At 38.5% G+C, this 134,744-nt stretch overlaps 1 protein-coding gene and 1 non-coding gene across 10 annotated transcripts; one reads left to right on the top strand and one right to left on the bottom strand.

Moving 5' to 3' along the window:
- Positions 1-13,137: 13,137 nt before the first annotated feature.
- On the top strand, positions 13,138-84,408 carry AGFG1 (ArfGAP with FG repeats 1). Of its 9 annotated transcripts, none has more exons than XM_060015986.1 (14): positions 13,138-13,572; positions 31,409-31,502; positions 55,955-56,070; positions 61,714-61,876; positions 62,917-63,070; positions 68,828-68,947; positions 70,979-71,188; positions 72,282-72,462; positions 74,913-74,992; positions 75,212-75,304; positions 79,894-79,941; positions 81,861-82,019; positions 82,890-82,975; positions 83,722-84,408. In XM_060015986.1, the coding sequence occupies exons 1-14, from the start codon at positions 13,406-13,408 to the stop codon at positions 83,779-83,781; spliced, it is 1,731 nt and encodes a 576-aa protein (XP_059871969.1). In that variant the 5' UTR covers positions 13,138-13,405; the 3' UTR covers positions 83,782-84,408. The 9 variants fall into 9 exon arrangements, with proteins under 9 accessions (XP_059871969.1, XP_059871968.1, XP_059871978.1 ...); XM_060015985.1 differs by having other exon boundaries at positions 82,884-82,975; XM_060015995.1 differs by lacking the exon at positions 79,894-79,941 and adding an exon at positions 69,607-69,678.
- A 22,259-nt stretch (positions 84,409-106,667) lies between these two features.
- LOC132428855 (U6 spliceosomal RNA) lies at positions 106,668-106,771 on the bottom strand. The gene has a single exon (XR_009520245.1). It is a non-coding gene; the product is annotated as a U6 spliceosomal RNA (small nuclear RNA).
- Positions 106,772-134,744: the final 27,973 nt, after the last annotated feature.

Here is a 134,744-nt window from a genome sequence, read left to right as displayed (position 1 = left end):
GTACAACGAGGGTGAGTGATGTCTGCTTGGGGCTAAGGAGGTAGAAATGGTGTGCCCAGACAATGTATTTAACATTCCTGACCAGCCTCTTGTCTCCATATCTATCTACATTCAAATCATCTTAGATAGATGAGGAGATGCTATTCTATTTTTGAGGCCTGCAGAGGACATCATATAAATTTCTTTTAGAAATGCAAAGATAGTTACTTAAAATTAAATTTCCTTGTGTTAGCTAAGGCCTTGCTGCTTTAGTGTAAAGTTCTTTTCTTTTGACTTGGCCTTGGTGGACACTGGAAGAATGCCATGTCTGAGGAACCCACCGTGGTGTCCTGGCCACCATCTGTGTGGAGACCTTGAACTCTCTCTCCTGCTTCTGACCATTGGCTCCTTCAATCAGGGTCTTCCTTCCCACAATACCCTCTTCCCCACCTTTGTCCTGTCTGCTGGCAAATGGGTCTTCTGACTGAAACATAGAGTCACAGGGAGATGGTAGGTCACGCAGAATCTGGGTTCTTATCCTGGTTCTACCACCACATCCCTCTGAGACCTTTTTTGCTTTATTTTTTCGGAGTCTGATTTTTCTCAACTGTAAAATGAGGGGGACTTTAACCTGGGCGCAAGGACTGGCCTGAGATTCTAGTTTATCTGTTTGGTGCACAGTTCAGGGGAGGGGGTTGGCATCTTTATCAGATTTTTTTTTTTCTTTTTAAAAGATTTATTTATTTATTTTATTTATGCTTGTGTCGGGTCTTAGTTGCAGCACGCGGGATCTTCGTTGAGGCATGCAGGCTTCTCTCCAGTTGTGGCACACAGGCTCCAGGGCACGTGGACTCTGTAGTTTGCGGCCCTCGGGCTCTAGTTGAGACGCACGAGTTCAGTAGTTGTGGCACGCAGGCTTAGTTGCCCAGCGACACCTGGGATATTTGTTCCCTGACCAGGGATCCAACCCACGTCCCCTGCACTGGAAGGCGGATTCTTTACCACTGGACCACAGGGAAATCCCTATAGGATTCTTAAGAGTTAGGAGTCTTGGAATATTCTTTTAACTTGAAACTTTGTATGTGAAGATCCCTTTTCATGTAATTGATAACTCTGTATCATGCTCACAGCTGAAGATATGGCAAAGCACTCTTCAAACGGCAACTTCCAGTTCTTACAGAGCACGGACCCATATTAATATTAATGGACCCATATTCATCAGATCTGTAGAAGGTGACTAAGGTAGACAAAAATGTAACCTGCATGAGAGGAAGTAGGTTGTTAAAAATTTCCCTGAGAGCTCATGAGTTAGGAAAAAGGAGACATTGTTCTAGAGGATTCCCTTGTCTTTTAATGATTGTCAGTCAGAGGCAATGCTCAGGGGAGACACAGGAGATGGTTCCTGTGGTCCCCTGGGAGAGGCAGCACAGCAGCAGTCCTCATCCTGGATGTGGTCCAGCCGCTCGGCTGCAATCAGTGCTGTAGAATGTTATGAACACGGTTAGCCACAGTTGCCAAATGTTGTTGTCAATTAGACAAAATATGTTGGCTATGTGTATAAGGGCATGGGAGAAGGTCTGGAAAGGTAACAAAATGACACTGTGCTGGGAGAAGGGACGTGGGTGGGGGCCACGTGCCGTGGATAGGAGAACGCTTGCTGTGCCGGCTGTATTCATGTCCTAGGGCTGCTGTAACAGATGTTCACAAGCGAGGTGGCTGAAAACACCAGGAATTGATTCTCTCACAGCTCTGGAGGCTAAAAGTCTGAAATGATGGTGTCAGCGGGGCTAAGCTGCCTCCGAAGTCTCTGAGGAAGGATCCTTCCTCGCTTCCAGGTGGTCCCGGGTATTCCCTGGCTTGTGGCAGCATGACTCCGATCTCTGCCTCTGTTGTCACATGGCTTTCTTCCCTGTGTGTCTGTGTGTGTCCCCTTGTCTTACAAGGACACCAGTCATTGGATTTAGGGCCCACTCTATTAAACTAGGATGATCTTACCTCGAGATCCTAAACTAATTACATCTTCAAAGACCTTATTTCTAAATAAGGTCACATCCTGAGGTTCTGGGTGAATGGGGGACATTATTCAACCACTGTACCAGTAATGTTTGAAGTACCTTTTTTTTAAAAAAAGAGGTTGTATCCATGTATTACTTAGGATATTAAAAAACAAAAGGAGGGTCTTCCCTGGTGGTCCAGTGGGTAAGACTCCATGCTCCCAATGCAGGGGGCACGGGTTCGATTCCTGGTCGGGGAACTGGATCCTGCATGCATGCTGCAACTGAGTTCACATTCCGCAAATAAGGAGTTGGGATGCCACAACTAAAAATCCTGCGTGCCGCGTTGAAGATGCTGTGATGAAGATCCCGCGTGCTGCAATGAAGACCCAGTGCAGCCAAAATAAATAAACAAACAAATAAATAAATAAATAAATTTAACAAACAAAAGTAAACAACAACAGCAAAGTGTATTATAAGAAGACACACACACACACACACACACACACACACACACACACATTTGCTTGCTTACTCTGGCTGGATTGTAGGGGAAGTGTTTGATGGGAAGAGAGAGGAATATTATGATAACAGCTAACACTTACAGAGTGCTTACTATCTGACAGACACAGACACTATTTTAGGTGCTTTTTATATACTAAATCACCTCATCTCATAGCAACCTTATGAAGTAGGTGATACAATCATTTCCATTTTACAGATGAGGAAACTGAGGCACAGAAGACTTAAGTTACTTGCCTAAACTCCCAGGGGAGATCCAGGATTGGAATCCAAACAGTCTGACTCAGAAGCTGTGCTTATAACAGCCCTTGCTGTACTGTCTCTTCACATGCAGACAGACATGGGAGATAGGGGTCTGATTCAAGAAACCAGTCACCTAAACACACACAGACCCACATCCTCCCCATCTCCCTCCAAATCCAATAATAATAAAGGAACATGTTGCTTCTATGGTTAGATGTGTTTGGAGCATTGCATCTGCAGAATCCATTGAACTAGACATTGTCAGATATTCACTGAGAACAAACAAAGACTAGTATGAACTGAATGAAATATAGATGTCCATGAGCATCACCGACTGCCTTGCAGACCACTCAGACCACAAGTGATTTCAACCAGTCAGAGTGCAATGTCGCTCTGGTCAAAGTAGCCAAGTACCCAAGGGGGGTTCACTTACAGTTTTACAGTAGCTTCTAGTGAACTGCAGCTAAACTGCATTACTTGTACAGCACAAGCAATACTCACTGAGTGAAGAAAAGGGAATTAATAGGCATCTTTAAAATAATAAGAATGACTGTAGTACTTACATTAAAATGTCAGGTGCTGGGCTAACTATTTTTTCTCATTCAATCCTTACGAAAACCTTTTGAATCATCGCTGGCCCCAGGTCTGGGAGGGTGACTAGTAATAAAGCAGTAGGTTTTCTTTATGGTAAAAATGACTATAGGCTTGTTCCTGTAAACCTGCTCCAGGGGCTCTCCCACCTCTGAAGTGAACTTTGCTCTGTGGCTGTCTGCACATTCTGTGAGGACAAATCTGTACTGCAACAACTACCTAAATGAATATTTGGGACATTTTCACTGGGGGAAGCTTAGTGTGTATAACTTTCCGGTAATTTCCCTCATCTGAATAACTTCTTGAATGAAAATACGTCCTTCAAGTGCACAGCCTGAAGCTCTGGAGGTGGGGTGGCATCCTCTCAAAGCAGAAACCTTGGGCTAGACCAGCCCGGTTGTATTCCAGGGAGTTTGTACCCCCAGAGGCCAGATCAAGACCAGGAAGGCACACACTCCTGTCTTTTCCTGCTCTCACGTAGGGCCAGGTTTGATTGACAAGAGCATCTAACAGACAGCGAAGTGCTGACTGTAGACATTAAATCCTGGGCTCTGAAGTCACCCCACTGACCTTCAAATCCCAGCTCCATCACTTCCCAGTCGTAGGACCTTGGCAAGGTCCTCCACTCGGCAGCCTTAGTTTCTTCATCTGTAAAATGGGCATAACTAATACAGCCTACCGCTGAAGGCTGGTGTGAGGATAAGTGGAGTCACTCTGCAGAGCGTGCTTTGCATAGTGTCTGGTGCTTTGTCCCAGGAAATGTTCTTCATCGTTACTGGGCATCAACAGGGAATTCTGTGCGATCGCTTCCCTTCTCAGGGGCTGGGGTGTGATGGCAACGCCAGTCAGCTGGGCTCAAGAGATATGCTCTGTGCTCAGATCACTCCGTGTCATAGGAGCCATCACCTGTCTGCTGGCATTTGGTGAGAAAAGGAAAAGGAAGAAGATGAGTGTTTTTAGAGACCCACTTTTACAACATCTCCGTCTAACCCCTTCAAAACGGACGGCTGCAGCTAGGGTTCATTCTCCTCTCGGGCAGCCCTGCAAGCCCTGCTGGTGTTTCTTTTCTGAAGCCAGAGCAGGTTTCTCTCCCCACAGGAGCCCCATTCTTTACCCTGGACCAGAAGGGAAGGTCCCTTTTCTCTTTTCAGTAATGGGCAAGAACAACGTTCCATTGACGCCATGAATGGAGCGTTTCTTACCCCAGACTCTCTTGCTGCTGCAGACGCAGGGACCTTTTTTCTCTCCCTTGGTTTCCGAAGACTCATGTTCTCTATAGGTGACCCCGGGGAGGCCAGGATTCCTGATTCTGGCACAAACTGACAAAGGGAAGGGGGCTGCTCGGTTGCAGGGTCTCCACACCAGGCCCTATGACTTGTGGTTTCCTTTTTTTTTTTTAATTAATTTTTATTGGAGTACAGTTGATTTACAATGTTGTGTTAGTTTCTGGTGTACAGCAAAGTGAATCAGGTATACATATACATATAGCCATTCTTTTATAGATTCTTTTCCCATATAGATCATTACAGAATATTGAGTAGAGTTCCCTGTAGGTTTTTATTAGTTATTTATTTTATATATAGTAGTGTGTATATGTTAATCTCAATCTCCCAGTTTATCCCTCCCCCCTCAATCCCCCTTGGTAATCATAAGTTTGTTTTCTACATCTGTGACTCTATTTCTGTTTTGTAAATAAGCTCATTTGTACCATTTTTTTAGATTCCACATATAAGCGATATCATATGATATTCGTCCTGTGATTTCTGACAGGTGCACATCCTAGAATTTTCCCTGATTCACCAACCTTTGGGCCTGCCCCACCACCCGGCAGCATCCTCTCCTTTCACACCCTATTCCTTTCCCTTGCTTCACTTTGGGTTAGAGCACTTAGCATCACCTGGCCCATTTCTATTAACATAGATACTGTCTGGTCTCCATCTCACGGGCAACACAAGCTTCAGAAGAGTAGCGACTCTGTCTTATTCATTGCTGAGTCCCCAGTGCCCGGCACAGAGTAGGTGCTCAAGAAATATTAATTGAATGCATGAATGAATAGGTGAATGATGTCTGAAAACTGCCTCTGGTTTCTCTCTAACATCCAGAAAGTGCCTTTCTGGTAAATGGATAACTGAAGTCTAGTTGCAATTGTTCTGGGTTTCCAGAGCGGCCTGAGATTAGAGCGGTCAACCAACTGGCACAGCCCTTCTGTGGCCCCGCAAACTAGGAACACAGAGCTTAGGACCTGCTGTATGGGCAGAAGCCATTCAGCTGGTGAGACAAAGCTCACAAAGGACAGAGTAAAATGAACCCAGACAGAGGAGCAGGGCTTCGATGGTGGTGGGGACAGCTGGGGGGCGGATCTGCCGGGAGAAGGAGGCCAGGCGACCGATTGCCTGTCAGCTCCACAGCATTGCCCTTCAGGTGCGTGGTTTCCCAGGGCTCTGTGCAGAGTGTACCCAGAAACCACGCCGATGTTTCCAGGAAGTAGGCACCAACTGCCTGTTCTCTGTAGGTTCTTTCCCTCTTCCCTTTCTGTGTTGCTGTTTCTTGCAAGTTAAAAAGCAAGTCAGGAAGCAATGTAAAAATAATCAAACCACAGCTAAGAGAAGGCGGTATCAAAAGAAGAAAAGGGGGAAAAAATCGAGTTGAGTATTATTCCACAGCGCTTTGTACCCAGGCCCTGTGATTATTCACTCTGTGAAACCTGCCGCGGTCTGGGGGAGTTAATGGGCCGCTGTGACTTTCCTTTGCCATTACTTAAATGGGCCATAAAAATTAGCATTGGCTCCTCGGTCACAAGCCGGAAAAAGTCACGCTCTGGAGAGGGAAGAGTGTTAATAAAAGGGGAAGACCCACAGCTCCAGTTTCCTACCTTGGAAATGATCACAGCTATCAGGGAACTCCTCTCCATAAAGAAAATCAGCTTCAGGCATCAAGGGATCCTGAGGGGAAGGAAGATCAGAAGACCCCAAGCATTGAGAAATGCGCCGCCTTGAGGGAGGATTGGGGAGCTTCTGAGGTTTGGGGCTGGGCAGAGCCGATTGAGGGTTTGGGGGCTTTGGAGAGAGGGGGCTCGCTTCAGGGAGGGTTCACGTCCGCTTCAAGTTTTTCAAAATTCCCAGTATATCAAAACATGGAAAGCTGTCAAAACAGGACCATAGGGCTTCCTTGGTGGCGCAGTGGTTGAGAGTCCGCCTGCCGATGCAGGGGACACGGGTTCGTGCCCCGGTCCGGGAAGATCCCACATGCCGCGGAACGGCTGGGCCCGTGAGTCACCGCCGCTGAGCCTGAGCGTCCAGAGCCTGTGCTCCGCAACGGGAGAGGCCACAACAGTGAGAGGCCTGCGTACCGCAAAAAAAAAAACAAACAGGACCACAAAAACTGCGGCGTATTTTTAAATAATTACACGCAACAGATTAGCACTTTTAATATACAAGCAAACAAAGCAATTGTGTTATTCACAAGGTAAATCCAGGACTTATTAAAAGTATGAATTCAGAGTGCGCTGCAGTTTGTGAAGGGGCACACAGGCCATGCGTGTGTCTCCGGCAACATTTTCTTTCTATTCTGTCAGTAGGTCTCCTCGACATTGTGTGTAACTCAGGTATATTGTCAGTAGTCTAAACTTGAGTCCTTCACATAAAAATGGGGGGACTCTTTTCTCCTCACTCAGATACCCTGAGCGACCAAGCCACCGCTGTTCTGATACTTGTTATTGCTTGTCCTGCTTTGCTCCCAAGAAGACTCAGAGGGGCCTCCTCTCTGGGCCTCGCCTACAGGCCCTGAGGGTGGGGCGGCCTAGGATGAGTTGGCAGCTCTATCGCTGGCTCCATGGGGCCTCTCTAAACATCAGGGTTTGTTCAGGACATTTTCTCTGAGTCACCCCTGGTGATAAGACAGGCGGGAGCCTCTAAGCAAGTCAGGTTTTAGATTCTTACCCTCAGAGGTTTGATTTCAGAATGTGCAAGCGCCTTAACAAAACTATTGTAGCTTTGGCAGAACTGTAGTCATTCTGGGAGCCAAAGCAGCGGAGACAGCAATAAACAGAACGTGGAACCCACTGCATAAGACTGAGGGAAGCTTTATTCTCTGACTCCCATTGCTGCAGTTATTTGTTCATTCAACCAATACTGACTTGAGCCCCTTCTAAGTGCCAGGCCCCATGCTAAGAGCTGGAGAAATAGTGCTGAGCAAACACAGACCAGATCCCCATCCTGATGAAGCCCACAGTGTATTGGGGAGAGAGGGGGGCTAGGAACCCTACCTGAAAATAATCCCAAAGCAGTCACAGCTGCAAACACTTTAAAGGAGAGGTACGTGGTACTGAAACCGCACAACTCAGATGGGACTCGAACCCAGCCGAAACCCAGACTGGGACTTGAACCCACTGTCTTTTTTTAAAAAAATAAATTTATTTATTTATTTTTACTTATTAATATTTGGCTGCACTGGGTCTTCGTTGCTGCGTGGGCTTTCTCTAGTTGCGGCGAGCGGGGGCTACTCTTTTTGCGGTGCACAGGCTTCTCATTGCGGTGGCTTCTCTTGTTGCAGAGCAAGGGCTCTAGGCACGTGGGCTTCAGTAGTTGTGGCATGCAGCCTCAGTAGTTGTGGAGCACGGGCTTAGTTGCTCTGTGGCACGTGGGATCTTCCTGGACCAGGGCTCAAACCCGTGTCCCCTGCATTGGCAGGCGGATTCTTAACCACTTTGCCACCAGGGAAGCCCAAATCCACTGTCTTTTTTTTTTTTTTTTTTTTTTTTTGCGGTACGCGGACCTCTCACCGCTGTGGCCTCTCCCGCTGCGGAGCACAGTCTCCGGATGCACAGGCTCAGCAGCCATGGCTCACGGGCCCAGCCGCTCCGGGGCATGTGGGATCCTCCCGGACCGGGGCACAAACCCGTGTCCTCTGCATCGGCCGGCGGACTCTCAACCACTGTGCCACCAGGGAAGCCGCCCACTGTCTTTTAATTAAAATCGCACACCTAGTCTCAGGACTAAATGAAGCTCAGGTTCTTTATGTCTCAGAACAGAAGGAGTTCAGCGAGAGGCATAATGATAGGTAAGAAGTGGATTTATTTAGAGAGATACACATTCTATAGAGAGAACGTAGTCTGTCTAAAAACGCAAGAGCGGTCCTGGGAGAAACACACTCCACAGAGTATGGGCCACTCAGAAGGCAAAAGGCCCTGAAATATGGGGTGGTTAGTTTTTATGGGCTGGGTAATTTCACAGGCTAACGACTGGGAGGAGTATTCCAACTGTTTGGGGGAAGGGCCGGAGATTTCCAGGAATTGGGCTACTGCCCACTTTTTGACCTTTTATGGTTAGCCTAGGAACTGTCATGGCACCTGTAGGCATGTAATTTGGACGCAATGTATAGCAGTGAGCGCATAATGCGGCTCAAGGTCCACTGGAAGTGGAATCTTCCGCCATCTTGGACCTAGTAGGTTCTAACCAGTTTATGTCGTATCCTCAAGAGCTATGTCACTCTTTTAGATGTTGTGCCCTGCCCTCCTGTTTCAGTACCATGAGCACATATTATGGGGTCTGACTTGATTAGGCAGGACAGGCAAGGATCTCTGAAAAACAGATATTGAGGTGGATCTGAGAAATGAGAAGGGAAAGAGGAGAGGGATTGAGACGCATCAATGGCATTTGCAAAGGCCCTGCAGTGGGAGAGAAGAGAATATAAAAAACTTAGAAGGCAGAGGGCTTGGAGCAGACTGGTGGAGACTTAGGGTGGAGCTGGGGCAGGGTCGGGGAGACCAGCATGGGTAGCAGGAAGGAGGTTGCCTGTGCAGGGCTGAAACCCAGCAAGACCTTGTGGGACCCTACGGGGCACAAAAGCCTTGGCTTGTCCCCTATTCCTTGTTTGTAGGGAAAAGGTTTCAGCCTCCTAGACCTTTCCTGAGTTCCAAAGGGCAAATTCATGCTGTTATTAATTAGAGGCCTGAGGGAATGCAGAAACAAGGGAAAGGCAGTCAGAAACAGTACTGCAGTGATGGGGCAGGGTCCTAGTTCCTCCTTAAGGGATATGCACAACAATCTGATAGGAATCTCTGAGTTCTTCTACAGGAACTAAGGCCACCACCCACGTGGAGGATGGTAACTTCAGGCTGAATACAGCACATGGACCCCAGGCTGGTAGGAAGCAGAAAGCTGATGATAGAGAGTTCTGGAACACCACTGTGTTACCTCTCCACCAACCAATCAGAGGAAGATCATGCAACCTGCAGACTTCCCACCAAATTGTGCCTATGAAAACTTTTCCCTGTAAACCATTAAGAGTTCAGGTCTTTTGGGCAGGACCCACCCATTCCCCTTGCGTGGCCCTTGCAATAAACTTCTCTCTGCTCCAGACTTCAACGTTTCAGTTTGTTTGGCTTCATTGTGCATCGGGCACAGGAACTGGGGTTGGACCACAGGGCCTCTGGGTCTCCTAGGGTCTCTATCTTCCTATCAGCAATGGGAAGTCTCTGAAAGGCAGGGGGAGGAGACTGAGGATGCCTGAATCATATTTGCATTTGGAAAGATCACTCTGGCTGCAGAGCTAACTCCTCTGAAGGTAACTTCTGCTTTGCAAATCCAATAGGCAGGATCGGTATTCAGTTATTGGAAGAAGAAGTTGGCGCCTTGCAGCCGGATCTGGGTTTGCATTGCAGCTTCATGCTTCACTTATGGCGAGGCCTTGGGCCAGCCAGCATTTCAGAGCCTCAGCTTCCTCGTATATAAAATGGGGATAATAATACCTCCTTCTGCATTGTTTTGAGGGTTAAGAAAATTAAAGAAAATAAATAGTTTTGCTTGACACGCTGCAAACTCTCCTTGGGATCTGAGAAAGTAGAAGCCTACTTTGATATTATATGGGGTATAAGAAAGCTAAAATTCAGCAGGTCATAACCACTTTCGGCTTTATTTGGAGAAAACATTTTGGACTTCACCTTCCTATAGAACGACAGTCTGGAAGTATCTTCTCCTGACTCAACAACAACACAATAATACAACAACCATGTATTAAACTGTTTGTAACAGGGCTACAGTCGCGCCTTCTGATTTTGGCATTTATCAGACGATAGACCATGTACAGATGAACAAACAGAAAACATACAAATGACAAGCGAGCGTTATAAACATAGAAACAAGTAAGCCATTGGCTGTGGGTTGAGTGCATTTGTTGGTGATGAATAACAGGCTGCTGGGTGTCACGTTTAGTCAGAGGGGGGCTGAGTAAGCCTTGTTTTGATCAGTCCAGGATTGAACATTTCAGTACTCTCCTCTCCTAAACAGCCAGGGATCCTGCGGCAATGACACTCCAGTTGACCTTAACTCAAGGGTTTTGTCAAAAAGACTTGGGAGTTGGGGCTTCCCTGGTGGCGCAGTGGTTAAGAATCTGCCTGCCAATGCAGGGGACACGGGTTCGAGCCCTGGTCTGGGAAGATCCCACATGCCGTGGAGCAACTAAGCCCATGTGCCACAACTACTGAGCCTGCATTCTAGAGCCCGTGAGCCACAACTACTGAAGCCCACGCACCTGAAGCCCGTGCTCTGCCACAAGAGAAGCCACCGCAATGAGAAGCCCGCACACCGCAACCAAGAGTAGCCCCTGCTAGCCGCAACTAGAGAAAGCCTGTGCACAGCAATGAAGACCCAGTGCAGCCAAAAAAATAAATACATAAAATAAATAAGTTCAAAAAATAAATAAATTTAAAAAATCCATTGGCCAATCCAAAATCTGTTGATCCCTTTCTTTTAATATTAAAAAGATTATTATTGGGCTTCTCTGGCGGTGCAGTGGTTGAGAGTCCGCCTGCCGATGCAGGGGACGCGGGTTCGTGCCCCGGTCCGGGAAGATCCCACATGCCGCGGAGCGGCTGGGCCCGTGAGCCATGGCCGCTGAGCCTGCGCGTCTGGAGCCTGTGCTCCGCAACGGGAGAGGCCACAACAGTGAGAGGCCCGCGTACCGCAAAAAAAAAAAAAAAAAAAAAAAAGATTATTTTTAATAGTATTGTTGACTGAAAAAAAAAATTCACAACCTAAAACTGAGTTATGTTTTATTCAGCGGGAATTTTTAGGACTTCAAGCCCGGGAGGCAGCATCTCAAGTAACCCTGAGAGAACTGCTCCAAGGAGGTGAGGTGAGGGGGGAAACCAGGTTATATAGGAGTTTTGCAACAAAGGGCAGGTAGTCAGAACATCAAAAGATTATTGTTAAAGAAAACCAGACATCTCAAGTTAAGGAATTTAGCGCTTTTCTATGTATGAGAAGATGCAAGAGTCTGGGCTCACTGAAATCATTCCTTTGATAGGCACCTCAGCTATCTGGGGCCGACATCCCATGTTGTCACATCCTGAGTTCCCTCAGGGCTCACCGCAGGGAGTGGCTGCCGTCTGATGGCTGCTAGATGGCAGGTATTCTTTCCTTCCTGAGTTTCCTCAGGGGTCACCAGCCCACCATCGGCTGTGGCTGCAATCACTGATGACAGTGACATTCTTTGTTTACTGATATGGCAGGCAATATTCCATTTCTCAGTATTATATTAATATGAAGTCTCATTCGGTTGATTTATCCAGTCACTTTCATGGGAGATCTGGAGGCTGGCCTTGGCAATTAGGAAACCTGGATTCTAATCTTACTTTCAGTCATTCACTGGCTGAATGACTTTGGACTCACTGGGTCTCCCTGTATTCTTTTGGAAAATGAGGGGCAGGGATGATTTTTAACGTCCTGCTGGTTGTGGATTTTTGGAGTGATTAAGAGATTTGAGTCCGACAGTCTGACTATCTGGGCCAACCCACATGTATCCTAGGGTAAATTACTTAATCCTCCAGAGCTTTGGCTTCCAGATTTGTAAAATGGAAAGAACAATAATGCTTACCTTAACAAGAGATCTTGTTAAGATTAAATGAGGTACTTAATGCATTCATTCCATAAATACTGAGCACCTAGCCTCCAGCTCTGGGAGGGGCAGAGGGTGGAGTAGTGAAGAAGACACTGGGGTGTAGGCTGTTTTTGGAGCCTAAAGGGAGATCCCAGATAAAACATAATAAACACTAAAGGAGTAGGATTTTAAACAGCTAGAACCTTGAAGACAATAAAACACAGCCATTTCATGGAAAGTGACTTTCCAGGAACGTGGAAATATTCACATGGAAATACTGCACTTTCCAGGCTGCATGGATGCATGGATGCCGTGGTCTTTCACGTGTAGCAATGGTCCGCAGTCCCGTTGATTTCACTTCCCTCTATCATCGCTCCACATACAGCAATGTCCGGGGAATTTTGGTTGCCACAGCTGTGGGAAGGGTGGGGAGGTCGTTCTGGCATCTAGTGGATAAAGGCCAGGGATGATGCTCAATATCCTAACATCGCACAGGATAGCCTCCACACCAAAAAATTAACTAGTCCAAAACGTCAACAGTGGCATGGTTGAGAAACCCCGCTATAGAGAGAACAGCAAGGGCAAGGGTCCTGAGTCAGGAGGGAGCTTGCTGTGTTCGGATACAAATGGAAATCCATTGTGGCTGAATAACCCAGGATGAAGTGAGAGAGGCAGCCTGGGCTAGATGATGGAGCGCTGTTTAGGGCACACGGTGAGGAACTCGGAATTATCCCCAAAGCAGTGGGCAGCCCTTGGAGAGCTTTAGGCAGCGGGGGAAGGTAACCCAAGTAATGCACTTAGCCCTGTAAGCGTGGCCGCAGTAACTCCTCCTGGCCAGCAGAAGGCGCCGGCCGACACTTGGCCTCCGGCCGCCCGGGGCGGGCTTCCTCTTGCCGTCCTCCTTCCTCGTCTTTTCCCCTCAGGAGAAGTCGGGAAGGTGGCGGAGGCGGCGGCGGCGGTGGTGGTGGTGGCGGTTGTCCCAGGTGGGCCGGCTGGTGTGGCCAGTCAGCCCGCGCTCCGCAGCGTCCGCGCCGCGCCCAGCCCAGTCGAGTCCCGCCGCGGCGGCCGGGTCCGGCGCGGGCGGCGCGCGCTGACGGAGGGCGGCGGCCGCGGCCAGGGCGGCCGGTGGGACCGCGGGTCCCCGGCGCAGCGCCGCCCGGCTCCCGGCCCTGCCGGCCTCCTCTCTCGGCGCCGCAGCCATGGCGGCCAGCGCGAAGCGGAAGCAGGAGGAGAAGCACCTGAAGATGCTGCGGGACATGACCGGCCTCCCGCATAACCGAAAGTGCTTCGACTGCGACCAGCGCGGCCCCACCTACGTGAACATGACGGTCGGCTCCTTCGTCTGTACCTCCTGTTCCGGCAGCCTGTGAGTGCGGGGCCACCGGGCGGGCGGGGGGCCCTTCCCCGGGCGTGGGGAGCGGGCGGCTGGGTGGGGGGTCCTGTGGGGGTCCGGCCGGCGGCGGCGGTTGGGGCGCGGGCTCGCGGGGCGGGGCGGTCGAGGCCAGGGGCCGGGATGCGCTGGGCCCGGGCCGCCGGGCTGGGGATGCGCTTTCGATTTCGCCGGGCGAGGGTCCAGGCCCGGGGCAGCCTTTGTGGGTGGGGCGTGGGCGGGGTTGGGGTCCGGAGGGGGCGCCCGGCGTGAGCATCTCTGGTCCTCGCGGAGCCGGCGCCGCCTCCCTCGAGTCTCGGCTCTCCTGGGCGCTGACCCGACGGGACTGCAGGGGAAAGACGGGAGGAGGCTGGGGACGGCCGTGCGGGTCCTTTGTGTGCCCCGCCTCTCCTCCGGGGCGCGGCGGTCCCGAGCAATACACCTGCCGGGCGCCGTTGGGGGGTGGGGGAGAAGCTGGGGTGGGAGAGAGCAGGGACGCTTAGCTTGGGTTTTTTTTCCTCGGGTCAAGAGTACCTAGGTCAGTGGGAGGAAGCCGGCACTTAGGAATAGTAGCGGGATTAAAATGTCGTGATGGCAGAGATGTGATTCCCAAGGGAAAAGTTAAAGAAGATTAATTGCGGGAGAGGGAGGCAGAGAAAGCAGATGTGAGGCTGCGGGGCTTTAGCTCTGTGGTCCAAAGAGAGTCTTGAGGAGTTTGGGGGAAGTTTTAGTGGAAATAAGGAATTGACTCGGAGCTGTGTCATTGTAAATAGGGTAGTGGTATCTGTAAGATTTCTCTGTCAATAGCTAAGTGTCCTGGCTGTGTACAGAAATGAGGAGAGATGGAAAGACAGCGTTGTTTCAGAAAAAGGGAGACCACCGTCTTGAATTACTGGGATGGTTTATATTTCTTCCTCTTTGCTCCATTAAGCTGCGTTTTCATAAGACTTTTGTTGCTGTGATTGAAGGTTTCTTTTGGAGAGTTTGCGGATGATTTTGGAACTGAATAAGTTGCTTTTATATGCTAAATTATTTTGTATTCACTAAGTTATTGACGAAGTGGTAGTTACTAAATGTTCGTAAAACCTTTGGTCTACCAAATATCTACTTAAGTTCTTTCACTTGTACCACTCTTTGAAATAAAGTAATTTGGTACCCCACTTCTCCCCCAAAAAACTTTGTAAGAGTAATACTGAGGCAATGGGTATATGAGAAAACTCATTCTTGGAAAATGCAAGGTATGCCTAGTAGAGTATGATTTGTTTTGTTTTCTTCTTAAGTTGGGCAAAGAAGCATTATTACTCTTCCATGACTATTATTTCTTCAACAAACATTTATTGGGTGCCTACTAGGTTCTTTGTAAAGCCTTGGACTGTGCTGATGATTAGAGCAAAATCCTTGTTCTCTTGGTGCTTACATTCTAGTGGAGGAGATGGGAACACATAATAAGTAATCAAATGAGAAAAATGTCAGGGGCAAGTATGCACTAAAATAGTATGATAGGAGAGACCTTCTCTGAGAGGTCACTTTTATTTATATATATATATTTAAAATTTATTTCATTTTATTTTTGGCTGCGTTGGGTCTTTGTTGCTGCGCGCGGTCTTTCTTTAGTTGCGGCGAGTGGGGTCTACTCTTGGTTGCAACTCATGGGCTTCTCATTGCGGTGGCTTCTCTTGTTGCAGAGCATGGGCTCTAGGCGTGCGGGCTTCAGTAGTTGTGGCCAGAGGGCTCAGTATCTTCCCAGACCAGGGCTTGAACCTGTGTCTCCTGCATTGGCAGGCGGATTCTTAACCACTGTGCCACCAGGGAAGCCGGAGAGGTTAGTTTTAGATTGTAGAGTCAAGAAAGCACTCTGAGAAGTTGATAGTGTTGTTACTGAAGTACAACACAATCCTAGAGCTAGGTAGTATTTAGGAGATAGTCTGGTTCATTCTTTTCATTTACAAATAAAGACTTAGTTTGTGGGCAACTTTTGGTTTTAAAATGAAGCCAGTAGTCCAATTTGTTTTGAGTATACTTGCATTATGTGCATAATAAGTATGCCAGTGTTTTTACTAAACACAAGGTCCTTTGATACATTTCAAGTATTTAGTTTGGAAAGTATGTATATATTTACTCTTCTGGATTTCTGACATTTCTGTGTAGCCGTTTGCAAGTATAAATTTACTTTGTTGCAGCAAATGTGTAATATGAAAAATATTTACAAATTTCTTCCTAGAGGTCACATTTCCGAAACATTATATATGAAAGGATATCTCATTATACATGACAATTGTTTATTTTATTGGAATTTAATCTGTAACAGATAGGACTCCATATCTCTGTTTAGGGGTGATTCTGCAAATATTTATTGCTCACTTGGCTTGTGTCATGTACTGTGGGAGGCACTGGTCCTACTTGGATCCCACTATCCTTAAGGAGCTTGCATTCTAAGTATGTAAACATAGTTATGATACACTAATGTTTCATAGCTTTGAGCTATCCCTGAAATACGTAAATGAATAGGGAAAGCTTCACAGAAGATTTGATGCCTGAGCAAAGACCTTTAAAGACAAGATCCACATGGCAGGTAGCTTCATGTAGTTGAAAGAACAAATACTTATGAGCTAGATAAACCTGGTTTTGAATCCTGGCTCCACTTACTGTGTGGTACTGAGAATGTCAGTCTCTTTGAGTTTGAAGTTTCTCATCTATGAAAAGGTGAGGATAAGGTTTACCTTATACATTTGGGATGTAGATTAGTTTTCAATATTAGAGATAGTGTATGTTTGACATCTCACATGATGCCTGGGATATATAATATCAAAAGCTCCCCAATATATGAGGGGCATTATTAACAAAGGGGACAGGATATTCCATGAGTAGGGAACAATATGTGAAGGATGCTGAAATGAGAAGCAGCTTTATAAAAAAATCTATCAGTTTGGATTCTTTAGATGTAACTCAAAACCTGACTCAAGTTGGTTTAAAAATATGAGCGGAGGGACTTCCCTGGCTGTCCAGTGGTTAAGACTTCGCCTTCCGGTGTAGGGGGTGCAGGTTTGATCGCTGCTCAGGGAGCTAAGATCCCACATGCCTCCACACCAAAAAACCAAAACATAAAGCGGAAGCAATATTGTAACAAATTCAATAAAGACTTTAAAAAGTGGTCCACATCAAAAAATCTTTGAAAATATGAGGGGAATTTATTGTGTGTTTTTAAATAAGACTTTATCCAGTGGTTAATGATGTTGCCTCGATTTCCCTCATCCAAAGATGGCTGCTCCCAGCTCCTGAGGCTACATACTGCCTTAATTTATATCATTGTTACAACTTTTCCAGAAGTTGTGATTCAGTCTGGATTAGCTTAGGTCATATGGCTAAGTAGAACCAGTGCCCTCATTGGATGCGTTCTATCATGACGTTATTGGAACAACAAGGATTTCCAAGATAGGGTTCCCAACTCAGAAATCTGGGATACTTGTGAAGGAAAGAATGGATCCTGAATCAAATGTCTGCTGCAGAAATATTGAAAGGACAGTAATTCCTGAGGATTTTTTTCTCTGGAAAGCAATAATATAGGAAAATAAGAATAATATAACTATTGAGTTTAATAATAATGTCTTTGCTATTTAGATGCCATAGTATAATTGAAAGAATATGAATTTTGAAGTCAGATTTTGACACTGCCACTAGCTTTGTGACTTAGGGCAAAGTATTAAGGCCACTATGTGTAGGTTGGCCTGAACCCATCCCCTCAGCCTCAGTTTCTTTATTTGTGATAAAAGATGGTAATATATAGCTTAAGGTTGTTCTGAGGATTAAATGGTACAATTCATTGAATATTTATTTAACATATATTATTTTTGAGTATGGGGCTAAGCAGTGGATGTACATATATGAACTGAGTCATGTTAGCTGCTGGTCAGAAACCTTGATGTGCCTAAAAAATGCTGATACACAGTAAAGGGTATCTACTATCATGAATTTAAAATTTTGGGATAGTCACATGCCTTTTATCATATATTTAGCAGTATCTTTGTTTAAATAAATCGAACAAGTATCTTATTGTTAATATTACTAGACTCAGAGCTGATCTTTTTTTTTTTTTTTTTTTGCGGTAAGCGGGCCTCTCACTGCTGTGGCCTCTCCCGCCGCGGAGCACAGGCTCCGGATGCGCAGGCCCAGCGGCCACGGCTCACGGGCCCAGCCGCTCCGCGGCATGTGGGATCTTCCCGGACTGGAGCACGAACCCGTGTCCCCTGCATCGGCAGGCGGACCCTCAACCCCTGCGCCACCAGGGAAGCCCAGAGCTGATCTTTTATTTCCTGTTTTTTTCTTTCAGATGACTGCACTCTGTGCTTGTATGATGCTTATTTAGAATATGTAACTGAATTCCGATTGTGAAACTTTAAAATAGACTTGAGATAGATGTATTAAACTGTCACTGAGGTAGAATGGGGTTGTTCTAACAGATTGATTTGTCACTCTTTCTGCTTCTGTCTACAGAAATATTTAGAATTATGAATGGCATTCTATTACAGCCAACATAAAATATTACCTTCATGTTAAAGAACTTACAGTTAAAGACTAGCTTTAGACCAAATTATTTATTTTGTGGAGAGTTTTAGCATTTGTGTAATCAGTAAATAATATGAGAGTTGTTTTATCCTTTAAAAATGATTCATAAACTTTTCAGAGAGAGTTTAGATAAAAATAAAAAATAACATTTGAGAAACACCGTGTCCCACTTAATACCAGCCCTTTTATGTGAACAGTGCATTTAAACTTGGAATTTCACAGGAGGATAAATGTAAACAGATAGTAACTTATACTCTATTAATTTTGTGTGCATTTTGAGTCTTTTGGTGAGTCTTATAAGAATTTTGACTTTAAAGTTGGACAGATGAAAAGAGGCATTTGTTTTTATACACTCATTAACATTTGAGTGGATTGCAATCAAATACCCTTTTGGAACTCTGTTTATAATATTCAGTACCACATGAGCTCACAGTTGGCGGTGATTTATATCCTTAATTCACTTTTTTTAGTACTCTAACATGGCTACATTCAGGGAGATATTTTGACAGTGTAGTACAACTTCAATTTAGTGTGAGTGGGAAAACTGATAACTTTTTCAATTGTGAAGGGCAGAGTTTTTTTTTTCCTTTTTTTCCCCCTTTTTAAACAAATATTCATTAAGTCCAGGCACTAGCACATGTGTTGGGGAAACAAAAATTAAAGAAATGAAAAATAAGATAATAATAACTACTATTTAGAATTACTGACTGCTCACTCTGTGTCAGGCATTATTCTAGTAACAATCATATAAGGAAAGTACTGTTACCCTCCACAACTTTAAATTGTAAAATGTAGCTTACACTCTTAATGCTTGCTGTAAATTGTTGTGAATTCTATATTTGAGGGATTTAAATGGTAGATTTTACTTCATTGGATTTTAAGAGGCAGGACAGGTAGTTTATGGATGTATCACACATTTTTGTTTTATAGTTATGTCATGCTTTTCTTTAAATAGTTTTAGTTAGCTTCAAATGTCTGTTCATTGACTTATTTAGAAACTGTTGTTGTGTATTGTGAGTGTAATGGGATATGGTGCTGACTGGTTCTGATACTGATTTTTTTGAGTTTGGCACATAGGTACCAAGGCATTTATAACTTGCTACCAAGGCATTTTTATATCAAGTTCGTATCTGTTCTTCTCTCATTTGTCTGTGAATTTGGATCAGTGTGATTGTAAACACTTTGACCTTTAGTCAGTTTCAAAGTACTGGTTGTACAATTTATCTAGATTAAATCTATATTAAAATTTTGTGAGTTGGATTACAAATAAAAAGAATTAAAACATTCTTTTAAGGAACTTGCTGATCTCTGGACCTCAATTTAAAATTTATTGCCTCTTTAGAAAGCTCTGTATCTAACTTCAGTACACTCTTTGGAAAATAAGCAAATCCTCAGACTGACAATTTTCAGTCTTCTCTATGCAACATGCATAATGCTTACATTCTTGAGAAGCTTCTGTGGAAATATTCAGGACTAGGTGCCATTACCCTTCCTGTTTTTTCTTCCACTCAGTAATGCATTTCCCAATCCACATGGTCAAATCGATGATTATCTAGGAATATAAACCTTTGGTTCTTCTAATGTATATTAAAATAAATCATTCATAACTTTGGGTACTTCGTTAATAGGTTCCTTGGGACATCCTTTACAGCCTCACACATTAGAGCTGTTGCCCTAAAGACACCTGATTAGACATGATGAGAATGAAATTTATTAACTTATAGGAGGGATAGGAACCTTATTTGAATTGTTCTATGTATGGGGAGTGAGTTTTTGTTTGTTTTTAAGTTAGAACATATTTTTCCAAAGACTCCTGAGTAAGACATGGTCTCTTTTTGATTGGTACCATAACTGCTTTTTAGAGGGCGGGAAGTCATAGTTAACACTTTGCTTTTATTCTAGTTGCTTATTTTAAGAGATGAATTAAACTGGAGCATGGTGTAAGGCAGTTGGTTAGGATAAGGAGATTTGAAATTCTGTATGAGAGGAATATTTGCAGGGACCAGAAGTGTTATTAGCTTAAAGAAGAAAAAACTAGAGAGTGAGGGTGGGGAGCTGTTCACTTAGTCACTGTCTTTGGGTAAATTAAGGCATTTATGTGGAAGAGGTAATAGGTTTATTCTGTAGGGGGAGATACAAGACCAGGTATGGAAGTTACAGAGAAACATACATGTTTAGAAAAGGAAGAGGAATTTTCCTTGTAGTGTCAGATTCTAAAAATTCTTTTCTTCCCCCACTTTTTGGTTAAATTTTGCAAGATCTTTGATGGGAGAAGTATGAAAATCAGCAGAACTAATAATGTGGGAAGATGTGAAAACTTCCTCATTTCTCTCTTCTAATCTTTATCTCTCACTCTGTGAATCTTGGTGGCTCTAACTTGGAACAGTTGTGCTCAGCAGGTACTTCTATAAAAAGATTGCTAGTGTCTAGTAAAGAGACTTGGCATTTTTGAAATAGGAGGGATTTAAAATTTTAAGAATTCCTCATGTTTTCTAGGAATGTTTTTTCATCAAAGAAACCAGCCTACATATATGTCAGTTAAATTTGATTTTGAAGGGAAAGAACCATTTATTTTCCATTCTTTTTTATGTTTAGTTTTTAATTGAATTTTAATTTTTATCGGAAGAATATATGCACATAGTTTTAAAAAGGCCAAGACTTATAACGAGCAGCAGCAGTCGTCTCTTCCCTTTCTCTGTTTCTGATTACCATAGACAGTCGGTTCTTTTTCTCTTTACTTACCTTAGTATTTCTGGCTAGCATGCTTACAGCTATTTTTTTAATTTTTCAATTTTTGCTTTTATCTATTGACTTCTCTACTGTACAAGAGGGAAGATAAGGCTTTGGCCCTCTTAACACTCCTCTCACTCTCCACCTATACTCTGCTTCTACTCCTTCAATATAACATCACAATTTTTGGTTAAATCACTATTTAGTATTTACCTTATTGCATTATATACATACTGTTCTCAGCTAAGTCATACAGTATATTACTACTACATTTTCTTTCTTGTACAACCTTTTCCCCCTGAAGTTTGTAATTGTCTAGGTTACTTCATTTGCATTGTTTTCCATGTGTGTATCATTATTATATCCCCAGATAAATTATCTCTGGCTGAGGTATATAACTGTTTTCAATATGACCAGATATGTCAGGTACTTCTTTTTTTCCTGGGTACTTCTGTCAGCCTCTGGTCTGGAAATGCTGCTCTCTAGGCCTGCTCCGCAGCTGTCATCCTGGGACTTTCTCCTGCCTTCATTGTGGAAATTCCCGTCATGCCTAACCTGTGTTGCAACCTCTTTTTCCAGGACCCCCGCATTTCCATTAGCCTCCTGATTCAAGGTTAATGGGAGAGCGTTTTTGAGAGCTACATGGCTGAAAGTGTTTTATTCTGCCCTCACATTCACAAAGGTGAAAATACTTTACCCTTGGAATTTTTAAGGCATCGCTTAATTGTCTTTAATTAATTAATTAATTTTTGGCTGCGTTGGGTCTTTGTTGCGGTGCGCAGGCTTCTCATTGTAGTGGTTTCTCTTGTTGTGGAGCATGGGCTCTAGCACGCAGGCTCAGTAGTTGAGGCTCACGGGCTTAGTTGCTCCGCGGCATGTGGGATCTTCCCGGACCAGGGCTCGAACCTGTGTCCCCTGCATCAGCAGGTGGATTCTTAACCACTGCTCTTACCAGGGAAGTCCCGCTTAATTGTCTTTAATCCTTCAGTACTGCTATTGAGAAGTTTGATTCTATTCTTATTACTCATTCTTTGTGCCCTATTTTCCACTCCCTCTTTGAGAGTATGTATGATCTTTTTATCCCTACTATTCTGAACCTATAGTGAATTGTTTTTTTTTTTTTTTTTTTTTTGCGGTACTCGGGCCTCTCGCCGTCGTGGCTTGTCCCGTTGGCTTCCATTTCTTAGCATAGTACCCAGTAGCGATCCTCAGCTGTGCCTGAGTCCAGAGCCTATTTGGAATAGCCTCTCCAGATCAGATTTTCCTTCAGACTTCTGCCTAGGACTTCTTAGGGGTAGTCTTATGGAAGTAGGGAAACTGGGAATCTATTTTTGACCCTATGTAAATTCCCCAACTTGTGGCTTGATTCCTTTCATGAATCTTCCAGGGGTTCTGTGGTGGGAATCATCTTTAGTTGGCTTCTCCCACCTCTACAGGAGCATCTGTTTTGGCTTTCTTTAGTCTGCACAGTCAGTTACTGCTGGTAATTTTCTAGATTTTGGTATGCCTTTGGGTTCCTTCTTTGTTCTCTGTTCTTCTCTTTGTGGGTTAATGCTTTTTTATTCCTTTGCTGTCATTTCAGTAGAGCTTAGAGAGGTAGTAAACTCTCTAAAACTTGGGTTTTGTCCACTTTTAGCAAGAATACCTTAATTAGGTTTAAATTGTTACTTGGGTGTTATTTTTTAGGTGCTTGCCCTAAATGTTACAAGGACCTTACAGTGAGTGTAGTGTTTCTGGCTTTCAAAAACAAAAACCCAAAATAACAATTATAGTTTGCCCTGTGTGTGTGTGTGTGTGTGTGTGTGTGTGTGTGTGTGTATTTTCAGTGTTTTAAAGTTGTGTTCTGGATAAACTAACATTCTGGACTATCTAATACATATCTTGGTATCAAAAGTCTGTAGATTTTTGATAACCTGTTAAAGGCATCTTCCATTTGTAGATTTTAAATGTATAATTTATTTATTAATTTTTTAATTTTTAATTTTTTGCGGTACACGGACCTCTCTCTGCTGTGGCCTCTCCCGTTGCGGAGCACAGGCTCCAGACGCGCAGGCTCAGCGGCCATGGCTCACGGGCCTAGCCGCTCCGCGGCACGTGGGATCCTCCCGGACCCCCCTGCATCGGCAGGCGGACTCTCAACCACTGTGCCACCAGGGAAGCCCTTAAATGTATAATTTTTATAATATGAAACATTGTATATAATATTTTTACTAAATAACTAAGATTGGAATAGATTTAAATGCCAGATTAGCTTTATTACTTTATGCCAACATTAACAACCACCTAAATCTCCACAGCCTAGTAAAATATTTTAACCAGCTTTTCCCCCAGCAGGAGAAAAACAATTAATAAAACTAGTTAAATAAGTTTTCTTACTTATTCATCTAGCACACATTGTAATTTGAGTTGACAAATGGCTATTTGGAAGATTGTTTGCTGCGTAGTTAAGAGTAGCATACTGATGGACATATGGAATGAGTCACACCATCTGGTTGCAGTCATACCTGGGTGGTGGTCGTTAAAACTAAAACTCCTGGGAATCTGCATATGACTTAATTATACTGCAGAAGCATGTTGGGCTCCACCAGTAGATGACTTTGGAACTTCTTGAAACCAATTAAGTGACAAACATGCTTTCAAAATATCAATACTGCTGTTATTAAATGAGTCATTAAAAAAATTTCTTTTGTACTAAACTGGAGACTTAAAACGTGTATTTTAGGATCCAGAATGGGTGGTACTTCAGTATTGGCACTGTAAAAATGATGTGGTTTACTTGCCTAACACTTTCATCCAATAGTTATGACTAATGTCATTACAGTAAAGTGTTTTATAAACACTGGATTCACATGATAGCTAAACTTGGCTTAGCAGAAAAGGGGAAGTGGCAGCAGCTTCCAGGAATATATCTTGAAAATAACTAAATAAATGAGTAATTCAGATTTGATTGAGGATTTCATTCATTTAAGTGATCAAATTTGGTAGATGGAGAAGGTAGTCTGCCGATGAAAAAAATTTAGTTTGTGTAAAAATTGTGGTTTCTATAGATAGTAACATGGACTCTTAAGTTGACATACATTAAAACCAACATTTTTGTTGTGTAATTTTAGGAGTCTTAATATCTGTATAGATTAATGTAACTACCACCACAATCAGAACATGGAATGGACCTGTTCAGTTACCCCTCAAGACTCTCTAACCCTTGTCTTTCCTTAACCCCCGGCCTCTACTGATCCATTCTCCAACAACTATAGTTTTTCTTTCTGAGAATGTCATTTACACAGTATATAACCTTTTTAGATTACCTTCTTCACTCAGCATAATACTTTTAAGATTAATTCAGGTTAGTTGTTATTGGATGGGCCAAAAGGTTTGTTCCGTTTTTTCTGTAAGATGGCTCTAGTAGCACTTAGTTGTCTTTAACTTCATTTGACACAATTTTGTTAGATTGTATGTGGCAGCTGTCATATCAGCATGCATTTAAAAAGACTTATCAAAATTGGCCATTTTAATATTGAAAATGGAAGAAAAACAGCATTTTCGGTATGTTATGTTTTATTATTTCAAAAATGGTAAAAATGCAGCTGAAACACACAGAAAGATTTGTGCAGTGTATGGAGTAGGTGCTGTGACTGATTGAACCTGTCAAAAGTGGTTTGCAAAGTTTCGCGCTGGAGATTTCTTCATTGGACAATGCTCCATGGCCAGGTAGACCAGTTGAAGTTGATAGTGATCAAATCAAAACAATAATTGAGAACAGTTGATGTTATACCACGCAGGAGATGGCTGACATACTCAAAATATCTACATCAAGTGTTGAAAATCATATGCACCAGGTTGGTTACGTGAATCACTTTGATGTTTTGGTTGCACATAAGTGAAAAAAACCTTCTTGACCATATTTCCGCATGCGATCTTCTACTGAAACGTAATGAAAACATTCCTTTTTTAAAACACATTGTGACTGGTGATGAAAATTGGATACTCTACAACAATGTGGAATGGAAGAGATCGTGGGGCAAGCGAAATGAACCACCAACCACACCAGAGGCCGGTCTTCATTCCAGAGAAGGTGACTTTGTGTATATGGTGGGATTGGAAGGGAGTCCACTATTATGAGCTCCTTCTGGAAAGCCAAACGGTTAATTCCAACAAGTACTGCTCCCAGTTAGACCAACTGAAGCGGCACTCGACAAAAAGGGTCCAGAATTAGTCAACAGAAAACGCGTAATCTTTCATCAGGATAACACAAGACTGCATGTTTCTTTGATGACCAGGCAAAAACTGTTACAGCTTGGCTGGGAAGTTCTTTTTTTAATTTTTATTTATTTATTTATTTATTTTTGCAGTACGCGGGCCTCTCACTGTTGTGGCCTCTCCCGTTGCGGAGCACAGGCTCTGGACGCGCAGACTCAGCGGCCATGGCTCACGGGCCCAGCCGCTCCGCGGCATGTGGGATCTTCCCGGCCCGGGGCACGAACCCGTGTCCCCTGCATCGGCAGGCGGACTCTCAACCACTACGCCACCAGGGAAGCCCTGGCTGTGAAGTTCTGATTCATCCATCGTACTCAGCAGACATTGCACCTTCGGATTTCCATTTATTTCGGTCTTTACAAAATTCTCTTAATGGAAAAAATTTCAATTCCCTGGAAGACTGTAAAAGGCACCTGGAACAGTTCTTTGCTCAAAAAGATAAAGAGTTTTGGGAAGATGGAATTACGAAGTTGCCTGAAAAATGGCAGAAGGTAGTGGAACAAAAGGGTGAATACGTTGTTCAATAAAGTTCTTGGTGAAAATGAAAAATGTGTCTTTTATTTTTACTTAAAAAACCGAAGGCACTTTTTGGCCCACCCAATACATATTCTAGTAGTCCATTTCTCCTTATTGCTGAGTTGTATTTCATTGCTTGGGAGTTTACCCGTTCCTCATTTGAGGGACACTTGGGTTGTTTCCAGTTTTTGTTACATATGAAACAACCCAGTTGTTTCGTACAGTTAATTTATATACAGATTTTTTGGTGAATACAAGTTTTCATTTCACCTGGGTAAATACCTAGGAGTGGAATTGTTAGGTCTTATGGTAAGTGTATGTTTAATTTTTTTTTTAAAAAAGACAGTGTTTTTGGTTGTTTTGATTTGATTTCCCCTTTATACTGGTTAGGAAACTGTAAATTCTATGTTATTTTATGGTCACCGTTGAAACTTTATTATCCATCCTAACATTCTAGACTTAATCAGTATTTTAACCTTCCCCTAATAATACAAAGTCTTTAAAAATACAGAGTACTCTCACTTAAGTGCTATTTTTGGTAAAATGTTAAATTTGCCCCTTCCTCTCCACCATACATAGGATATTTTGAAATCAGATGCTATTTGTTTAGATTTGCCAATGTGTTTCCCAGTTTTTTTGCTCACCCCTTTGCATCGCACAACCTTCTTGGGGTTATTTTTTTTCTTAAAGTGTATACAGTCATCCGCTAGTATCCTTGGGGGATTGGTTCCAGGATGTCCCACAGATACCAAAATCTGATGACGCTCAAGTCCCTTATGTAAGATGCATATGACCTATACACATCCTCCTGTTTACTTTAAATCATCTCTAATTACTTATAATACCTAATAAAATGTAAATGCTATGTAAATGGTCATAAGTACAATGTAAATGCTATGTAAATAGGTGTAAATGCTATGTAAATAGGTGTAAATACAATGTGAATACTGTGTAAATAGTTGCTGGGCACATGGCAAATTCCAACTTTGCTTTTTGGAACTTTCTGGAATTTTTTTTCCCCAGTGTTTCTGATCTGCAGTTGGTTGAATTCCTGGATGTAGAACCCAGGGACACAGAGAGCCAACTGTATGTTTCTTTAGTGAAGATCTCCTGGGGGTAGACTCTGGTTTTTGTTTATCTGGAAATGTCATTTTGATGTTAGACTTCAAAGATATTTTTGCTGAGTTAACAACTTTTTTTTTAACTACTTAAAGATAATATTCCACTATTTTCTGGTTTCCATTGAAAAGTCTTTCAGTCAGATTTTGTTTCCTTTGTCTTTTCTTTCTGAGTGCTTTTTTTTTTTTTGGGGGGGGGAGGTACGCGGGCTTCTCACTGTTGTGGCCTCTCTCGTTGCGGAGCACAGGCTCCGGACGCTCAGGCTCAGCGGCCATGGCTCACGGGCCCAGCCGCTCTATGGCATGTGGGATCCTCCCGGACCGGGACACGAACCCCTGTCCCCTGCATCGGCAGGCGGACTCTCAACTACTGTGCCACCAGGGAAGCCCCTGAGTGCTTTTAAGATATTCTGTTTATCTTTGAAGTTTCACCCAAATGTTTCTAAGTATGAATTTTATTTGTCCTGATTTTGATAAGCTGTGCTTCCTATATCTGTAGACGCATGACTTCCATTGGATTTTAAAAAATCTCAGCCGTTAGCTCTTCAAATATTGCCTCTCCTTCATTCTTTCAATTCTGTCTCTCAAAAGCAAGAATAGCCACCCCCACCCCTGTTTTGTTTCCTTTTCTAAAAACACTTGCTTTTTTCCGTCTCCTTAAGTATCTGTGCTGCCTTCTGGGTTATTTCTTATTTCTGTTTTCTAATTCACCAAATCTCTCTTTTGGTGTGTCTTATCTGCTCTTTAACTAATTTGTTGAATTTTTAATTTCCACATTTATAATTTTTCATTTCTGAAAGTTCTGACTTTTAAATTTAACTGTTATTCTGATAATTACACAATTTCCTGTTCATTTTTATTCCATCTTTTGTTTGTTTTAACATTTCCTACATGCTATATTTACTTTGTATTTTGTATTTGATAAATCCAATGGCTAAAGTCTTGGGAAGAGGTGGCATAAAGCTTTTGTTTCTACTGACTCAAGCTCAGTGATTTGTTTTTTTGTTGTGTGATGATTTTTATTATAATCTCATCTTTTATTGAAATTAATATTTTCAAATCCTGATAGCATAATTTATAAATTAGAAATGCATTTCTCTCTTTTTTTTTTTTTTTGAGGTACGTGGGCCTCTCACTGTTGTGGCCTCTCTCGTTGCGGAGCACAGGCTCCAGACGCGCAGGCTCTATGGCCATGACTCATGGGCCTAGCCACTCAGTGGCATGTGGCATCTTCCCGGACCAGGGCACGAACCCGTGTCCCCTGTATCAGCAGGCGGACTCTCAACCACTGCGCCACCAGGGAAGTCCAGAAATGCATTTCTCTTGAGAGGATTTGTATATTCTTCTCCTGTGATCTAGGGATACTACCACCCTGAAGCTACTTAATTCTCCATCCAGGGTCTTGGGTTTAACAGGGATATCTCAGGTTTACCTCTCATCTTGTCTTAGTTATTGTTGGTATTTGCCTTCTGAGCAACACTGAATTTTTTGTATGACATGGGCCACTCTTCTGGTTTCAGCTCACTCTTTTTTTGGTCTTTTCTTTTGGGAAGGGGGGATTCTTTGAGAGCCCCCTTACTTTCTAGAAATGTTAACAATTAGGGTTTTTTTAAATAATTTATGGGGTGTCATATTTTAGCAGAGGAACCTTTTAAAATATCTAGTCTGCTCTACTATTGTAAGTAGAAATTAATGAGATTAGATATGCAAAGTGGCAATCTAGGTTACTTTAAAAATATTAATTTCCTTCTGTCTTATTAAATTATATTTTGCCTACCAATTTGTATAAGTGTGCTTGACATCATATGGTTACTTTTTGTGGACACTTTCTTTAATCTCTTCTAAGGGTTTCTATTTTCTGCTATTCTGGAAATAGTAAATTTATGGGAAAATTTAAGTGTTTTGTTGTATATGAGGTAAATGTGTAGAATGTTCTGTAGAAGATTGAACCTAGGTAGAATTTATATCTCAGTAGTGATCCAAAAGAATTCTGCTTCTTTCTTCACTTGGTAGTTAACATATTTGGTATATTTAGAGCAGTGGTTCTCAAGTAGAAGGACTCTGCTGTCCCATCCCACACCCCTGAGGGACATTTATCAGTATCTTGAAACATTTTTCATTATTCCGACTGGGTTGGGCATGCTTCTGGCATTTAGTGGGTAGAGGCCAGGGATGCTGCCCTACCTCCTACAGTGCACAGGACAGCCCCCTCATGGTAAAGAATTCTCTTGCCTAATATGTCGGTAGTGCCTGATTTAGAGAAATGAGGTAAAGATACATTGTTGATGCTGGTGGCTATATTTGGGAGGAAAGTTTTCCAGGTGTTTTAGAAAAACTGAAAGAAAGCCTTAACAACTGTTCTCTCGTTTACTTTCTGTAATTCTTCAGCACAGACATTCACATCCATAAAGCCAGGACTAAAAGTCCAAATTTTTTGACTACTACTAGTTAAATTGAATTGTTTATTATTTCTTGCAGTTTCTTTTTTTTCTGTTACAGAATAAGTAACAAGTTTTCATTGTGGAAAACTTGGAGAGAATAGAAAATTATAAATAGAAAAAAAATCATTCAGTTCCATAATCTATAAGCAAAGACTGTTAACATTTTGGGGTATTTAGTTTGTTTTCTTTGCAGATATTTTTAATATAGCTTTGAGAATACTATATAATTTTCATCTTAAAACCAAGCATAAGTATGCATAGTTGTACAGTTTTATTGTCGCTTAATCACTTCCCCTTTGATAATGAAGTTTTTTTTTTGTTTTTTTTTTTAGTATGAGTGATGTTTGATGAACATCTTGTACATAGTTAAGTTTCAGAGTCCTTCTTTAGAATAGATTCCTAAAAGGTTATTACTGGGTCAAAACGCATGAATAAGGTTATTCACAGGTTGGTGAATTTATCCTACTGTCATCGGTGTATGAGACTACATTTTTTACTACAGCCTCATCAGTCTGCATTCTTCTTAAGAAATTGATAGAGTCAGCCTTCTATTTTTTTACCAAACTATTTTATAGTCATGTTATATCCACATACAAAGCTTTTGGAAGCTAAAAAAGGAAAAATTTTTGCACTGAAGATACAGTTAATCTACCAGAATTAATGGAATATAAAAGAGTAATTAGAGAAACCAATATGAACAAATGTAAAATTTCCTTGGAGTTACTCAATTTATGTAAGTAATCTGCTGACCTGCAAAATTGTGTCTACCAGTTTTGTAAATTGAATCTTATTTTAAGTGCCCTGAGAGCGCATTTAAAGAAGCTCTGTAATAGGTCTTCTTGTTAAGTGGGAAAATGTCCTGTCATATTTTGGTTATGAGTATGTTATGGTTTTGTTTGTTTCATAAGTGAGAAAATTTGTTCACTTATTTAAGTAATATGAATACCTTCTTTATGCAAAAATGGGCATTGTGGTATGGTAGGGCCTTGAGATGTATGAGAGAGTAAGCTATACAGTGCAGTGCTTTCATGAGATTACATCTGTATGTAACTTTAGGAGTCAGGGGTTCCCTCATTTGATGATTTGAGAAGTACAGGGATATAATTCATTGCTCCAAACTTTCTTATTCAAACATACACCCTTGTAGCAGTGTTTTACATTTCCTTGTTAGAAAGTTATTCCTTTGCTTTTTTTATTGAAAGGATACTATAAGGGAGATGGAAGGGTAGAGGGTTGGCTGGAACAAGGGTAGAGGCAGTATTAGGGAATAAGGAGAGACAAAGTTGCTAAATGTGAGGGAGGGAGCAGAGGAATCTGAGAGAACAATAATAAGTTAATTCCTTTTCAAATTGTTTTGGAACAAGATAGGACTTGTTAGGATAAATATCATAAATGAATAAGCTGTGGATATGATGAATTTAGTCTTATTCTCATAATACAGATGAATTGGAAAACAAAATGTCCTGCTTTAAAGGAATAATAATGACTTTGCTAAATTTTCACTTTTGGAAATTTAGATGATATCGTTAAAGCCTTAATTTGTGATTGCTAGTTGTAAAGGTACTTGAAAGTAATTCATATGGTAGTTGTTTCTTCATAGTTAAGTTTGGAAGTTTTACTAGGATGAAATTGCTGTGTTCAGTTTCTCCTACTGTGCAATCTTCATAACTGTATTTTATAGCTTACCAAGAGCTGGAAGGAAAGTAATTTATTAGTTTAGAACTTAAAGCAAAACAACAAAACCTAACTTAACGTTTCTCCACTTCGAAATGTGAAACAGATAACGTCCAAACCTGACATATCATTGTCACTTTCTTAGGAAATATGAAAATATTTAAGTAATAACTTTGAATTCTTTACCATTGAGCCCCTCATATATATATTATTCTCCTTCCATCAGACATACACTAAAGCAATATTTGTGTTTCCAAGAAGCTCATGTGTTACAGGTACTGTTTGCTTCTAACTAGGTGGTTACTTGAATTTATCTTTAAATATATTATTTAGTGTGGGTCTGACTAAATTTACATTGACATAACTATTGTGGGGATTAATAGTTTAAGATAACTTTTAAATATTTGTAGTTTATGGAATGAAAACACTGTTCCAAGTTTAAATGTGCTAATTAAAAATGTTTTGAATTATCTGATACATAATTTTTAAAATACTATAGTTTGTAATAGTAAATCTGTAAAATATTTTATCTTTCAGGCGAGGGTTAAATCCACCACACAGGGTGAAATCCATCTCCATGACAACATTCACACAACAGGAAATTGAATTCCTTCAAAAACATGGAAATGAAGTAAGTGTTTTTTACAATTTTCAACTTTTTTGTTGGTAGTCATTTTAATAAGATTTAATAAGTTGCTTAGAATGGTGAATTTTCACTGTCTAAAAAGTTTTTGTATTCTATATTTAGATGTTGTAGAAAGTACTCATTTAATAATGTGTTTAGAATTAATGTCTACTACGTAAATATTTTACCTTAAACCTGAGATGAAACCTGTGTGTAAACTTTGTCAGTATTGAATATAAAAGGCATTTTTGGAGGACATCTAGTATTGGAGTGTTTTTGCTTTAAAAGACAAAATAAGAGAGGGAGAAAGGGAATTAACATTGTGGTATTGTAGTAAACTTTTGTTAGGCTGTTGTGTGATCAGCTTTCACTTGAGGACCCCTCTTTGCTTTTTACGTTTTTAACTTTAGATGTATGTGATGTTTAATATTGAGCAGTGCTCAGTAGGGAGGAGGTTAGTAGTGCTGAGGGGGCAGCCTAGCGTCATGAGGAACTCAGTAAAGATGAGCAGGGGAGCCTTTTCTTTCTACTCTGCTTTAATGGGCTTTCAGGAATTCCATTTTGTTTGCTTTCTTAGTAAAATTGGTGGTCTACTATTTAAAAAAAAAACTATAAAATTAACAGCGAAAGCAAGCATATTTTATAATCTTGGGGCAAGGATGAGCCAGTCAACCCAATTGATCAGTAATAGCCATTATTATTTAATAGACACTTTAATCACTTCCTAGAAAGGAAATATTACTTTAGTTGTACTACAGTGGTTGCATGTTTTTTTGGGTTTTTTTGGCATGTTTTTGATATGACACAGAAAAGAATTTAAGTCTTAAGATTTTATTAATTTCAATCTTCTTTTTCACCCTCAGAAGAGATATACAAGCGTTTTGTACTCTGCCTCTTTTTTTCCCTAACAGTTTGATAGTAGCATCTTAAACTTGCTTGTCTACTTGTGATTCATGTGTGTATATGGTTCTAAAGTAGTAAAGAAGTATAAATTTAAGATTATGAAATATTTTTAAATACATGATTTAGAGAATTGAGCACACACTTTGAAGTTTCCAGACTTTGCCGATAAAAAATTATCTTGAGTAATCAAGTTCCAGACTGATGTAGGTACATTACAGGAAAATCTAAAGCAAGATAAAGGGCAGAAGGTGTGTAATGACAGTAAGTGTAGAAATATATTTTTGGATTAAAAGACAATTTGAACTATTTGTATAAAGTTTGGGATTAGCCTAGTAGTGCATATTTTAAATTACTTCCTTAGAATTTTGGCCTTCTATACAAAATTTTGGACATCAGAATGGAGTCAGAAATGAAAAAATATTATCTGTTTTTAGATTAAAAATCAACTGACAGTAGATAAAGTCAGAGTAGTAGAACTGGAAAGGTAACAAACAATGCATTGGAGAAGTAAGTAAAAAACGTTCAAACCTGTCAGTAGATAAGATTAGGTGGAGACTGGTTCCAGAATACTACAATTGAAGGACCTTTTTTTTCTGAAATTGTGGTAAGTACACTTGACATGAGATGTACTCTCTTAAAAAATTTTTAAGTGTAAAATGTAGTATTGTTAACTATAGGCAGAGTGTTGTAAATGGATCTTTAGAACTTACTCATCTTGCATAACTGAACTTTATACCCATTGAAGCAACCACCATTCTGTTTTCTGCTTCTGTGAGTTGGACTGTTTTAGATGCCTCATTTAAGTGGAGTCATGTAGTACTGCTCTTCTGTGACTGGCTTATTTCACTTGGCATAATGTTCTCAAGGTTCAGCCGTGCTGTTGCATATGACAGGATTTCTGAAGGAAGTTATTAAGGCTGTAATATCAAAATAAATTTAGAATATATGAAAAGAAATTTTAGGTAACTCATTATATCAAATAGTAGAAACAAAATACAAACAATAGAGATGACTGGAATGGATTTATGAATCTTAAATCCTAAAAAGAGTCATGCAAATTAATAAGCCATTTAAAGCCCTCACCATGGCAGTCACTGTACTAGGTACTTGGATACAGTTATAGAAATGTCACATAGGCTTAGCTGACATAGGGCTCATGGTCTAGTTCGGGAGACAGGTATGTAACAAATAATTACAACAGTGTGTTAGATAATTACTGATAAAGAATAAGAAGTTTCAGAAGTAATGTGGAAGGAGGGACTCAATCTGTTGGTGAAAAGGAGAGGATTGGGAAGATCTCACAGAGGGGGCTGAACATTTGCTGGCTTTTGAGGGTGACTAGGACTTAGGCTGGCAGGAAAAGATATTGCAGGCAGAGCAAACACAGTGCACAAAGAAAAAGAGAAATTTGCAATGTTTCTTACTGCTAGAAAGTGTACCAACCATTTAATTACTTGTTAGGGGAGAAAAACATACTTTCTTGTGTCCCTAAGGACATCTTAGAACCAAAGTATTGGACTAGGTATATTTGATTCTTTACAATATTAGCAATATCTGTGTTCTTAAAATTTCAAGAGATGTATAGAAGGTGAAGATTGATATCATGAAATGCAGGATGATTGGTACAACTTAATAAAAAACTACAGACTTGAAGTACAAGTGCTTTATTATCAGTTTATCTTATTTAAACATTTAAATCTTAAGTATAACATGCGTAGAGAAAAAATACAGATCTTTATTTTTTGTTTCAAATTATGTTGCCATATTTGCACTGTGTGTTCTCTCTCAGTAGTCTGAAAAGGACCATACTCAATCATATAAATTTTGGATTAAAAAGAAGGTACTGTCATACATCTTGTGCATGAATGGGTTCATGCCTGAAGTTAAAAGATCAAAAAGTATATTAACTGCCAGAAGTCTTGGATCTTCTACCCCTATGAGGAAGTTTTAACGTTCTGAGGGGCATGTTTGGTTGTTACGATTAGGGAACGTTGCTGGCTTAAGCAGACAAGCACCGTGGTTGCTGGATGATTCACAAGGTGTTGAATAGAGTTAACCTATATTCCATATGCTTTGGATGTTCCTCCAGACCTTTATAAGTGGGAAAAACCTTTTTACAGTCGGTCTGCATGTATAACTTAAATCTGTTTTATATGCTTTCATTAATAGCCGTGAACAACTTATTGCCAGAAGTCATGCTGCCAAGTCCAGAATCAAGTGTGGGAGGGGACTACCAAGTTACAGGGCAGAGGGCTTGGATACAGGAAGCCATTAATTGAGACCGTCGATGCAGTGACTTGACACATTTGTATATCTGGGAAAGATTTCACTTTTCATTGAGAACTTTACTAAGAATTGTTCACTGTTTTTGGCAAGTCACAAAACTGATGGCAGCACTACTCACGGCATTTGAGTCATTAATAAAGTACATTTGAATTGGTCTGAGTTGGTAACTGGTAAGCAGATGATGTTATTAGTATTTATAAATATGTATCACGGACACCCTTGATGTTTATAACATATCATTGGTATCTACAGATGTAGTTTACAAGTTACTTGAATATTACTTTAGAATTCTTAGACTCCTACAGTGTGTTCGTTGGAGGAGATACGTACATTATCAGGATATAGAACATACTTGCCAGATGTTAGTAAAATATTTTATAACAAAGCACTTTGTGTTTATTGGTGTTGACATTTTTTCCAAAAGTCAGATATTTCACAAAAAATTTCCACATATTTATCTTGTAATGCTTTCGTTTGTATCATGATGTTACTTAAAAAAAATCTTTAGTGGTTTGCTCCATATGTCCTCTTTTATGATGTTGTGGGTCAACCATGGTCCTCTAGTTGAAGGAATTTCACTATTGGGTTAACTTCTGATTATCAAACTTAATGGAAGGAAGGCTGGCTAACAGTGCTATAGATAATTCAGTAAAAGGAAAATGTAGAAGTAATTTTATTTTGAACCATACAGTTTTTCTTTTCTAGTAATAAATTAATCTTCCTAATTATGTTTCAGGACTGAGAGTAAAAGGGTTACTGCTGATGCTCCACAGGCATAAAATCTACATGTAGAAATAAAATCATGCATTCATTGACAGTATTTGATCATCTTTATGCTAGATAAAAAAAATAACCCCCAACCCAGAAGCTAAAGCTTTAAAAAAATCCTTCTTAAACAGTAGACCCATAAGGTAAGGTGTGCTTTTTCCCTGGTTAACATTCATAATTGATTCATTCTTCATTCTTTTTTTTTTTAATTTATTTATTTTTTATTTTTGTCTGTGTTGGGTCTTCGTTTCTGTGCGAGGGCTTTCTCTAGTGCAGCGAGCAGGGGCCACTCTTCATCACAGTGCGCGGGCCTCTCACTATCGCGGCCTCTCTTGTTTGCGGAGCACAGGCTCCAGACGCTCAGGCTCAGTAGTAGTGGCTCACGGGCCTAGTTGCTCCGCGGCATGTGGGATCTTCCCAGACCAGGGCTCGAACCCGTGTCCCCTGCATTGGCAGGCAGATTCTCAACCACTGCGCCACCAGGGAAGCCCCATTCTTCATTCTTGAAGCAGAGATTTATTAATCATCTACCATGTGCCAGGGATTGTCCTTGGGTGCTAGGGATACTGTCTGTGATTCGTGCCCTCAGGTAAAGTTTACAGTCTACTAGGGGAGAGAGACAGTAAAAATCATTTTTTTCAGTTCCATTTTGGTATAAGAGTGAGAAAGGGCTTCAGTTTAGAGTTGTAAATGGTTGGGATTATGCAGACAGTTTTTTTCAAGAAGTTATACTTATGGCTTAAATAGGCTTTATTTTATGAGACAGCTCTTTAGGCCTTTTGTGTAGTTAAATTGCATCTTTGGGAAGATTGGAGTTATTTTATAATCAGAAACAAGCATTGCCACAAAGAAAAATATTTTGATACCTAAAAAATTTAGAGTTCCAAATTCACATGCTGTGACAGTTTTGCTGGAATATTCAGGTATCATTTTATGATATGTTATACTCAATCTATTATGCTGTTAAATAGGACACTAGTGGTTATTTCCTAAATCATCCTGTCTTATAAACTTATAATAAGTGATGGTCATTCTCAATACAGAACAGTGGACTCTGTAAAGTAGAAGACCAATATCAGAAAGAGCCCGTAGGCCATTACCATAGTAAAGACAATGAGCTTTTGAATTAATCCTGAATCAGGGCATGGAGCTGTCAGGTAGTTTCAAAGTGTTGTATTCATTTCTTTTAAGTTTGATTAAAAACTAAACAATCTAACCCAACTGCAGCTCTCTAGGGAAATTGATAAAATTTGGGCTGGGCCTATTAAAAGAGTACTTGAAGTGCAGTGGTCTTGTGCAGAAAGGATTGGATTTGGACTTGGAAGGTTGAGAACGATGGACAAGATGCCTCTGAGCCTCAGTTTCTACAAGTGTAAAATAATAACAGTATCTTAATATAGAAAGGCTAGAATAATTTGAGCTCAAGCAACCTGTGAAAGTTCCCAGCATATTTCTTATTTTTTTATTTATTTATTTTTTTGCGGCACGCGGGCCTCTCACTGTTGTGGCCTCTCCCGTTGCGGAGCACAGGCTCCGTATGCACAGGCTCAGCGGCCATGGCTCACGGGCCCAGCCGCTCTGCGGCATGTGGGATCTTCCCGGACCGGGGCACGAACCCGTGTCCCCTGCATCGGCAGGCAGACTCTCAACCACTGCGCCACCAGGGAAGCCCTCCCAGCATATTTCTTATAGAATAATATAGATATTCAGATGTTTGTTGAATCAGAATCTAAGATAGTAGAAGGTATAGAGGATTATCAATATTTTTTTTTTGACTTTTTGTTCAGAGTGGTTTCATTAGGGGAATTTTTCAGTTTTCTTAGAATACAGTAGCATCATTTACATTAATTTTAGGTTATGTATTTAAACTCTTGGAGCATTTTAATTATATGCTGAGCTTAAATAATATTAGTAAAATTTGGCAGTTATTTTAGTAACAGCATATTAAATGTCATTATTGAGTGGCAGAGTTAAGTTACATACTCATTAATCCAGGATCTACAGTTACTTTGCTGTCTGTACAGAGGTTGGCAAAACTGTTTCTGTAAATGGCCAGATGGTAAATATTGAAGGCCACCTACGTACAGTCTCTGTTGTATATTCTTGTTAGAAAAAATCTTTAAAAAGTAACCCTTTAAATATGCATAAACCAAATGATCAGGGGCAGTACAAAAATAGGCCAGTGACTCAAATTTGATCTGCAGGTGGTTGATTATAGACTCCTGGTCTATGGAATTCCAAAGTTTTCAGTTCTCAATATAAATTCTTTTATAACCTTGCTTCTTTTCCTAGTTAATCTTTTTCTTGCTTCATTACCAATAGAAATGTTTGAATGCCAGTGGTTTCTGTATCCCACTTTTCTTGCCATTTTGCTCAAGCTGAATCATTTATCCTGAATCTGTTTTTCAAGACCTATCGAAGTTTTTACCCTTCCATCAAGTCTTTCAGGAGTATTTTAGCCCACAGGGACTAACACCCCCCTGCCCCCCATACTTTAAGCTTTTTTTTTTTAATATAGCATTGACTCTAAGATTTTACACAATTTTTTTTTTATTGCTCTCATAGTTTCTTCTGTATTGGTCTTATTACCTTCAAAACATTATAGACATTTCCATGGCATAATCTTATATACTTCTTCATTATACCTAGAGCAGTGAGAATGTATGGATGTGTGTGTTTGTGTGTACATATATGTAAATGTGTTTATTTTAAATTTTATTTTAATTTTATTTGTTTTATTATTATTATATTTGTAAAAATTCCTGGGCTTTACTCCTCAGAGATTCTGACCCTGGGTGTGGGGTGGGGCAGAGGAGTGTCTGTCTGCATTTTCAGCCAGAAGCCCCATGTGATTCTGTTGCTGATGGCTACAGACCACCTTTTGAGAGAACCAGTACAGTAACTAAAGGCTCCATCCAGTCTAGACTCAAAATAATCTGTGGTCTAGTTTCGGCACCACTAATTGATAAGCCTTGTTACCTTGGGGAAACTACTTTTCCCTGAGCTTCATTTTCCTTTGTACACTATGGGAAGTACCTGTCCTGCCTATTTGATGAGGTTGATTTGAAGGTAGTACGTGTGAAAACATTTGAAAACTGATGTATTATGTAGATGTAAGATGTCAGTTTTAAGTGCAAATGTACTTTTTCATTGACTTCTAAGCTCAGGGGGAAAAAAGTATATAGGAAAATGGTGTGCTTTGAACTGAATTTAGTTAAGGGAGATTTTTGCAGAATTACAGTCAATATGATGGTATTAATCAGTATGAAAAGTTAATTCAATAATAATAGTAACATTTCAAAAAATTTTAACTAAAAATATGTAATTATTTGAGAGACTAGCTTCCTAGTGAGATATTTGAGGTTTAAAACCATCTAGCTAAAATATCGAAGCATGTTCTGTATTAAAGAGGCTATTTGTTTAACTCCTGCATATTTATGAAGAAACACATATTTTAAAGTCTGGCCTCTATTTTGAAAGAAAGGCGAGGTGTTAAGTTTCTAAAAATTCTGCTGAATCAAATCAGTAATGACATAGTAATCTTTAAAATATTCAGATTGCATTCTTTGATATTAGTTGTTGGCTTTCAGAGAAATATCTAATGATACTAATTAACAAAAAGAATGTTGGAAATGTTATCTTTGTTTTGTACATATTGTAGCTTGTTGATCTTTCTGAGTGATGACTGAAAACTCAAGAGTATTGTAGAAGGAGCTGGACGGTAGTTTGTAACTACTCTGAGCATTTAACTTTTTATTGCATTTGTATCCCAGGTCATATTATTTATTTCCTTCTAACTCTTTGCTTCAGCCATTCTAGCTTCCTCTCATCTCTCAGCTTTTGGTTCTTTCTTTCTTGCCATTAAGTATTTTATCTTTTTTTTTTTTAAATCTTACTTGAATCTAATTAAAAATAAAATTATTCATTCTTTTTGTTCTTTTTTAAACTTTTTGTTGTGGAGCTGCTCATATATCTACACAGCAGACAGAATAATGTACCAAACTCCTGTCCCTTTTTTATTATGTGAAGCAGATCTGAGACATACAATTTTCCTCTGTAAATTCAGGAACTAGATGTTATCTCTAAAAAAGGACTTTAAAAGAATATATAACTCCATATCGTTTTCATATCCATAGAAGCTAATAGTAATCTAATTACATAGCCAGTGTTCAAGTTTCCTTTTATTTCATAAATTTCCTTTTTTCTCTTCCCTTAAGCATGTGTTTGAATAGAGATGCAAGTAAGGCTCACGTGTTATGAGTGGTTAATATGGGTTTTGAAACTCTGACAAAGGATTGGAGGCTGGATGGGTCAGACTTTGGCCTGCCTAGGCCTGGCTGGGACCAGGCAACTTCCTGGGGCCTGTACCAACCACTTGGTCTGTGGGATAGAGTCAGGTTTGTGCCAGGACAGTGGGGGCCTCAGACCAGGTGGTTACTCTGGGGCTGGATACACTGTAATTGGGGGCCCTTCCAGCTCAAGTCCCTGGGAAACATAGCAGTTGAGGTGAATTCCAAGCTTTGCAGTCAAACTCATAGTACAAGTTCTCCCGGTACATATCTGAGTTGTAGTCTTTCACATGTGTCTTCCATTGCTCCAGCATCACCTGCTACCAGGCTGCTGAAAATCAATGCTGGGTTCTTACTATAGAGCAGGAATGCTAGTTGGTTGCTAGGACCAACCAACAGCCAACAACTGGCATTCATCTTGGCAACAGAAGATTCCATCTGGATGCAGGGTGCTTAATGAGCTGGTAAGAAGGAACTTAAGAAAAGCTCTGGGGCCATAGATTTTTGACGAAATGGTGATGACATCGAAGGTTTTTTGGTTCTGTTTCATGAAATTCAAGCCATCCTGCACAGGCAAGATCATCTTTGGGTAGTAGTAGCCATAGGCCATGCCCGGCAGGAACTTCTTAGAGATTTAGATGGTATCTTTTGTCAGTTTTCTCCTAGACCATGGGCTCCACCAGTTCCCCAGGGATGATCTCTTACTGGCCTGTGATGCTAGGATTTTTCCAAGGATGGGGTGGCTGTGAGCAGTCATCTTCTGCCACTGGAACCTGTCCTGCCTTGTGCCGCCTAACTGCAGTATGGTGCCATAAGTCTTACTGAAGGTGAGCAAGGCCTCCTGGTAGTGTGAGCGCTGTAGCTGCTCTGCTTGAGGGGGGCCTGGTTGGGTTATCTGCTAAGTTGTCTCTCATACCCCCCTCTCATGGATGGCCATAGCAAGATCTTGTCTCCGGCAGAGGCTGCTCAAAGCCACAACACAATGGCCATATTTGGCTGTCTTCTGCCCCCTCACCTCTCAACATTTTATTATGAGAAATACATAAAACTTTAAAAATTATGCAGGCACATTAAACACGGTGCTGTATTTGCGCTAGCAAATATCTGTGTGTGTCTCCATTTGGTCATCCACCTTATATTTTTCTTGCATTTCAAAGTAATTTGCAAACATTAGTTCATATCACCCCTAAAATCTTATATATATCATTAATTAGAATTCGATATTTGTTAAGATTTTTTTGAGGTATAATTTATGCACAGTGAATGTAAAAGTCATAATTGTACCTTTGGAAGAGTTTTGATAAATGTATCCAGTTTGGTAACCCAAAGTCCTATAAAGATATAGAACATGACCATCATTCCCCCAGAGTTCCCCTAACATCTCTTCCTGTTCAATCCCTCCCCTTTCCAGAGGCAACCACTGTTTTGATTTTTATTCATACTCGTATAAAGAAAATAATTAAGAATGCTTTTTTTGTTCTACAAATAAAAAATACTGGAAAGGGTATGGAGAAAAGGGACCCCTCCTACACTCTTGGTAGAAAGGTAAATTGGTGCAGCTGCTATGGAAAACAGTATGGAGGTTCCTCAAAAAGCTAAAAATAGAGTTGTCCTATGATCCAGCAATTCCTCTCCTCGACATATATCCAGACAAAACTATAATTCAGAAAGATAGATGCATCCCTATGTTCATAGAAGCACTATTCACAATAGCCAAGACATGAAAACAACATGTGTTCATCAGCAGATGAATGAATAAAGATGTGATACATATACACAATGGAATACTACTCAGCCATAAAAAGGAATGAAATAATGCCATTTACAGCAGACATGGGGGACCTAGAGATTATTGTACTACGTGAAGTAAATCAGAAGACTTATCATATGATATCAAGTATATGTAGAATCTAAAAAAATGTTACAAATGAATTTACTTACAAAGCAGAAACAGACTTAGAAAACAAACTTATGGTTACCAAAGGGGAAAGGTGAGGGGGAAGGATAAATTAGGAGCTTGGGGTTAACATATACACACTGCAATATATAAAATAGATAATCAGCAAGGACCTACTGATTGCCTTTTCTTTTGATTATGGATCATACTCTCTTGTGTATCTAGTGATTTTGGATTATATCTAGAGCATCAGCAAATGGTAGGTTGTAGAGCCTCTGGGTTCTGTCTTGTTTGTCCAGAAAGTATTCGTTTTGTTTGTTTTGTTCACTTTTTACTTTAGCAAACTCTGCCTTTCCTGGTGGGAGCCAGTTGAAATCTCTGTTTAGTTCTTTTAGTCCTTAATTGAACTGCTTTGAATTGTCCCTGTACATTCCTCGATCAAGGGTGAGCCAGAGATTTGTGCAAAGTTGTTATGCAAGTTTTGCAGCTCTCCCTTCTTGGACATACCCTTCACTTTACAGTTGCTGTGGTTGTGCACTCTGTCTTTAACCTTTTAGATTTGTGTATTTCTCCTTGAGTTTTGGCAGCTCTGCTTGGCAGAGGTCTGCTTTCAAATGATGATCTTTAAAAAAAAGAGTAGATACTTAGTGCTGTTTCTTTCTTACAGGTGTTGACTCTTCTCCAGAATCTGTTTACCTTGTGGTTGCTTTCTAGTGTCTTCTGATAATCCTTATAATGTGTGCTGAGTTTATAGTTGTTAATTTCTGGGAGCTGGGTTTTAATTTGAGCTACACTGACGTTACTGGAAGTGGAACCTGCTCTGCTTGTCTTTTAACTTTTTTTTTTATTCTATAAGTTTCCCCTTCAGTTATTTATTTCTCTTCTCTCTCCCCCTCCCTTTTTCCTTCTCTCAACTCAGTCATTTTTCAGTAGTGTCCCACTATCACGATTTTGCTGATTCCATCCATGCAGTGTCAGTGTTCCTCTGTCACCTCAGTTGCCTATAAATTGATAGTCGGATCTAGTAGCTTCCTAAGATTCACATTTAATTGGGGGAAGAGGGAAGACTCAGTGTTTCATAGGTTAGATGGTGTGTTCTTTTGTGGAGAAACACATTTTCGTGTTTTTGTCTGTGTTGAGAGGGGGTGGCTGATACTCTATGCCTACGTCCATTAGTAGGGATTGTAAAATGGTGATAACTTAGTCTGGGAACCTGTAAGGGGATCCTTGAGACCTTTCCAGGGGTTCTCTGAGGTCAAAATTTTTTTAATAATAATTCTAAGACTTGATTTGCTGTATTTACTCCCAGTCTCATGATTATACAGTGGAGTTTTCCAGAAGCTGCATAACATAACAATGCAGAAGCTGATCAGAAATCAGCTGTCTTCTATTTAAACAGGTATTAATGAAATTTGCAAAAATATAAAGCAGTGCCACTCTTCTCACTAATTTTTGCTCTAGAAAATATAGCTATTTTTACAATTAAAAGTTAGTTACGTTAACATACAATAGTTTTATTGCTGTTAAAAGTACATTAATATTGCCTAGGATGTGGGAGTAGGGGTAATGTAGAGTGACTGCTAATGGATATGGGATTTCTTTAGACGATAATAAAAATGTTCTAAAATTGAGCTGTGCTGGTGGCACAACCCTTGAATGTACTAAAAACATTAAATTGTACACTTTAAATAGGTGAATTATATGTTATACAAATTATATCTCAATAAAGCTTCTAAAAAGTAAAAAAGAAGTACATTAAAACTGTTTCTCATAAATATCAGTAGAGTGCACATAAACAAAGCCATTTATGGTCCTCAACATTTAACTGTTTTCAAAATGAGTTAGTTTTGTAGCATCTCTCACAGTGACCAGTCAGGGTATGTGTGTGTGTGTGTATACAATAAATTGGTCATGTATAGATATCATTGTGAAATTGTTTATTTGACTTATTTCAGTCAGTAGCAGTTATTCTTGTTGATGTTCAGTTGTCCCCTTTGGACAATGAGACAATCTGTTTTGGAAACCTACTATAACTTCTGCAAATCTCATTTTTACTTAGAAGAGCTTTCCCTAAATTTTCCTTTTCCTCTTCTTATATTAACCTGTGAGCCATCTGTCTATTTTCAAATATTCAAAGAAAACTAAATGTTTCTTCTTCTCATGATTGATTTATGTAGAATATGGTACAGATCACGTTTACTTCAGAGACTTGTTTTGCATTTGGGCCAGTTAATCTCTCTGTTCATTTGCCAAGGGCTACATTCCCAACCTTAGTCAAGTGCCTGGCAAATGCATGCCTTCAGTCACCAGGACAACCAGACAATAGAATGTCAGTCCAAATCAATCACTATTATTGAGCCTTAGATGAAGCTAAACAGTGGATGAGTAGTGTTCATGCTAGAGGTGGTGCTCTGGTATTGATGCTATCCCTAAACCATTGATAATCCACGAACAGTTCTTCATATCAAGACAAGTAAATAAAACTTCTTAATATTCAGTTCTAAATGAAGTATCAGACCAACTTGCCCAATTCTCCCTTGCTCACCTCTGTGTTTATTCTTGTTATATTCTGAAAAATGTAAAAAATGTAAAACTTGCCCTGTAGGGAGAGAAACATAAACCTTTGGTAATTTTTCCTTCTTGGCAAGCTTGCTTATCAGATTCATACTGTCTTAGGGAATGAGAATGCTTTGCTTTAAGAGACTTCACAAATTAAGTTTAGAACAAATGGAACCAAAACGTTGGTGGGAATTTTTTTTTTAATACCATTTTAGAAAATGGTTCTAAAGTTTATCCAAAAGCTCAAAAAAAAGTAAAACTAGCTGGAAAGAATTTATAAAGCAAGGAGTAAATAGGATTGGCTCTAGTAGATACTAAATGTGTCTCTATGTTTATAGGCAGTAATTTGCAATGTAAACTTGAAGTAATTAATTACAGTAATCTGAAGCTAGTGCAGGGCCTAGTAGACTAGATCTGTAGAATAGATCCTGAGATATACTATAATCCTTATGTATATTAAATATGTATATGAAGTTATTATAAAATAAATTAAGTTCATCAGTCTGCTGTGGAAGGAATTCATTATTCAATAAATGGAGAATCAATTAGAATGTTAACTGACATGGTACGCCAAGATAAGTTTCAGAAAAATTTTAGAGTTAGGAAGCCATAAAAATATAGAAAATAGTCTCAAAGTATTTCCCTACAAGATACTTATTAATCTTAAGGGGAAAAATAGTGACTTTACTGTGGAGAAATCTGGCCTATATTGTTTTAACCAAGTGATTAAAGTTAACATCACCAGGAATGGGACAAACTGACATCATGTGCTTCCTGATATGATGCACTGGGAAGGATACAACATTACTTATGTGGTATTCCTTCCCAAAATGCGTAACATAAATGTAATTATGAGGAAACCTAAATTAAGGAACGTACTATAAAATAACTGACTTGTACTCTTCAGAGATGTCAAGGTCATTAAAGACAAAAACAGACTAAGGAAAGGTTCCCGATTAAAGGAGACAAGACAGTTATGGATACTGTACCAGGAGAACTTTTTCCATTTGCTGTTAAGGATACTGTTAAGATAATGGTTAGTCTGTGGATTAGATAGTAATAGTATACAGTGTTAATTTCCTGATTTTGATAATTGTGTTACGGTTATAGGAAAGAATATCCTCATTTTTAGGAGATACACATTTAGAGGTGAAAGGTTCATGTCTGAACCTTTAAATGGTTCCAAAACTTTTTTTGGAGAGAGAATGATAAAGCAAATGTTAATCTTAGAGACTCTAGGTAAACAGTACAGGGGACTTCTTTCCACTACAATTGCAACTTTTCTGTATAACAGATTATTTCATAACTAAAAGGCAGGCAAAACTAAATGGTAGTGTTTAAGGTTAGCTGACTACATATTTAACATTTAAATGTGTGGAGACTTTATAGACTAAAAGCAATGGAAGAAATCACAAAAGTAAAAATGGCAAATTTAGCTAAAACATGGAAACTTACTAAAGACATGGCATACAAAATTGAAAGACAGAGCAATACCGGGTACAGGGTAATTTACGTATGTCATCTTAGTTTGATAAAATAGGGCAGTTGATAATCTTTCCCCAAACTACTTGTCCCTTTGCTAATATACTAAATCTTACATTTTTAAAGCTGTTTATAATTTATAAAGCACATTCATGAATAGATGTGTGTTTAGGAGGCAGGGGGCAGCCTAGCAAGCTCATGCTCCTTACTGAAGAAAGGCGGGAAGGCTCCCTCTCCTGGGAAAACCACAAAACACACACACAACACACAAAACACACAGCTGTTTGGACTAAGAATGGATGCCTAACCCTAGGGGCCAGGGACTAATCAGATCCTCTCTTTTACGAAATTGAATTAAGGTTCACAGAGGCTGGACTGAAAAGGTGAATCACTTAACCGAAAAGGCAGTATGTAGTTGGGCCATGTGCAGTCTTAACAAGTAAACAGGAAAAAAAAAATTGTACTAAGATAAGCAAGAGCAGGGATTAGACATAGTATGAGAAACAAAAGTGATAAACTATGTGTTTGCAGGGGGCGGGGTGTGGAGAAGGGCTTTGGAAACAGGTAATCAGACTGCCTAGGTCCCAGATGGCTTCCTGTTTGCAGTGCAGGTTCCCATGTTTTAAGTGTTACTGTTCACTTTGCATAAACTTGTTTTATCTGATCAAATGTGGCTGAGTTTTGGTTCTTTGCAACCTACCTGGAATGCAGTTCTGACATTAGAGACATTAAATGAAACAAGGCATGGGAGTGTGCTGTTGAGTTGTATATACTGACTTACCGTAGGTGTTTGAATTAGATCTGCCGGTCTCCTTCACAACTCACAAACACTTGCAGTTAAGGTTTATTGCTATTTCCACTTCATTTAATTTCTCTTTAGTATCCTAAATATTTTCTTCTTTTATCTTTTCTATTTCTTTGTAATTATCAGGGTTTTTTTGGTTTTTTTTTTTTTTTTTTTTGCGGTATGCGGGCCTCTCACTGCTGTGGCCTGTCCCGTTGCGGAGCACAGGCTCTGGACGCACAGGCTCTGGACGCGCAGGCTCAGCGGCCATGGCTCACGGGCCCAGCCGCTCCGCGGCACGTGGGATCTTCCCTGACCGGGGCACGAACCCGTGTCCCCTGCATCGGCAGGCGGACTCTCAACCACTGCGCCACCAGGGAAGCCCCAATTATCAGTTATTTTGAAAAGTGTTACTCTCTCCCTGAAACTCAAACTCTGGTACTTTTCTCCTTTATTCTCAAGTGAATGGGTTTGTATAATAAATTGGCCCTTAGATAGTCCTCACTCTTGGAAAGTTCTTCCTGCAGGGAAGGGCTTCTTTCATTTTATGTTCATCTCTCTGTTGTTATTCCCCATGCACATTATAACACAGACCTCAAAAACAGGCTTTTATTTATTATACTATTTAAATCATTATTATTCTTGGATGCTGGGATGGTATCATAGTAAGTCCACGTTGCATGTAATTCAGGCATCGGCAAGCTTTTTCTATAAAGAGCCAGATAGTAAATATTAGGCTTTTGTATCATACAGTCTCTGTTGCAGCTACCTAGCAAAGCAGCCCTAGACAATAGATAAACAAGCGGACATGGCTGTGTTCCAATGAAACTTCAGCTTTAAACACAGGCTGTAGGCCAGATTTAGCCTGGGAGGTGTAATTTGCTAACCTTTGGCCTAAATTTGATTTGAGAATTTGGATCAGTGAATTTATTACTTCTGTGTAAGTTGGTAAGCTGAATGTTCTAGGTCAGCATGTATATTTTAGACAGAACGAAGGGGGAAAAAAGATAATTTCCACTGTACATATATTTCAGGGCTGTTAAGAAGTTGCTTCCACCCACGCACCAGGTATTTATTTAGTGTCTGCTCTATGTTTGGCAGGCACTGAGAATACAGATAGTGGCAAATCGGAGAGAAGGTTCCTGCCACGTGAAATTTACATTTAGAAGTTGTGAGATAAAGGTCTGTGAAAATAAATAATACATTGTGATAACGTTTATATTAGTTTTGGTGTGGGGAATGTTACCCCTTTGGAATGGTGGTCAGGGAAGACTTTATGAGGGGGCCTTTGTGGCTGGAAAGAGCGATGATGTAAGATGAGTTTGGAGAGTTAATCAGGCGTGAGATCCTATGGGGCCTAAACAGGTGGTGATGAAGAATTTGATTCTTAGGCTGAGGAAGCCATTATAAAGTAGTTTGTGCTTAAATTAAAAAACAACAACAACAAACTAGGATTAAATAAATTGGATTTGATGTCTCATAAATCTGATACTCCCTCACATACCCAAATTATCTGTCTGGTTCACAAAGGCTCTGGTGTCTCGGTGGTCTGCACATGCAGCTTGTGCATGCCTGTTTTCAATGACTCAGTTGCATATGTTCTAATTCTTGCTAAAACATTTTGTAAAACCAAATTTTAAGATGGAATATACCATACAGTCCTCAAAAGATGTAAATAATTGCAGGACTATCTGTTTCTTTGCTTAAGGCATATGGATAGTGTTATTTCTTTAAACACTATTAATGAGTATAAATCCTTTATAGATAGGTCATCACTGAGAAATACCTGTCAGCTGTTGACCTAGAAATACTAGCATAGTCATGCTCATGTAGACTTGGGTGAATGTAGAAAATTTTAATAATGTACTTGTTTTTTCAGTATTTAACTTAAATCATGGCATATATATGAGATATTGTTTCTGATTGTTAGTTTTTAGGACAAAATAAGGCAAAAAAAAAAAACCCTTGTTTTCCCTTTTAGGGAAAAATGTTATGTTGCTGATAGAATTTGTGTAGGTCTATCGTAACTCTCCAGAGAACTTCTAATGTTAATATTTATTTCTGTTAAATTTTTCTTTCTGCTTCCAAAAAGTGGATGTTAGTTACTTGCTCATGAATTTTTTTCAGTTCTTCAAGTCTCCTATTTGTTCCTATATTTTATGGACAGTACTGTTAACTGCTGTAATTTTATCTTACAGAAGAAGGCACTCCATCTCTCTACTGAGGAGAGAAAGGACAGAAAGGAGTCTGAACTCTAGTTGATGTGTATAGGTTGGCTTAATGAAAAAAGTCTCTACTTCCAGAGAACCTTTCTGTCCTTTCCTTATTTTTATATCTTTGGACCTAGAGGTTGCAAGCAGGATCATGTGTATTCTTTGTATCTCTTTTATGAAAATAAGGGGTTGTCTGAATCTTAAAGGTAAGTATCCATTCCAGCAAGTTTCCACTCTATTTTGTTGTCCCTGAGAGGATTATAAAACTGTAACATGTTATCTCTATTCATATCTATTTGTCTGATGGATGCAACACTGTTTTCTCACTCTTCCTTTTATATGTGAGTAATTGAGAATTAGTATGGATGTTCCCTATTTTTGGTGTTCATAATTGAGTTGGTTAAACTGCTTGCACTGCATGTTATTTACTATCATGATTTAGGTTCAGTGCCTGCATCGCTTTCAGCTGCCCTTCTAGCTCTGTCTCCAAGCACCTGGTTTGTCTGGATACGCAAATGGGCTTTCTTGCTTCCTGGCTTCTGGCAGGGTGGGGGTGGGGGGTTCATTCAAGCTGATGGAGAACGTTGTCAGCAGACCAAAGAAAGGAAGGAGGAAAAGGTTAAGATATTTACTTTCTTAACTTCTTTCATGTGGGATTTCTGTAGCCTGGCTGCCTCCTTTCATTGAAGGTCAAAACTCCCATCAAGTAGCCCTCTTAGTTTTAAGGTTGCCAACCACTTCCTTTCCTTCTACCTTCACTGCCAACGGGTGGTGGTAGGTCCTCCTGTTGCTAATCCTGGGACACTATACTCTCACTTGTGATTTCCTTACAGCCTACCTATGCTTTAGACAGTCTCTATTAAACTTCTCAAATTACCCAAATTGAGTGTGCCATCTGTTTCCTAAGGCAACCCTGACTGATAAATGTACTTTAAAGTATTTTAGATTCTGTCAGTGGTTATTGTGATTGCAATTCTAAAGTGGATTAGCACTAGAATAAGGGAAAAAATTATTCTGACAGTTTCATGAACTTATTCTGTTGGTTGATGTGTGATTTTATTTTTAATTCCTCCATAAGATGTGGTTTTGGGTAGCATTGGCCTGGTTACTGAACACTTAATATGGCACAACCCATTGTTTTAAGCATTGTGGGGAATTCAGAAGTAGGTGAGACACATGCTCAGTAATTCTAATAAAAAGCAGTTTGTGGTAAGTTTCATGTGAGAATTACAAGTGCTATAGTAGTTCAGAGAGGGTGATTGTTCCATTAAGACCACTTTGATTCCATCTGCAGCAGGACTGAAGAGAGACCTACAGTTTCCTGTGTTTCTGGTAAGGCCTGTATTTCCCAGTCCTTGCTTACTTCATCACCCCATAACACACCAATGCAAACCACATAAGATACCAGGCTCCAAAGTAAGAATAACTAATACTATTTAAAATTCACTTATATATACCTGTTCTGAGTAGACAACATATTAACTCATTTAACCCTTCCAACATCTCAGTGAAGCAGGTTCTCTTACCTGAGTTGGAATTCACATTAAGGCAGTCTTATTTCCTGGTCTAGGCTCATAACTACCATACCTACAATATTATTCTCTAATTAAAACTAATTATCCACCTCTCCAGAGAGATCATCAAAATGAATCCATCATATATGCAGCCCTTTCAAATGATGGCTTTTAGGTATCCTCGTTGCTCCTCAGTGATGTTTCAAGGCCTGCAGCCCTGTGTTCCTCTTGCCAGTAGAATTTATCACTTGCTCTGTCATCCTGTTGCAGTCATACCAGTTAGCCCCCCTCATTCAATATAAATTTCAGCACTTCACGTAGTGAGTGTCTTTCTTCCACTAGTGTTAACCATTTCTGCCAATCCCAGTGTCTACACAGATAACTCAGCCTCTGGAATTCTTTGACTTCTTATGTCCAGTAATCCTTCCTTCTGTTTTAGACTTTATTTATCAGTAACTGTATTACTTCTCAGATTTCAAGTGTAAGCATCCTGTTCTCTGACCATCATTGCTTCTCTCTTCCCAGCTCATTCCCTCTAATTTCGTACTCCAACAGTTCTGGGACAACCATAAGAGACCTCCAGTCCACTGACGCTAAATTTCTTTGTTGTGTATCATCCTTACTGTGTTTTCATTTTTCTTAACCTAGCTTTGATTCTGTGTTCTGTTGTTATAACCACTCACTTTAACTCCTGTTGTATTTTACCTGATTAAAGCCAATACTCTACCTACTTTGTACCTAAACAACCAGATGAGACTGGTGGAAAACACACCACTGTCTTGACTAGTTTCACTTTAAATACTTGTGACCTCAAAACCTTAGTGCTGTCTGCAGTTTTAGTTGGTTCACTCTCCCATTTTTATTCAGTTCTGAAAAACCCTCCCTTTTCAGTTGATGGTGTTTATTATTTTACTTCAAAAGAAAAAAAAAAACCAAAACAAACATGGAGAAAGGAGAACTTTATACTTTCCTATCAGCAGATCTACAAACCTGAAAGAGCAGTTTCAGGAGAATGGTAGGAGCAGAAGCCAACTTTTCAGGGACTAAAATGTGAATGGATCAGAAGAGATAGGGACTGTGACATTTTCCCAGATGTATCTCTGGAACACTGTTTTTATTTAATGAATCTTGTTCAAGAAGAGGTTTAGTGGCTAAGTAAATTTGAGAAGTGCTGAAAACTATATAGGAAGTTTCCATTTGCTGGCCTAGATTTTACTAAATCATTAGTTTTCAAACTTCGGCCTATTTCACAGTCACCTGAAGGGCTTGATTGCTGGGTAGCACCTCCAGAGGTTCTGATTTCATAGGTCTTGGGTGGCTCCTAAAAATTTGCATTTACAACAAGTGTCTAGGTGACACTGATGCTGCCAGTCCAGGAAATTGGGGAATCCCATTTTGAGAGTCACTTCACTTGAGTAAGAATTCAGCTGCCAAGAGTGGCAGGTACAGTTAGGATTTTGAGCAATATAGCAAATAGCTATTATGGGATAGCATAGTCAGAAGAAATAAGAGCTGACTAACAACATCATGGAACTTTGATAGTAAGATAGCAGGAATTTGTAGTGGACCCAATCAGTGAGTTTTAATGATTTTCTCTAGCAGTTTGACCTGTCAGAGAAGGATCAGAACCACCAGCAGTTAGTACAGAATTTTGAGTGACTCCTACAGGCTGCTAATGTCATATATGTATAAAATTTATCATCAAGCACTCCATCTTTGCTTTGTATTCCCATGATGAATGCCAAGACAGTAACTTTATGATGTCTTTAACCCATCTCCTTTTTATTTGTTTGTATCAATATGTTTATTATTTACTATTCATTAATTGTTTTTAGTTAAAATTGTATATGTTAGTTAATAGGGGTTTTGGAATACAAAGACTAAATGTCATGAAGTGTCCTAAACTAATTCTGTCAATTACAGTCAATAAGTCTTTGAGCAAATTTCTCTTGTTTTCTCACTTGGGAATTTTTAAAATAAAAGAATTAGAAACTACCAGTTCTCGCTTTATGAATGTAATTGTAAAGCCACAGAATCTTTTCCTAAGGAGAGTCTCATGTGGGTTTTTGTGGTTTTTTTTTTTTTTTTTTTTTTTTTACGGTACGCGGGCCTCTCACTGTTGTGGCCTCTCCCGTTGCGGAGCACAGGCTCCGGACGCGCAGGCTCAGCGGCCATGGCTCACGGGCCCAGCCCAGCCGCTCGGCGGCATGTGGGATCTTCCCGCACCGGGTCACGAACCCGTGTCCCCTGCATCGGCAGGCGGACTCTCAACCACTGCGCCACCAGGGAAGCCCTGTTTTTTTTTTTAATATTTTAATTTTATTGGAGTATAGTTGATTTACAACATTGTGTTAGTTTCAGGTGTACAGCAAAGTGATTCAGTTATACATATGCATATATTCATTCTTTTTTAGATTCTTTTCTCATATAGGTTATCATAGAATATTGAGTAGAGTTCCCTGTGCCGTACAGTAGGTCCTTATTGGTTATCTATCTTATATATAGTAGTGTGTGTCTGTTTATCCCAAGCTCCTGATTTATCCGCCCCTCCCCTTTAACTTTGTTTTCAATATTTGTAAGTCTGTTTCTGTTTTGTAAAGAACTTCATTTGCATATTTAAAAAATTAGATTCCACATATGAGTGACATATGATATATGTCTTTCTCTGTCTGACCTCACTTAGTATGATAATCTCTAGGTTCATCCATGTTGCTGCAAATGGCATTATTTCATTCTTTATTTATGGCTGAGTAGTATTCCATTGTATATATATACCACATGTTCTTGATCCATTCCTCTGTTGATGGACATTTAGGTTGCTTCCATATCTTGGCTATTGTAAATAGTGCTGCAGTGAACATTGGGGTGCATGTGTACTTTTGGATCATGTGGTTTTTTAAAAGTAGCTAAATACTTATTGGAGAAGCTGGCCCTCTACAGGGTTTATATAGAATTTCTAGCGTAAGTTGCATTACCGTTCCTGGGTATCTGAACTTCTTGGGCTTTGCCACTGAAATGTTTTTATAATGAGATTGTGCCGTCACCTAGGCCTCACTTATGTCAGTTTTACTGCCTTAATGACTTTGTAGTATCTGTACTGAGCCTGGAGTAGGAAGGAACCACAAGAAATGCTGTTTTGAAACATGCTTGGGGTACATAATAAGAGAGGAAAAGGGTGAATCCTTTTTTCCGATCTTTATTTCTCTCTTACCCACTTCAGTGAGGACATAAGCTTGAGAAGGGTGCTACCTTTCTGTCTCTGATTTCTCAAATCTTTGTCAGGCTTTTGAAGTTAGATACTGCCTTCTTTTCGCAGTGTTACAACTGGTTATTTTTTAAAGTAATATAATTTTAGAAACTTGTGGATGTGTTTTTATAGCATTACTGAGGAATAATTAATTATAATAAATAAATATTTAAAGTGTACAATTTGAGTTTTGACATATGTTAAACTGTCATTACAGTAACAAGATAACATACATTTTCATCATCCCCAAGAGTTTTTTGTGCCCCTTTGTAATGCTTCTCCTGATCTGCTTTCCATCACCATAGATAAGTTTACATTTTCTAAGATTTTAAATGAATAGAATTACATAGTATGTACTTTGTAGGGGGTGGTTCTGAGGTCTGTCAATCAGCATAATTGTCTTGAGGTTTATGCACGTAGTTTCTTGTGTCAATAATTTGTTCATTTTTTTTTTTGTTTGTTTTGTTTTTTTGTGGTACGTGGGCCTCTTACTGTTGTGGCCTCTCCCGTTGTAGAGCACAGGCTCCGGACGCGCAGGCTCAGCAGCCATGGGTCACGGGCCCAGCCGCCCGTGGGATCTTCCCAGACCGGGGCACGAACCCGTGTCCCCTGCATCGGCAGGCGGACTCCCAACCAATGAGCCACCAGGGAAGCCCAATAATTTGTTCATTTTTATTGCTGGATAGTATCTTACTTGGATATTCCACAATTAATCCGTTCACCTGTTGATAGACATTTGGGTTGTTTTCCGTTTGGAGTTACTAGCAGTAAAGCTGCTGTGAACATTTGTGTACAAATCTGAGTATGGACATGTGCCTTTATATTTCTTGAGTAAATACTTAGAAGTAGGATGGCTGGATTATATCGTAGGTATATGTTTAACTTTTAAAAAACTACCAACTGTCTTCCACACTGGTTGTACCATTTTTACATTCTTGAGAGTTCTAGTTGTTCCACATTCTCACCAGCATATGATATGGCCAGTCTTTTTTTCTTTTCCTGGCTAGAACCGTTATTATTTCAGAAATAACCATCCAATGTAACTTGAGGTGGTTAGAATAGTTATTTCTGGATGACTGTAATAAATATTTGTCAAAACACCAAGTACCTCAATAATCATACACATTTCATTCATAAGAACTTCCAAAAGTTCTTATGTATCAAAAAAACTTACAAATGGCACAAGAGAGGTAATAGTCTATAGAGGAGAGAAAGAAAATTATTCTAGGGGAAATTCTAATGAAGCATTTTCTCCATTGCATTTTTTTTCTTTTTTTTTTTTTTCCGGCACGCGGGCCTCTCACTGTTGTGGCCTTTCCCGTTGCGGAGCACAGGCTCCAGACGCGCAGGCTCAGCGGCCATGGCTCACGGGCCTAGCCGCTCCGCAGCACGTGGGATCTTCACGGACCGAGGCACGAACCCGTGTCCCCTGCATTGGCAGGCAGGCTCTCAACCACTGCGCCACCAGGGAAGCCCTCCATTGCATTTTTGATTAACATAGTTCATGAAAAAAGCCTTGCTTTGCCTTTCTTTAGTCTTTTTGTTTTTGGCCATTCTAGTGGTATGTATGGGTGTCTGTGTAGTGGGGTCTGTGTTTTTTAAATTTGTATTTTCTACATGACTAATGATGTTGGGATGCTTATTTGCCATTTGTATACCTTCTTTGGTGAAGTGGCCAACTTTTCTGCCCAGTCTTTTAAAAAAAATACTGATTTGGGGTCTGTTTTATCACTGAGTTTTAAGAATTCAAGGTTTTATACATTTTGTAACTACCTTTTTTCAGTTGATGGCTTGCCTTTTCATTTAAATGTTTTGAAGAGCAACAGTTGTAAATTTTGATGAAGCCCACCTTATAAATGTTTTCTTTATACTTCTCTTTATGTTTTGTGTCTTATTTGAGTTCTGCATCATTTCATTTCTTTGATTTTATTGAAAACTTAAATTTCAGATTCTCATTTTTTAGCCATTAAGGAAAAAAAGCATAGGAGGTAATTATAAAGCTAGAGTTGTATCTGCCTTGTATTTGTGTTTTGTTATGCTTTAATAGCAAATTACTTATGATTCTAGTACTTTTTATTTATTCTTTTTGGTTGATTTTTAAACTTGTCAAGGATTCAGGAAATTGCCACTCACTGGTCTAATTCCTTTGTTTTACGGGGTGAAGGAACTGAGGTTCATAAAGGTTACATGACTTTGCTGATTGTTTACAGTGTATGATTATTTTAAGCCCAAACAATCTGAGGTCCTCTTAAATGCCATTTCACTGTTTGTTTCCCTGTGAGGAGCTGTTCTTTGTGATACTGTTGATAAGATTTTACTGCATTATGTAACATTAAAATAAATTTAGTTCCTTCATTTGTTGCTTCTTCATTGATCATTGTGATAAATATCCTCATTGAAAGCAATATTATTAAAATTAAGTAGGTTATCTTTCTGAGAGAATCTTAATTATCTTAAAATTTCATTAAGTTAAGATGTCGAATTTAACACTTTTGTTTTTTTAATTCTTTCCAAAGGTCTGTAAACAGATTTGGCTAGGATTATTTGATGATAGATCTTCAGCAATTCCAGACTTCAGGGATCCACAAAAAGTGAAAGAGTTCCTACAAGAAAAATATGAAAAGAAAAGATGGTGAGTGAATAGTTTGTATTTAGAGCAAAGCCTCCCCAAATCACATTAATTATGGGTAAGATTAGTATAAGAGGAAGGAAGGAAGGAGGAAGGAAATAAGTAGGTAGGTAGGTAGATAGGGAATAAGGAAATAGGTAGATACTCATTATACTTTGGCTTTTTATTGAATTTGGTTTCCACAGACCTTTACTTCTGCTTTATCTTAACTCATCTGTGCCTAGCAGTAGCCTGTTTCTTATCACCAGGCCTCCTACCCTTTTGGGGGAAGTTAGGGATTCTTCCTTATAAACCATCTCTATCCCTGTTAGCTTCTCTAGACATTTTAGTCTTATAAAGCCTCCTTTCTTAAAATCTTCCTTCACCTACCTAAGGAGACAAAAGACCTGTATGCAGAAAATTATAAGACACTGATGAAAGAAATTAAAGATGATACAAATAGATGGAGAGATATACCATGTTCTTGGATTGGAAGAATCAACATTGTGAAAATGACTCTACTACCCAAAGCAATCTACAGAGTCAGTGCAATCCCTATCAAACTACCACTGGCATTTTTCACAGAACTAGAACAAAAAATTTCACAATTTGTATGGAAACACAAAAGACCCTGAATAGCCAAAGCAATCTTGAGAACGCAAAACGGAGCTGGAGGAATCAGGCTTCCCAGACTTCAGACTATACTACAAAGCTACAGTAATCAAGACAGCATGATACTGGCACAAAAACAGAAAGATAGATCAATGGAACAGGATAGAAAGCCCAGAGATAAACCCACACACGTATGGTCACCTTATCTTTGATAAAGGAGGCAGGAATGTACAGTGGAGAAAGGACAGCCTCTTCAATAAGTGGTGCTGGGAAAACTGGACAGGTACATGTAAAAGTATAAGATTAGAACACTCCCTAACACCATACACAAAAATAAGCTCAAAATGGATTAAAGACCTAAATTTAAGGCCAGAAACTATCAAACTCTTAGAGGAAAACATAGGCAGAACACTCTATGACATAAATCAGAGCAAGATCCTTTTTGACCCACCTCCTAGAGAAATGGAAATAAAAACAAAAGTAAACAAATGGGACCTAATGAAACTTCAAAGCTTTTGCACAGCAAAGGAAACCATAAACAAGACCAAAAGACGACCCTCAGAATGGGAGAAAATATTTGCAAAGGAAGCAACTGACAAAGGATTAATCTCCAAAATTTACAAGCAGCTCATGCAGCTCAATAACAAAACAACAAACATCCCAATTCAAAAATGGGCAGAAGACCTAAATAGACATTTCTCCAAAGAAGATATACAGACTGCCAACAAACACATGAAAGAATGCTCAACATCATTAATCATTAGAGAAATGCAAATCAAAACTACAGTGAGATATCATCTCACACCGGTCAGAATGGCCATCATCAAAAAATCTACAAACAATAAATGCTGGAGAGGGTGTGGAAAAAAGGGAACCCTTTAGCACTGCTGGTGGGAATGTGAATTGGTACAGCCACTATGGAGAACAGTATGGAGGTTCCTTAAAAAACTAAAAATAGAACTACCATCCCACTACTGGGCATATACCCTGAGAAAACCATAATTCAAAAAGAGACATGTACCAAAATGTTCATTGCAGCTCTATTTACAATAGCCAGGAGATGGAAACAACCTAAGTGTCCGTCATTGGATGAATGGATAAAGATGTGGCACATATATACAATGGAATATTACTCAGCCATAAAAAGAAGCGAAATTGAGTTATTTGTAGTGAGGTGGATGGACTAGAGTCTGTCATACAGAGTGAAGTAAGTCAGAAAGAGAAAGACAAATACCGTATGCTAACACATATATATGGAATCTAAGAAAAAAAAATGTCATGAAGAACCTAGGGGTAAGACAGGAGTAAAGACAAAGACCTACTAGAGAATGGACTTGAGGATATGGGGAGGGGGAAGAGTAAGCTGTGACAAAGTGAGAGAGTGGCATGGACATATATACTAAATGTAAAATAGATAGCTAGTGGGAAGCAGCCACATAGCACAGGGAGATCAGCTCGGTGCTTTGTGACCACCTAGAGGGGTGGGATAGGGAGGGTGGGAGGGAGGGAGACGCAACAGGAAAGAGATATGGGAACATATGTATATGTATAACTGATTCACTTTCGTTATAAAGCAGAAACTAACACACCATTGTAAAGCAATTATACTCCAATAAAGATGTAAAAAAAAAAGTGGGAATAACTCAAATGTTTTTCAGTTGGCGAATGGGGAAAGATTGGTTGAAAAGGGACACAGGCACAATTCTGGGAATGACAGAAGTGCAATATACAGGCATATCTCATTTTCCTGTGCTTCACTTTATCGTACTTCACAGATTTTTTTTTACAAATTGCAGGTTATGGCAGCCCTGCACTGTCACACTTTGGAAATTCTTCAGATACTTCAAACTTTTCCATTATTTATATATCTGTCATGGTGTTTTGTAATCAGTGATCTGTAATCAGTGATCTTTGATTTAATATTGTAATTTTTTTGGGCACCACGAACTGCATCCATGTAAGAGCAAAATTAATAAATGTGTATGTTCTGCCAGCTCCACTGAGGGGGCGGAAATCTTCCTTCATTTAGCAAGTGTTTATTTACTATCTTTTATATACTAGGCACTATGCTAAAACACTCATGAAGCAATCTATTCATTCACTTAATTGCATGTTGTAGTAATTCTTTGCTCAAAATATCACTCACTGCCCAACCAAGAAGTCATTTTACTCTACCTGTTTAAGAAGGAAGATTTTATACCTTTTTAACTAAATCTGTCAGATGTTAATTTTTAAAAAGGAATTAAGACAGGTATGTATTGGCTAGTAAGCCTTTTAAAGCAGAGCAGGGGGTATATTCATAGAACTAGTAGTGTTCAGTTACTTTGAGCTCTTCATTTTTACCTGTATGAGTACAATTTAAGTCAGTTTACTGAAACTCAGTGATGAATTCTTGGTTGTTTCTTTATCCGTATTCAGTAGTGTATATTTTCCTTCTTGGGACGTTAAGAAGATGAGAGAGAGAGTCACAAATAGAAGGAATAGGTAATGAGGAAGTACATGGCCTCTTGTTTCCCTGAGGAGCTGTATTTGATCCCAGAGGATATCTTCAAGAGCTTGTTTTGGTTGAGGGAATACTTGCCATGGTTATGAGTGAGATATCTCTACCTACATTAAGTGAGCATGGTAGAAAGAAGTGGCTCTGATTTGTATGTTCTGTGAACTTTGTATTCCCTAGAGGAGACTAATTTTTGCCAGGGCTATATATTCAGCATTACTAGAAACATTAAGTATGAATGTAGAAGAAAACATATTAGTGAGATTTTAGTTCAGGAAAGAAAAAACTTAGAAGATGCAGTGATAGTAAAAACATGGTGCCATAAATGATTCTCTTAAAATGAAGTGTATAATTATCTTTTTATCATTTTAGTTCTTAATTTCTTAGACCTTTTCCTAGACCCTTTCCTGTAGTTAAGACATTTCTGCTTGATAGCCTTGGCCTAATTTTTGATTTTCCCAACAGTTTTACTTTTACCAGCTCAGAGTTAGTTTGAATAGGACTTAGCTGGGATTTCAAATAGTTTAGCTTCAACTACTAAGAGAAAAGTGTGTGTGAATAAGGTTTATAGAATTAAAACCAGGAACCCCCCCACATTAATAATAATAACAAAATAAAAATAATTCATTCAAACAGTAAGCAAATAATTGTAAACCTCAAATAATTATAATTTGTGTTATCTTTTCTGTCCTGAGAAACAGGATAGTTAATAAGAGAATAAGAGAAATAGTTAATAAATAAGAGAAATAGTTAATAAGAGAAATACAATACAAATAAGGATAGTTAATAAGAGAAATACCCCAAACTTCAGTTGTTGGGTAGGGGAGAGGGAGTGACCAACATTCAGCTAGGCTGGGACCTGTGCATTTTAAACTCACACTCCTGCATACCTGCATACCTGTGATGTGTCACTGGAGTGGGGCAGTGGGTTTTTAACAGGGCATAAGCACTATCCAAATGCACTCTCCCTAAAAAGCCTCACTGGGCAACTGCACTTAGAACATTGAGACTGTTGCTGTCATCTAAAGGGATTTTGAAATTGTTCTTTTAACCAGTTTTCAGACTCAATTCCTATGCTATACATGCTTAGCTGTTTTACTTTTAGTGAAGCAAGCCTTTGAGCCAAAGACTATTATCTGATTTTATCCGTTAATAAGACTTGGCTATACTCAGAAATTGGCATTATCACTGATAGGCCAAATTATGGGAAAGTGTGACTTCCTGTTTTCTCCCATATACTGGAAAAAACAAAGCAGTTTTATTGTTCGTGATTATTATATAATTTGATAATTGCCAACACTTGTGTAGCTAACACCTGTACCAGAAAACTGTTCTAAGTACTTCATAAATGTTAACTTGTTTATACCTCATAACAACCATATGTCAGTGTTTTAGAAGAAAATTTGGATGCACAGAGAGTTGAAGTAGTTTGCCCTACGTTTCATAGCTATCGAGTGATGGAGTTGGGATTTGAACTCAGATTCTGGAACAGAGTAGAAAAGCTCTGTTTTTCTACTTCTCCCACCTGTGTAATATGGGGAAGGAGGGTAGGTAGAACAAACCCCAGAAATACAGAGAGCAAAAGCTCTCACATAATCCCAGCTCTGGAGATTAGCGTTGCCAATATTTGGGCATTATATTCTTAACTACCTCTCTTTCCTTCCTTTACTCCCTTGATCCTGTGAATTCTTACATGACTGAGATCAAACGTGAAAGACCTGTAAAGTCTTATGGACATCTTTGCATGTCAAGACAGAGTAGCTATGTATTATTCTATTATATAGATGTTAGTATAATCCTTTTAAGCATTTTTCTCCTGGTGGATTTTGGTTTATTGTCCAATTTTTAAAATTTTAAGGAGTGCTGTGATAACCTACGTATACATTTATGTGTGTACAGTTAGTCAATTATTTCCTAAGGATAAGTTACTAGAAATGGCACTTCTGGGGCACAGAGTATACCTATTTATGTATTTTAATAGAGAGTAACACAGTTTGTAAAGTTTATACTCAGATCAAATGCGAATGTCATTTTAATTTACATTTTTATTCGGTTACAAGTATTTTCATTTCTTTGTCTCCCTTGGTGAATTGCTTCTGTCCATTTAAAAATTGTGGTGTTAATCTTATAGATTTGTAATAGACCTTTATATTTTGGGCTACTAAGTGTAATATAATAAATGTTTCTCCTTCCTTCTCTGTTTTCAAACGTTATTTATGAGCATACGATACTTTGGTTTTTAAAAATTAGAGTTATTAACTATCATCATGATTAACTACGAGTCCTCTTTTTTTAAAAAAGCAGTTATTTAATATATTGTATTTATTAGAAAAACTGTAAGTAAATAATCGAAACAAGTTTTGTGGTTAGTCTTTATTACCCTTTCTCTGAATATTTTAATTAAGTGTAGTCTTAAGCTATCAGTTCTAAGACGGTTTTGAAATAAGATTAATATCAAAACAGTCTTGTACAAATTAGAATTAAGCTTATCATTTTGAGCTTAGTGTTCCGTACATCTTCCTTAGTTAACTGCCTGTTTAACTTTTCGTATGTTTTAGGTATGTCCCACCAGAACAAGCCAAAGTGGTGGCATCAGTTCATGCATCTATTTCAGGGTCCTCTGCCAGTAGCACAAGCAGCACACCTGAGGTCAAACCACTGAAATCTCTTTTAGGAGATTCAGCACCAGCACTGCATTTAAATAAGGGCACACCTAGTCAGGTGAGTAGTTTTTAAGTCTTTGTAGAGGCTTCTACTTAAGGAGGATTGAGTACCATGAATTTGGGAATTCATTAAGACAGTTGCATAACCTTATATACCAGTAGCATTGTGTCCTAATGGTTTATAATACATTAAAAGATACTTGGTTAAGTGGTTGGAATGTGTCTATGTTTGTTCTTTTTGCTATTGCGAATGCTATTGTGAATACGAGTTTGTAAAGCTGTACAGGAACATTGTTATAGCTATCTATCAACATATATGTATCATACGTATCATATAACATGCAGTGGTAAAACATGAATCTGTGGTGACCATCAGAGTTAGAACAGTATGGCCTCTGTGATATTCTTTTACAGGAAAGGATTTCTCAAGCATAGAATTTTTTCTCCATCCTGATTGTGAAGCATGTTTATCGTTGAAACGCAGGTGGCTTTGCATTACATAGCATATTCTAAAAAACTGAAGTCTTTTCAGCAGTTGGTGTCTAGAGTTTATGCTTCTGTACTTCATGATAGTCAGCGAGCTGTGACAGATCTGTTACTGTGTGGCATTATAATGTCTGTCCTACACAAGAATGATTCTGAGGCATGGTACTATTTGAATTAAATTCCACCTTTTAAAATAATGCACATACTAGGGCATCTAGATAAGTTGCTCCACTTTCATCAAAGGTCTGAGTAGAAAATGAAGAGAAGGGTAAAGTCAGTATATTGTAACTCTTCCCATGGATAAAAGATTTGTTCTATGAAAGCCTTATCATCATACTGTCTTAGCAGTAAGTCTGTCTCGTGTCATGAGGTGTAACAACTGTTGTAATTATATTTCATTGCTTTTGACTCTGTACTTAACATTGAAAGATAATATGGGAATAGATGTTGAAAATTTGTGCTTTTCAAAAAACATCAAAGAACTCAAAACTCTACAAATGGAAGATTATGTAATCTTTAAACTGTGTTTTAAGCTTGGTGAATTGGAAGTAGTGGTATAAAAATTCAGCAGATCTGACTGGAAGCTCTTTATAGTTAATATGTGGTTTATAGTCTCCTGTTGTAGGTCGCTCTCAAGGGCAGCAGCAGGAAAAGAAGCAGTTTGACCTTTTAAGTGATCTTGGCTCAGACATCTTTGCTGCTCCAGCACCTCAGTCAACAGCTACAGCCAATTTTGCAAACTTTGCACATTTCAACAGTCATGCAGGTAAGTTTTTTCCCAGCAGCTTTTGCCAGAGTGATTGAATAATCATCAAATTAAATATTGTACACTAATTTAAGAATTGATTTGGTCATTTTGAAGCAGTTTTATTTGATAATTTGAAACTTTGCTTTCTGTTTTTTGCATATATATATTTCACTGTTTTTTAAGCATAACTGAAGCCAGTGCTTACTGAATTGACTATTAGTACTTTGGGATTTATTTTACCTTCTTTTATTCACCTATGAAATTGTGATGCTATCCCACTTATTTTTTTTCCTTTCAATTTCACGTCCTGGCTTATAGTTGGATAATAATGGTACAAAGTATGTCATGTATATATGCATCCAGAAATGTGCCTTTTGAGATAGTTTGGAAAATTATAGAAAACCTGCTCTTCAGCCACATTTATTTCTATCAAGCATTGAAGGAATTTTTTGTTTTAAATACCAGTGGAAACATTTTCTAAGAATATGCTACAGAAGGAAGTTGTGGTGTGATTTATGTATGTTTGTGTGTGTGTGTGTGTTTGCTTTTCAAAAGGGATTCTAGGATGAGAATTTCTTTCAGGAGAGATTGTACTGAGAAGGGTAAGAAATCGGGAGGCTCGCGCTGTTAGCGCTGTGGTAGGTTTCCATCTGCTTTACATTGGCTGAGCCCAGAAGTCCAGAAGGAGGCTGAGGAGACTCTTCCCTTCATACTCTAGGTGGGAAGCCAGTTCCCTCTCTGAGCAGACAGGAGCCCTAGCTTCTGTCCCCCCTCTTGGTTTTCGAATGGTGGCCAAAAGAGTTGGTGGTGGAAGACTCAGTGAATAGAGAGTGAACCTTCTGTAATTTATGAGTATTCTGCATTTATCTCAGGTTTAGGTTTATGGAAATGTAATTTGAAATGATGGTAAAGTAACTGCCAAACTCTTTTGTAAATTTTCAGCTTATTTCATTACTTATTTCATGTTTCCCTTGTGTGTGTGTATGTGTGTTTTTGTTTTGTGTTTTTGTCTCTAAACGCAATTTGTGAATATTTGCAAGTCAGGGAATTGATGTTACACTTTTCTGTGTAATCATATTAGCCAAAAATAGACAAGACAGTGCAGCTCCACAGACTAATTTGTACCGTGATTACCCTCATACTTTTAATAACTCCCTTAAAATGCTTTTTGAAAATAATTGTCATTAATTGTAGAAAATGTTAAGAGAGAGAGAAATGTATGATTTTATCAGACTGATAGAAGATAGTAAATCTTAACTATTTTGTCTCTTTTCCACATATGGCAGAAATGGTAGGACAGATGTGTCTGTGAGGAAGTAGTTGAATAACCATGTAGATTAGTTCAGGTTGCCTGAGAGTAATAGTTTTTTAGCCTGAAGTTCTTTTGTATTTACAGATGACTACTCAGATCACTCTTTTCTTACTTCATTTGATTGATCCCAGGAGCATAAAATATATATGGATATTGCAAGAACAAGCTAATAAAATTACTCATTTATTTTCCCTTCTAGTATAGTTGATGCCATCTTTCACATTTTACCTTAAGTAAGTTTTAAATTGGTGTCACAGTTCAATCTGAAATGTCTTTTTCCAGAGCCTTTGCAAGCACTCTGAATTTTTACTTTTCCATACATGGTTCATAGATACAAAGTCATTGATAGCTGAGTTTTTACCCTGAACTTATCATTTAAAAAAAAAAATACATTAGGTGAAAATTTTCTCCTGAACACATTGATGTGACAAATGGAACTTTTAATAGCAAACAGTAATTATTCAGATACGCCAATCTGGCCGGCATTGTTTTAAAGGGAAAACTGTTCTTTTGCAGATAGTTCAGTGGGTTAAAAGCCAGAAGTCTTTACCCTTCTTTATTTGAACATTCTGGCTGAGTTGGTGTGTGTGTGGATATGTGTCAGTGGTGGGGTCAGTATTATGTTCAGGAAAAGTCATCTTCTACAGAAATAGGCATGCAGTTAGAAACATAATTTACTACAGCATGTAATAGTTATTTTGCTTGGTAATAAACGTATCACAAAACCTGTGAACTGTAAACTGTAATTGATTTTGGCCACACCTTATATGAGGGATGTCAAACTCAATTGCCTTGCCACCCAGTTAACACAAATGAATAATATAATGCAGTGCCCCTTTCAAAGGGGGATGGTCTATAATCTCCTGTTGCCACATGAAAATACAGGCTCAGGATTACTAAATACACCGATTTTCTTTTAAGAGAAGTATGAAAACTTGTTATGTAATGTGAAATGCTCTCTTTTTAAATGTTAGGAATTAATGAAAATAAACTATCATATAGGTGAAACAAAGTCTGTTTGTCAGCTGAATTTGATGAGGGTTGCCTGTTTCCATCCTCTGGCCTCTACATTTTTTTTTTCCTTTCTCATGAGTATCTGTTGCTCACCGAAGGGTAAAGACAACTCTTGGCAAGATTCAGGCTCATTAACTTGGTGCCTTAAATTCTAAATTCTGAGTTGACTCCTTTGTACTTTTTGAATAAGACTGTGTAAAAAGCATCTTTATTATTTTGTCACATTCTTTTTAGTTTGGATTTCTTTGTGTAGAGATTGTTTGAGGTTCCAGATAGTAATTTTTGTTTACTGAATTTATTAGTGTTTAATTTCCGAAGTTGTGTTTATCAGTTTCATTCCGCAACCCTTTACAGATTTAAAAAGTTACTATAATCAGTTGTTGAAGACAGTAGATTCAGTGTCTACAAATAAAAACGGATAGAAGTATTACAAAACCCTGTCTTGCTATAGTGAATAGGTATTTGATGAGTGTGTTTGGTGCTCTGGTGGGAAATCATTGGGAAAATATAAATGTGATAAAATAGGCTTGCCCAACAAAATGGATTGCATTGAACTGATTTTTTTTTTAAAGAAGATGTTGAGGGTAGGAGTTTATTAATTAATTAATTTATTTTTGCTGTGTTGGGTCTTCGTATCTGCGCGAGGGCTTTCTCTAGTTGTGGCAGGCGGTGGCCACTCACTATCGCGGCCTTTCTTATTGCGGAGCACAGGCTCCAGACACACAGGCTCAGTAGTTGTGGCTCACGGGCCCAGTTGCTCCGCAGCATGTGGGATCCTCCCAGACCAGAGCTCGAACCCGTGTCCCCTGCATTTGCAGGCAGACTCTCAACCACTGTGCCACCAGGGAAGCCTGCATTGAACTGATTTTTTTCCCCTGATGTTGTTTGAAACATGTTAAATGTAAAATTTTCCCATATGATGTTCTAAATACAAGTTACATGTAGAATATGTATTATTATAGGCTACACGTATGTTCGAGGTTATAAGCCACAAACTAGCTTAGGGACCAATTCTTGTTTCTACAAGGGACAGATATTTCATTTGTTGTTCTCAACTGTACAGCTAAGTGTTCAAAAAACTTGGAAACTTGCATTTTGGAATATAATCCACTCTAAATTTGAGAATTTCCTATATCGTGTTCTCTATTCATTTGGTTTATAGTTATATTATCTATTTATTACCTATTTTGGCCTTAATAAACTTATTTTGTCTTTTAGTAGAATTTTCTTCTCTTTGGCTTAGTATTTCAAAGCTCTTAAGACATTTATTTCTGTTGTTTCATAAGTTGTAGAATTATAGTGTTTGTTGGTTTTGCTAGTAGAGACCATCTAGCAAATCTTCTCATTTTGTTAGTGAGAATACTGGTAGAGCCAGAACAATTGAGGGACTTGTCCAATGGTTTACAGTTACTTATGTTAGGATGGAGTTCCCTGATTCTTATCTTAGATTCCCTTTTCACTAAACTGTACTTTTTTACTGGTGTTCTCAGCAATGCTAAATGGTAACTATTTAAACTTATGTTTAAACTGGTATAGATATTCCTTTCAAAATATTTTTTAGGAAATTTATTTTTAAAATTTATTATTTATCTATTAGTATTTCTTCCATTATATTTCTTTTGGGGAGAGTAAAATTTCAGCCTGTAAAAAAGTTGAATTTTATCATATTAAGTAAAAACAGACAAAATATTGTAGGGAGTCCAGAATACAGAATTTATATTGTTAAGCAATATTGTTAAGCAGCCTTTTAATTTAGGTTCTAGTGTGTAGTGCTTAAGGGCCAGGTCAGATGTGTTTCAAAAAGGTTTTCAAGAACGCAGTGTGAGCAGTGACATGTGGGGATAGCACTCCACTCGTCAGAAGTGGTAGGTGTGAAGACACTAGAAGGGAAGTGGTACATGTGTGTAGGAAAAGGGGGTTACTCTAGGTACATTCCTCTCCCGCCCCCGTCATATCCATTTAGATAGATAAAACAGCAATTACATGAAATACTGTTAAGTTTTCCTGATTTTCTTCCTAGAATAATGTTTTACTTTGTTAATGGAAAATTTTTTTGCTTAGTGACTTCTTTTGGTTTGTTTACAAGTAGAGTACATATTCATTGAAAAAGCTTAGCGAACTCAGGCAAACAAAGAAGGAAATGATACCTACCTGAAATCTCACTACTTTGATTTAACTAAAATGCAGATTTTCTATGCACATGATGCCATGTTTAATGAAATTAGCAGATGAAAATGTATCTGGAATTTATTAACCTATTTATCTTACTTACTTAGCTGTAAGTATTTTTGTATCGGGCTAAATATTCTTTTACATGAATTTTTTAAATGGCTGCATTATATTCCATTGTATGATGTTCCATAATATATTTAAGTGATCTCTCGTCGGCCATTTGAGTTTCTAAGTTTTTCATTATTATAAAAAACACATTGTTTAGCTGTTAGATTCAGCCATGCTCATTTGCAATATTATCTCTTTACAAAAACTACCTAGAAGTAGAATTGCCTGCAGAGGATTTAAGTGGCTCACTCACTTTGTTGGTGACATATTATAATCTTTCTCCATCTTTTGGACGTGCTTTTTGTTCTTACCACTTAGCATTCCCTTTCCTGCATACCAACCACTTCTTATTCTTATCTTATCCTCTATAAAAATCTTATCCAGCATCTGTTTTGCCTTAAAAAAAGTCTTTTGAGTTATTTCGTTTTACTTACATATTTTAACTTTAGGGAAGCCTGGAGTTTTGCTCTTAGGTTGGTGACCAGTTGGGAAATACCAGTTGGTCTTTTTCACTGGGTATGAGGTGCATTTATGCTATGATTTTTACGTTTTTATCATTTCTTAAGTTTTAATATGTGTTTTAAAATGGCAGCCTCCTAATAAAATATGAGTATCTTCAATGTATTTGGTGATCATGTCCTTCTTTTTATACACTCGAGTTTTCTTTTTTTAAATATGCTATGGTGTGACATCGTTGTAAACTCAAAAAGCAACCAAAAGATTTAATGTAATTAAGCCATCTTTGTATCATTATTTTAGGTTCACATAACTGATGAATCACTTATCACTATTTTAAATCTGAATTTTCCAAATGTATCATGTATCCTGCATCTCTGTCTGCTTTACTGTAACTAAATATTTAGTGCTCTTAATTCAGAGTTTCCTTTAATAGAGGCACTTTACTATTCCTGAGGTCACTCAAAGGCTATTGTGTACAAATTTATCATTGTACAAAGCGTTTTTGGAAATTCCTGGATACCCTTTAATAAATTGCTTGAAGTTGGGTGAAATAAACACTGGTAGAATTTAAAATCTGATTTCTAAATGAGTTTTCTTTAAAGTAAGTTGTGAGACATAGAAACTTTCATAAAATTCTTAAATTCATTTATCATATTTTTCATTTATAATTTTCATATTCATTAACATATATTGTTCCTTACCATTTACAGCTCAGAATTCTGCAAATGCAGATTTTGCAAACTTTGATGCATTTGGACAGTCTAGTGGTTCGAGTAATTTTGGAGGTTTCCCCACAGCAAGCCACTCTTCTTTTCAGCCCCAATCTACAGGTAGAGCTCTCCAGCATTATGCTTAAATGTTTACTTCAAAAAATAAAAAACTCTCTAGAGGTAGTTTTGGAACATTACTCTAAACTTAAATTCTGTGATTATCTGGTTCTAAATTAGTTCTGTCTTACAAAGCTCTGGGGAAACCTGAAATCTTTATATTTTTCTTTGTTCGTTTTTCTGAACGCTAGTATTTTGTCTAATTCACATCTATTTTCCTTTTCCTGCACATGAATCTTCCTTAAATTTCTTAGGCACAGAGGTATTAAAGTACTAAAAGTTTTTTAGGTTCACAAAACACATTACGATTTAAGCTCTGAATAAAGGAAGCTAGTTGATTGCTTGCTTCCATAGAACTAAAAACGTTAAGTAATTTTCAGGGCAACAAGCTTCAGAAAATAAATAATATTAGTTGAGTAGATTATTTAACAGTCATTTTAATAAACTTTAAATAGTTTTCTGTGCAGGAATTGGTCTTTAAAAATTGAATACTCTCCCATAAACTGTATTGTTTTCAGAAACTCATTGAACCTTTGTTTAGATCTTTGGCTGATTATTTTTCGTTCAGCTTTTAACTCTGTATTGTCTTAAAGCCTTTTCTTTCAATTTTCTTTCTTTTTTTTCTTTAAATTTCATCATTTACGTAATATCTGGCTGTCCAGCATTTAGAATGCTTTCATCTAGCTGCAGTTTTGGTGAATTTACTTCAGCTTTTCCTCTCCAGGCTTCCAACAGTAAGTTCTGTTGTCACGTAGGCATCTTTTACTAATTTGTATGTTTTGTGCTATATTTTTTAGGTTTTTCAATTATAGAATGTTAATCATCTTTTAACGATAATCCTTCAGAAAGTCTCACTTTTACTCTCTCCACTATTGCTAAACTCAGAGAACATAGTAGTATACCATAACAGAGTTAGTTGATTTAATAATTCAGTTTTTATTAATTTGAAATAAATTTCTTCATACAGATTTTGAAAGCTCAGTATGTACTTTGTTCATCAGCTCCTTGTAACAGATCACAGTCTTTTAAATACAAACATTACTTAGTTTTAATCGAAAACAACTAGAGTTTAATTCCTGAAAGAAATATATTTGTTTTAGAATGCATAAAAAACTGATTGATGGAAAGTGTTTGTGGTTTTTTAAAAAATAGGGTGTAACCTTTGTTTCTGAAATACCTATAAGTGTGCTTTGCTCTCACTTTAATATATAAGTATCTATATCTATCTACTATCTTGATTGCTAAGACTAATGTTTAGGCATAAAGAATCAACATCAAAAGTGTAGCACCAACAGTGTAGAATGAATATATACTGGTTTCAGTATTTTAGTAGTACCTTAGGGAGTTCTCTAGAATACAGAACAGTCTTTAAAATCTTAACAGGATAAAGTTGATGTAATAATTTTTTCCTTGAGCTATATATTAGGGCATAATTTTACTGAAGACATTGTGGTGTTGTGTGTACATTAAATTATTATGTGGAATTAAGTAATAGCTCTTCAAGTAAAATAAGTCTAAAGCTCAAAAACCACCTTTTAAGAAATTTGGATCAAAGTAGTACATTGTAAACATTTTAAATCTCTACCCTGGGATTTGTTTCAACCAGATCTCTGTTGGAACTACAAAACTTCTGTAGTGTAAGATATTTTGCATCTTGCCTACAGAGTTTGTTTAGGGAGAATTGGTAAAAGGTCATAGTATACATAGCTGAATGTTCTATGAAGTAACTGAGTTTCAAATTAGGTAGCATGGAGACGCTCTCCTGTGAATTATTTTCTTCATTCCAGGATAGAAAATTACACACAGAAACTTGTTGCCCTGTATGTTGCCAGGGCCTTTGAAAATCTAGTTTTGTAAATTATGGAAAGTCACGTGTAGATAATAAAAGTTGAATGCCATTTGCCAGTTTTTAATTTTAAGAATTTAGGATTGTTTATAGAACACTTAATTTAGGAAGAAATGATCATATAACCTTTATCAAAGGATATTGGGAAAAATCTAGCAATTTCAAGTTTTCTGTCTGTTCTGTTACAGGTGGAAGTGCTGGATCAGTAAATGCTAATTTTGCTCATTTTGATAACTTCCCCAAATCCTCCAGTGCTGATTTTGGAACCTTCAATACTTCCCAGAGTCATCAAACAGCATCAGCTGTTAGTAAAGTTTCAGCGAACAAAGCTGGTCTACAGACTACAGACAAATATGCGGCACTTGCTAATTTAGACAATATCTTCAGTGCCGGGCAAGGTATCAACCTTTAAACAGACGAATACAAATTTGTATATTAAACAGTCCTCTAAATTTGGTTGTATTTATTAAAATCTGAGGATGTGCTTTTCTTAGTTGTATAGATGTTTAGTTTAAACTAAATGTTCATGACTATTTGGCACATTTTGGATCTGAAATAACTACACAATGGGAGGCCTAGAAACTATTTGTAAACGTCTAGATTTAAAAGAAAATAATTGACAAAAATTTAATTTTTTCTTAGAAACCATGCTTTATTGTTCTAAGGCCATAAAGGGCCAAGAAATCCTATTAATAGAGATGACTAGAGGATTATTTGGTAGGTTCTGTGATATATTTGTTTTGAACTATGTTCTATTAATATTTTTGTATTTATTTAAAGAAACAAGATATTTACAGTGTATTTTTATAACTAGTTTTGGTCTTAAGGCTAGTATTTTTGCCTCTCAAAGTGCGTAGTGTAGTGGGGGAACAGCAGGGGTCTACTTTCAGACTGGATTCTGCATCCTAATCTCTGAGCCTGATTTCTCATCTACCCTCCGAAACGAGGGCAATAGTAATAGCATTGAACTTAAAAAGTTGTATTATATGTATTATTGCATGGGAGGCATTTAGAACAGTGCCCGGCACATCGTAAGTGCTCTGTGAATGTTTTCTCTTACTACTATCTCTAATTCTTTCATGAACAACCCTGGGAAAATGATATTATTAATAGACTCTTCACATAGTTCAAGCATTTTATGAGTGTATATGTTCACTTGAATGAGATGTCCCCGTCTTGCAGATTTAATGTAGCACTTTGAGAATTTCTTCTTTATGTGTAATCTAGACATGTTATTGGTACTGGGTCTTAGTTTTTGTTACAGAAACAGTATGCTGTCTTTATCAGAGTGGTATGTATAGCACTAATCTTGTCCAATATTTTCTGGATTATTTATTGGATAAGACTCTAGAATCATGTCCATTTATTTGCTAAGCTCCAGATCGGTTTTAAATTTACATGTGTTTCATGGCAAATGTGGTTGTAAGTTGAAAGCATTAAGTTAAGCATCAGTTAAAAGTTTTGATTTAGTATGTTTTTGTTTGTTCACAGGTGGTGATCAGGGTAGTGGGTTTGGGACCACAGGTAAAGCTCCTGTTGGTTCTGTGGTTTCAGTTCCCAGTCAGTCAAGTGCATCTTCAGACAAGTATGCAGCCCTGGCAGAACTGGACAGCGTTTTCAGCTCCGCGGCCACCTCCAGTAACGCATATTCTTCCACAAGTAATGCTAGCAGGTAGCTTGTCTTAGTCTGTGTTCCTGCTTTGTGTTTTATCTCTTAAACTTTTTTGCAACGCTGAATAATAATGCTGTTAAGTAATGACCATTTGGGGCTTAAAGATTCCTGAATATTTTTGTAAGTTTGAGGAACCTGTGTTTAAATTTTCTAATTAAAATATAATCCTTGAGTTAAGTGCCATAGTTTTATTTTTTTATTTAATCGAAGGCTTTGTTACTTTTTTCCCTTGAACACTAAAATGTGATTTAGAGTATATACACATCTTGAAATGGATAGTCATATACAAATTTAATTGTACTCAGCAGAGACTCCATTTACAGAATTATTTGCTTTTAATGTACAGTTCTCAGTCATGAAGATTAAACACTTAAAGTAGCATGTTATAGCCTTAGTTGTAAATAAGCAGTTTTAGAAATGTTTGCACCAGAACCCAAGACCAATTCTGTATCTCTTTTGTCATACTGGTATTTATAAACAGACATATCTGTTACTGTGTTCAGATAGATCGGGTGTAAGAAATTCTTGGCAGCAGAAAGTCTACTGCATTTTAACAGTGTTCGGTCTTTAAAAACTCTTCTAGTTTTGACTTTTTCATCTTTGGGTCAAGGAAGCAGACCTAGAAGTACAGGTGGCTTACCTGTACAGTGTCTTACCCATCTCTTAGTTTTCCATTCCTACAGATTGTCTCTTCTTTTTTGTTATCTGAGTAGCTTTTTATTTCCCTTTAGCACCTTTTCCAGAGAGAAATGGTAGGATTGTAACATTAACTAGTTTGGCTCACTCTTCAGTAACAAATTTTCTATATGGCAGATGGGAAAAATTGAATCCAAAGAATAAAATTTAGAGTATTTATATATTTTTTGCTTTATTAATGTTGTCTACATTACACATATATAATAGTGGACTATAGCAATGTGGTCGTAAAGTCTGGAAACATAGACAGGTATATGTAATGAAATGGTTTATTGGTATTACATTATAATCATAAGTGGTCCCCCAGAGTGTAACCCATGGAATGTTTGAAGTACCTGAGACCCATTCAAAAGGTCTGTGAGGTTAAAACCTAAATTCATAATAATTCTGAGGGGTTATTTGTGTTTTCAGTAATTGACATTTGTTTTGATGGTGCAAAAACTATGACAGGTAAAACTTGCTGGTGCCTTAGCATTGATTTACAGCTTTGGCACCAAGCCGTACAAATAGTCATCTAATAGTCATTATATTCCTTACCACCACACATTCAGTTTTATTCAGGAATATTTTTGATGCAGTTTTTATTATGAATATGCTGTATGAAGCAGTAAAGGAATTTAAGTCTTGACCTTTAAATATGTCTTCTTAATTTTCTGTGTGTTGAAGTAAGGTATGCATCAGGTAGTTCTGCTATGTACTGAAGTATAAAGCTGTCTTGAGTAAAATCAGTTTGTGTGGTTGTTTGAGTTGTGGAATAAACCAGCCACTTGTTTTATGGAACACCATTTTTTCTTGAAAGTATGATTGATAGACAAACAGTGGTTTTTCAGATTTCGATATTTGGTAGACATTTTCTCAAAAATGAAATTTTAAGTCTGTCACTTTAAGGAAAATAACTACTTAAAATACATACTCTCAAGCAAATAGTAGAATTTTGGAAAATTTAGGGGCCACCGTGGGCTTAAAATTAAACTTCCCATTACTTTTCTGATGAGCTGGATGGTGATATTAATGATTGTAATTTTTTTATTTTGCATAGGGAAATATGTTGACATTTTGAAGATTTGCATCAACTATTTTCCAAATGATATAAAGTTAGTAAAAGATTCATTTAAAGTGTAAGATAGACTAGTGGATGTTACTTTACATAAAAGTCCATTGATATGGTTTCAAATTCCATATTGCAACTAACCTTTAGGAAACTATCCCTGGTGTTTTTTGTATGATGTCAAGGAAAATATCCACAGTTATCTGGAAAAGGTGTTAAAATTCTCCTGTTTTGTTCAACTATGTTACCATGTGAGGCCAGTTTTTCTTCATATGCATCAACCTAAACAACATATCACAAGAGATTGATCATATATTAAGCCAGCCATTAAAGAGATTTGTAAAAATATCAGTGTTACTCTTCTCATTAGGTTCCTTTTGTTTTAGAAAATATGGTTACTTATGAAAATGCTACTTAGGTTAGCATGTAATGGCTTTATTGTTATTTTTAAATGAATAAAATTATTTAAATTTGTTTTAATTGATGTACAATATATATTGGTAAATATAGCAACTTAAAGTTCTTTGGGGTTCTCAATAATTTTTTAGAATGTGAATGAGTTCTGAGACTTAAAAGTTTGAGAACTGATGTGATACATGATATGTTCAATATTATTTGTTTCCATATTTTATGGCAACCTTGTAGATAGATTACCGTTGCTTTTTTCCCCCCTCAAAACATGAACTCTTTCAATACTTGTTTTCAGTAATGTTTTTGGAACAGTGCCAGTGGGTGCTTCTGCACAGACACAGCCTGCTTCTTCAAGTGTGCCTGCTCCATTTGGAGGTACGTGTTTCTGGTATATATATATATATACTGGTTTTTATAAAGAACCCTAATACATATTGTATCGCATTTTCGTAGGGATACCAGAAGACAATCAAAGCACCAGTTTATTATCAGAAAGCTCTAGTTTTCTATCTTCAGAAATATATGAACAAATACTTTAAATAATTGAATACAAATGCGTTAGGATTTTATAGTGTATTTTATAATTTTTTAAAGCTACACCTTCCACAAATCCATTTGTTGCTGCTGCTGGTCCTTCTGTGGCATCTTCTACAAATCCATTTCAGACCAATGCCAGAGGAGCAACAGGTAAGAAATAAATATAAATTATAGAACAGTAAGCTTTGGAAAAGGTATATATTGCAAAGACACCATGTGAAGAGCATCAGAAAATAAGGTTCCTTTCTTACTGAAGTGACTGTAAAGTGGATTAGTTTTGTCCGTAAAGACATATAGTAGCTGAAAGTTTATAAAATCCTTCAATTTAATATTTGAAAATGGACCAGAGAAGTTATCTATCACCCACCACTCAAAGCTTTCGTTTTTCAGGTGCAGAAGCCCAAGCATGGAGATGAGACTTAAAGCCTTAAAGCCCACAGCCAATATATGACAGAGATGGTACTTGAACATTGTAATTCTGACTTATTTGTTGGTCTGGTTTCACAATTATTGGTTATAACTCAATCTTAGTAGAAAAAAATGTGTAAGTTTTTTTGCTTTTTTCCTTTTCATGGGATTGCAAGGAATAGATGGCTATTATTAACATGAGATCTTAATAATGAGGTCTTTTTGTAGTACATATTTCTTTTAGGTGTTCACATTTTTTTAGGTTGTGGGAAACTGGTTTAATTTGTGGTATAACATTTGGGTATTTTCTCTTCTGATAATTTTTTAAAAATCCTCTTTATCGCTCCCCCTGTTTTTGGTTCACAGTGTAAGCCAGCTACATATTTCTTGTATTGTACCTCCTTGATTTTTGTCTTATTACCCTGAACACCAGAGTTATTTGCCAGTACCTTGGAATATTAGCAGGTGCATGTGGTATGGCCCAATACCCATTAAACTGAATTTGTCAGTTCTGTTTTTAGATTTAGATAATTTTACAACTAAAGCTTTGAACTTCAGTTATAGCCTTTGTTGATGTGATATTTTGAGAGAATAAGGTGTTTGTAACATCACAATAAATTTGCACCATTTAGAATTGGTAATTACTAGCATATCTTTTTGTCATTGGCAAGGTTTGAGAATATGTGATATTGGGAGTTTGAACCATAACTTTCCTTTTCATATAAATGTCTTCAGTCATAATCTGTTGATATCTCACACAGTAGATGTTTAATAACTTTGAATTTTGCACATAATTTGATTTTTAAAAATTGTTTATTTTAATCCAAATATACATAATCAGTGATTGTTTCAAATTTCTGTTGTGTTTTGGACAAAATATTTATACATCACTTGTGATATATGTAATATTTCTGTTTCTAAGCATATTATTTTGACTTCGTGGAATGAATTTATAAAATGTCTCATGACACAGGGTTTTCTACGTTTTCTCATTTAGTCCTCTTAACTCTCATCAAATAAATGTTTTAATCACTCTTTGACAGCTGAGGTAACTGAGGCTCAGAAAAGTTAAGTGCGTATGTTTTGGGTACAGCCAGATTTGTGTTCAAATGCTGATTTAGATTTACTTGCTAGGTAATCCTAAAAATGCTTTCTGTATATTATTTTTTTAATGAATGGAGGAAAAGTGATAGGAAGATATATTATTTGCAAGATACCGTTGAGATGTTTATAGCTATTATAACCCCATTTGACAACTGAAGGATGGAAACTCAAGTTATACCTTGACCAAGGTTATGTTGATGTAACTCCTCAGAACCTTATTGTTGTCCTTTTCTGTAAAATGTGAACACTATTCTCTGGCAGGGATGTTGTGAGAATTAGATGATGGAAATCACCATGCATGGTCTTTGCATTATTGTGTATACTTGGTAAATCATTTCTATTATTTTCCTTTCATGACTGTACCTCCATACTGGTTCTGTTATTAGAGCTAAGGGCCCACCCCCCCGCCCCAATTATTTGGAGTATGAAAGTCCTTTAAAGTTAAGGTTCTACATGGGATGTGAAATAATATAAAGTGTACAAAGTATGTTCAGATGATATAATTTTAATATTAGCCTAAGCAAAATTTATTGAAAGGTAAACCTACTGTGTCCACAAATTTTTATTTCAAGGTAAAAAATTTTTTCCCCTTATAAACCATTTTGATTTAGCACATTGATCATCTTTACTAGGTTATTATTGAATTGACTAAGTCAAAGTAAATGTTAACTATATAACATGTTTCTGCTGAAGCTGAAATATAAATAACACTTTGACAAATACACTGTGCTTAGGTATTTCCAGTGTTTTCATACCATCAAAATTAATATTAGTTTTTTAGAAATATTTTGTGTTCTTAAATATATTAGTATTGTTAAATTCCATTTGAGGTAGCTTTTGAAAGAGGGTATTGATAATAGTTCAATGTGAACTATTTAAAAAGTTTTACTGATGTATTTCATTCTTAAAATACACATTTTAGTAATAACTTTTTTCCTGCATTTACAAAGCTTTTGGGCTTTCTTTTACCATGTTATATAGAAACCTTCAGTAGACTAGCCAATGTGGCCTAAGACCTTTTTTATTTTAGGATTCTATAATTAGCATTCTTTTTCCAGAGCACTTGAGCCCTTAAATCTAATTAATAAAGTTAATATAATTTTCGGTTATTAGGAAATTCTCTTATAACTCTTAAATCTCTCCTTTGTCCCTGAATGAGTACCTTTATTTTCTAATATTCATTTAATGAAAAAATGATTTTAAAAGATTCCCCCCCCCCACCCCACCTTAAGGGTCCAAAATTAATCAATGACTAATCTAGTGTTAGTACCCAGAGTGCTTCTAAACCAGCACTGTTTCCACTGGTTCCGCTCATTCCACTCATAGGAAAGTAAATGAAACATATATCCACACAAAAACTTGTATACAAATGTTCACAGCAGCATTATTCCTAATAGCCAAAAAGTGGAAACAACCCAGGTGTCCATCCACTGATGGATGAATAAACCAAATGTGGTATAGCCGTACAGTGGAATTTGTTTGATAATAAAAAGTAATGGCATGTACTGATACGTGGTACAACACGGATGAACCTAGAAAACATTAGGCTAAATAAAGGAAGTTAGTCACAGAGTGACATATAATGTATGATTCCATTTATAATCTGTCCAGAATGGGCAAATCTATAGAAAGTAGGTGGGGCAAAATGGAGAGCTGATAGGTATGGAATTTCTTTTAGTGAGGGGGGTATGAAATGTTCTGAAAGTAGATTGTGATGATGGTTGTACACCTGGTGAATAATGTTAAAAAAGAACACTAAATTCTACCTTTTAAGTGGACAAATTGTATGATATGTGAATTATATTATCAAAAAGTTGTTAAAACAAGTCTAAAATATTTTTATAGCAGCCCAGGACTAGGCATCATTGTTGCAGATTGAGGTACAGAAATTAATACTGGTTAACAATCACTGTGGACTAAAAGTCAGTTTTTGCCAAAGCCTATTTTGTAGAACATGTGTCCTGAGATGGTGTTATCAGTGCTTCATGGAAAGGGATTCTATGCCCAAATATATATGGGAAATGCTGAGTTAAACAAAATTTAACCAGTATTATTAATGCAGGATTTCTCAGAGCTTATAAAGTGCTCTAAGAAAGGAGATAAAGTGACCAAGCTTGTTTCAAAACCCTTCCCCCTCAATCAGCCTTTTGTTGAATTTAGAACACGCTGTAAACATCTTTTTAAGTTAGCAAGAAAAAATAACACTCCTTGGATATTGACCCTGTAGCACTTTTAATCACAGCAGCTTTGTAAAGTAGATATGTATTATACTATCCCTGTCCCTCCACCCCCTGTTTGCAAATGACGAAACTGAGGCTTAAAGAAGTTGTGGTATCCTGTAAGTAGAAAACTACAGAACCGAGACAGAACCACTCTAATCTCTCAGTCGCCTTGTTTCCCCAAATTTAGTTGGTGTTAAGTATGTTAATTTAAAATGCATGGCCATATATTTTAGAAACAACCCCACTCCAGATGGTTAAAACAGCGGTTCTGGTACTTAACAACCTAAATTTGTTTTCTGTTAATTACATTTATTTATATGTAACCTGTCTGACCTCAGTCATGCCAGGTAAGATCTGCACAAGATGTATTTTTCTTTTCTCTTTTTAGCCATCATATTTTAAACTGAAAGTGCTGCTCGCCTTTCTAATGAACTACATTGAATAATTTTTCCTGCATAATATTTAATTCACTTGAGTTATCATTAGGCTTTTCTAGTTAATGTATGGAGTCATAAATAAAACAATCAAACATTATTCAAGTGCTTTCTCCAAGATTTGAGTTTTATTTTATTTTTAGTTTTTTAGATTTGAATTTTTAGATGCTAAAGGTAGATGCTAGATCATTTTAGATGATCCTGTGAATAGCATTTTTGGATGTAAGTGGTGAGGCCTAGAAAGTCTTTTTATGGGTATTATTGTATCTTCACATGAAAAAAATGTTATTTGTTTAAAAGATGGATTTCCTAAATGTTTCTTCATTTGATATTTTGTTTTTCTGGTATTCTAATCTCCCCTTTATTTCAGACAGTGTAAATACTACTGTCATGAATATAGTTGAAATAAAAAGACTCTGTTGGATGTGTCTTTATTATGTATTCTTATGCTATCTACTTTGTAACAGTATATTCTAATTTTAGAACATTTTAATGAAACAAATTTACTTTTATTTTGCCAGTAGCTATTCATAAGTTAATTGACATTGGTCTCTTTATGGCTTTCCATAAGGCCTTTCTGGAGCAATGCATTCTCAAGTGTTTCCTCACGCTCATTTTGGTAGGTGGCCACAACTAATATCTAGATTTGTGTGGCAATTTGTCTACCTGCTTGTGGAAGCTTCTGCTGGTGTTCTGGATCCCTGCATGTGGAATTAAGTTTTTTCCATGTTTTAAAATGGAGTGGTCATGGATGTGTGGCATTGGGAATATATTATATTTAAAGTTACATGAAAATCTTCTGTGGCGTTTTAATACTGAAAAGCATATTGCTTACCTCCATGGTAACATTAGAATGTTAATGGCTTTCTCAATTATTTTTCTTAAGTTTGAATTCATAGTACTTTGAGTGACACACCTTTTCGATGCACCAAACCATTTTACCACATTATTCCATGGAGTTTGGTTTTGCTTAACTGTATCCAACTTTTGCTTTATACTGCTTTCTTAAAAAGTGATTTGTCAAAGTTATGTCAGTGCATTGTTGTCTGTTCTGAAACCCTCCTGTTTCCCTTGCAGTGTGCTTATTATTCTTTAATTCACTTGCTTCCCAGTGGCTTAGTTCCCCTTTTTTCTTATCAATAATAAAAAGTAATATTTAAAATTGGAAAATCTAATTAGGTTCATTGTGGAGAATTGCACTGTTGTAAAAACTAGGATTATGAGAATTATGTTGGGCAACATCCGTAACATGATTTTTAGTTTTTTTTTTAAATAAAAGATAATTATGTGTAGCACTTTTAGTATTAATTTCTTGTGCCTTAAATCAGCCATCAAGTTGGTAATTTTTTCTTAAAATCAGGAAATTCAGTGAGTTATGTTTTTTGATAGCATCATGCTGAAAATATTTCAGTATGTAATTTCTAGTGTTCTGTATTAAAAGCACCATTATTGGCTCTTATTTCACTTAGGCTTTTCCTACAACATATAGTTGGAAGGTTCCATTTTGAATCTTCACTAGCAAAAAGTAATATACTGTTCTGCTACTATGTGTGTTTATATAAATAATATAATAATATGATAATGTAATAATGTGAATTAGTTCATAAGTAATTCGTAAATGGGGGGAGTGATGGCAGCATACCATGTATATATATAGCTGTAGTTCACACACGCATTTCCCCAACTTGTGAATGAATGCTTTATTCCATCGAGTTATAGTGGCTGGACATGGCAAGCCATGGAGAAGTTATTGGACACAGTGTCATTCACCTTACATTCTTTGTCTCTTGTAAGAATGCTTATTTCACTTTCTGTTCAATTTTTATGTACTCTGCCCCAGTTTCTATAACTCATCAGTCCTAACCTAACCTTCCTTATACCCCTTGTCCAAAGCAGTGCTCATTTACTTTCCAAAAAAGGAATGGGAGTCCATATGTTTTCAGTTTAATTGTGTTAATGTTTTTATTAGGACCGCCCCCCGCCCCACCCCTTTTTTTTGCCTTGGGTTAGAAAGCTGCATAGGTTTTGAGTGGCCTGCCTGTGACCCCATTTCTCCTGTAAGTTTTATTTATAGTGAATTATTTTGCAGAGGTTTTAAATGTTTTTCCAGGAACACATATATTACATTATAGCAGACAATTCACTGGATACAATTAAATGTTTGACTATTTTACTGCATATAGCAAAACAAAACTTAAAAATGTATATACGAGTATACATGTGAATAGCATGATGATGGACTTTAAAAAGTAGACTGCTGTTTAGACTCTAACTGTATATAATTACTCTGAGAAGTTTTCTTGTGATTTCAAATGATAGCTTTATTAGTTTCATTCTGGTCATTGGTTTCAGGAGAACAAATATAGATTATGTTAAACTGGAGCTAAAACTTACTATTAAGTTTGTTGGGAGTTTTGGAGTTTAAAATACATCATACTGTTTTTAAGGTAAATGATGTCTGTTTCATAACGTTGAGAATGCGTATATATACGAAAACCTACCCTTCGTAAGTGACCAGCCTTTCTTTTCTCCTGCCAGCGGCGACCTTCGGCACGGCATCCATGAGCATGCCTGCGGGGTTTGGGACTCCCACGCCCTACAGTCTTCCCACCAGCTTTAGTGGCAGCTTCCAGCAGCCTGCCTTCCCAGCCCAAGCAGCTTTCCCTCAGCAGACAGCCTTTTCTCAACAGCCCAATGGTAAGAGCTAACATTTGGCTAGCTGTAGGTCCACTGCAGGTATCCTTTATGTCTCATAATATGAATGTTTGGACAAAAAGACTTACCTAGAGAATGCTGTAGCATTATCTGCTGAATGTTTACTACACAAATATAGAAAAGCCTTTGGTGATTTGGGCCACAGAAAATTGAGTGATTTCGTAGTTTTTGTGACCAGATTATAGGTTTAGGAGAAATCAGGGACTAAAGAGTACCTCTTCTTACTCAGAATCTCCAGTGTCTTTCTTATACCTTCTGTGTTATTAATATGCCTCTTGATTTTAAAAGGAAACTTTATAGACCTAGAGTGTTTTGTTTTGGAGAACTGTTTTTGTTCCATTTTGTGTACGTTTTTTGTTTTGGGGGTTTTTTGGTGACATAAACTCATTTTCTAAATAGGTGACTGTGTTGTGGTTGGAGTTTGTTACTTGTTTTCAGGAAAATTCACTAGAGACCAGTTTTTGTTTTTGGGGTGTTTTTTTGGGGTTTTGTTGTTTTTTGGTGGGGGGGAGCCCATTTCACTCATTTGCTAAAGTTTGAAATACCTGGATCACAGCCCTTCTCAAATAGTCACAAGCTTATCTCTTCATTAAATCCTTTGTCAGCAGTTTACGTAGCTGAGACAAACTGGAATTAACCATTTCTGGAGAGTCCATGTAAGTTCTTTAAGACATGCCAGTGGAAGTTTAACTGCTATTTGAAAGAGCATGAGACTCAACAGTTTAACATGGATTTTTTTTATTATTGTTGCTCTGGTAGGAATTTTTCTGAAACTCATTATGAAGCTTTATAAGCATCAGATTGTCTCAGAGGTATGGTTATAATTGGTGGGTTTTTTTAAACAAGGTGCAGGTTTTGCAGCATTTGGACAAACAAAGCCAGTGGTAACCCCTTTTGGTCAAGTTGCAGCTGCTGGAGTATCTAGTAATCCTTTTATGGTAAGTGAGATGCAATTTTAAGCACTTTCTAAGTTGTTGCATTGTTTTCAAATTGGGAAAAGCAGGATGTGATTCCTCCTAGATGCTCTTTGGTATTCTGCAAGATTATACAGATCCGAGGCAGCCATTGTGCACGATCCCTTTTTAAGAAAACACATTAAAGGGGGGGAAGTGGCGGGCTGGGGGTGTGGTGTGATGAATTGGTTGGGAGATTGGGATTGACATGTACACACTAATATGTATAAAATGGATAACTAATAAGAACCTGCTGTATAAAAAAATAAAATTCAAAAAAATACCCCAGAAAACACATTAATCAGTTGCAAATCAAAGCACTGACAGTTAATAAGCTATTTTAGACATGAAACTTGTCTGCTTTCTAGTCAAAATAATGCTTTATGAGAGGCTGTAGATTTAGTGAACAATGTGAAAAAGGAATCCTGGAGTCAGGTTTGGTTTGAATCATAAATGCATTTTCTTAGGGCCAGGTCCCTTCTTAGAATCTATTATGAGAATTATATGAAATAATGGATATAAATAGGCACAACACAGTGCCTGATACCTATCGCTTTATTACAGTATATTGCTAATAACAATAATGAATAAATATGATTGCCAATAATTATGAAATAATTCCTAATCTAAATACTATTTAATTAAATCTAGTTTAATTAAATAACATTAAATATGTTCATATTTTCTCCACACACTCTTATTTATTTATTTTGTCTTATGTTTTCCTTTAGACTGGTGCACCGACAGGACAATTTCCAACAGGAAGCTCATCAACCAATCCTTTCTTATAGCCTTATATAGACACTTTACTGGAAAGGACTTTTACATGGTCACATTACATCTCTCCGCCTCTTGCACTGTTGTCTTGTTTCACTGATTTTAGCTTTAAACACAAGAGAAGTCTTTAAAAAGCCTGCATTGTGTATTAAACACCAGGAAATATGTGCAAAACAGAGGGCTCCAGTAACAACTTTTAACCTGTGAATTGGCAAAAAAAGTAGCGGTATCATGTATATTAAAAATTGGCTAATATTAAGTTATTGCAGATACCACATTCATTATGCTGCAGTACTGTACATATTTTTCTTAGAAATTAGTTATTTGTGCATATCAGTATTTGTAACTTTAACACATTGTTATGTGAGAAATGTTACTGGGGAAATAGATCAGCCACTTTTAAGGTGCTGTCATATATCTTGGAATGAATGACCTGAACTCACTTTAACCATTGCTTCTGGAAAGTTACAGAGTCAGAATTGGAAGGTTTTATTCATTCTTGAATTTTTCCTTTCTAAAGAGCTCTTCTATTTATACATGCCTAAATTCTTTAAAAATGTAGAGGGATACCTGTCTGCAGAATAAAGCTGATCATGTTTTGCTACAGTTTGCAGGTGAAAAAAAATAAATACTAGAAAATATGCTATTGTTTTTGTGTTCTTGCTGCAATGCCTTTACCAAAGTGGCCTTAAATATCAGTAGTGAATTGAGAACATCTTGAATTCTTAAATTAGAATTTCAGAAGACTTCTAGTGACTAACTTTTATGTCTAAAAGAGAAAATTTTATAAAAAGGCCATGTAGAAAATTTATTAAAACTGCTATGTTCAGGAATATGTCAGTGGTAAAGCATTTAAATGTAGCTTGTTAGATTCACCGTAATCCTTCTGATTTCTTTGCAACTTCTTAATTTTGTGAAAATTTGTATATATGAAGAATTTGCATGTATGTGTATTTACAAATTTTTTAAAGTATCTTGAATTCTCAGACTGCAAAAGGCTTATTTTAACTATTGATTTTTTTTTTTTTTTTTTTAAATACTGTCTTTGAATGTATTGGAAGCAGACATGCATTAACTGTGACATGATTGCACCTCAGTTTTCTTTGTTTGGACAAACTGATATTAATAGGACATTTGTTTATGTTCATTTCTAGGGGGAAAGAAACTGGAACCCAGTGTTACCTTAAAGTTATAGAATACTTTGTTTAAAAAGGCAACAATACTAATGTTTAGTTATAACTTTATGTTAATATTCAAATGAACCTGTTTAAATATTTATATAATGCCTCATTCATCCAGCGATAATCTGGCAATCTCATCAAAACAGAACACAACTGAGAAACTTGTAATATTTTTTTTAAAAAAATGCCTTTGAGCAGCCCATATAAGTCACAATGTCTATACATTAGAGCTCATGCATTTGTCTTTATGTGAAGTTTTGATTAATAGATTTCCCAGACCAAAAGAGCATATATTGTCAAAGACCAGTTAGTGTAGGGACAGCCAGCCCAGCTTAGAGGGCATCAGTATATTACATCTTCTTCTGATAATTGTCTATTACTGTGACTCTTTGTCATCAAGAAAAGGTGAGGTTACATATATAAATATGTGATACATGTTTGAACAATTTTCTTATAATGATTTAAATTGTTTCTAAAGCTTGGTATTAAAAGAGGTGAACATCAGTTTCCTCAAACATTATTTATTCATGTTGAATACATTTTCGAATGGTGACTACAGGAGTTGTTTTCATACTATATTAAAATCTGTGTAGAGTTCCAGACTTCTTGAAACATTGCTGTCCAGTGCATATCTAGCTGAACGTATGGTTATCTGAACTATTTTGATAAGCAAGAAAATTGGGAAATCTCTGCCCCTTTTCTGAGCAGTATGCCTCTTAGAATTAAATGAATGCTGCAAAGGTCTGGGTGTGTCTTGGTGTATACTTGAAATGTCTGCATTTTTGGGGTGTCCTTCCAGACCCCTTCTCATGGAGGGAATTCTTAAGAAATGTCTTTGAATTCCTGTGTTTTAGATTGTATTGGGTCCCAATCAACTCATGTACAAAGTTATGCTATAAAATTGTAGGCCATTATTCAATTAACCTACCAGGCTTTCCATCTGAGAAACAAGTAAATTAAACAGTTGTTAATAAAATAATTTTAAAGACTATTTTTTTCTGGGTAAATCTTGAGGTTTGTAATTAAGTGGGAACTCTTGTTGACTTTAAATGAAAACTTGTGAAATTGAAATGCTTATTGTAAGAAGTGATCCAGATTTGATGTGGATTAAAATCTTCAGTTAGACTTTCAGATTTGCTTCTGGTTTTGCACAGACCGTCAGAATTGTGTTGAGCACTGAAGAGGAGAAAATACTCAGAGGTGGTAAGGATGAAGACTCGAGTTTCCTGATTTACTAGTTGAATCAGGTCTTCTCTCCTGTGTTTGCTGAGGAAAGAAAATTTTCTTTTCTTTTAGGGTGACAAACTTCATTGATAAGTTTAAAGGCATATTTTTCTCTCATTTTTGTGAAAATAGAGATTAGGTAATCACTTTCTTCTGTCGAATAATTCTTTCTGTAAATGTGAAGAAGCACATCGGTGCTTTCTTTACTTGTGACTTGCCCTGCTCCCAGTACACGTCCTCGTTGGTACAGTTCCTGTCAATTGGTAAAATGGAAGCAGTAACTAACTGGCTGCTTTCCTGTCACAGTACCAAGACTTCTGAAACAGTTTGGTCGCAGGACTATTATTAACTCTTAAGTTATTGAAGATCCCCAAAGAGCTTTTGTTTATGTAACTTATATCGCTCAGAATTTGTTGTATTAGAAATTAATACTGAGATATTTTAAAAACATGTTTATTCATTTAAATATAATGATAATAAACCCATTACATGTTAACATAAATACCCTTTTTGATGACAAATTACTGTTTTCCACAAATGTTATTTAGAAGACCATTGTTTTACATTTTGCACATCTGTTTAATAACTGGCCTAATAGAAGCAGTGGGATTCTCATACTACTTCTGCATGACAGTTCTTTTTATGTGACATGGCATGTGGGCACTGGAAAACTCCACTGTGCACTTGTGGAACCATGAGTGAAACAGACATATAACATTTTAGTATTATGAAAATAGTTTTGACCTTGCGTTTTGGGAGGACCCTCAAGGGTCCTGAGACCACACTACACTTTACGTTTATATTTTCTGGAACAACAGTGTTTAGTTTCAGGGTAAATATACTACTCCCTGAACTTCTAAGTGTTTTTGTTGGCTTAGTGGGGAGAATTGAAATTTCATTTGAAATTGTAAACTTTTTGAACACTGTTTTCTGGGTTTTCTTTTTTATTTGACCGTATTTCAATAATAATGAAATTAGTGAATAGCTCCTTTTTAAAAGGGATATTACAAGTTCTGACTCCTGGTTATGAGTGTTTATTTAGGAATTTTTACTATTCTGACCACTTTGAAATTGTTTTGGGGGAGTATCAAATAGCTATTTAAAAATTGAAACACCTTGCTAAAGAAAGTTCAAAACGAAGAATAATTTCTTTCTCTCCTATGCTTATAGTTAACAAAGAATTTTAGCTTTGTTTGTGTCTGTGTGTGTGTGTGTGTGTGTGTGTGTGTGTGTGTGTGTGTGTATATATATATGTATATATATAAAATGAAAGTTGGATTTCTCTAACAGAAATCACTACCCTCCAGGAAGTCGGCTACAATTAAAGGAATGTGTTTACTTCTTAAGAAGGAGGTTTGCTATGGTTTTATCCCCCAGTGTTTTTTTTATACCTTGTCCATTTTTAGAGAGAGCACTTGTTGCTTCTCGTTGAAACAGAATGTTTTAAAATTCTTTTGAAGACAGAGTGACTTTGTAAAAGGTAACTTACGGTACATAGGCACCACAGAAAGCTCTGGCTCTGTTGCTGCTGCTGCTGGAACACACCGCAGAACACGCTGCCGTCCTCAGGCCGGCCTGTGCCTTCCCTCTGGGGCCTCCTTGTCCATACATTTGTGCTCCTCTGCTGAACTCATGTTCAGAATGACTCACCTCATGTTTGACCTCCACTTGTAGTCTCAGGCTTACATCAGAAAATTAATCTCTAGGGGAGTTTATAAAGATATATTTCTTCAAAAATAATGACTTGAAAAGAACCTGGTGGTGGTATTACAGTGTGTGGCTTATTAAGCTCTTTCAGTGTATCAGAAACTTGCTAAATGCGTTTCGTGTATTATCTCATACAGTCCTTAAAGTGGACTCATACTTTAAGGATGAAAGAAGCAAGGCACAGGCTAATGACAGAACTTTTGCTCTGGGGAGCAAATATAATATTGTTGGATTAAAATGCTGTCTACATTTATGTGTGAGTCAATTTTTTACAAAATCTTAGGAAATTCTGAGAGAATTGCTTTCTATATCCTATATACCTAATTAAACTTAATTATTTTTAATTTGGGTTCTCTTCATAATTTGCTGATATCAGTATGGTTTATTCTCTAGGGTTTTATTTAAACTTCACAAGTAAATTAATGGGATAATTAGTGGATCAGGTTTTAAACTAAAGAGACATCTGAAGTATCACAGGGACTCCTATTTTGTGAAACATTTCAACTTTATTGATAAAGTCTGTGCCCTAGACAGTAAAATTTACTTTTGAAAGGATGCTGTTACTAACATTTGTGTTACATTAGCCTGTTGTATTGAATTTATCTTCATTAGTTAAAATTTTTTCTTTGTATATTTTAAAACGTCATTCATTAAAATTTTTATGTAGTATATTTGAACACATGAAAATATGACCAAGATGTACTGGTCATATATTGTGGTGGTGAATGCTTTTCTCTTATGAAAAAGTGCCCTGTTTTGTAGTGTTTACTGACATTGTGGTTATAAATACTCTCACCATGGCTGATTTCACCTTCCAATCTGATATCATTAAATTTGGTGTTAGAAAGAGACACACACCAGTCTTTCTTTGCAGGCCAGCTCCAGCACACAGCACTGATGTGTAATCCCACAACCCAGTTCATTAAATATACTGGTTATTTGGTGATTGTATCCAATATTTGAAGAACCTTTTGTTTTATGTTGTTAATCCAGAAAATATTTGAACACTAGTTTACTTCTAGAAGTGTACTGGGCACTGAAGTATTTAATCTGGAAAGACCCAAGTATTGTGAATTCTGGTTTTAAAAAGTCCAGTTATTGTGCTAATGTAGAGGTTGCACATTCATGGCATATACTCTGAATTCTGTCTGCAGTTGGGTTTTGTTTGACCATCACAGTGTTTTAAAAACTCCGATTTTATATAGTTTGAAGGGTATTCACACTCTCAAGGTGGCCACTAGCCTACCACTCACAGTGTTCTGAGCCTCAAACGTTCAAACGTGTTTTAAGGCCTTTGAATTGGCAAATCCTGAGTAGACATAAAAGGGCTCTTCTTATGCCACCTCTTAGCTGTTCTAATTTTGGAGTCAGTCCTGTAGGATTTGAATTCATGATGATATTTTCTGGTGAAGACTCTTGCCAAAAATGTATTTTTCTTTCAAACTTGATAACCTCTATGTATTTTGCTTATTTTATGCCAATGGATAAAAACTCAATATATATTTACCTATATTTTTGAAATCTGTGCTTTTGTCCAACTCACAGGGCTGTAGAGTTTAATGAAAACAGTGCACTGATTCAGGCTTTTGTAACAAGGAAAAGTGATCCTAGATAAAATTGGCGATTCAGATGTCCATTGATTAATTTTTTAATTACAGTTTAGGCAATGAGAGTTAAAACTTAAACTAAATTCTCAACATTTCCCTCAATCTTGAGTGGAGGGACAGAGAAAGCAAACACCCCAAGGAGCCTTCTAATTTTGACTAAATGACCATTAAGTAAAAGGCAGCAGAGGATTGCGAATTGATGTTATACAGTGTTTCATAGAATGCTGTGGGTACAATCAGGTTTTTTAAAGACTTTAAAGGTTTTTTTATATGTTACCATAGAATAATACATGTTTTTGATGTTTAAAAAGTATGCAGTATACAAAGTGAAAAAGTATGCCTCCTTCCTGGGACTTGATTCCCACATCCCAGAGAAATACAGTTTCTTGTGTTTTTATATAGTCTTTCAGAAATGTTAACATTTATTTTATATACCTCTTTCTCTAAATGCCTCTTACTGTCCTCCCTATTTTAAATGTATGGTTTTATAACTTGGTTCTCTTTGTTTAACTTGGTTATTTTTCCATATATTTCGATGTTCTCGAAATCCATGTTGGTCTAGCTTGGTTTTAAGACAGTATTTTTTGTAATTGGATTTTAGTTACTCTACTACCTATTGAAATTTAAAAGGCAAATAGTGAACTAGTTTTAGTTTTTCACACCCCTAATCTTATTTCCTGGTAGTAGTCACCATTATTTTTTCTATATCCGTCTCAGTTATTCTATCATTTTTGTTGTTTAAATTATTTTCATTAATCATCACCAGAACCCAGAAGAAAATTTACTTTCCTTAGAATCAGTAATTCCACCACCACTCCCACCACTCTTTCCTCCCCTCCCACCAGGGGGAAACTAATATTTATTTTAGTCTCACTTATTTAATGAGGAAAGATTCAAATTCTTACTTTTTTCTTAAGTAGTATGCTAATGGTTGTTTTTGTTTTTTTTTAACTGAACTTTAGGATTGGGACTCTGGAAAGTACTAAACCAGAGTCAAGTTTCCTGTGTTTCAGTCTTAAATTCTGCCGTTAACTGGCATTCAAGCAGGTAAGTTAGATGCCAGTTCCCCAGCTTTAAAGTGAGATCTCTTCCAAATGGTAAAACATGGTAGAACGTCAGTCGTTTGGTATACATGTTTAGAGAACAGTTAAGCTTTGGAGTTTGGAATGAGACATTTCAGAATAACAGCTGTTCGGTTGAACATAAGAAACTTGTGTTTTTGTAGGTTGAAAGTACCAGGTATCAACAACATCATAAAGTTTAATGTTATGGCCACTATTTGTTAATTACCAACTTAGTGAGGTGCACCTCATATAATTGATATCATTTAATGGCCACAACAACTTCCAGGCAGTATTTGTCACAAAATTGGCATTTAGGTGTCTACTTCGCCGAGATTATACAGCTGTTTAGTAAGTGGCAGGACTAGAAGTCTACCTGACTTTTAAGATTCATCCTCTCATATTGTATTCCCCCCCTTGAAGCTCTTAGTTCCAGCAGTTTTAATAAGAAGAGTGTGAGTTTAAAAAAAAAAAAAAAAAAGAACTTTCACAAACATTTAATGGAACTCAAACTCAGCGTTCTTATCCCCAACGATCTAGTTTTGTTTTTTTTCTCTCCGTATTTGCTTTTTGCCCATATGAAATTTTGCATTGTGATCATAGCTGGTTAATTTTTAATATTGTACTTTTCCCAGATAATTTTCTTCCGAATTGGAACTACATTTATTATTTTTCCTGATTGTAAAAATAATATATGCTCACTGTAAAGAATCTGAAAATACAGAAAATTATTTTTTAAAAAACTATAATCCTGTGCAGGTATATTGTAAGTACTTCTGGATTTTGTTCCATGTATAAGTGAATATAAAGACTTCTTCCGGAATGGAATTATGCTATGCTTACTACTTTGTAACATTTTCCTCAGTATATCATGGGTTTCTTTCAATTTCAAATGTAGATCTGTATTCTCTTACAGTGATGTTTCATCCCTATGATAAACATTTAGATTGTTTCCAATTTTTCAACATCAGAAATTTTACCTATACTTCTGCACACTTGGGGTTTGGCCTCGTGCTTCTTAGAAATGGAACTGCTGAGTGAAGAGTGTACATCTTAAGAACTTGGGTACGTCTCAGATATTTTCTGTATTGCTATGTAGTCTTCATGGTCATTTAACATTTTTCATAGTTTAATGTTAAGTGAGTACCTTGCTGTATATAACCTTTCATTTGTGTTATTTCTTGGAATAAATTCTGAAAAAAAAAATCACACTGATGGCTTATAAGGATTAACATTTTATCCTCTCAACTAAATTACTGTTTAAAGGGATTATTTTAATATTTATAAATACGAAAAAGACATGTGGGCCATTCTTTCTTCAATCTCCACTTGTCAGAGGGAATTCCTTTTAATGATTGCTAATTTAAGGCATATGAAATAATGCCTTTATTTATTGGTGGGGTTGATTTTACCATAGTTTACTAGTTGAATTTTCTCATTTATGAATTGTTCTAAAAGTTAACTTGGAACTATTAATTGGATCACCTAAATCTGTATTTTTATTTATTACATTGTATATCGTTATGAAATTACAGAGGCACAATCAAGGACTTTGTCTATTGTTAATAATGTCATTTAACTTTCAGGCTGAATAACATCATCTGTAATGGAATTTCAAATCTAGAAATTTCCTCTTAGTTCCATAATTTTTTTCCCCTTTAAACTAGTTAGAGAAGGATGAATGTATTCAGATACTTCAGTTGAACTGATCATTATTCAGGCTCAGAAGCTCATCTTTTCTCCCTACCCTGTAGTTGCGACACATAGCAACCTAGAAATGGCTATTGGTGGGGGCCTGGCGAGGCAGGGTATTAGTTTCACTACGATGTGTCTGGATGTGGGTGTTTATTTTTATTTTGTGCTTGGAATTTGATGTGCTTCTTGAGTCTGGATCGCTCTTTTTACCAGTTCTGCAAGTTTCTTGACTGTTCTATCTTCAAATGTTATCTCTGCAGTATGCTCTTCTTAAAAACCTTTAAGGTTTTTAAGAGAATTTTTGATGAGGGAACTAAGTAAAATTTTGTGGAATCATAGAATTTCAAACATTTTAATGCTTATGGTTATAAATAACAATTCAGACTAAATTTCTATAAGGCTATCACCGAAGAATACTGTAAACTTATAGAATACAGTAGTTAACGATTTTAGAACCGTACAGTTCCTTTCAAGCCTTATTGTTCTTTTCATTTACTAAATATATTTGGGTAGCTCCCTCAGAGAAGAGAGGAATTACCAGGCTTTCCAGATAAGATGTCCAGTATCCTAAACTGGGAATTTTATTTTTTATTTATTTATTTATTTATTTATTTATTTAGTGATATGCGGGCCTCTCACTGTTGTGGCCTCTCCCGTTGCGGAGCACAGGCTCCGGACTCGCAGGCTCAGCGGCCATGGCTCACGGGCCTAGCCGCTCCGCGGCATGTGGGATCTTCCCGGACCGGGGCACAAACCCATGTCCCCTGCATCGGCAGGCGGACTCTCAACCACTGTGCCACCAGGGAAGCCCCTAAACTGGAAATTTTAGGTTAGAGGACCTTGCAAATCCTAGTGCGCCATGCAAAGACTTCCAATATTTTCAGTTTCCCCTATTCAGAAATAATACCTTTTAAAATGCAGAACAATTTTGACTTTTTAAGTAACGTTTGAGAATTTCTCATGTGAAAGATTATACTGAATGCTGTACGTCATTGTCGTAGTAGCTTCCATTTAGTCGGTGTTAATTTGGTGCCACTTTGCTAAATGTTTTGTAAACATTATTTCCTATAATCACAACCTTATATGACTTCTGTTTTACCAGACGAAACTAAGGCTAATATGGCGGTTTACTTGCTCAAGGAAAGTAGGTGGCAGAACTCTCCAAACAGATGTTCAGAACCTCTCCACCACAGTGCCCTGGAAGAACTGATCGTCTAGATGGGGGAAGGCTGATGTATGCAAACACGCAAGCCAAGGGCAGGGAAAAGGGCTCTGGAGAGTAGGAGGGATCTCAGTCTGGCCTTAGGCAGACATATAAAGGAGTAGCCACCTTGAAAGGATAGTAGAATGTAAGACTGAGGGCTAAGGCTGAGCAGAAGCTGAAGGAAGCAGGAAAGACGGGCGTTTATGTTGTGGGAACTCCGTATTGATGGAGAAGCTGCTATTTGCTGCACTTTGGACAGCTTTGTCCTCCCAGCATTTGAATAAAGGATGGGGTATGTGTGTGTAGGAGTACTTGTTGCAAACACTTCCAAATTCCTAGGGCATGAAGAACATGGAAAGCAGTGTAAGAGTCAATAATAATAATTGTATTTAAAGTTAGTGTAAAATAGTATTAGTTTGGAATTCTCTAAATCAGGGGTCCCCAACCCCCAGGCTGTGGACCAGAACCGGGCCACACAGCAGGAGGTGAGTGGCAGTCAAGCAAGCAAAGCTTCACCTGCCACTCCCCACCGCTCCCCATCGCGCACGTTACCGCCTGAACCATCCCCAGCCACGTCCGTGGAAAAATTGTCTTCCACGAAACCCGTGTCTGGTGCCAAAAAGGTTGGGGACCGCTGCTCTAAAGCATATATATTGCACCTATTGCATTAAAGATGATTATGGCCACTTGGTACTCAATGTGTGATCTGAGGACCTACAGCCTGGACGTTGCCTGGGAGGTTGTTAGCCATGTAAATTCCCATCCCAGGATAGTAATCAGAATCTGCGTTTTATGCAAAGCTAGTCTGTAGAGAGTGGATAGTTGTGGCGCACGGACTTGGTTGCTCTGCGGCGTGATCTTCGCAGACCAGGGCTCGAACCCGTGTCCGCTGTATTGGCAGGTGGATTCTTAACCACTGCGCCACCAAGAAAGTCCTGAATTGTATACTTTAAAAAGGAAAAGTGTATGTGAATGATATCACAATTAAGAATGCAAAAATAAAATAACTATGCCCGGGTAAGTCATTCAAATGTTTAATCTCCCCTAACTGGACTATGGGGACTTCCTCTGTATCCCTAGCACCAAACCGGTGCTAGCAAGTAGTAGGCACTCATTCGTTCTTTTTTTTTTTTTTTTTTTTGGAGCAATTCAACAAGTGAACTAAATACATATGTCATCCTAAATTGAATTCCTTTGACTCATTTCCCAGGGGCGATGAAATGGGTCCCTGTGACTCATTTCCCAATGATGATTTGGCTGGCGGTTCCACTGCTTCCCTTCCTGGAATGGCTTTTGCCATCAGCCACTTAGCAAATATTATCCACTTGCTCAAGTGATGTTATGAGCAGTCTGGTCGTAATTGATTGTTTCAGCACTTTATTGACGAGTATTCTCAGACTTCATATAAGATGCTCTGATAACATGGTTGAAGACACCAGGTGGGTTGTGTCTGTGATGAAAGAAGCTCACGACTTTTACCGGGTCACGTTTGGGTTGAGGTGGCATGGGACACGAAAGAGAAGCTACAAGTGGCAGTGAGAAAAGCAAGGGATGGACTAGCTAAGGTACAAAGGGAAAATCGTCCTGTCCTCGGCTTGGAAAGAACCTGATATCTGTGTTTCTTTGCTGCTTTTAATGTGATAGGGCACTGACACAGCTCAAATCAAGAAAGAATTCAGCTGGCCTCAAATATTTCCTGATAAATTGATTGTCCTTATCCAGAGAGAATGAACAGTGCTGGTAGTTACTGCTAAAATATATGGAGGCGTCTGGTCACCCCTACCCCACCATTTGCCCAAGTTTATCCAGCAACCCACTGTTTCTGTGACCCTGCTGGTGTTGGCAGTGCAGTAACTGAGAACATGGGCTATAAAAACTCAAATCTGGATCGAAATTCCAGCTCCACACCTCAGAAAGCCTTGCACCTTTAGCAGCTTATTTAATTTCCCTGAACGTTAGTTTTTCCCTTTGTAAAATGTAGATCATGATATTGATCTGTCAGGATTATCATCGGAATTAAGTTAGATTGATGTATGTATGCTCTCCGTAAGTGGTGACTATTATTATACCTTCATTATTATCGTGGGTTTTGTTTTCAAGTTTTTACTTGTTCAGAGTCTAAATTTCTTTTAGGTCTGGTCTAACTTTTAAGAATAAAATTTGGGTCTATATGCTTATATTAAATTACAATTCTAGCATCATCTGCTTATCCTCATCATATCAGTAAATTTGACTGAAATCATTTCACAATTACATAGTTGTATATATTAAGTTAAAAAAAATGAAACCATCAATCCAGATCAAATAAAAGTAACTTCTGCCCTCTTTAGATAAATCAGTAATTCCCTTTATGAACATATATCTAGAGAATAATTTTTAAAATGGATCATTCTGTATTATCATTAAACTCACAGAAGAATTAAGAGCTGGACGGGTCCTTGGGAGAGCCTGAGCCCAATGTTTACAAGGGAAGAAATGGCTGTTTAGAGAAGTTTAGTGACTTATTGACAGGCAGACAGCTGCACTGTGATATGGACAAAACCAGATGGCTCTGCCTGCCGTGCCCACTCAACGCTTGTTCCAAGGCACCAATTCTTGTATTAAGAAAAAGACAAATAGTGATACTGGTCACTTGCCCTTAAGGCCTTACTTTATGTTATCCCTTCAATTACCTGTTTGAACTCCCCAGTCAATGTACATCTTCCATCTATCACAGCCTCCTGACCCATCCTAGCCCATCAGTCTTAAAACACTCAGGTTCTTTTCTGACCTCAAGTTTAAAAGGCATCGTAGAGCCACCAGTGGTAATTATAGCCTCCCACCCTCTATTCCCAGAGTCTTATGAACAGTTACAGAGCTGGTGATTTCTGGGTAAAAATACTCAGCCCCATATTCTATGGTCTCGTTGAGAAGTGTTTGATGAAGATTTGGTCCTACCTGCTGGCTCCTGGTGGGTTAGTGATGTGTCCCAGACACCCCTTTTTTGTTCCTTTCAGTGGCTCTTAGTTTCTAATTTCTTTATTCTGTCCTGTGTCAGAATAGCTCAAAGGGAAAAGAATATCCGCGAATACTCTCCTTGAAAAATAGTCAAAAGTCATTTTGAAGATCTTGGGTCCCAGGGAAATAGGCATATCTCTTTGGTCTTGCCTTGGTTCTGCTGGTAAGTCTTTTTACCCCAGGATGAAGAGGCTGGTGATGGAACTGAGTGGCAGCTCTGCCCCTGGGGCTAGGTGGGGCTGGGTGAAGCTCGGTCTGCAAGTGTGGAGCTGGTGGGAAGCACCGGGGGTAAGTCTTCTCTTTGGAAGCCGAGTTTCTGGCCTGTTGAGACACTTAGATGGAGGGTGTTAAGAAGTATCCACATAGATTAGACATTTTAGGTACCTCATTCCAAAGGTTTTCTTTTTATTTTCCAACTATGGGGCCTATATATATATTTTTTTTTTTGGTAGCTCAGTTTTGCTTGTGTCTAATTATGACACTTTTTTGTAACAAGCAACAAAAACCACAAAAAAAGAAACTCTAGATGAATTGGGAGATCATCTTAATGTCTTTTTAAAAGGGCATTAGCATGATCTTACATTAGCATGGGTTTAAAAAACCCACTTGGCTTTTAAGATGACTTTATTCTCTGAGTTTCCATCATCCGCTCTGGTGACCTCCCAGAAGCAAGGTCACTTGGGCATCCCTTATGAGAATCACTGATTTAATTTTGAATGAAATTTGTTGTATGACTATTATGGGGCTTTCCTTTCCCTACTGTTTTAGATGAGGTACCTTTTTAAAAGCATTCCAGTTTAAAATCTTTCTAGAAGATGCAATTGTGCTTTTGGTTTTCAGCTTTGCTCCTTTATTTTGTGAGTTTTCTGTGAAGAATGTCTTTGGCCAGAAGCTTAAGGACACGGCTGAATTGCGTACTTTAATGAGAAGGGAATTGTCAGGTCATCGGTGTCTGACCCTTATACCTCACGTGAGACACTGTTCAATACCCATCCTCGCTGGCCTTGTAAATGGCTTTAAATGGATTCCTGGGGTCGTGACCACCTGGTGTCATCCCCTGGAAAGAGGATGGTCCTTCATTCATCAAATATTAATTGATGCCTCATACTGTGAAAAGACCTGGGAATTCAAAATCAAAACATGTGGCTCCTGCTCTCTAGAACTGCAAGGTCTTGTAAACAAGCACGTGCATGATTGTGTTGATGTACCAGTGAGATCATGTAAAAGGCAGCTGCTTGCACAGGTAAGGGAGTAATTGACTCTGAATGATGGGGAGGAAGCCAGCTGGTCAGAGTCAGCCTGCAGAGCTCCCTTTCTTTCTCTGAGTGGGTGTTGACTGAGGGTGTGCCTGGCACTGTGGTGGGCACCAGGCACACAGCACTGATAGGCAGGTAGGACTCAACTCTCAAGGAGGGAGAGAGAAAAACAATAAGGGCCAACGAAGAAGCAAAATTCTGGTGTTTACAAACACCATACCCTAAGGGCTACTTCAGCGTGAGTGATCAGAAAAGATCACTCTACAGAGGTGAGGTTTAATTTTCTACCTGAAAGTTAAGCAGGAATCAATTGTGCAAAGACTTGGAAAACTTTATTCCAGGCATAGAAAGCAGCGAGGGCAAAATTGTGCAAGTTGGAACATGCTTTATGTATTTGAGAATGGAAAGAAGGCAAGTGTGGCTGGTGAGTGGGGCTGATGAAGGGAAGGGGAGGGGTCAATCATGTAGAGCCTTGTGGGCTGGGGTAAGGGATTAAGACAAACCCAGAGCATGAAGGGAAGCCATTGGTGGGTTGTCAGCTCGGCATGATGTGGTCCAAACTCTAGCTGCTGTGTGGAAAAGGGAATTTATCGGGGATAAGGGTGAAGCGTGGAGAGTAATTTGGAGATTACACCTGTAGTTCAGAAAAGAGACAGTGGCTAGTGGCGGGGTTGATGGTACTGGAGAAAGAATTGGATGTTGTTGAAAGAGAAATTCACCAAGTGTACATGGTGAAGGTAGGACAATCCAGACACAGGAGGAAGTGGGGGTGAGAATGAGCAAACGGAGTCGCCAGAGAGGAGCTGGAAAGGAGGGCTTTAGGGGTCTCAGTCAGCCTAGGTGCCATCTTGATCTAGACGTGTTCTTTGCAGCTTAATTTTTTTTAAGCTTTTTATTTGGTGATAGTTGTAGATTCACATGCACTTGAAAGAAAGAATGCAGAGAGGTCCTGCACACCCTTCACTCAGTTTCCCCCAGTAGTAACATCCTGCATAACTGTAGTAGAGAATCACAGCTGAGAAACTGACATTACACTGTGTTCGGATTTCACCAGTTTTACAGGCACTCATTTGCATGTACTTACCTCTGTGCAATTTTATTGCACGTGTAGACGTGTGTGACCACCGCAGTGAAGACACAACTGTTCTGTCACCAGGACCCCTCCCGTTACCCTTTTCCAGTCACGTTCACCCCCTTCCCTCTCTTCCTCTCTAACCCCTAGTAACCACTAACCTGTTCTCCATCTCAGTACTTTTGTTATGGCAAGAATGTTATACACATGGAATTATACACTATGTATCCTGTTGAGCTGGGCTTTTCCCTCAGCATCATTCCATCGAGGTCATCCACGTTTTGCATGGAGCAGTAGTTCGTTCCTTTTTTATGACTGAGCGGTATTCCGGGGATGGATATACCATAGCTTGTTTAACTCTTCACCTATTGAAAGACTTCTGAGCTGTTTCCAGTTTGGGGCTATTATGGATAAAGCTGCCATAAGCATTTATGTATAGGTTTTTTGTGAACATTAAGTTTTCATTTCTCTGGGATAAATGTCTGAGAGTACAATTGCTAAATTGTATCGTAAACACATTTGGTTTTGTAAGAAATTGCCATATACTTTTCCAGAACGCCTATACCATATTTTATTCTTGCTCACAGTGTATGAGTGACTCAGTTTCTCTGCATCCTTGCTAGCTTTTGGGTTGTCACTATTTTGGTCATTCTGGTAGGTATATAGTGATATCTCATTGTGGTTTTAATTTGCATTCTTTAATGGCTAATGATGTAGAACACCTTTCCATGTGCTCATTTGCCATCGGTATATCCTTTCAGTGAATTGTCTGTTCACATCTTGTGCCCATTTTCTAATTGGTTGCTTGCTTTCTAACTGTGGAGTTTTGAGAGTTATTCATGTATTCTAGATATAAGTCCTTTGCGGGATATGTGGTTTATAGATATTTTCTCCAAGTCTATAGCTTGTCTTCTCATCCTCTCAACAAGGTCTTTAACAGAGCAAACATTTTTAATTTTGATGCAGTCCAATTTGTCAATTTTTTATTTTACTGTTCGTATTTTTGGTGTCAAATCTAAGAACTCTTCATCTAGCCTTAGTTTCCAAAGATCATCTTCTCTATTAAAAAAAAACTTCCCTGGAAAAATGAAATAGAAATGGTTAACTAGATGCCTATTATAATGAGATGGTTCTCTAAATCTAAATGGAAAAAAGCTGCTTCTCCTATACTGATACAGTCCAAAGGTCTCGAATTCAAGCATGCATCAGAAGCACCTGGAGGACTTGTTAGAACACAGATTACTGGCTTCACCTCCAGACTCTCTGAGAATTTACATTTCTAACAAGTTCCCAGGTTATGCCAATGCTGCTGGCTCCAGGGGCTACACTTTGAGATAGACTAATATATTCTAACTCTACTGAAGGTCAAAAATTTGAGGTTGTGGCTTATTGGGGAAAAAAAAAAAAGACTGAAGACTGCCCTCAGGTCTATAAAGAGTTTTGATGAGCAGACTCTCATCTAAGTCTACAGTGGACCAGGGGAAACATGAAAGCAGGGAAGGTTTCAGTTGTACATCTGGAAGATGTGAAGTACCGGGGTGAGGGTGCATTGGGATAGGCCAACAGTGGAGGACACGGGTTTTTTATACCTGGAGTCTTTCTAAAGAAAATAGGCCAGAGGCCATCCTTTGCTCTGAATTGTTGAGAAAGTCTCTTGTTTAAAGGTAAATGATTAAGTTTCTAAAAATGTAGGAGATGGCACAAGTCAGTGTAGATGAATTCTTCCCAGTTTCTAAAACTACTAAGTATAGTAATTGGATCCTTCAATTTTGTAGACGTTTTCTCTCTATGTTAGACTTGCGTTCACTTAGTTACACACAAGGAGAATTTTCCTGGGTCCTGACAGTCAGGTACTCATGGTATATTCCTGGCGTTGCTTGGCTAAGAGTCATTGTAATCCTTATCCCCATATCACACAGAAATTTCAAAAATCTTCATCCTCTTGCACATTAATGTGCATAAAATGAGTGGGGGGGCCTTGATCAACATCTTAGATCTGTCTTGCTCATTTATTTGTTCTTCTCATAAGAATGGGGCGGAGAATCACTCTCAGAAACTGGCAAATGCAGAATTAAAATATTTTCACCGTTTCTAAGAGTAGTACCAGAGTAAAAAAGAAATTAGGACCTAAATCTTCAGGTGCAGGCCTAACCTTGGGTCAGTGAACTTTGGTAGCACCTGCATACACCTGTTCCCAATCCATCGCAACACATCCTGGCACCGAGCCATTGCTATGTAGGAGCCAGAGGCCATCCATGGTCATGGCCTCTTACAAAAATCACTCTCTGTGATAAGCGTTTTGTGTCAGAGGCCATATACTTCCAATTGAGGTTTGAAAAGAGAAGATTTAAGGCAGGTTTGGAAATGTATTACATTTGTCTTAAGAATATCCTTTGCAGGGATGGGGTAGGCTGATTTGGGGTGAAACGCCAGCTGTTATTCTGGAGTGGCAACAACTCAAGCTGGGTTCATGTTCTTTCAAACCAAGGTGAGATGTAGGAATTTTTGGAAAGAATAATAACATTCCCATTGACTTCAAAGAAATGAGTGTCACAATGAGATAAGGAGACAGAATGTGGTAAATCAGGCTGCTCTGAGACCTGCTTGTGATTGTTCCATAACGCATCAGTGCAACTGATGATCGTAAAAGAAAAGAATCTTACAACTGGGGAAATCCTTCCCAGCAAGGGTTTCTTTATTTAGCTTTCCTGAATTTAGAGACCACAGAAGGTCTTTTCGTAGCAAGACAATTAATAAAAGTAGAAAAAAAAAAGGTCTTTAGCCATCAATGTATGGTGCATTCTATTTAAGATTTCATTTTTAGCAGTACAGCACTGCTGGGCAGAATACAGAAGAAATGGCATGTAATGTACGGGCACAGTGAAAACAAGTGCGGGCATTGAAGTTGTGTAAAAGAATTTCAGAAAAGCAAAAAAGTAACTGATTCGATTTTCAAGTTTGTTCAATATGTGAATTGTCTACAGCGGCTGGGCTGTCTTGTTTGCACAGTTCTTATTGTTCACCTCAATAGCAGGGTCTTTTGAAATTATCAATTTGTGATGTGGCAGAGATTACAAGCCTTGAGTGCACAGGAGTGACTTCCAGGTCACGGAAGGAGAGACGGGGAGGGCTGGAGGAAAAACTTGCCGACAGACAAACCCAATCCCTGCAAACGCTGCCAGCAGCTGAGCTGGCCCACCCGGCACAGCGTTGCTTCTGGCAGCAGCTCTGGTGCTGGCAGCAGCCTTTCCACAGCCGCAGCCACACGGGCTGCAGCTCCAGGTGCTGCGATGGCGGCAGACCGCAGGGATGCCGCAGCAGCCCCCAGGGCCGCCGTAGCAGCAGGGGCAGCAGCTGGGGCAGCAGCCGGGGCGCAGCTGCCGCCACCCCAGCCGAGGCAGCCACCACAGCCACAGCTGCCCACGGTGTCAAGTAGGGAGGACGCGAGAGAGATGAGGAAGGAGATGCAGGAGGGGAGGGAGGTCTGATGCCGCCTTCTGCTGGGGGAGGCCCTTATATACCGACTCTGGGGACAGGAGAGGGAAGACACATGACCATTTCCCTGTTGCTATTTAGCTTGATTTACATGGAAGAATCCATCATCTCTTATTACTTCCCTTTTAGATATCTTTGTCTTTATCACATTTTCAGTTTTGATAATTTTTTCATAAAACTATATTCCAATGCAATTTGAAAAGGCCTAAAAGTTCTAGGGAAGCATGCTGGGAACCGGGCTGTCAACAGGGATGGGCAGACTTCTCCATCATCCCTCACTGCCCAGGGAACATTACTGTGTGTGTGGGTTGTCAGGGGTCTGCAGACCATACCCATCATTGGACAGCCCCTAGGCCAGGTGGTCTGTGACCTTCCAAGGGGGTCAGTACAGTGAAGTTTAAGGTATAATCTTTGACCTCAAAGAGTTTGCAATAAAGTGACGTTGGGAGATGGGGATGTGAAAATGGCAACAGAGTCAAAGTCCACCGCCAAGGCCAGAGGCCATGATTATGCTTTGTGACCAGTAGGAACTGCTGAGGCTAGAAGCTTTTATTCTTTACCTCTTCATCTGAAGCATACCATTGTGATTTGTCTTCTCACACCCAGGCTGTAATGATTATTTTAAAAACAGAAATACATCCTCTGACGAGTCTGAATTTTGATGATGTAGTTCTTGGTATGTTTAGCTTTGGATGAGGAACTAATTTTGTCTTTGATGATACGACATCAGTTGATGTCTGAGAGAAACACTATGCTAAGTAGCCTGACTTAGGTGATTCTGAGAGCAGGGCAGGTACCCTGAGGAGTGCAGGGGCAGAGGCCAGAGATGCAGGGGAAGTTAGGAAAAAAAGGACTCTGGCTATGAGGTAAAGCATGTAGTTGTGGATCCTGGTGAGATTTGAGGGTTGGTGACCAACATGGAAGCTGTAAAAATATAAGGTAGGAAAAATGGAAGTGCAAGTGGGCTGTTCATCACACAAGCTGGTGTAGGAGCATCTCTAGCCATCACTGAGACTTCAGAGACCTTGGTGGGGATGTTTGGTGGCTGACTTTCCCCCAAGCTTCATTTGCAACAGGCTTGCTGTTCAGAACCCATTTTGCCAATCTGGTAAGATTGTTCTTCAGGAATTTGAGTGAGAGGAAATGCTGTGTCGTCCCCAGGGCTGATTGTGGTGTTGTCAATGATCCCAAACCATTTCTGTGGTATGTGGACCAGAGAGCATTTCAGCTGCTCAGGGGGTGCTTGTACAGGGGAGAGCAGCACAGTGGAGCAGAGATATGGGAATAGGTGTGAGAGCTTTTAAAGAGGCAGAATCAACAGAATTTGGTGAAAGACTAGATACGGGTTGAGAGAAAGGAAGGATTCAAAGATGACTTTTTTAATAGATTGCCAGTTCGATGGGTAAGGAACAGTGGAGAAATTTACTTTTTGTGGGGGTGGGGTGGGCAGAGAAGATTAGGACTTGAGTCTGGGGCAATTGACACTGGAAGTGCCTCTGAGATACCTGCAGGGAGAAGCTGGACTGCAAGTTGGCTAAGTTCGGAGTCTGGAGAAGATGCCAAGCTGGACGTGCACACTGAAGGAACGAGTCCAGGCATATACATGTGGAAGTGGAAACCATGGGTGTGGATGTGAGCACTAAGGGAAAGATTGCAGAGTGAGAGAGGAGAGCTTTGGATCCAGGCTTTTAATAGACAACTTTTGAGGTTAAAAAAGAAAAGAGGGTCATTTCATTTACAAATTTTATTTTCATTTCATTCCAAAAATTTTGGAAATATAGCCGTGAACATGTAACTTCACAAGAACGAAAATGGCCAATTTAATGAGGTGGAAGGCACACAATAGTAACAAATGGGAAACTTGTGAAAGAGAATGGCTTCTTCAATTTGTATATTCATATTTACTCATCTGCATCTCGAAGTTACTGTTAAAGCAGGGTGATTTCAACTGAATATTTGGAGAGAAAACCATTGAGGAGAAACGGAACAGGAGCTGGTAGTAATCAAGTGCCTTCTTGATTCAAAATCTCAAAGATTCAGCTGTGTTTCTGTGAAAATGAAGATCCCTTCCAACATGTTAGCATTTCTTGGTTTGTTTCTAAAATGACTTTAAAGAGAAAAGCTAAAATTAGCAAATGTATTGGGTCAAATATAGTCCATAAGAATGTAAACAAGGAATAACCCCAGACAACCCCATTTGGAATCTGCAATGGCAACAACGAGGGAGTGACCACTGGTCAGGAGTCCTGGGTTGCTCCCTCCCCCTTCTCCCAAGATGGTACATAAGGGCTTCGTAGAAGGCGGCATCAGACCTCCCTCCCCTCCTGGGTCTCCCTCCTTACCTCTCCCGAGTCCTCTCTCCCGACACCGTGGGCAGCTGTGGCGGTGGAAGGGCTGCTGCCAGCAGAAGGGCTGCTGCCGGAAGCAATGCTGCTGCCAGATGGGCTGGTGCTGCTGGTACCCATTCTGTTGGTAAGACTTCCCTCCTTCCCATTCTGCTTGTTTTTCCTCCATTCTATGGTCCTGGACTCTTCCTGGCTTTCTTTTGTACCTCAAGTCTTCCCATCTGCAAAGTTTCCAAACTAATAGGAAACATCTAATGGAAAAAATAGGTATGCAGCCCAGCACCTGAGTAACTGTGCAAATCAGTAAACTCAGCTGAACAAAAATCATGATTCCTAATGTTTGGTTTTATGGATATGAATACATCCAACTGACTGCCATTCAGCTCCATCTTTGCTCTGTTTTTGCCTGTCCTCATGCATGGTTTTCTTTTCTTTTTTTCCTTTTGTGTTCTTAGTTATCACAGAATATTGTCCAAATTTCCTAATAAAATGAAAACTAGATGCCCATAAGAAAACATTCTTTTTGTCTTCGTTGTATTTGAGCACACTGAATCCTGGTTTGTCTGTTCTGAAACTTGAGAGAATTTATCTTTGAACAAAGCCTTTAAAACCCTCACAGCGGCAGCATCACAAGCAAAGGTCGGATAGGAAGCTCTGCCAGGTCAGGGGGGACTAACCTCTCCTCCCAGTGAAGCAGCACTTTGCCTCAGTGACTCCTCCCTCCCTTATACCCACGCGTGCAGCCTCTTCCCTGTTTCACTGATGCAACATGACATGGCCCATCAGCAGCTGGTCCACAAACCGAACAAGGCCATTCCCTTCAGGACCCAAATACAGAATTCAGTGGTGGGACTAAGACCACTTGGGCTTTTGACGGGTTTCTTTTACCGACATATTCAATCTGTTTCTTCTCCTCTTCCTATTCTCTGTGTATGAAGTTTTCAATTTTTTCAGTACACGGCAACATTCAATAAAAGATATTGAAACATTTTAAAATAAAACACATTAGATTGCCACAAACTCTCCCAATGCCTCTGTCTTCTCAGCTATCTTTAGCAAAAGTAATAAGTGAAATGAAGTCCTGATGAAAGGAAGCCAAGGGGAAAGGGGGTTTTCAATGCATTTTTTCCAGGAGGAAGACTTTTCCCCCACTCTTTCAATTTAATTAAAAGCAACAGGGTAACCGCTTCTTTTCTTTTTCCTTACCTTTCTATTCTCTTCTTTCCCTCTCCTCTTCTTTCCCCTCCTTTTCCTTTCCTTTTTTCTTTTTCTGGTTCTTCTCTACAACTTTCTCCAATTGTGGAGATTCTGCTGTTTTATAAGGAGTAGAGATCGTAGGCTGAGATTTTGGATAGCAGTGGTTCAGTATTTTCACATTGATGCAACCTCTATGTTCAAAAAAGCAAAAAAAGATCTAGTGTGGATAACATAAAATAAGTTAATAGTATAGCTGGACTCAAAATCAAGATAAATATCCCCATGGAGAAGACACAGAATGAGAATGCAGTACGCAAGGCTGTAGCCGTGGCCTTGTCGGGTTCTGGGCCTGAAAATGGGCTATTAAGAGACTGGGGATATGATAGCAGAGACTAGATATCCCACATGAGATGGGAGACCAGAGCCACGCTCACTTTCAAGGTTAGGTGCCAGGGTGGGTCCTCTTGGGTCTTGAAAAATATCTACTGCTCCTTGCTGCCTGGGGCTGTGGCTTCTAAATTATTGTCCACCAGAGAGACTGGAGGATGGACACAGTTCTGAGATGGCAAATCTTTTCCTCCTGCTTCTCCTCTTCTTCTTCCTCTCCCCTCCCCTTCCCCCTCTTATTCTTTTTTTTTTTTTTTTTTTTTTTTTTTGCGGTACGCGGGCCTCTCACTGTTGTGGCCTCTCCCGTTGCGGAGCACAGGCTCCGGACGCGCAGGCTCAGCGGCCATGGCTCATGGGCCCAGCTGCTCCGCGGCACGTGGGATCTTCCCGGACCGGGGCATGAACCCGTGTCCCCTGCATTGGCAGGCGGACTCCCAACCACTGCGCCACCAGGGAAGCCCCTCTTATTCTTTTAAATATGAAATGTTCCATGACTTTGCATGTCATCCTTGCACAGGGGCCATGCTAATCATCTCTGTATCATTCCAGTTTTAGTGTATATGCCGCATTTGAGACCACAGATTGACTTAAATCATCTGTGGTTTGAGGATAATCTATGATATCCCACGACTGCTATGGGATGGGTCCTGGGGGTGGGGCAGGAAAGATAACTACAAAACTTCCAGACAGGAAGAAGCAGGGTGTGGGGAGTTGGGGTGAGAAGAGAAAGAAATGAAAACAAAACCACAACACCTCTCACTTTAAGTAAGTCTGCAAACAAGTTTCAAACACTCTTTGTAGTAGGAGCCTCTAAAATGGCACCCAATGATCCTTGCCTCCAGGTGTTGACACACTTGTGAAATCACCTTCTCTTGAGTATTGGTTGGATCTAACGGCTAATGACCACAATGCCACACAAATCGTAGGATGTCACTTCCTTGATTAGGTCATAAAGTCTGTAACTTCCATCTTCAAGCTGACTCTTGATTTCTTGTCTTGTACACTTTGATGAAGCAAGCTGCCATGTTGCAGAGACCCACATGGCACGGAATTGAGGATGGTCTTCAGTCAACAGCCAGCAAAGGATTGAAGACCTCGGCTCAATGGCCCACAAAGAACTGAATTATGCCAACAGTCACATGAACTTGAAATGGATCCTGACCCAGACAAGCTATGAGGGGACCACAGCCCAGTCAATACCTTGACTGCAGCCTGTAAGAGACTCTGAAGCAGAGCACCCAGTTAAGCTGTACCCAGATTCCTGACTCAGAAACTGTGAGATAATCAACGTGTGCTTTTTAAGTCATAAAGTGTTGTAGTAATTTGTTATGCAGTAATAAATAACTAATACACATTTGGAAACATCTAATGCTGAGAAAGAACAATGAAATAAAACTTAGGACATGAATTCATTTCAGATGAAATTGACTTTATAGAACTGGCAATGTCTTTTTTTTTTTTTAACATCTTTATTGGAGTATAATTGCTTTACAGTAGTGTGTTAGTTTCTGCTTTATAACAAAGTGAATCAGTTATACATATACATATGTTCCCATATCTCTTCACTCTTGCATCTCCCTCCCACCCTCCCTTATCCCACCCCTCTAGGTGGACACAAAGCACCGAGCTGATCTCCCTGTGCTATGCGGCTGCTTCCCACTAGCTATCTATTTTACATTTGGTAGTGTATATATGTCCATGCTACTCTCTCACTTCGTCCCAGCTTACCCTTCCCCCTCCCCGTGTCCTCAAGCCCATTCTCTAGTAGGTCTTCATGACCATTTGTTTTTAAATTCCATATATATGTGTTAACATACAGTATTTGTTTTCCTCTTTCTGACTTACTTCACTCTGTATGACAGACTCTAGGTCCATCCACCTCACTACAAATAACTCAATTTTATTTCTTTTTATGGCTGAGTAATATCCCATTGTATATATGTGCCACATCTTCTTTATCCATTCATCTGTCAATGGACACTTAGGTTGCTTCCATGTCCTGGCTGTTGTAAATAGAGCTGCAATGAACATTGGGGTACATGACTCTATTTAAATTATGGTTTTCTCAGGGTATATGCCCAGTAGTGGGATTGCTGGGTTGTATGGTAGTTCTATTTGTAGTTTTTTAAGGAACCTCCATACTGTTCTCCATAGTGGCTGTATCAATTTACATTCCCACCAACAGTGCAAGAGGGTTCCCTTTTGTCCACACCCTCTCCAGCATTTATTGTTTGTAGATTTTTTGCTGATGGCCATTCTGACTGGTGTGAGGTGATACCTCATTGTAGTTTTGCTTTGTATTTCTCTAATGATTAGTGATGTTGAGCGTCCTTTCATGTGTTTGTTGGCAATCTGTATATCTTTGGAGAAATGTCTATGTAGGTCTTCTGCCCATTTTTGGATTGGGTTGTTTGTTTTCTTGATATTGAGCTGCATGAGCTGCTTGTAAATTTTGGAGATTAATCCTTTGTCAGTTGCTTCATTGGCAAATACTTTCTCCCATTCTGAGAGTTGTCTTTTCATCTTGTGTATGGTTTCCTTTGCTGTGCAAAAGCTTTTAAGTTTCATTAGGTCCCATTTGTTTATTTTTGTTTTTGTTTCCATTTCTCTAGGAGGTGGGTCAAAAAGGATCTTGCTGTGATTTACGTCATAGAGTGTTTTGCCTGTGTTTTCCTCTAAGAGTTTTATAGTGTCTGGCCTTACATTTAGGTCTTTAATCCATTTTGAGTTTATTTTTGTGTATGGTGTTAGGGAGTGTTCTAATTTCATTCTTTTCCATGTAGCTGTCCAGTTTTCCCAGCACCACTTATTGAAGAAGCTGTCTTTTCTCCACTGTATATTCTTGCCTCCTTTATCAAAGATAAGGTGACCATACGTGTGTGGGTTTATCTCTGGGCTTTCTATCCTGTTCCATTGATCTATATTTCTGTTTTTGTGACAGTACCATACTGTCTTGATTACTGTAGCTTTGTAGTATAGTCTGAAGTCGGGGAGGCTGACTCCTCCAGCTCCGTTTTTCTTTCTCAAGATTGCTTTGGCTATTCAGGGTCTTTTGTGTTTCCGTACAAATTGGGAAATTTCTTGTTCTAGTTCTGTGAAAAATGCCATTGGTAGTTTGATAGGGATTGCATTGAATCTGTAGATTGCTTTGGGTAGTAGAGTCATTTTCACAATGTTGATTCTTCCAATCCAAGAACATGGTATATCTCTCCATCTATTTGTATTATCTTTAATTTCTTTCATCAGTGTCTTATAATTTTCTGAATACAAGTCTTTTGTCTCCTTAGGTAGGTTTATTCCTAGGTATTTTATTCTTTTTGTTGCATTGGTAAATGGGAGTGTTTTCTTAGTTTCACTTTCAGATTTTTCATCATTAGTGTATAGCACTGCAAGAGATTTCTGTGCATTAATTTTGTATCCTGCTAATTTACCAAATTCATTGATTAGCTCTAGTAGTTTTCTGGTAGCATCTTTAGAATTCTCTATTTATAGTATCATGTCATCTGCAAACAGTGACAGCTTTACTTCTTCTTGACAATGTCTTTTAAATAATATTTTTTTTTGGATTTTCAAGGCGATAAATAAAGGGATGACTTCCATAAAAAAAGAATAAGAATTTAGGAGGCAAATACAGGTAGAAATGAAATAAGAATAGGTTGATATCAAAACAACCAATCTGAAATCTTGGGAATAAAAATATGCAAGTTGAAATAAAAACTCAAGCAACAAAATAAATGTGGGCACCATCAAAGAGAGAATTTGTGAATTGTAAAATTGATATGAGGTGTTTACTCAGCACACAGCAGGGAGAGATCAAGGCCTATAGTAGAGAATAAAGTCATTTGTCTCAACATTCTATCTAATCTGGGAAGAAACATTTTGAAAACTTTCCCAGTGGAGCTGCCTCCTATGCCCAAGCATTTCTTCCCACTACCCCTAAACTCATTCGCCTTGGACTTAAATTAAAGACACCTGGGTGGATTAAATTTCAGGCATCTTTTATCCTTGGGTGGATTAGTTTCCAGGCAGCTTTTACTCTACTAAAAACATCAGACTCTAAATTATCACAAAGCAAATGTCAGTGTTTTCCATTACAACGTTGAGTGAATATTGAGTTGCTTAAAATTAATTTGAACACCTCTGCTTAGACAGATCAAGTAAGAATTTAGTAGATTGTGCATCTGTTTCTTTTCTGGGGATGCTAACTAGCCAACACCACAGGTCTCTGTGAGTTAGGCTATTCTGATCACTGCTTTGGCTCCATTGTGGTAACCGTACCATCTTGTCTTTGGCAATTAAGTGACAGCACTTGGCCTCTGCTACCCCAGGACCCCATTATCTCCATTGCATTTAAGTATCTCATTTCAATGGTATCAGCTCCTACTGTAATTTCTGACCTGCAGAGAAAAGCAACCACAGAGTTCTTCAAGAATGCTGAGCTCCCCTCACAAATGCATTTCTCACAATCATGGTAGCATTTTTTAGCAATAGTGTATTTTTTATCTAAGATTTGTACATTATTTTTAAAGACAATACTATTGCACATTTAATAGACTACAGTATAACTTCTTTTAAACATCTTTATTGGAGTATAATTGCTTTACAATGGTGTAATAAGAAAGTGAATCAGCTGTATAAGAAAGTGAATCAGCTATACATATACATATATCCCCATATCCCCTCCCTTTTGTGTCTCCCTCCCTCCCACCCTCCCTGTCCCACCCCCCTAGGTGGTCACAAAGCACAGAGCTGATCTCCCTGTGCTATGTGGCTGCTTCCCACTAGCTATTTTATATTTGGTAGTGTATATATGTCCATGCCACTCTCTCACTTTTTCCCAGCTTACCCTTCCCCCTCCTGGTGTCCTCAAGTCCATTCTCTACATCTGCATCTTTATTCCTGTCCTGCCCCTAGCTTCATCAGAACCTTTTTTTTTTTTAGATTCCATATATATGTGTTAGCATACAGCATTTGTTTTTCACTTTCTGACTTACTTCACTCTGTATGACAGACTCTGGGTCCATCTACTTCACTACAGATAACTCAATTTCGTTTCTTTTTATGGCTGAGTAATATTCCATTGTATATATGTGCCACATCTTCTTTAACCATTCATCTGTCAGTGGACACTTAGGTTGTTTCCATGTCCTGGCTATTGTAAATAGCGCTGCAATGAACATTGTGGTACATGACTCTTTTTGAATTATGGTTTTCTCAGGGTATATGCCCAGTAGTGGGATTGCTGGGTAATGTGGTAATTCTATTTTTAGTTTTTTAAGGAACTTCCATACTCTTCCTCATAGTGGCTGTATCAGTTTACATTGCCATCAACAGTGCAATACAGTATAACGTTTATATGCACTGGTAAACAAAAAATTCATGTGACTCACTTCATTTTGATATTCACCTTACTGAAGCGGTTTAGAACCAAGCCTGCAATATCTCTGAACTATGCCTGTATACAGTACTAGTATAATAATAATAATCACACATTGATCACTTAATATGTATTGGACCTGTGCTCTGTATTTCTTTATGTATTACCCAAATCAAAACAAATCACACTTTTATGAGGTAAGGCACAGACAGCTAATATATATCATTCACTCTAGGATATTTCATCTTCCTGCTCTTGGATGATCCAAGTTGTCTGATTTCCATGTTATTTTGGGGACAGACTTGAAAGTATTGAAATGGTATTTTGGGTCCCAGTTGCTCACTGAGACCATACAGATGGTTTGTTTCAGTTTCATCAGCTCCATCTTTTGGTTGTATCCTGTTTACTGGCCAATAGCTGAGGCTTTAATGTGATGTTGATGAGGTTCATGATGGTCCTGTCTTTCATGGTATCTTAGTCTAGGATAAAACACTAAAGAACCATGTATTTTAGCACCACACATATTCAGGAAGCCTGTCCTCTGAGTCCATGGTGGGAGAGACCAGACTAAAACTGTGTTACTGGGCTCCTGTCAGGAGTTGAGTCCTCTGATTCGTTTAGTTTCTGACTCATAGTAGAACTACATTTTCCCTTTCTGTATTTGGCTGAATAGATTATGTAAATACTTATTATTGGGAAAAGTCCAACAATGACAGAAAATGAACTCCCCTAAACTAAAAACTAAAAAAAAAAAAAAAAAAAAAAAAAAAGAAAGGAAAAGAAAAGGACATTAATGAGTCACATAAGTCTGACACTGAATATATATAATGATTTTTTACTACAAGCTGAGAGAGCTTCCGCAGGTGTGATTCTCTGTCTCGGTTTTCTTATTTGTAAAATTAGAATAATAACAATACCTACTCACACACTTGTTGTGAGGATTAAATAAGTTGTTACATGTAAGGCATATAGAAGTGTGCCTATATAGTATGAATTCAGTAAATTTTAACTTTGTATGCTTCTGAAACTCTCCAAATATATACATATTCTAAAACTATAACTATATAGTTATATATACAGATATGGTACATATTTACTATATCTGTATATATAGTTTATTCTTTTCCTAGAATGTAATATACTTGAAAAAATGGCAGTGTTTCCATCTAGAACCATTGAAATTATATTAATAGACCTATAAAAGTTTAGAATTAATGTATGTTTCTAATGAAATAATTGAGCCCTTGTTTTAATGACTCTCTTTATATGTCTAGATCAAGAGGCCTTAATTATATTTTATATTTTAAAAATTTAACTATAGTAACTTAAAATTTTTTTTGTTTGTATGGTGTGAATTTTTTCTTTCCCCCATCTCCCCCTTGAACCTTAGATGTCCTTGTATTTTAGATGTGTTTTCTATAAATAGAATATATTTGGAATCATTTATAATGATTCCATTTATAATTGGAATCCTGTCTGGCAATACCTTTTAGTATTTTACTTTTTTTTACTGGGTAATTTAACTTAAAATTGTTTGAATTTAATTTTTAGAAAATTATAAACGTTCACAAAAGTGGACAGAATAGTTTACAAATGCCTATTTATCCATCACCAGGCTTCATCAATTACCAGCTCAGAGCCAATCTTGTCTCATCAATGCCCCAAGCACTTACCCTTTCCCCTCATAGATTAATTTGAATCCTGTATCATATAGCTTAATAAATATTTGTGCATATCTTTAAAAATAAGGACTCATGAAAGCATAACCACAAACTACTATCACACCTAAAAACATTAATAATTCTTTAATATCTCTAGTCAGTGTTCAGATTTCCCTGATTAGTTTCTTGGTATGAATCAGGATTCAAATAAAATTCACACATGACAATTGATTGATAGATCCCCTAAGATACTATCAACTTCTTTTTCTTATCCCCTTGAATTTTATTTGTTGAAAAGAACCATAGCTTCCCAGGTTCTGGTGTTTTTGAGTGATATCCCTGGATGTTATTTAATGAGTCCTTGTACCTCCTCTATTTTCTGTAAATTGGTAGTTCAGTCTAGGAGCTTGTTTATTATTTCTTACTACTATATTTTTCGTATTTTTTCATGCTCCTGAATTCTCCCCTCCTTTCTTGAATTCTTTAGGGTTATCATTTTTCCATAATATGTTGTATTCCTCTCTTCTGTATATAAATTATGTAATCTATTTCTAATTTTTTAGTAGCTACACTTGACATATTCACCCTTAAACAAAGCGGGGGTGTATAAGAATGCTGGTGGTGGGAGTTGTCTGTCCTGGGTGCAGTCAGTAAGGGGGAGAATTGTCCGTAGAGAATTTAAAAGCAATAATAAAACTGATTAAAACTCTGTTTGCATTTTATTATTGCCATGATCCAGCAATTCCACACAATGATGCTGATAATTCTTTTAAAACCTTTGTTGGTCTGATTATGCTGTTTATTATTTCAGTTGATTTGCTTATGATATTTTATATCCTTATATGATTTTGGATTTTGTAATCATAAACTCATATTTGGTGGAATTTCATCTGTGGCAATATTTTGATGCTCGTATTGAGGGACACTCTTCTAGAGAGCATCTGCTTTTAATACATATATGTGCCTGCAACCATTGCCAATCCGGACCACTTTTTTAAAAAAATTTATTTATTTATTTATTTATTTTTGGCTGCATTGGGTCCTCGTTGCTGAACACAGGCTTTCTCTAGTTGGGGCGAGGAGGGGCTACTCTTCGTTGTGGTGTGCAGGCTTCTGATTGGGGTGGCTTGTCTTTGTTGCAGAGCATGGGCTCTAGGCGCGCGGGCTTCAGTAGTTGTGGCTCACGGGCTCTAGAGCGCAGGCTCAGTAGTTGTGGTACACATGGCATGGCTCCATGGCATGTGGGATCTTCCCGGACCAGGGCTCAAACCCGTGTTCCCCGCATTGGCAGGCAGATTCTTAACCACTACGCCACCAGGGAAGTCCCCAGACCACTTTAAACTAAATTCTCAGTTTAAAAAAGAAATTCGCTTGCAGGAATTGGGTTCTAGAATTATGTGAGTGCTGGCTTATGAAGACAAATTCTTAGAGTTAATTCTTCCAATTCCACCCAGATTAATCTTCTTTGTTAGGGTTTTCCCCCCCTGTTTTATTCTATTTCACCACTCACTGAGGATGTAGCCCTTTGGGGTGCCACTGAAGCCCAAACTCCAGGTCACTGGGAGAATCAGCAGATGCCTTGAGCACATGACAGACACAGTGCTTCCTTTTCTATCTGGTTTCCTATCCTGCTTTGGCCTCTGAGGAATTTTTCTTACTTATTACCAATTCAGACATTTATTTTAAAAAGTTAAATTTATATCCACAAGTTTTAGGTGTTTCGTAGTGTAAGGATTTTCCTGATATCTAGTCTGTTGTTGCTTTAATGGAAGTAAGCCTTTAATATTTTTAAAAACACTTGTTGAAATTTGTTTAAATGTCAAACATCACTCTCTTCTCCTTCTTCAAGTTCAATCCCTCAATCCTATTCCCCTGAAGATAACTGCATTGAGGCCATCTCCACGAGAATAGAAAGGTAAGAAAAAAGTTGTCCGAATGATCAGGGCCCAAACACGTTGGAAATCCATGTAAGTCATTGTTTTGTTTGATATTGAAAATCTGGCTTTCAACTTCAGCTATTCTTTGAGTTGACTCCAAAATAGCTTATGAAATAGTGAAGCCTAAGGCTAAGCAGCTGTACCCATCACAGGTTTGGATTAATGGATGTGAAGTGAAAACACTCATCTGAGCTACCTGGGCTGGCAAGTATTACATGCTTTAAACACATCTGAAAATTTTCAGTTTTGGTGTATGTGAGGCTGCCCCCAATTTGAACACAACCCTATTTCATGCACTTAAAATAACAGCACCACTGCTCTACTTTCTGTGAGGTAATCTTTCTGTTTAGAGTGTCCCTCCCTTAATTAAGCCCTTTGGGGTTATAACTAAAAATCCATTTTCATGATCCTACTTTTATTTAATTTAGGGTAGACGAAGGCACCAGTTATCCTAGCTAGATAACCTAATGGAGTGTGTAATCAGGGTCCATCTGGCAGGTCCTAGAGTAGCTGAGTGCAATGGCTTTCTGCCAGGAGAGCTAGAAAGGATCATTTTGCATTCCCCAGGGAGGACAGGAAAGACAGAGCAGCACGGCACTGTGATTTTCATGACATCAAGTGACCACTTTGTACCACTACTCTTCTCTTCTTTTTCATGTGTGCTTCCCAAACTTGGTGGTAATGGGGTTTAGGAATGCTACCCCCAAATATGCATCTTGGCATACTAAATATTTTTTTTAGTAGGTTCTCATTAGTTATCTATTTTATACATAGTAGTGTATATATGTCAATCCGAATCTCCCAATTCATCCCAACCCCCATTTTCCCCCCTCGGTGTCCATATGTTTGTTCCCTATTTCTGTGTCTCTATTTCTGCTTTGCAAATAGGTTCATCTGTACCATTTTTCTAAATTCCACATATATGCATTAATATACAATATTTGTTTTTCTCTAATTTTTTTTTTTTTTTTTTTTGTGGTACGCGGGCCTCTCACTGTTGTGGCCTCTCCCGTTGCAGAGCACAGGCTCCGGACGTGCAGGCTCAGCGGCCATGGCTCACGGGCCTAGCCGCTCCGCGGCATGTGGGATCTTCCCAGACCGGGGCATGAACCCGTGTCCCTTGCATCGGCAGGCGGACTCTCAACCACTGCGCCACCAGGGAAGCCCCTCTAATATTTTTAATAGGAATTGGAGACACTGCAGGAAGGACTTTCTGACCTTCCCCTGAAGCAGGTCATTAGACCCTCATGTGAGAGGTGCCCTCCCTATACCCAGAGGAAAGGAGCATCCTTACCTTCAAAGACAAAGGGACACAGAAAGGAACCTGAATAAGCAGGCTATGCTAAGTTTCCCCCAGTTTACTACTCTTAGCTCATATCCTTTCTGTCCTATCACATTTTTTTCATGACTTGCCAGTTTTCATCAAATCTAAGATAAAAACACACAGGTTTAGGTATTCCTCTGGGTCTTCATTTCCTTATGAAGCCTCCTGTGGCACATAAAACTTAGATCGAATAAATTCGTATGCTTTTCTCTTGTTAATCTGTCTTTTGTTACAGAGACCCAGCTAAGAACCAAACACGGTAGGAGGAAAAAATATTCTTCTAAAATTACAGAGTCGCTTTTCATATCTTAAGCCTCCAGACCATCCAGGGAGGAGGAGGGCGAAGGCAATGAGATTCGTGAATGAGAGGAGGTCCTAACTGTCAACTCCCTCAGTCGGGAAGAAACCGATGTTCACCCAATCTGTTCCCCATTCAAAAGAGTATCTTTGCAAGTTGGAGGGTGGAAGGATGTGTGTGTGTGTGTGTGTGTGTGTGTGTGTGTGTGTGTGTGTGTGAGAGAGAGAGAGAGAGAGAGAGAGAGAGAGAGACAGACAGACAGGTGGAGAGAGAGAGTAACAGGCAACCAATTTGTCAATAGCTGGGTGTTTGGTGTGAAACTAGTGAGGTGTTATTACTTCATTTACTTAGCTAAAGGTTTATCTGAAGAAGTTAACCTTTATTGAGAGGTTGTGTGGTTATTCACCCACTTCCTCTAACACCCCGTGCCCCACCCCCCATATTTTAGACTGAGGAATTTCATCTATTAAAAATAAGATTCCCCCCAGGAAATTATGTTGTATCATCTATATATCACAACATATTCTTATGCTTTTAGTAAAGATAGAGACGTTACAGTTACCACTCCTTGCCTAATTGGCTGTGTATTTAAAGATTATTATTAAATTACTCCTTAACTCTTTCTAGATGAGGTAAAAAGATTCTTTTAGCTTTTCTCATGGGCCTTTTTTCCCCCTAGCTTTTCAGTAATCTTTGAAGATGTGCTTGAATCATCTTTTTAAGCTCTTCATGGCTTTTTTAAAATTGCAAAATTCATAAATAGCCTATGTTGCCATAACGGTTTGAGAAATGCTGAGAAAATAGAATTACTTTAGGATGTTTCAATGCAGTCTTCTCTCCGATAAATCTCTGTGTCATGTGGAAAATGCTGATGTGGTACTTTCTATTTTTTTAGATTCCAATCTTTTAAAATGGCATTACATTAAAGAGCTCATGGGATGTCATAAGTGCATAATCAATGATAAATGAACGTTTATGATGGAGATTAGGGAGTTATTAATCAATATATCTTTACAGTCTTGGCACTTAGAAGTTTAATTCAAGCATATTTAATTAGATTCCTACCAAAAATCAATTTTGAAGAAGTTTGCTTTTCAAAACCAGGGATTTGCAATAACACATTTTTGTCTAGGGAAATATTTTATTGAAATAGGATTTATCTTCTATTATGCCTTTGGATTGTGTGTTTTTTTGCTTACTCTGCTCTGGCCCCTGGGTAAACAAGTCCTTTGGGAGCTGAGGTTTAAAACAATTTTCAATGAAAGAACCTCAATGAAAGTTATTCCTAGTGCTGAGGATGTTGGCAGAAACTAGAAGAGAAAATATAGAAATACAAAGAAAGATCTTGGAGAAGTTTCTTAAATCTAGATTTCCCTTGGTTGAGAAGTTAAAAAGATGAAAAATCTTTATCATCAGGGGAAACAAGATGAAGCTTGACTTTTTCTGCCAAATTTAATTTTTTTCTGAGTCTTTGATATTTGCATGAACTCCCCAGAAAGGTCAAAATGATTTGCCGGCAAAGCAGACGTTGAAATCAGGTTATACAAAATAGCAGCAGAAGGAGGATAGACAGGTTGATGGATAATTTTCATCTCAAGTTCTATTTTGCCTACTTTAGTCATAGGAATATATTCATTTCAAATTAAGACACAGTGGGTTTGTGTAAAAAAAAAGGAACTATCTGGAGATGATTAATGTAAAAGTCCTTAGAAAAAATAAGTACATCCTAACAGTGTGACTAATGTGAATATTTATTCAATTAGGAGAAGAGAGAAACACACCCATGTATTGAATACACTATGGGCCAGGAATCATGTGTTTAACAGGCTGTTATTCCGTCTCTGTAAAACTTCATGAAGTAGGTGTTATATTCTCCATTTTATTGATGATAGACTTAAATATTAAAAAAGGTGAGGAATTGCATGAGGAGTACAGATGAAACAAGATTGACCACAAAATGATCATTGTTAAAGTTGGGTGAAGTTGCACTACACTATTCTACTTTTTAAAGTGTATTTGAAATTTTCCAAAATTAGAAGTTTTAAAATAGTTATTAATAAACTTGAATATTCAAATCTATATTTTTCTGATTTTAAGCTTGTATTCTCTCCATCACACACTTAATAATTTCTGAAAAACAGGGGAGAGAATTGCAAGCCAGATAATAAATCGGGAATTCAAATTTAATTTTAGAGAGTAAAAACTGCTTGCTTTATTATCTCAGAAAGTACTGAATCTATATGAGTCTTAGTTTTAATATTTACTAAATGCAGATATCCTTCCTTCTATTGAACAAGTGGGAGGTTAAAATAGATTTTTTAAATATCCCGGTGTTATTTTATTTAATTGTGTTTTGTGAAATGATTTCTTTTTTTTGTTTTCAAAGAAGATAGTTCAATATTCTAAATATTTTGTATTACATATTTATAGAGATATGTAAAATTGACCATTTTGTTCATGAGATTGAGTAGGCTTATGGAATTTGTGAACTAAGCTTTAATGAGAATGAACTTTAGCCAAGGCAAGGAAAAACCTTTAGCTGTGGGAAATGGGAACCACTTAGATGGGCATGACTTTATGGTCCTATTTTAGGTAGTTCCTTCATTCTTCCACCTGTTTAATAAAAAGGTCATCTGTTTAATGAAAAAGTTTCTTAAGAAATAGAATGCATCTTAACTACATTATATTTCTATTTCTCAATACAGAATTATTCCATCTGAAGACACTATGAGAAATGGAAGAAGCCAGAAACAAAAGGCTATATACTATTATAATTCCATTTCTATGACTTTCTAAAATGACAAAGCTATAGGGATAGAAAACTGATCAGTGGGCTGGGGAGGGAGGTTGAAAGAGGAGACTGACGAAAAAGGGGCATGGGGAACTGTTTGGGGTGAAGGAACTGTTCTTGATTTTCACTGTGGTGGTGACTACACAGTTGTATCTTTGCTCAAATTAATAGAACTGTACATAAATTTATTTATGTGTAAATTTATTGTATGTAAATTATGTCTCAATAAATCTGATTGTAAATATATATATATTTTTAAAGATATGCCTCTGTGTCAGTGCAGGCACAGAAGCAATGCACTTACCTCAATGTGGGCTGGAAGCCCTGGTCCCTGGTTGTCAGTCACGGCCACAGTCAGGATGGTTTGGGTCAGCAAGGCAATGAAGGCGTTGACTCCCAACACCAGGGCAGAGGGTTCCATGCTGAGATTAATGGCGATCTGAAATCTGACATCGTACAAATGGGAGAGTTTTGAAAGAGCACATATGTGGGCTTTTAAATACAGAGCAGTAAATCGAGTTGCTCTGCTCAGGAAGCCAAGGCTTTTGTTGCCACTTTTTTGCTAAAAGCTCTTTTAGCAGAGAAGAAGGAAAGGACAAATGGAATAGTGAAATATTGCATTTTAGCATTACATGGGGGGATGTGATAGATTATGATAAGAATTTAAAACTAGTTAACCTGTTCTAAAATTAAGCCAAATATTCCAACTACTCTGCAACTAGAGGATATTGAACATTATGTGATGTAGATGAGGTTCAGAGGTCACCTTTTTTTTTTTAACATCTTTATTGGAGTATAATTGCTTTACAATGGTGTGTTAGTTTCTGCTGTACAACAAAGTGAATCAGCTATATGTATACATATATCCCCATATCCCCTCCCTCTTGCGTCTCCCTCCCTCCCACCCTATCCCACCCCTCTAGGTGGTCACAAAGCACTGAGCTGATCTCTCTGTGTTATGCAGCTGCTTCCCACTAGCTATCTATTTTACATTTGGCAGTGTGTATATGTCAATGCTACTCTCTCACTTTGTCCCAGCTTACCCTCCCCCTCCCACTGTTCTCAAGTCCATTCTCTACATCTGTGTCTTTATTCCTGTCCTGCCCCTAGGTTTATCAGAACCATTTTTTTATTTTTAGATTCCATATATATGTGTTAGCATGTGGTATTTTTCTCTTTCTGACTTACTTCACTCTGTATGACAGGCTCCATCCACTTCACTACAAATAACTCAATTTCGTTTACTTTTATGGCTTAATAATATTACATTGTATATATGTGCCACATTTTCTTTATCCATTCATCTATCGATGGACACTTAGGTTGTGTCCATGTCCTGGCTATTGTAAATGGTGCTGCAATGAACATTGTGGTACATGTTTCTTTATGAGTTATGGTTTTCTCAGGCTATATGCCCAGTAGTGGAATTGCTGAGTCATATGGTAGTTCTGTTTTTAGTTTTTTAAGGAACCTCCATACTGTTCCCCATAGTGGCGGTATCAGTTTACGTTCCCACCACTTTTTTTTTTTTTTTTTTTTTTTTTTTTTGCGGTACACGGGCCTCTCACTGTTGTGGCCTCTCCCTTTGCTGGAGCACAGGCTCCGGACGCGCAGGCCCAGCGGCCATGGCTCACGGGCCCAACCACTCTGCGGCATGTGGGGATCTTCCCGGACCGGGGCACGAACCCGTGTCCCCTGCATCGGCAGGCGGACTCTCAACCACTGCGCCACCAGGGAAGCCCGCCCCACCACTTTTTAAAGGAGCTGTATCAGTGAGTGAAAACACAGGTCCATTGATGAACTTGTACTTATTTGGAGATTGTTCACTGGATCACTGATTGTCTAAATTAGCAGTTTCAGAGTCTAATAGGTGAATTTTTCTCTGGAAAAGTCACAAATTATTTCCTTTCACAGGTGATAATATCTGGCAGTTAATTCATTTTAAATAATCTTACTGGTTTTTAAATTTAGTCAGGCCAAGCTAACATATACCAACTAGAATTCTTCCATGCAATTTACTCAAACACTTGTAACTTGAATCTCTTTAAAAACATAAAACCAAATGAGAAGTTTTAACTACTTTTATATCCCTTCCAAAATCCTCACATTAAAAACAAATGCAAGCTATTTACAATAGCCAGGACATGGAAGAAGCCTAGGTGTCCATGGACAGATGAATGGATAAAGAAGATGTGGCACATATATACAATGGAATATTACTCAGCCATGAAAAGAAAGCAAATTGAGTTATTTGTAGTGAGGTGGATGGACCTAGTGTCTGTCATACAGAGTGAAGTAAGTCAGAAAGAGAAAAACAAATACCGTATGCTAACACCTGTATTTGGAATCTAAAAAAAAAAAAAAGGTTCTGATGAACCTAGGGGCAGGACAAGAATAAAGACGTAGACGTAGAGAACGGGCTTGAGGACACGGGGAGGGGGAAGGGTAAGCTGGGACGAAGTGAGAGAGTGGCATGGACATATATACACTACCAAATGTAAAATAGAGAGCTAGTGGGAAGCAGCCACATAGCACAGGGAGATCAGCTCGGTGCTTTGTGACCACCTAGAGGGGTGGGATAGGGAGGGTGGGAGGGAGACTCAAGAGGGAGGGGATATGGGGATATATGTATACATATAGCTGATTCACTGTTATACAGCAGAAACTAACACAACATTGTAAAGCAATTACACTCCATTAAAGATGTATAAAATATATATATATATTTAAAAAAAACAACAAATGCAAGCATTTAAAAATTATGTGATTCAGTGAAAATGCACTACTTCAGGGTAAAGAATTACCAACTAAACATAAATAAAACCAAAAATAACCCTAGGTCCCACAAAGAGAACAGAACAGGTGGTCCAAATGAGCCTTATAATTTCAGGTATTTCTTGTTAAGCTAAAAATTTTTCCCTTGAACAAATGTTATACTAGATTGATGTTTTGGAACCTAGATTAAATCAAATGGCAGATTCCCATTTAGTGTGTAAATTATTCCAGGCTGGAATGTTGATTTAATTTGTACAGATGCTTAAACAGCTTGTCAGTGATGACTTGGTTTTGGATAAGACCTATGCACATGGTGGTTTCGGATGAAACCACAATTCTGATGGCAGACTGAGAGTGGCATTGACTACTAAGATTTCTCAGTCTAAACCCAGAAATTACTTTCCCAGGTACCTGAAATTACATGTAATCATATTATCTGAGACCTTATTTCAGAATTCCTGCTGGGTCATTTCTCAATGGCATCCACTTGTTCACTCTGGAGCCATAAAGCTACCATGCAGAGCACATGGCCCCAGCTAGTAAGTTCTTTGGAAAAGAACTGTATCCATGTTCTTTTGTTAGGCATTTAACGCTAAATACAAGTGAGCCTTTGGGATAGTCTATAATTTAAAAGATAGAACCACCTTGAAATTTTATTTAATTGTTTATGCCCCATGTATTATGGAATCATGGGATTGGCATTTACCAGCTTACCCTTAACCTAAAGGAAAGTAATAGGAACACTTTCTAAAGCATTAAAGAACATTAATTTGTACCTATATGAAAATAGAATGGTTAAATTTTAAAAAATTCAATAGTCCAAAGTTTTTAAAATATTTTATTCATTCTTTTTTTTTCTCTAGAAAGGCTGGTCAAGTGCTCGTCATAGAGCAAGGACCAGGATAAGTACCGGGTGTATAATCATGAACAAGCGTGACACTATCCTCACAGATCTTGCACTCCATCAGAGAATAAGTAATTTGTACTAGATAACTGTTTTGTCTAATATTTAATTAAATTTATCAGTTTTTGTATCATGAAAAAGAAATAGGAATAAATATATTTTTATAGAAGAATCACAATCATTTTATGTGAACATTTTATATCACATGATGGTTGAAACCATGGTCAATAATTTTTAGAATTTCTTCCAAACCTGAATACTAACCTTTTGCATTATAGATACATTTACCCCACACTTGTTAAGTTTATTTTAAAATTTGCTTAGAAGTTAGAGTAGTAATTAGATATGAGTGAATTTACAGAGGTTGGATCTTGAAGAGATATTAGCACTCCCATGTTCATTATAACACTATTCACAATAACCAAAATATGGGAACAACCTGAATGTCCATTAATGGATTAATGGATAAAAACATGTAGTACATACATGCACTGGGATATTATTCAGCCTTTAAAAAAGAAAGAAATTCTGCAATATTGGACAACATGGATGAACCTTGAAGACATTACACTAAGTGAAATAAGCCACTGACAGAAGGACAAATACTGCCTGATTCCATTATTACAAGGTATCTAAAATATAAAATTCATAGAAACAAAGAATATAGTGGTGGTTTCTAAGGGCTGGGTAGAGAGGAAAATGAGGAATTGCTAATCAACCTGTATAATTGTGTATATTTCAATAATGCAACATGAATAAGTTCTAGAGATCAGATGTACAACATTGTGCCTATAGGTAACCATACTGTATTGTACACTGAAAAATCTGTTAAGAGGATAGATCTCATGTTACGTGTTCATACCAAGAAAGAAAAGGGAGGCACTATGAATGAAAAAAATCAATAAAATGATTCTGTTAAATAAATAAATGGAATACCAAAAAGATAAAAAATCAAAACCTGAAAAATATATCACTGTTTATTAATTGTAAGAACTCTGATTTTTTTTTGCCTGATTAATAATTTTAAGTCCCAAGAGAAAGTTCGTTAAAATAGGAATATAGTTCCATTGTCTCTTATACAAAGCATTAAATATAACAATGCAAATGCTATTTAGAGGAACTGGAAGAATAAAGAAAGAAACATATTTTGTTGCTTGAGATTTAGATGGTTAAAGAAAGAAATGATACATACATAAGCTGCTATAGTTATAAGAAGCATGTAACTTGAGTTGAATATCAAAGACCAGCAGAGCACACCCAGCTATTAGCTGTGGACTCATGAGAAATAGAGATTGTGCATCAGCTGCAGAGAAGATTCCCAAAGCCAAGATTCCCAAAGCCACTCTCCCAGAAGATTCTAGTTGACGTTTACATGGCCCACTGCCATGTACCCCTGAAAAGAGAGGAAACCCCAATCATCCTGTTACTCTATGCATAATAAAGTAGTGTACTGTTTTGCTAAAATCTACATTGCATAAGCACTGAAGCATCTCCAGGCTATGGTAAATAAGGTTGACTTATTGTGAACTTTGATTGAATGAAAAATCACTTGATCCAGCTCTGCAAACTGTACATATCTTTTTTCTCTCAGCGTTTGAAATAGACCAACTATGTTTGGGTTTCCAAAAATCATAGACTGCAAAGGACCCCTAGAGGTCACTTTTTCTTTCCTCTTCCCTTTGCAGAAGGTAAAACTCAGGCTCAGAAGCCTGGTGTCAAACAAAAGCAAATCCAGACGTCGACAGGGAGAGGCTTATTTATAAGAAAAACGATTGGAATCTGGAGAATGCTGCAATTGCCCAAATCTGAAAGTATCTTAAAATCAAACTGAAAAATGTTTTTCTTTTAAAAGATAACCCTTTGCTATTGGGCAAGCAGAGATATACAGGATCTTTGGAGGGGAAGTTGGACAAGCAAGGGGAAGTGACCAATAGAGTCTGACAGGAAAGTGTCCCTCTGTGGTCAGCCAGTTCCCAGGAGAAACAGATAAGGCAGGGGGTGGAGGCCTGTAGGAAAGCGAGGAGCCTGATTGAAGTTTGGTCAAGACAAGGCGATAGGTAAGAAATGGGCAATTGTTAACCCTTGGTGACCGAGTGAGGTACCAAGTTCTTCAACACAAACACTAGCTCTTTCTAGCACACCCTTTCTCTGTGCCATGTAAGGATGCTCTAGTAAGAACGGCCTCTCTCTTTGTCCTTGTCTCTGTTTTTCTCTTTCTTCTCTGTAACATTGTTTAAAAATTTTTTCAACGTCCCTGACAGGTACCAAACTTCCTTTCCAGAATTCTTTCTACACACTTCTTCCCCATTTGTGTGTTTGTTCATTCCCTTCTTTATTTGGTCATTCATTGACTTACTTGCCCACCAAGCATTTTTGAGCTTCTCTGTGGGAAAACATGGTAGTAAACTATGGATACTTGCTCTTGAAAATAATACACCCTACTGAAGAAATGAGACAAATAAGTTTGTAGTTTTTTTAAAGAAAAACGTTTTATTGAAGTATAGTTGAATTACAATGTTGTGTTAATTTCTGCTGTACAACAAAGTGACTCAAATATACATATATATATTCATTTTCATATTCTTTTCCATTATGGTTTATTACAGGATATTGAATATAGTTCCCTGTGCTATACAGCAGCACATTGTTGTTTACCCATTCTATATATAATAGTTTGCATCTGCTAATCCCAAACTCCCCAATCCATCCCTCCCCCACCTTTCCTCCCCCTTGGCAACCACAAGTCTGTTCTCTGTGTCTGCGAGTTTGTTTCTGTTTTGTAGATAAGTTCATTTGTGTCATATTTTAGATTCCTCATATAAGTGATATCATATGGCAATATATTTGTAGGTTGTTTTTTTTTTTTGCGGTACGCGGGCCTCTCACTGTTGTGGCCTCTCCCGTTGCGGAGCACAGGCTCCGGACGCACAGGCTCAGCGGCCATGGCTCACGGGCCCAGTCGCTCCACGGCATGTGGGATCTTCCCGGACCGGGGTGTCCCCTGCATCGGCAGGCGGACTCTCAACCACTGTGTCACCAGGGAAGCCCAATTTGTGGTTTTAATAGAGTGTGACAAAGATTGTAAAAGTTCTGATCCTAACTCAAATCGAACGTAACCCTAACCCAGTGGTTCTCACCAGGGGTGTTTTTGCCTCCAGGGGACAGATGGCAATATTCGAAGACATTTTTAGTTGTCATGACTGGGGGAGGGGCTGGCTTCTGGGATCTAGTGGGCTGGAGACTGGAGACTCTGCTGAACATCCTACAATGCACAGGACAGGCCCCATGACAAAGAATTACCCTGCCCAAAATGTCAACAGTGTGAGGATGAGAAACCCTGACCCAAGCCCTGAGCCAACTAATGGAGTGCTTGGGAGCATAGGCGGCCACAGGACAAGCCATTTTATAATGTGCATAATATAGACAAACTTCCAGTGTGTTCCCACAATGTGCTGGGAGCTAAGTAGCCAATTGTCAGATTTCTCACTACCCTCAGCTTTCTTTCTTAAAGACAGCGTTTAATTTGTGTGAGGCCTTAGGTCAGCAACCCAATCCTACCTCACCTGGTTTTGCCTAAAAATTTGACACTAAGTAAGGTCTTCACTATCACCAGGAGACTAAAGACTACTTGTGTTTAAAGGGCTTGTCAAGAATACATTTTATGGAAATTTTATCTTTTCTACACATTACCTGGAGAGAAGAGGAATTTTTCCTGCTTCTCCCCAGGAGCAAGTACTTACAGAGGAAATAAGTGAAGGGGAACCAATTCCTAGAACAGTTTTCTAGGAGTCAAAATAGAATTTCCAGAACGGGAAACGAGAAGAATATGAGCTCAACAATGGACCCTGATATGTTCAATAAATACGTGGGTGTGGAACACCCCAACTTCAAACATAAGTATCTTCAAAGTCTTATTTGATGTGAAGGCTTTGTTTCATCAGGAAGATCCGTGTGCATTGTTGGGCTAACTTCAAAGATGGCTCTGGGCTCTGCCTTCTGACGATAGAGTATTAACTTCTGCATCAGCCCATCTTCCCTCTCTCTCTGCAGTTGCCTCCTTTTGGAAAAGTGTTTCAAGTTTCACAAAATATGTTCTGGGAAAAAGGAAGAGTGCTTGGACATGCATCTAAAAAACCCCAAAGACTGTAGCTTCTCAGCTGGGAGGGAAGTTTTGCCAAAACAGAAAGCCCAGGAAGGGTTGAAGGGGGACTCCTGTAGCAGAAGCTGGATACCCTCCATCCCCTAGAGACCTTCTCAAGGCTTCTCCAGGCCACTCAGTCTCCCTGCCTTCTTCCTACTGGACAAGATGCAATATCAGAAATCTGTAGTAAATAAGGATGAAACAGACACATACCAGCCAACTCAAGGAAAAGCCATAAATGCTCAGGGACACCATATCCTCTCAGAGGGCCTTTCCCTTTCCAGAAGGCTCTTTGTCCTCTGCTGCCATTTTCACCAAAATCAAGGATTACTGTTTATTTGTTAAGGGTGACTATGTCCTCAGTTCTTACTAATGACAATTGAATGATAGTATTATATGCATGAAAGGCCAGAGAGAAAATTATATGGGATAATACAGTAACTTGGTTGTGGAGAGACGATTGGATGGAGGGTTGTTAGAATCCAGTCTGGATGCACTTTTATTCTAGCAGATAATTGGATATGGGAGGGAATGGGGTAAATGGGTATGGAAAATAGTCTTAATAGAAGGCAACAAACTTTGGCAAATCCCCACATGTATAGTTAAGGAAAGATACAGATATTTAAGTTGTCTCAACTGGAAAACTTTGAAGTGATAAGACAGATTCTAGAGCAGTAACTTTCAAACCTCTTTGACTAAAGCCTGAGAAAGAAATATCTTCTATATGTTGACCAGTACATATACATGTGTGTGTAAACTAATTTTCACAGAACAAAATTTATCCTTACAGGCTGATACGCTCTCTATTCTACTCCATTCTATTCTGGTTAGAAATCCACTAAACTGATTTCAAGATCTGTATGCTATAAAGGGCCAGAGAGTAAATATTTCAGGCTGGTGGGCCACATATCTTTCTTTGTTTTTATTTGGTTGTTTGGCGGGATCTAGTTATTTATTTATGTATTTTTTTTTATTTATTTATTTTTTAAAACCCTTGTCATATATTCTTTTTTCCCCCTTACAATGTTTTAAAAATGTAAAAACTATTAGCTATGGTAGCCCGTGGGCCATCATTTGCCCACCTCATATTAATGGTTTGCAAATCACAGTTTAAAGACTAGAGTTACTAAAAGGTTAGAGAGAGGAAAGAGTTTTGGTAGTTTGACTTTGAACCACCCAACTCGCCATGGCCAAACCATGTTTGACCAGTGGGACACCAATTTGCAGCCCCTGTTTTTAGCAATGAGTGAAACTCTATCTTCCATGTATAGCTTCATCAAAGCCTTTTGTTATATTGTTTCTTTTAAATTTTGTGACAAGAACTCGTTTCTTTTTCAAAGTATCTGGTATTCAATGTTGAAATCACTACAACGAGATTATCCAATAATACAATTTGAAAGAATACATTTCTTGCACAATGATAAGATAAAACTACACATACCGCTAAAGATAAACTATAGCTACCCCCAAAGTTTGCAAGGGCTTCCACTGCTCCATTATATATTGTGGAACTCTGGGACAGTGCCTTGTAATCTCACAGGATTTGAACATAGTTTAAAACCTGGCTAAAACCTGCTGTAGAAAAAGCCCACCATAGGGACCAGTAAAAAATATGTGTTGAGGAGCTTCCCTGGTGGCGCAGTGGTTGAGAGTCTGCCTGCCGATGCAGGGGACACGGGTTCGTGCCCCGGTCCGGGAAGATCCCACATGCCGCGGAGCGGCTGGGCCCATGAGCCATGGCCGCTGGGCCTGTGCGTCCGGAGCCTGTGCTCCACAACGGGAGAGACCACAACAGTGAGAGGCCTGCGTACTGCAAAAAAAAAAAAAAAATGTGTGTTGAGGAGTAACACTCCTTCAAGTCCTAGAACTACTGCAGAAACTCTCAAAGCTACACTTTCTGGCTTTGGGCTGCTCAACTAGCCATCATCCAGGTCCCCTGAAATAGTGATTCATTCTTGGCAGACTGGTTTGTGATCCTTTTGAGGTTCCTCTAAGACAGCATCCTTTCCTGATGGCTTTGGAGGACCTTCTTTGCTGGGTTTTGCATGAAAAAAACATGCTCTTCTTAGGCATCGGTAGGAAAAGTGAGAAAACGAAGGTCATGGAGACAGAGGCCAAGGATATGACGTTGAGGTAAAAGTACGATAGGCTGGCCAGGGATACCAAGAGTTGGGCCAGCACTGAGGCTGCCGTGTAGGCCACCAGCGTGGCACTCCTGCAGTAGCCACTCACTTTCTGATAATGCTCTGGGCTGACCACGCTGTAAATGTAGGCATAGTAGGCCACCTCGGTGGCAGTGACCATCGCATAGAAGAACTCTACGACCAGCATGGTCTTCACTCCTTGGCCAAACAAGAGCGGCAGCCAGGTAATGATGAAGCTGGTCCCTTGTAGGTTGATGGCTGGCTTGTACTGGATGTGATCGGTGAGATTAAACACCGGGAACAGCAGCAGGTAAGAATACAAAGTGAAAGACGTCTTTTGTGATCTATAAGAACAAATGGGCAGGACGTGAGGACGAAACCCCAGGAAGAGAAATGTGCCATGGCTCTCTGACATATGCATTATCCGGATGGAATGTATCAATCCGAGGACACATTGCTTGGCCCCTGCCAAAGTGGGTCCACTTTGTTACCTCACATGCATTTCTGACGGTATAATGAAAAGCAAAGGAAAACTGAAATTCAAGGAAACAAACTACAACGATGATAGATGTTCATCACATGTGGATTTATTCCTCCAGGTATAACGAAAGAGCAGCTATTGCTCTTAGTTGTTATCTGCTTCTTACATTTTAACATGTAATTTGATCTGCATAAGCTATGGAGGCTGGGAAAAGAGTCCACGATGCATACATTCATCTTTCACACTGCATGGTGTTTCCAGGGCAATTCAGGGCTGCTCAGGTACTGTTGCCTGTGAACACTTAATAGTTTACTCTTCTTCAAAGTCAGAAACACAAGGGTAAAAAGGAGGTTTCAGTCCTGAAGAACCTGAACATCTTCACCTTTGATCTGCATCAGTGTGCAAGGACAGACCATCGAGATACCACCGTGGTGATCACGCAAATATAAAACAAATGGTCAGTTCAAGATCGAGAGTCAAAGAAAGAAATATGTTTGTGTATCTTGCTCTTCCACATTCTTGGCCTTATTTTACTGGGCTGCGACGGAGGAGCCGTGAGAAATTGCTTAGTAGCTCTCTTGCTTAAGTCAATTTGGGTCACAGTTTCCCACAGAACACTGGCTGTATTAGCAAATTATCTGACCCCATCAATAGCACATGAGTATTTCAATTTCCATAAGAGTAATGTATAGTGGAGGGGAGATGACGTAGAGGAGGTTGGGGTAGACCCTCTCGAATCTCAGTGTCTCTCAGACCTCTGAAATAAACCCACTGATTTACGAAGCCTGAGAATGTCCTTTGTTTTGACAGAACCTGTGTCCTCACCTCTTGAGTTCCCCGGTAGACTTTTTTAAAAAAATTAATTAATTTAATTTATTTATTTTTGGCTGTGTTGGGTTTTCGTTGCTGCACGTGGGCTTTCTCCAGTTGGGGTGTGCGGGCTTCTCATTTTGGTGCCTTCTCCTGTGGCGGAGCACAGGCTCTAGGTGCGCGGGCTTCGGTAGTTGTGGCACTCGGGCTCAGTAGGTGTGGTGCAGGGGCTTAGTTGCTCTACAGCATGTGGGATCTTCCCGGACCAGGGCTCGAACCCATGTCCCCTGCATTGGCAGGCGAATTCTCAACCACTGCACCGCCAGGGCAGCCCTCCCCGGTAGACTTTTGTCTAAGTGTTCTTAAAGTTTGGTAGAACGTTATTCTTCCTCTTTCTGGCCTTTAGGTGTAATTACCAACCTGGGAAAAGCTGCATTCCAGATCTGCTTTTTATGACAGTCTGGAGTCTAAGTTTGGAATCTAAATTTAGCTTAGATATCTCCCAGCTAAACCAGTTTGCAGTTAACGGCATTCAAAGTTGACATGTACTTGTGTTTGGTGTGAGGAAGAAATGGTGGATTGGGTTAGGGGGTGAGGTTTCCTTGGTGTGGGGTGGGGGGATGCGGATGGTGGCTGGGCAGGGCAAGGAAGCAAAGGGAGATAAAACTGTCATGCCCCGTTTGCTGAATCACCAGGATGTAAATCAGATGGTAGTGATTTTTTTTTTTTTTTTCCCTAAAGAAAAGTGAACTGATTGAGTTCCTTGTCTGATCTTTGTTTTGTTTTGTTTTGTTTTTTTGTGGTACGCGGGCCTCTCACTGTTGTGGCCTCTCCCGTTGCGGAGCAACAGGCTCCGGACGCGCAGGCTCAGCGGCCATGGCTCACGGGCCTAGCCGCTCCGCGGCATGTGGGATCTTCCCGGACCGGGGCACGAACCCGTGTCCCCTGCATCGGCAGGCGGACTCTCAACCACTGCGCCACCAGGGAAGCCCTGTCTGGTCGTTTTATTGCTCAATGGTTCAAAGCACTGGTTCTCAAATTTCAGCATAGCTCAGATTTACCTGGGGGGATGGCTAAAAACAGATATTCAGATTCAACAGACCTTGGGTGGGGCTTAAGAACTTATATTTCCAGCAACTTGCCACATGATGCTGATGTACTGGTCCGAGGACGATACTTTGAGATCCACTGAATAATGGGCTTCTTGAGATTAGATCCTATCACCTGACAGTTAAAACTGCCTTAATGTTTACAAATAAAGAGGGGAAAATCTTCAGAGGATTTCTCACATGGTTTTCCAGTAACTTTTTCCCCTCTAAATCTTACACTATCTTCTGAGACTTGTGCTCATAACTAAGAATGACTTTATTTTAGGTTAATGATAATAAGCAATGAAGTCCTCAGGTATTATTTTTTTATAACTGAAAGATTGAAGTTGTTCTGCACCCACCCTATTTTTGTTGTAGCTTGAGTTTATAGTCTTACATGACAAATACATGAAAATCATTCAGGCCCATTTGTTCACATTTGAGATGTAGGAAGTGCTGATACTTTGCTCCTACCCAAGGCTTTAGACATTGGTTCTAACTGGACTTAAATCTAAGATCAGCGTGGTAGCTAACTTACCACACTGAGGCTTATATTTTCTTCTGGTCCTGCTGAGTAAAATATGACAAATGGCTCTGATAATGTCATCATTGAGAAAAATCCAAATAAGCAGAGAATGATTGGGGGAGAAACCCAGGAATGGCTTGGTGACGTTGGGCACCAATTCAAGGATGGTTAAACCACTGCAGAAAGAAGAGGAAAGCAGGTAAGAAGAGTGGTCATCAATCTAATTGACTTCTTTTCATGAAACTTGCATTCTCTTCCCCATGCTCCATTGTGACAGGGAGAATGTATCACAGGTCAGAACACAAAACTTGAATCTTTTCTTTTGGATTTCTTGGTCTAAAGAGAAAACTAATGATTATTGGAAGACACTGTAGTAAGGGATTAAATTTCATCTCAGATGGAATGATGGGGTCGCTGATAGAAAAGTACTCTCAAGTTTTGCCTGAGTAAGTCAGTCACACCCTCCTTTTGTCTTTTATGGTAGAAAACAATCAGGAAATTTCTCCTGAGGCAGAAATCATGGAGAGAAGATAAGATTGGTAGAATTTAGGTAGAAAAGAGAGTTTCCAACAGACATGATTGCTAAGCAAAAACATCTACTTTGTGCCCCACCCCCCCATCAAGAGGTTATTAACATGTAGCTGTTGATAAACTGGAAATTCATTTTACTGAGTATTTAGAAGTGGTGAATAAAATGGCCTTTGGGAAGTAAGGATTTATAAAGCAGTTAGACCCCTTGCTTTTTCTAAGTACAGTCGTCCCTTGGTATCCCTGGGGCATTGGTTCGGGGTGGGGGGCAGGGTGGGACGTGGATACAGGTGCTCAAGTCCCTTATATAAAATGGCACAGTTGAGTCAACACTCGGTATGGATCTGAGGTTAGTTGAATTCAGGGATGTGGAACCCGCAGATGCCGAGGGCCGACTGTATCAAACTCAAAGTGAACATTGATTTTGATTTAGTGTAAGAAGCCTTAATTAATTTTAGCTGTCATCCATTGAGGTGAATTGATTTGTTTTTAATACCTGTTTTCAGAAGAAGAATTATCCCGCCATCTAGATAATATCATGTCATGGGTAAAATGAAAACACAACACTTAGAAGTATTTTTGGGAGTTGATATTTAGCCTGTGCCCTGTTCCTATTTGTTTTCCATTTATGTTGCTAATACTGAAAAGTGAGAACTTATGTTCTGGATGATAAGCCTTAAGGTTGGCTGACAAAAAGGAAAGCCGTGGGCATCTGTGAAGAAAGGCAATACACAGCTCCAGGCGAAATCTCACTCACTTGGTCATTGACTGGGTTTTCCTCTCTGAAGCCTCCTGACTCTTTCCTGCTTCTCTCCCTCCTTACTCTGTGTCTCATCTCGGTTACAGCCCTGGGCAAGACATTACGGCACAGCAGTCAAAGACAGGGCTCTAGAATCAATTAGGTCCAAATCCTTCTCTGCTACATACAGCCATGTGATCTTAGGCAAGTTCCTGGACCTCTCTGCACAGATTTCTCATGTGTAAAATGAGGACGATAATAAGTACCTTATATGGTGAGGATTACATGAATCAGTACCTGGTAGAACAATGCCAGTTCATAAGCATGAGCTATACAGTCTGTAGCATTGAGAGCTTTGAAAGGCACTGATGTGTGGACGTGCAGTTCTGCTCCGTGGCCTGGGAGATCCTCGGGAGCAGGGGTTCATCTTTGTCACCCAGAGTCTAGCACAGGATCTGACACACTGAAGGTCTCCTGGAAAGTTGTTGTAAGTACAGCCATTGGACCAAATGGAGTTTCTAACTGACCAGAAAAATTCGAAATAATGAGAACAAGAAGTTTTCCAAGTGTTCAGTTATTTAAAGTTGTTCTCTGGAGTGGGAACTACACACCATTTGATTTTCAAAAATATGTAGTTACTCTTAGAGCAGTTTTGGAATAAGGAAAAGAGGATTTCCTGGTTGGAAGACATCGGCTTTGTGGTTGAGCAAATTCAAATCTCGAATCTGCCCTCTCGAGTCGTGTGACCCTGGACAAGTTTCTTAGTGTGTTGGGACCTCAGTTTTCTTCACCTGCACAGGTGTATTGTAATGTCCATCACATGAGTGTAGCTGAGGGGAGAATTCCTGGTATAATGCCTGTCATTGTTGCAGGTACATAACATGGACTAGATTCCTGCCTCTACCTGGAGAATCCACATCCAACTTCTGTGGCAATGGATAGGGAAAATACTAGAGAGTGGTGGCATTTGGCACCATTGTGCTGGTTTCTGTTGGAGTAGGACATGCTTAATCTGCGGGTAGGTT

Source organism: Delphinus delphis, chromosome 7, assembly GCF_949987515.2.
Source record: "Delphinus delphis chromosome 7, mDelDel1.2, whole genome shotgun sequence".
Lineage (NCBI taxonomy): Eukaryota > Metazoa > Chordata > Mammalia > Artiodactyla > Delphinidae > Delphinus > Delphinus delphis.
Note: the sequence above shows the minus strand (reverse complement) of the source record. Positions and strands in the feature narration are given on the sequence as shown.

Bases quoted from the DNA above. Each gene is read 5' to 3' on its own strand.
- AGFG1 (XM_060015995.1), top strand. From the start codon at position 13,406: ATGGCGGCCAGCGCGAAGCGGAAGCAGGAGGAGAAGCACCTGAAGATG. The intron at 61,877-62,916 runs GTGAGTAGTTTT...TGTGGTTTATAG, and splicing joins ATAAGGGCACACCTAGTCAG to TCTCCTGTTGTAGGTCGCTC. The intron at 68,948-69,606 runs GTAGAGCTCTCC...CTGGCTGTCCAG, and splicing joins TTTTCAGCCCCAATCTACAG to CATTTAGAATGCTTTCATCT.